The sequence below is a fragment of the Xyrauchen texanus genome, chromosome 15 (genome assembly GCF_025860055.1).
Source record: "Xyrauchen texanus isolate HMW12.3.18 chromosome 15, RBS_HiC_50CHRs, whole genome shotgun sequence".
In the NCBI taxonomy this organism is placed as follows: Eukaryota; Metazoa; Chordata; class Actinopteri; order Cypriniformes; family Catostomidae; genus Xyrauchen; species Xyrauchen texanus.
The window spans coordinates 3,938,147-4,082,325 of record NC_068290.1 but is presented as its reverse complement, the minus strand read 5'-3'; the positions used below and the strand labels follow the sequence as shown (position 1 = coordinate 4,082,325).

The 144,179-nt window shown below is 37.9% G+C and overlaps 1 protein-coding gene across 4 annotated transcripts; it reads right to left on the bottom strand.

Moving 5' to 3' along the window:
- Positions 1 to 26,134: 26,134 nt before the first annotated feature.
- Positions 26,135 to 131,518, bottom strand: LOC127655922 (DNA-binding protein SATB1). Of its 4 annotated transcripts, none has more exons than XM_052143995.1 (13): positions 131,457 to 131,518; positions 88,913 to 89,151; positions 85,631 to 85,807; positions 82,218 to 82,344; positions 75,915 to 76,038; positions 66,064 to 66,175; positions 65,185 to 65,262; positions 61,474 to 61,925; positions 54,927 to 55,139; positions 51,880 to 51,951; positions 50,158 to 50,313; positions 33,819 to 34,025; positions 26,135 to 28,453 (listed from the first exon to the last, which is right to left on the bottom strand). In XM_052143995.1, the coding sequence occupies exons 2-13, from the start codon at positions 89,121 to 89,123 to the stop codon at positions 27,884 to 27,886; spliced, it is 2,499 nt and encodes an 832-aa protein (XP_051999955.1). In that variant the 5' UTR covers positions 89,124 to 89,151; positions 131,457 to 131,518; the 3' UTR covers positions 26,135 to 27,883. The 4 variants fall into 4 exon arrangements, with proteins under 4 accessions (XP_051999955.1, XP_051999952.1, XP_051999956.1 ...); XM_052143992.1 differs by lacking the exon at positions 131,457 to 131,518 and adding an exon at positions 100,908 to 101,090; XM_052143996.1 differs by lacking the exon at positions 131,457 to 131,518 and adding an exon at positions 100,908 to 101,090 and having other exon boundaries at positions 75,990 to 76,038.
- Positions 131,519 to 144,179: the final 12,661 nt, after the last annotated feature.

Here is a 144,179-nt window from a genome sequence, read left to right as displayed (position 1 = left end):
GTGTTCATAAAATAATCAGTACAGAGAGCTTAAGACTGGTCACTTGCTGCACTTTGCAGTCAAATATATATATATTATTTTGAAAACACTACACTTGTTATAGTAATGGTATAATTGATCATTGTCTCACACACGACTGATTTCCTAAATGGCTGTGCAGTTTTATGTCTCTTTTATCACTCCACAATGTCTTTCTTCTCACATAATAAAATCATTTCAACTCAAATCAATATTTCATGTCCATTTATTCATTTATTTGGCAAGTAGCCATGTAATAAGCAGGATAATGTACAATGAGCTGGCCATTATCGCAAAATAAACCCCTTCAGGGTGATACAAGATCACCCTGTCGGGGTTTATTTTGCAAAATGACTGGCTGACTGTACATAATCCCTTATCCCTCGTCAGTATTAGCTAGAATTTTAAGGTGCAAATCCTATTAATAGGCATAAAAGCCTTTTCTTTGATTTGGCTGATATTTGGTAGAAAACTGCTTCTCTTTGGAGCGTTAATTTTATGTGCCTCCAAGAAAAGCAATTTGTGCTTTAGCGACAGATGTGGACCTGTACAGTAGGCCTATTATAACTCTGCTGTGATGAACGTGCCTCTGAAATAAACAGTGCAAATCAATAATGGGTTTCTCCATAAGCTGGATATCAGTCCTCGGATTCCGACCCGGATTCCTGTTTGTGCAGGTGTCATCGATGGCATATCAGGGGCACACACTGCCAAAGCTGAGCCAGTACACCCCTGGTTATATCCATACCCCACACACACACACACCCATCCCCCAGCACACACTCCGCAGCAGAGTCCGGGTGGCATCTGGGATGCTGTGATTGAGAAGTGTAAATAAATAATAATCCCTGGAAAGGGGACCGGCACATCAGCATCTGTCTACTCCCTTGCTAATAGTTTTATTGTGGCACCATCAATTTAACACTCTTTGTTTCAATAGATCCCTCATTCAGGAAGAGATATTTCCTCTTTTAATTGAAGCGAACAGCTTTGTTTGAGGATTTTTTTCGTCTGGCCCCAAACATTTCACGCAAAAACAAAAGCTAGCGCAGCCACATGTCGGAGAGCCTTTTGGGTTTTGAACAAACAAAACTGCAGCAGTGTAGAACCATAATGCGCCTGGTACCCTTTTATTGTCATTCAAACCACACAAAACACACTTCAACACAGAAACCTCTATTCAGATTACATGCTGTTGTAGCAAATGTGCTTGTCCTGGTATTGTTTACATACATAAGTGTGTAAACTGAATCATCTGTTTGTATTTGGGTCGGGAACCTGGACAGAATGTTACAAAAGGCCACTCAAATGGGTGTCAATCTCCTCAAACGTTTCTCATTTAGTTCATGCAATAATTAGGGGTGGGTAAAAATACTGATTTCCCGATGCATTGCAATCTTCATTTGAACAATCTCGATATTGATTCTTAAATCCCAAGATCGATCTTTACTCTGTGAGTAACCCTCCACTATAATGAGATAAAATCACTCGCATTTGCAACCAAATTTTGCGCTATGTGACTGAAAATGTACACACAGTAATTGCCAACTGCCTGGTAAATGTTTAAATTTCACTCACCAGTTGTTGTGTAGTATAGTGGTGGAATATTCAGCAGCGAGATCCTTTCACTGTGTATTGAGAGTAAAATATGTTCCGCTTGTGTCCAAAGACAAGATCCACGCAACCAATTTGTCATTGAATAATGTCTCTATTAAAATTCTTTCTGTTCTATACAGACAGTTGTTGATCAAAAACAATATAATTAACATTCGCTAATTTAAAGACGCTGTTTACAAATGTGCCGGGTTTCCTTAAAGAGACAGTACCAATTTGTAGCACGCATTCAACAAATCTATGTAAATACCCGTAAATAGTAAAAATTATGCAATTAAACAGTAAACATGTAACACACAATATCATATTTAGTGATTAAATACATTGATTAGCTCAGTTTTAAAAAGCTAAAATGTGAGCAAAATAATGAAAAACTAATCAAATACAATTAGTAAATTTATATTTTTTAATTATTCATAGTTAAAAGGTCCCCTGTATAATTAACATCATTAGCTGGGAGAGAATTTATTTCATTTATAAGCAAAAATACCCAGATAAACACATAAAGGTCCCCTGCATGTCATGCACCCCCTACCCCCCTGTGAAAATCCCCTCTTTCGCCATAACAGCGATCGTGCCAAATTAATAAAACATTTTAAAAAAAAGAGGGAAAGGCCAGCATTGAGCAGCAGTGGGAGAGATAGGAGAGAGAGAGAGAGAGAGAGAAAAACAATTTACTCGCCGATTCTCCGATATGCCGTAGCTTGGTCCTCGGGCCACTCCTCCACCCTCTAATGGACGACAGCCACACCTCCCCGAGAGGATCTGAGGCAGTCCTCCGGCCCCTGGCAGACGGAACGCCCTGCCGCATTCCGGTGGATGGAAGGGGTCTCCCCCGCCTCTGGCAGCAGTCCTTCTGCTCCAGGCGGTCGGCCAGGAGCCCCTCCCCGCTTGCGGTCGGAGGCCGTACCTCCGCTCTCAGGTGGCCAGGCTCCTCCGTCCCCCAGCAAATGGCCGTGGCTGCTCCGTTGGAGTGGCGAGGACTGTACTATGGCACATCCCTCCTCCTCCCCGGGTAATGGAAAGGAGGAGGTGAGAACCGGCTTGACAATATAAATAATATTTTAATTATAAACTGAACCAAAAATACAAACACACACACACACACACAAACACAGGTGTCAGACAGCTGTCCGTAAATCTCTCTCTCTGTCGCACTGCCGTCTTTGGTTGGCCCTTATACCTCTCGAGGACTAATTAGCCTCATTCGGGGCCGGATGTGCGGAATCACGACCCACCCTCCGCCCTGCCACAGCCTGAAAATGCAGATATGAAAAAAACTATTTTATTAATAATTTTGTACATTTATAGTGTTAAATAAAGTTTAGAATGTTTTTTTCCGACAAGTGGCAAAATATCGGAATTGGCCTATAGTTTTTAGTTAAAATCAGTATTATACCTGTCAAAAATGTTCATATCGGTGCACCCTAGTTTAATACTTAAGGTTAGGGGTTTGTTCAAATACTTAACTTAAAATATGAGCAATAGTAATAGTGATGTTTACCTTACAAAACATGACAAACTATATTTTCACTCTCTGACCAGACCACTTTACAAAACTATGCTTTTTACTTTAAGCATTCCAGTACATTTAAATAAGCAGCTCTAAGTCCCTTTTTCTTGGGTAGCACCAATCAGTAGCGACTGGAGTTTGTGGAGTATTACAGTTATGTGTTAGACGTGTTAAAAAAGGCTCTGCCAGTACGATAAAAAAAATGTTGTGAAGTGTTTCCGTGGACATCAGAAGATAGCTGATGGCAGTATAAATAAAGCATGCTGGAACATCTGGTCTTTGTTGTGCGTTCAGCTTTTTAATGCCTTCAAAGAGCAACTCTGACGCTTGGATGACTACCACTCCTTGCTCCGCGCTTCATTTTAGCATGGAATAATAAACCATCTTTGGGGAATTGAGGCAGCTCGCGCCACTCATTCGGCTATGCCACTTCCCCCTATTTACGGAAACTTTCTTTTTTACTTAGTTGGTTTTAAATTTTTATACCTAGGGGAACATAAGCATGTCACAGTAGCTGTGGCTACGTGGCTGCGAGGGCAATTAAAATTCATACAGTTCTGTCCTCGTACGCCTTCTGCTCTGGTGCTGCCATTGTGGATGCACTGAGCTAGAAAGTTGTGCATTTGCATGCAGGATATGAGATGAATCAGAGGGGCTTTCGAAGACTCAATTAAGAGCCAAGGGACTGTGCATTAAACACACAGGTTTTAAAAACTGAATGATTAGAGCTGATTTGAGTCCGGAACGGTCCTGTTCAACAACTTACATTTATTCTCACAATGGCACAAGTACTCAGGCTTGAAAGTTAAATAACATTGTAGAAGGGTATGCCATGATTTAAACATGCACCAGAAGTTTGAGTATCATTATATGGGGGTACTTAATGCATAACTTCTCCCTTTACATCAAAATGTTCATGTACATTTATGTGAACGTATACAGTAGGTTCTAAAAGTCCAAGACCACACTGATTATTTTCATTTAAACCTGGAAAGTTTATATATATACATTGGCGGACAAAAGTTTGGAATAATGTAGATTTTGCTCATATGGAAATATTATTTTTTAAACTTTTAGAAACTTTTATTCACCAAAGTGGCATTCAACTGATCACAATGTACAGTCAGGACATTAATAACATGAAAAATTACTATTACAAATTGAAATACATTTTCAGAACTTCTTCAAAGAGTTCTCATCCAAAAATCCTCCGTGTGCAGCAATGACAGCTTTGCAGATCCTTGTTATTCCAGCTGTCAGTTTGTCTAGATACTCAGGTGACCTTTCACCACACACTTCCTGTAGCACTTGCCATAGATGTGTCTGTCTTGTCACACACTTCTCACACATCTTACAGTCTAGCTGATCCCACAAAAGCTCAATGGGGTTAAGATCCATAACACTCTTTTCCAATTATCTGTTGTCTAATGTCTGTGTTTCTTTGCCCACTCAAACCTTTTCTTTTTGTTTTTCTGTTTCAAAAGTGGCTTTTTCTTGCAATTGTTCCCATAAGGCCTCCTGAGTCTTCTCTTTACTGTTGCACATGAAACTGGTGTTGAGCGGGTAGAATTCAATGAAGCTGTCAGCGGAGGATGTCAGCACATGTGTGAGGTGTCTATTTCTCAAACTAGAGACTCTGATGTACTTATCCTCTTGTTTAGTTGCACATCTGGTCTTCCACATCTCTTTCTGTCCTTGCCAGTTGTCCTTTGTCTTTTATAGTATATATATATATATGAAAGAAAAACTACAAAGTATAATGAAGAAGAAATGGGTGCTTCTTCAACTTTGGGAAATTTTCCAGTGGTTGATTTTTATTAAAATTAACAGATTTTAACGATTGTCTTTTGAAGGTCACATTAAAACTGATTTGGAAACTTTATACCAGGCGTTCATTTTTGGTCATTTCCAAATGCCTTTTATAGATTTTATTGTTTTAACCTTGTCCCAAACCCAGACTTTCAGTATTAAATTATGAAAATCTTTTATAAAAATACAAAATATTACATGTTCAAAACTATAGAGTGAAATAAACATATAAAATATTTCATTGCATTTTTCAAAAAATATGACTGTCCTACAGCTGTGGGTGTAATTTCCATCACACCAAACAATTTTGCCCCATATAATGATTTTTCAGCGATTCTTCAAAAAATAGATGTTTGAAGAAAACAAAGAAAAATCAAGGAGTAGGACATTTATTCTGTTGAACACAGAATTTGAGATGTGCTGGAACTGACACTGTTGTGGGAATTTTCATGAATCAGAAGAAAATGTCATACATCACTTGTAATGCTTGTACACTGTTAATAGACAAATAATATATATATATATATATATATGAAAGTGGGTAAAATGTATTAACGAGACTTTAATTTGTAAACGTTCACAGTGCTAAATGTTCCCGATGTTGAAGAAACGTGCAAATATTTAATTTACATTATTTCATAAATAAATATTTACAATGATTTTATATTTAATTAAATATAAATACAAAATAGAATTTAATAAAATTGCAAAATCGAACGATTTTCACAAGTGGTTTTTCCACTATTTTTGGTGAAATGGCACAGCGATGTGACATATTCCACCTAATCTCTCTTGAGGGAATAAAAGCTGCATGCATAATAATGATAAAAGAATGACCAAAATAATTTTAGATGGAGTGCATTTATTATAGTATACGCACTGTATAACGTCAACTTCCCAAAACTACTTCATCTCAAATATCCACAACTCTAAAAGATGTTGAAACTCAATTTGTTCTTTATCAGGCACATTATTTTTGGACTTCATTGACTTTCACATACTGCAGAGCAATTGAAAAAGCATGACTGATTCCGTTCCCAAGAGAATGATCATTTTGTTAGGGTTGAATTGTGGGAAACGCTGTGGCACAAAGGGCATTTTCATGGCCCCGCAGAAATCTCATTCTGGACTCAATACTTCCAATTTCACTGATATGTTTGAGACGGACTCTTATTATTAGATCATATCCTGTCTCAGATGTTATTTCTATCACTCTGCTCTTTTCATACGAGTTACAGTAATGTGTGAATTACTCGGAAATGACGCGTCTGAAAGCGCAGCTTAAGAGAAGAAATGCACTCTGGATGAATTGTGGTGCTGTCTAGTTAGGGAAATGATGATGTTGAACAGCATCATTTAACAATTCAGTGGGACGAGAGACTGATGTGTGTGTTAGTGGCGTTTAATGACTCTGAGCTTTTGTGCTGTCAGTCTGTGTGCTGCGTATGAACTATTGGGTGAGGATGGATATAAACTTACACATGCATCAAAACAAGAGAAAACAACTCACATTTCCTGTGACTAAATTGAGGCACTGCAACATGTGCTGTGCTCACATTAGACAAGAAAAGAAGATGAAAAAAAAAGGCCTACATTTCATGTGACAACCAATATGTGACAACTAGGGAGGGGGTTGCCTTAGCAAGTACCACTTATAAACAAAACACACTAGTTAGGCTAGTGCTGCAATATCAATCCATACAAATATACATTTCATAAATATATATATATATATATATAGAATATCACAAGCAGGATCTCGCTGCTGGCTGATTCAGAACACAGACAGGATTGTACTGTACATGATTGAATAACTAGTTTATGCCTTAAAGAAATAGTTGAGAAATGAAAATGATCTCATTATTTACTCACCCTCATCCCAGATGAGTATGACTTTCTTCTGCAGAACACAAATTATTTAGAAGAATATCTCAGCTCTGTAGGTCCATACAATGCAAGTTTATGGGCTCCAAAGGGTAGATAGGGAGACAACATAACATAAAGGCAACATATAAGTAATCCATAAGTCTCCAGTGGTTTAATCCTGAAGTGATCCAATCGGTTTTGGGTTAGAACAGACCTAAATATAACTCCTTTTGAAAGCTTTTTAGCACCAGTGCAACAACATGAAGAGCAAAGCAACGCATCGGGTGTGTAATAAATTCTTTATCAACCTATTTTATAATTCTTGTGTGACCACGTATAATGACAGAACAAAAAAATGCATAAAAATGAAACTGCTCAGTACATGTCCTCCTCAAGTACAACTGAATTATTACCGCTAAAAATGTGCTGCTGTCGTGATTCTTAAATCGACACGCCCCCAACTAGGAAAGTCTGGGCTTCGAGAAAATTATAAGTGTTTCCCACTCATAATTACGAGTTTGTTGTGGCATTCATGTGCATTTTACTCATAAATAACACATTTCCGACATGACTTGAATGCACCAACAGAGCACTAGATGGCACTAGGAAGTGTAATAGATGCTTGAAATCATGATTGCCAAGGAGACTGCTGATGTCAAGATTTATATTGAAAGAAAAATAGTTATATTTTGGTTGAGAACAGAACCAAACCAACTGGATCTGTTCAGAAGACATGGATTAAACCACTGGAGTCTTATTAATTACTTTTATGATGCCTTTATGTGCTTTTTGGAGCTTACAGTTTTGGACCCCATTCACTTGCATTGTATGGACCTACAGAGCTGAGATATTCCTCTGCAGAATAGTTTGTGTTCTACAGAAGAAAGAAAGTCATACACATCTGGGATGGGATGAGGGTGAGTAAAGGAGGGAATTTTCATTTTTGGGTGAACGATACTGTCACGATCCCCTGTTGTCTGCCCTGTGTTTATCCCTGGTCGTCTGTCCCGGACTACATTTCCCATAATTCCCTGCCCTCATCACTGCCAACAGCACTTCATTGTTCTCACCTGTGTGTCATTACCCTTTGTGTATTTAAGTCCTGTTGTTTGTATCATTGGTTGTCAGTTGTTGTATGTGTATCTGTTACGAATCAGACGAGGAGTGAGGATCTAAATGCAGTTTTATTGAAAATAACAAAGACAAACGACTGGCAATAACAAACAAAACATCCACGATGGGAATCCAAATATATACACAAGAGATAACATGAACATGTGAGACACAGGGTCGAGACACACCAATAACTGACAACCAATGATACAAACAGCAGGACTTAAATGCACGAAGGGTAATGACACACAGGTGAGAACAATGAAGTGCTGTTGGCAGTGATGAGGGCAGGGAATTATGGGAAGTGTAGTCCGGGACAGATGACAAGGGATAAACACAGGGCAGACAACAGGGGATCGTGACAGATACCTTTTATTTTTTATTTCTTTGAATTCATGGGGTGGAAAACTGACAGCTTGATGCAATATAAAATACACTACATTGCAAAAAAAACATCCAATATTGCTTGCAAAGGGCAAACGACAGATCTGTGAGCAGTCAACAGTTTGGGCACATTCGACTGAATTTATGCTTCTTATGGTCTTAACATTTCTTCCCAGGCTTATTCTTAAATGTTTGAAATTGGCTTTGTAGGAAAATATAAATGGATTCCCGTGTTGTGTAAAATATGTTGAGTGTTAATAAATGGTGAGTTGCTGTGTAGATCCTTCTGTGATGTTGAATCTGTTGTTTTGATGCTTCTATCACACAGGCGCACACATGATGACATTTTTTGTCCGTATATTGCAGGTAAACTGCACACAATAAATTATGAAAGATTTTTTTTGTCCATGGCAGACAGCAGCCAGTTGCCAAGCATTGCAATACATAAATGCATACAGAAGATCAAAGTCACCTTTTTAATGGTTCATTAAAAAAAAATGTAACTCCTAAAGACATGAATTGTAATTTTACAATATATGTAGGAAAACATGACCACTCACAGTAAAATGAAGACTTGCTCAGTCATATCAGTAATATTATAAAAGCTGTTTTATTCAACATGGCAGTTTTGTAGTCGAGATCAGTAAAGAGTCTAAGACAAGTGTTTTTTATGAATGTATTAAATAGTTTAAAGAACTATAGGTGCGTATATCAAATAAAACTCATTTATTATTTTAACATTTCAGCTTTACAAAATACAGTATAACTGTACGATCACTAAAATGGGCCTATAAACAAACAATAGCATATTAAATATGACAATTGGGGTGGCTGTGGCTCAGGTGGTAGAGGGGGTCGGCCACTAATCGCAGGGTTGGTGGTTCGATTCCCGGCCCACACGACTCCACATGCCGAATTGTCCTTGGGCAAGACACTGAACCCCAAGTTGCTCCCAATGGCGTGGTGAGTTATGCATGGGCCTCCACACACACTGCATCTCCTGGCAATGCGCTCAACAAGCCATGTGATAAGATGCACGGATTGATGGTCTAAGACGCGGAGGCAACTGAGATTCATCCTCGCCGCAACCTGGATTGAGACGAGTCACTACACCACCACAAAAAATGTGCCGTTCCTGCATGAGACACCAAAAAGACAACGATACGTAATGCAATGATCAAAGGCAAGTTTTGCTTGTTTACATAGAAAAACAACTGAAAAACAGCATGGGTGGACACAAACGCATTTGGTGTGAACAGCCCCTTATTAATAAGACACAGCACCAATGGAAGTTTCTCAAAGTTACCTTTAAAAAGCAGTCTTTTGTTGACTGTAGGCAAATATCCACTTTAACAAACGAATGATTCATAGCCCGAGTCTGGTCTCGAGTACTGCATCTTTGCTTCATGGAGAGGGTCCGCACATGGGGGCTGCCATGTTAGAATCACATAAGAGAGTACACCTCACTTAATCTCAGTTATTTGCCACTTTCACTCATTGATTAAAGTAATCATGGCTGACTGTATCTACTACATTTCTACAATGGCATCTGAAAACTATTGATTTTAAATGATGCTGCATCCAAGCCACTAGGTGTCAGTGTAAGTGTGTTTTTTTATTGTGAGATATTAAGAGCTTTGGGAAGGTGATTTTTTTTTTTTTTTACGTTTTTACTTTAAAAAATATAGTCTTTTAAATATGTTTTAAAATTCGGTACCTGACAAAAAAAATTAAAATCACTTCAGCTATGGTTGTGTCTCGTTTGGAAGGCTGCGTCCTCTAGAGGTTGCATTTGTCGGCCGCAGACGTCACTGAGACCGTCTCATTTCATAAAAGCGAGTAGGACACTTCGAACGCAGCCTTCGAATGCGACCTTCTTTCAGGTGTATCCTTCGTGGGCACTCACAACCCACAATTCTTTGCTTCAACGGAAATGTCAAAAAAAATGTAAATATGATGTTCAAACGCAAGGAATGTAATTCCCAAGTTGAAGTACCTCAGAGGATGGGTGCAGAGTATTTAATATGTAGAATTTATAACGTTTTAGTCTAAATGTACACCTGTAAAATCTATTTTCTTTTCTCTTTACATCATTATAACTTTCCTAAAATACACCTCATACATTGCCTTCCTGAGGGACTTTGTTCCCTTCTCACTCATAGTGCTTGCGCTTGTTAAAGAGTGGAGTGCTGTCATAGCAACCATGTTACATTACGTTTCCGTTTGTCCAACGAAATCCCTCTCGTTTAAATGAGGCTTGTTTAAAGGAGGACACTCGGTATACTGCAGCCTTGAAAGGACGCGTCCTACCTAGCATACAGCCTTCGAAACGAGACACAGCCAATCTCTCTACAAATCATTATCCAGCTATCACAAACGACCCTGATTGGTCCATCTTAACCGACGCTAAAAAGTGTAACACAAGCCATTTTTTTAATTTGTATGTGTTTCAGATTATAATGTATAAGTAATATAACATCTGTGATAAACATAACTTTAAAATACTTTAAAATTAATATTTTGTTCTACACATTAAATGCACCATCATTTATTTTAAACCCCATTATTAAAACTCATAGGACATTCCCAAGGGAGCACATGGCAAATTAGACTTCCGTGTTCACCTGCAATTTTTTTTATACAATTTTATGCTCAAGATTTTGAAATTACAAGGTGTTATTAATGAAAATAATGAAATACTTATATTTCTTCAAATATTAAATTTCCAATGTATTGCTAAATAAAATTTTGCACCATTTAAAGTGTTAAAAAAAGGAGACTAACTGCTTCACTAATGTGATGATGTCATTAGGATTTTATTTATTTATTTAATTCATACATTTTTGAAGAAATTCATTTGGGCTGCTTTAAAAATGGGAATATTTCATGGTTAAAGGTTGACACCTGATATTACAAATTCTTTATAATCATTTATTTTCATTTAAAAACAAAAAAAAAAAAAAAAAAATACAGAGAGGGAATAAAGACAAAATGTTTTAGCTTGAATTATATATTTAGTTTCATCAAATATGTGCACATTTGCTAAAATAGCTAGATGAATATGGAAGTTGGGACAGGCCAAAAAACATCTTCATGGCAAATATATATATATATATATATAGTAAAAGTTGCCTTCAGCTCATTGTTCAAGTCATTGATGCATATGAGGGACACATATGGCACCTGTGTTGTAGAATAACTCATTAAGAACCATCTTGTTTGATCAATTACAGATAATGTCCAGGCTTTTAAACCCCGCCCATTTTCTATATGTCAAACAGGTACATTTTTTAAGAAAATTATAATATTTTATATTTTTAAAGTCAAATCAAAGTCTATCAATTCTAACATGAACGCACCCTGCAACTAAGGAGAGAACATTGTCATTTTGTAGCTGATATTTATATCAAAATAAGATGTTACTAGTTATTGTTGCTAGTGTGTATTGCCCCAGTGCAATGCAGTGGATCACTGCGGAATGTTGCAGGAATTACTTTTATTTTGTAACAACTCATAGATGAGCAAAATGAAAAAGGTTTCAAAAGTGTTCCTTTGGAGTTTCTCCTCTGTTCAATTAAATCAACAGCCCCACCCATAGATGGTGAATTAGTCCTATTCATCTCAGATAAATGCTGCGAGGTGACGCTTTACTTTAACTGCACCACACCACGATTAATTTTCCCGCTAATCAACATTTAGTGCTGTGAAAATCCAGGTGTGAGATCACTGTTGCAAGTTAAATCTGTTCCAAGTTTTGTACTTTTTTCCCCTGAAATCAACCATTAATTAGTCACAAACATTTCTCCTCCATTTCTAATTGGCTTGTATTTATCAAGATACAGTTAAAGAGAACGTTTAATTAATTAAACATGAAAGTCACACCTTTCCGAGTGTTGGAGAATACAGATGTAACAGATCATTTTTTTTCCCTCCAAAAATCCTGCTCCACCGTCAGATTTGCTCAACTCTTTATCACGTTAATTAGCACCTCAATCCTGTCCTTTTTGCAAATGAGGGGTAGGTGAGAGGTGTGAGTATAATGGCTTAAAATGCACAGAGCTAACGAGTTATTCATCCCTTCACAGCTGTTCCAGCCATTCAAACACTTAAAACATTTTTTTATTTTTTTTTTTGCATTTATCTTTTTTGTTAAAAAGCACAATGGCTAGATAAGAGTAAGTTGCAAATTATCTGCCTTGTGCCGTACTATTATATTTAAGGCTTGGTCTCAGAATGCTTCAACTATAAAGTAGATAGAGGTGGAAATTATATTCATCGAGATGAGTTTAAACAAACAGGTGTGAGATTCCAGACTTGTAGTGTTATTTTGCTTGTTACATTAATGCAACTGAAGATACAGACATGATTCTTAGAGTTAAATGCAGTAGTGATGCCATCGGCTTACCCACCTAGTTACACATAGCAATTGTTGTAAAAATGTATAACCAAATCATTTTTGTTGAAGGTGAAAAATATAAAGGTGTATATGTTCCAAAATTCAGATCTATGCATTGGGACTTGCATTAGTGTAAATGTTGCCCACTGTATATTCAGATCATCAGAGTTTGCAAGAGAAACGGTAGATCTAACAGTACTGACCGTGATTAAATATACTTGCGTTACTGTGTAAAGTAGAGATGAATGTGCAGCTGGTTTGGTCACCGCTTAAGTGGAGCCATCAGTGAGAGTGGCTGCCAATGAGTGCTGTTGTTCATCCATGAGTTATTGCTTTAAAATGAATGCAGGTAGACAGGTTTAGAAAAGGAAAATAGGTTCAATTAGTACTTCAGATAATAAGAGGCCACTTCAGCTAAATTTCCTGAAAATGAACAAGTAGACACCTAGTGAGTAAATGGTGAAGGCTGTGTGGTTTAGAGTATTTTACCCCACCTGAACAATTCATGCTGATAAAAATAAACTGTCCAGTTAACCAGCACTGCATTGCAGTCATTGCTGATTGCATATGCACTTCCATGACAAGTAGGTAAAACCAGCCTATTCTGGTTTGCTGGTTTTAGCTAGTTTAACACTTGTGTTCCAGTCATTTTGACACTCAGTGGTTGAGGCTCAGGGTTACTGACCAGAAGGTCAGGGGTTCAAGGCCCAGCACCACCAAGATGCCACTGTAGGGCTCTTGAGCAAGGCCCTTAACTCCAGGTTGCTCCGGGGAGATTGTCCCTGTAATAAGTGCACTGTAAGTCGCTTTGGATAAAAGCGTCTGCCAAATGCATAAATGTAAATGTATATGTTTTATTTCACTTTGTACACTTGTTGTGTTCCCGGTCAAAAATGACCGGGCATTGGAAGATGATGAATTACACTACAAAATACAGAAATATTAAGTGTTCAGGAGCATCCAAATCCTTTAGACGAGCACATATGTGGTTGTGTGTTTGCATAAACAAAGTCCTCGGACATGCATCACACACACACACACACACACACACACACACACACACACGTTTGTTGAGCGCCCTTTTGTGCATCTTTGAGGAATATTTCAAGATCTACTTATCATATTATGTTGTGTTTGGGCTCATTTGAATCTTGATAGTCTGCTGTAATTTACACTATGTCATTGTCTGTGTTATACGTATGCTTCAGGAAGTAGAAGGAAAAAGTGACAAAAAGACACTCCTATTTGTTATATTTATGAGTGTCAGTTGGTCATTGCACTCTACAAATTGAGACCTTTCCAAACAATATATGACCATCCTTTTTATGGTTTTACCAACTCTGAATATGATTGTTGTGATAACAAATTTGCAAATGATGAGAACGAAAGTTCTTATTTTCCAGCAAATTAGAAACAATTGTTTAAAAATGGGTAGGATCTGCTATATGCATATTCTAAGGTTTAAAATGACATTTGACACCTATTTTGTTCAGCTCAAGCAAATGGTTAGTCATTTATTATGTAATTTATATTTTTTATTTTACGCAGGGAGTGCCCCCCAATTGCCTGGTATCAGTTCAATTAATCCTTCTGTCAATAAAAATATATTTTTAAAAACATGCTCAAAAAAGATGTGCAAAACCATCATAATGATTAGAAAAGAAGTTGGCAAAAAGGTCTAATGCAATATCTTTTGATAATATATGCAATATGAGAGATTTATAAATGTTCTTAGTGGGCCGGTCATTTTTGTCCAGGAACACAAAATGTATTAGCACAAACGAACACAGCACAAGGGTTAAGATGGTTTAGTTTTTAGCCTAGGATTTTGTTAGAGCATGGAGCTAGCAATGCCAGGGTCATGGCTTCAATTCCCAGGGAACAGACAAACTGAGAAAAAAAATGTAATTAAATAAATTACAGGCCCAACTTTTCTCCCAGCCTGACCAGTTTAAAAGTGCCCAAAACTTTTCTAAAACAAGATAATGGTAGGGTTTTTTCAGCAGGGTTGATAGTAAAAGTTACAACTCAAAGACAATGTTCAAAGTGGGATTTGCATGCCACTCCCCTGGACATACTTGTATAAAAGGAGTGTCGCTTGCAAAAACACACTCAGATTTCTTCTTCGTAGCCGAGCGGAACGTATTCACAGAGCTGAATTCTTCCTGCTGTTCCATTCATCTCTCTCTCTGAAAGGCTGTTGGATATATGGCGCATTACAGCGGTTCTCCCCCTCACACACAACGGTTGTGCTGAGGAAACACCCGTGGGTGCTTCGACAGCTGAGCAGAGCTTCTTGCATGTGTGTATATATATATATATATATATATATATATATATATATATATATATATATATACATAAATAGAAGAGTAGATTTTCCTCTAAAAGAGTGGTGCAAATGAAAGTGTCTTTTTCAAGACACCTCTTCGTTTGTGTGTGTTTTCCATCAGGTTGGGACAACGCTGATGGACAGGTCATGCTCTCACTGCGAGGGCATGATTTTTCAAACGTTGCAGTCGCTGCTTTCTCTCGTAAGAGGGAAAGCCACTCCAGCGGCTCCCCGTCTCGGTCCTCCTACCTGCGGGGTTGGTTAGCACTGGGGGTGATTTGGGGACTTCAATGGGAGCTTCTCCGCCGGGAAATGCCCCACGGACATCCCATTCCCCAGCACGCTCATTTGCAACAGCGAGTTCCACGATGTGACCGCCGCCGCATCACAGAGCAAGTTCGCGGTCAGGTTCGCAGCTCGTGAAGTGGAGAGTGGGTTGGTTCAGTCAGTCGCCATGAGCAGCTGACGGCCATGATTGCCCAGGTGGCTGCGAGCGTCGGGATGGAGTGGAATCAGGCTCCCCCTGAACCCAACGCAGCCCGATGATTGGTCATGGGGCTCCGAGCACCGCTTACAGCTGCGCCCCCGTACCTTTCTTCCCAAATCTTCCTCCCCCGTATCAGGCTGTTCCGGGAGCAGTCACAAGGAGCCAGGTAAGTGCTTTGATGTCTCTAGACTCAGCACAGCCACAAATGGCACTTCAGGCTACATCCAGTCACGAGGCCCCGTCCGCTGGCATGTCCGAAATGATTTCTCACCCTCGCGTGGGGCTTGGGGGCGTGGCTCGCGCTCCCCAGCCCCCATAATGGATCGGGACTGTCTGAATCGGCTACGTGATTCAGTTTGCTAGGCATCGCCCAGGTCCAGCAGCGTCTGCTTCACTATGGTGAGAGGCAAGAACACCATTGCTCTGTGTGCGGAGATCGCCTCACTCCTACAGAAGGATGCGATAGAGCCTCTCCCTCCAGCCGAGGTGAAGAAAGGGGGCTTACAGCCCCTACTACATCATACCCAAAAAAGAGTCTGAATCGGCTATGCACAGACTTCCGTCCAAGATGCTGGCACAGAAATGCATCTTAGTTAGCTCAATCATGGGACACGTTGTGTGCACACAGGGATCTGGTGCTCAGACAACTCAGCCGGCTGGGGCTTCGAGTCAACTGGGAAAAGAGCAAGAGTATATCTCTTTCTCAGTATGGAGTTAGACTCAGTCTCAATGACAGCGTGCCTCACCAGCGAACGTGAGTAGCCAGTGCTGAACTGTCTGCGTACACTCCTTTCAGAGGCTCCTGGGGCATATGGCACGCGGCAGTTACGCACCGTGTTATGAACATGGCGCCATGGCATGCACAGCGTTCTCGTCACACAGACTTGTTGCCATCTGTTCAGCCCCTGGACAGACCTAGCATCCCTACGGGCATGAGTTCCCCTAGGCCAGGTCTCCAGGCACGTTGTGGTTTCGACAGATGCCTCCCAGTGTGGCTAGGGTGCCGTGTGTAATGGGCACACAGTCACTGGCCCTTGGACCGGCTCATGACTGCATTGCCACATCAACTGCCTCGAGTTGTTGGCAGTACTAATTGCCCCGAGGAGGCTATTGTTGTCCGAGGCAAGCATGTGTTGGTCCGGATGTACAACACTCGTCAAATATCACAACTCCCCTGTCATCTCCTACTCTGGAGTCAGCTGCGGCTCAAGTCACTGCAAGCCACTCACATCCTCAACAGCACAGCAGACGCGCTGTCACAGCAGGTCACGCTCAGGGGAGAGTGGAGACTCCTAACCCAGTTCAGCTCTTGTGGCATTTTCCATTGGGACACCTAGTGTGAACTCATCGACACAACGTTGAGTGAGTGACAGATAGGGAACATCTCGGATACTGATGTAACCTCCGTTCCCTGATGGAGGGAACGAGACGTTGTGTCCCTCTTGCCACAACACTGAACCAACCACTGAAATGGCCGGGTCTTTGGCTCGGCTCCTGAGTGTGAAACCTGAGTGTGTGTTTACAAGCGACACTCCTTTTATACCCGTATGTCCGGGGGAGTGGCATGCAAATCCCTTGGCTCCCAAGGGTGACCCCCTAGAGTCAACTCATCGACACAATCCATCAGGGAATGGAGGTTACATCAGTAACCGAGACGATTGCTATGTAGTTTCTCGATGTCCTCGATGGTTGTTAGGTGGTTACTTTCTGGCCCAAGTCAGAAGAGGCCACCTTCACGTTTCTATGATATTTTGCTCCCTAGATCTTGTATCAGTATAAGTTTATGCAATTGTTTACCTGTTTATCACCTGCTAGGCAAAAAGAGTACTTCTGATCATTTAGATTTCATGTAATTCATGTCTGCATTTATGCAAAAGTGTAATACGTACTGTTTGGGGTTTGTTGAAATCCTTAACCATAAGTATGAGCAAGAGTAATAGTAGGATAATACTTCCCTTAGCAAACATCACTAAGTATGTTTGCACACACAGCAACTAAAATACCATGCTGTCATGTGAACTTGTGCCATGCAAACGGACAGCTTTATGCATTCGCTCATTCTGTGTTGGGTAATTTTGCACGACACCTTTAAACTTGTCATTCTACAGAAAAAGGCAAAGACAGTCTAGTGTTTCTGAGAGATAAAACACAACTGGGAACGCTGTAAAGCTGCATTCCTGGCACTATACCATGCGGTTGCTTGGCAACATCTCAATTTAGCCGCAAAGTGGAGGTGTTTGAGATTGGCACTGATAAATATTGTGCATGATGATATCTTGATCTCCACCGACATGCTTTGTAGAGGGTCATCAGTGCTTTGTTCCAGTTTTTATCTATTGCTTAGGTTTTGAACAGACTAAAATGGTGCCTTGCAGTACAATTAAACCATTAAATTCAATAATTTTCATAAGGCACTGAGTTTGGTTGGTTAATAAATCTGAGCAATGTTTGCGTAGGAAAGAGACCACAGTCTTGAAAGTAATTACAGACCTAAATCTGTCTGGCCAACAATGGAATGAAATATAAGATTATTTAATAAATAGTATGTGGATCAGTATGCACAGATCAACTTTTCAAACAATAGCATACTGAGTTTGAAATCATCCACTATTTTACTTGTACTATTTCTGCCCTATAAAAAATACCTAACTCATGGTAGGTGAGTTTAAAATAGCATACTATTTATGCCAAACTATATAATTTTATTTTTTAAGTTGACAAATGGATGCCTCTCAAATGGAACATGATGAGGTGATTTGATAGAAATGTGGCATTCTGCTATTTTAAACATTAATGGTTGCATAATGTATGCTTTTTCATGTTCTATTTTTTTTACATTAGGTACTATGCAATTTATACCACACAGTATTTTAGTATGTACTTCATGTAGTAAGATAGTACTCCATTCTATACCTAGCAACAGATTCTGGCTGGTAAGTAAAGTGTGCCGTTTTGATCCAAACATGCGTCTGCCCTCCTGCCTCTTCAGATGTCTGCTCAGAGGCGATGTTAGCTTTGAATCTATCAGGCTGTTTTGGACTTGATGACTCTCCTGGTTTTATCAGGCCATCCAGCTGTGCCGAGAGCCATGCTTGTACGACACATCTCTCCATTTAACAGCACCATGAGCAAACCCAGATGGATAAGAGCAGGAAGAGTACTGTTGCTTTACTGTGCTTTTCACGATGAGTTAACAGTACATGATAAAATACAAAATTTACCATAGCGAGGCTTAATACGCCAAATGCATTGTGTCAGTGTGTTTCAGTTAAGCCTATAGAGCACAAGAGTGCCCGGCCACTTCATTAGCCCTCTTTTATGTAAAACAAAATATATTTCCATAGGGATTTTATTAAGTTCAGTTTTCATTAAATAGTTCATAAAAGTCATGAACCAAACCAACCAGCTCCAAGGTGAATGACAACATTACAAACTTTGATTCGAAGCAAAAAAGTATTTGAAAATCGTCAAAAAGGCGAAGATACACAACTGTATGCTTAACGTTTATCATGAGCGAATTAACTACTTTCCTATAAAGCATTGATAATGCCATAATTGAATGAAAAACTATTAAATAATATCAAAGTATTGATTTAAAATATAGCATAATTTTATTTAAAGAATACTGCAAAATATCCAGGTGCAAAAAGTATTTGTGTAGGGAGACCGACTCGGTTGCATTTGCTGTGACACTCTTATAAGTGGATTTACCTCTATGTGATCATAAATAGTGTGGTTCTTCTCCAGAAAGTAGGATGGCGGGTCCAAAGGGGGGGCGCTATATTGCGGAAAAAGTTTAAAGTCTCCGTATACATAAGTCAGGCATATGAGCTATCATTTGAAAGCTTAGAATCTGAACTTTTCAGAAATAACCATCACATCTGCATTTGTTACTTAAAATAACAAAATAAGGCCTCCAAACCATCTAACTGACTATTAACAGCCTCGTGAGGTAATAGAGTAGAAATATTTATTTAAAAATAAAAGTCCTTCACATAGCACATCAATGGACAAGTCATATATCAAATTAAATCTCTCACTCTCAGGAATGTGACTATACAGTTTATTATTTTGCCCTAAAACCACTTTTGAAACACGATCCGACAACTGCTGCTGTAAGCCCCAAATATCAAAAACGTTATGTCTGTGTTAACTTTAGGAAGTTTTTTAAAGAATTGTTAACTATTGTTAACTTGTCTGTGAGCTTGTTTGGCTGAATGATCCAATGTTATATCTTAGATGTCCAGAACAAAATATACCATCCAGAAGGAAAAGCATGCAAAACAAATCTTCAGAAAATATGTTTTCGACTATGGATGATACAAATTTTTAGAACATCGCAAAGGGGAGGATCTCAGCTTTCGAATGACACCTAGATTGAGCTTCTAGTCCACTCAGAGGCCGAGATATTCAATGAAACAACGAGGGTGGAGCTTGAACTGAAAATTAGACTGAATGTCAATGGACGAGCACATCTGTGAGGGCTAAAATGCGTTACAGCGCCACCTACATTTAAGATCTGTATATTGTGATGGAATGTGAGAGAGAAAAATATATATTTTTTGTTTAGTGCTTTCTGCAACCTAGTGGAATAGAATATGACTTGTCAAGGTGAGGTAGAGTGAACAGACCCATAATTACATGTTTACAAAGTAAGGACATGAAAAAAATAATTTAAATTAAATAAAACATTCTGTTTTTTTGAGTCATATTATTATTATTTCTTTCCCCTGAAAACGTAGACAAATTTGTTTGCAATAGTCCACAGTACATGTGAATGGTGAGCTTTTAAATTTGAGTGTGAAACATTGTGGGCAGCAGCCCGCAATTCACCAGAGTTTAAGGGGCTGGATTTTTCCAGGTTCAATACAAGTGAAGCTCAATTGACAGCATTTGTGGCATAATGTGGCACACTTTTCTTTAAAAAAAAAAAAAAGCAAAAATGGAGGTTACAGTGAGGCGTTTCCAATGGAAGTGAATGGGGTCAATTTTTGGAGGGTTTAAAGGCAGAGTTAGGGCTTTATCATTTTTAAAACCACTTTATTTATAATTGTTCTGTTAAAACTTGTGTATTATTTAGCTTTAAAGTAGTTGAAATCATCATTTACTGGGATTGCGTGGTTTTGGCATTATGTCGTCATGGCAAGGAAGTTGTAAAATTGGATTGAACTTTTCACAGAAATGGTACGTAAGAGATTTTATCATACTAAAACACATGTTAACACACATATTGTTTACATCTTGTGGCTATACGTTTGAAACGGGTATTTTAACGTTTACGGACTGGCCCCATTCACTCCCAATGTAAGTGCCTCACTGTAACCTACATTTTTTCTTTATTAAGAAAACGAGGGACAAGTCGAAATAAATGTTTAAAATGTTTTAAACACAATTTGTAAAAACAATGTACAAAAAATCCTCATAAACAGTGAAAACTTCAACTAATATCTATAAAACAGCTCTTGTGTACAGTATCTGAGAATCCAGTCTGCTGTGCAATGTAAACCTTTAGAGAAAGTTTTTCAGATCAAACAAAAAGCCATAAATTCAAACAAGATTAGCAAAAATGATGGTAACATGAAGCATTAGATTAATCTGACTTTAAGATAGATTTTATGAGCGCTTTGTTCTAGTTTTTCCTCATTTCAAATGTTATCTGGGGTGAAGTCAATACATCATTCTTAAACTTCCCTGAAAATTAGTTTAACAATGATGCCAGAGAGATAACTTTACATAACATAAGAGCGAGGGCCACATTTAGCTTAAAGTATGAGGGAGGAGAATAGGAAAACACGATTATCCGTAAGGTCGTTCCAAGAAGCCATAGCTGAGCCAGTAGAGTGATTTCAGGCACTCTAAATGACCCAGATTTGGAAAAAGATGAAAGGGCAATTTGTAACAATGGGATTCATCATTTGTAGCATTACATCAGTTATTTTAATGTGACTCTGTGACACAGCTAAAGATGACATGATGGACTGATGTGTGTCTTTACAAATGTACCCAGGTCAGTTGATATTCTAAGCTCTGTTTCAAAACCTAGTGAGCTGCCTACATATGCTGCATTTTAAGGCTTATAGACACGTTCCCAAAGCATAAGCCAAATTCGAAGGTTGCATCACATGTTTTATTTATACTTCTAAGTAACTCAATAACTGAGGATTGACTATTCAACATATTCAAAGGAAGAAAGAAAACCGTGTGGTTTGGAACGAGACAAGGGAAGCGTATTACAGGTTACTGACATCCATCAGTCATTTGTATTGCATAAATAAATATGGCATTAGTAACCAAATGTGTTCAATGAAGTTGCCGATTTGAAACTGTGTTTTTTGTTTGGATGGTCTCTTTGGGAAAAAAAGTCACAAGCCAAGTCGCATATAACCTTACAATTTCACCATCTCACACAAACTATTATGAGTTGTCACGAGACTATGTTGTCTATATCCTAGCGCATGAACGTTTAGCAGATATATGCATTTAAAATGTACTGTTGTCGCTTCCTAAAAATGGAGCAAAAATACTGATGACATCATATTGCACTCAGGGGTGTATCCAAATTCTTTTTAAGAAGCAATTCATAGTTCATGGATGTCGTACCTTTTCATATGAGCCAAGTCGTACGGCGTCTTACAATTTTGCCAACTCGTACGATTTTAAAGCTGATGTAATTTCCGTGACACTAGTGCCACCAAACGTTATTGCAATAAACCAAATCTCCTCCCTGCTCAGTCAATCTCCACTTTACCTTTCACTTTCTTCTTCTTTTGTTTTTGGTTATTCACATTCTTCATGCATATCGCCATCTACTGGGTAGGGTGAAGAATTAGAAAAATGTACTTTAATATTGCTCTGTTTCTCACCCACACCTATCATATCACTTCTGAAGTCATGGATTTAACCACTGGAATCATATGGATTACTTTTATGCTGCATTTATGTGCTTTTTAAATAGTCACATATTTGGCATCCATTCACTTGCATTGTATGGACCTACAGAGCTGAAATATTCTTTAATTTGTGTTCTTCTAAAGAAAGTAAGGCATACACATCTGGGATCATTTTTGAGTGAATTATTTCTTTAAGTAGCACATGGGGGGCCACATTGTCCTAATTTTGAGATGTAATGTTCATTAGAAGAAACATGATAAAGGCTAAGCATAATTAGGCTATAATATATTCGATCATTTCTACTTTCCTGGTCATTTATTATACAATTATCACACTCTCTACATCAGGGGTCAGTATTAAAAAACTAACAATATTATTCAACAATATCACTGTTTTATTCTATTACATTAATGCTTTTAAAGCTACTCAAGTTATTCAGCTAAAAGTAGTGAGTGGTGTTCTCGTTCCCTTGTTGTTTGATTAATAGCCTTTATATGACATATCCTACTAGACAGTGCTCAATTTAGTTACATGTACACTAGGAGTGGTGGTGCCATAGTGGCTAACGCACAGGGCTGTTAATCAGAAGGTTGCTGGTTCAAACCCCACGGCCACCACCATTGTGCTCTTGAGTAAGGCACTTAACTCCAGGTTGCTCCGGGGGGATTGTCCCTGTAATAAGTGCACTGTAAGTCGCTTTGGATAAAAGCATCTGTCAAATGCATAAATGTAAATGTAATGTACACTTCAAGTCTGACATTTTGATGCAAATACGATATTTGTCCTACTGTTCAAGTTCACTGTAGACCAAACTGACTGTGTTTACATGAATGCCTCATCAAGACGGGCATTGGCAGAATTATAAAGTGTGTTTGATTTTTGGCGTGTTCCTGCATTGGCTCACAAACATTAGCCACCTGTCAATCAAACAGCGCGCAGCTACAGACGTCAGGAAATAAAAAGTCAATCTTTTTTCATTTATCTAGATCAAGAAACCAGTGGTGCTCTTGCTATCATGATCGATGTAATGAACACCCCTGTTCTAGATGCAGAACATAAGCTAAATATAGAAAACTTCTCAAAGGTTTATCATTAATATCGATCTCTCTTTTTTCAAAAAAACATCAAGATTGTTTTATCGCCCGGCCCTATTGATAACATCGGCTTAATCTCTCACATCAACCCAATAATCTCAGAGATAGAAAGCTCATTTACAGGCTACATTGTAGACACACAGAATCTAGTAAGCAGAAATATGACATTTACCTCGATATGTTTCTTCAAATTAATACCATTAGAGGCTGAGATGTTCAGGTGTTGAAAATGTGTTTAAGGCATCACCACATCCATAACAGTTGACACCCGATCTACAGCTGCCATTCAAGTTTTTTACATGTGATTTGATTTGACGGGAGTCACGAGACTCTCTCTAGCCAATCATGTTGACGGGGAAGTAGCGAAGATGGACGGTGGGAAAATAGAGCATTAAAAGTACAATTATAGAACTTAAAATATACTCAAGTAAAAGTTAAAGTATACAGTTTTTAAACTACTTAAAAAAGTAAAATTCCTGGGGAAAACTACTTAATTACAGTAACGTGAGTATTTGTAATTTGTTACACTTTATTTGTGTTTCTGTTGTGTTTCCTGTTTCATTTGATTGAAGAAAATGAACTTAGACACTTGTCTGTCATTGGAACAAATTTAAGTCAAGGTTCTCCATGGTACAAGGAATTTTATTTCACATTTTCATGAGATTTGTTTTTTTACCTGTTAGTGTACACATTAAAATATTAAACATCACATACAAAAACTTTCCATGTTGCATCCCCACTTGTCTAAATTGCTGTCCGTTTGACATGATTTATGCTTAAGTTATCCATCTGCGGACCTGCTGTAATGTATTTTATGTTTCATATATCTTATAGTTATGTACAATCTTGCACGTATCCTTTATCCTGCCACATGCATATGCATATATACATATGTACAATTTTTTTGCAAAAGCAATGGCCTTTTTTCATGGTAATATACTATATGCAAAAGATTATTTTATATTAAACAGTTTAAAATGAACACTGATTTGCATTTAAACAACAACAAAAATCTGGCACAACTTACCCTCATCTTCTAGTCAGCATTCAATATTTTACTCTTGAAAGATTTTACCTTCATGTGATTTTTTTTTTTCATTAGTCATCCATTAAAAATGTCTGCAAATAACATTTTGGGGCTAATACTGTATGTTTAGGGGAAAATACATTCGTGAGTATGTAGAGGTCACTGATGTTTTACCTCCATCTGGGTGTTAGTCTGCAAGAAGTTTTCCATATGCAGCTCTTTACCTGGAGTTCACTCAGAAGTCAACACACCTTCACAGTTTTACACCTGCAATCCCTGCAGATCATCTCATTATCAAAGCCTTAACACCTGCCGTCTATTTACCCTCAAATATGCTTTTAATATGACTTTATCCAGCCCCACACCCAGGAGGGTATTCCTTATTTAATACTGGAAAGACCAACAAGAACTTCTCGGCTGGCGTTTTCAAATCCAGTCTATGCTGTGGATATCTTTAATGCATCACCACATTAACGCAAAGATTCGGGAGTACAATACAAACAGTTTAATTGTGTCATTAACAATCAGTAACCACTCCTAGTTAGAACATTGCTGCATAAAGAAACGGAGAAACACTTATAAAACAGTCAGTCGTAACAAAATAACTGGTGTTCTCATTGCAATAAACTCATAAAAAAGAAATACTTTTTTTATACATCATATTTATACAGGAATAGCTTTGAATTGGATCATTAACCAAAGGAAGACACATTGAAAACATCGATTTCACACAAATTGCATATGTTTTCATTTCTAAGGTGATCTATAGGTTAGTCGTTTTACCTAAGCTTATTTGCATGATAGTAAAAATTGCATACAACATTAATTGTGAAGCTCGCATGAGTTGCTTGACATACAGCACTTTTTTTTAGGCAAATGTTAAAGCACAATTTCCATTTAAAACGCTTAAGACACTTTCTGATTTTACTGCCCATCAAAATGACATTTATAAATAGAAAAAGATCAGTAAGACGAAAAGCATCATGTGATGGGAAAATGTTGGAAAAATGTAATTACATCGGAACGCAGCGTGAAACGAAAAATAAATAATGCAGAACGATGCCGAAAAACAATGAAAATGAGGTTGTGATTCACATTTCAAACTGTGGAAATCCAGAATTTTACACTGACCAAAGTTTTGCAAAATAATCTAACATCGGCAGTGCCATATATAATACAAGGCATTTGTTGGCATAGTTTATTTAAGACTATATTTTTTACAATTAATATGTGTCTTTATATAATATATATATTATTTGGTTTGAAGAAATATATAATATGTGTGTGTAAAAAAATAAATAAAATAAAAATAAATAAAAAATATATATATATATATATATATATATATATATATATATATATATATATATATATATATATATATATATATATATATATAGGCTATATATATGTGTGTGTATAAAAAAATATATATATATATTATTATTTTTTACACACACATACATATATATATATATATTTATTTTTTTAAACACACACACACACACATATATATATATATATATATATATATATATATATATATATATATATATATATATATATATATATATATATATATTTCTTCAAACCAAATAATAAGATTGAGTCGTATTCCCCGGTTTACCTGCGGGTCGTGGGTTTCCGAGAGGGAGCGATTCTTCTTTTAATTTCAAAGAGAATAACTCGTTAGCCAGCAGTGCTTCGACCCAGTACCTCATCATTAAGGCCTTTGTCTACCTCTCTTCTCCAATTTCATGCATTAAAAAAAAAATAAAAAAATAAAATAATAATAAAAAAAAAAAATCCAGTTAACATCACATACGTAAACATCAAAGTCTAGCAAACTCTATTGACTTTCCTTTTTTTTAAATCAGTAGTTTGAAATCAGTGTAAAAACAGACAACAAGTGCAGTCAGCAATTATCCACAGCAACATACTGTTGACTTAAAGAAATAGTTTACCCAATCAATTAAATTCTGTAATCATTTACTCACACTCATGTGTTCCGAATCCCAATGACTTTCTTTCATTTATGGAACAAAAAAAGATGCATTTTTGAAACATATTCTGGCCACACACTGCAATTTTTTAATTTTTTTATTAATCAGTATTTTTGTATTTTGTCTTGTAAAAATAACTAGATATGCTTGAAACAAGACACTTTTACTTTTTAAGTAGAATGACATATGGTTTTAACTCTTATTTTCAGATAAATATTTTTTTAGTTTCTATGCTTGATAATAATAATAATAATAATAATAAAATATTCACCAAGTATGTAAGAAAAATTAAGCTTGCTTTAATTTTGTAAAAAGTTTATTGTTCATACTAGAGGTACACCGATATATCAGTTTTACCAATTAATCTGTGCCGATAGTTGCTTTTTGGAAGTATCGGCTATCGGCAAAAATCTGTTCATCAGCATTTCAAAATAAGAGTCCCTGGTGTTTTTTGGGCATGTTTATACTTAAAACTCCACATAATGCGCCAAATAATCATTTTTGGTTGAACAAACAAAATGCATCTGGGATTTTATTCATTTTGGACTTTTGTCTTAGCCCGCTATAGTAAAGAAAGAATAAGAACATTTTTGACATTCTATAAATAGATTTTAAAAACTATCAGCCGAATAATTGGTTATCAGCCTTTCCCACCACCTTAGTTATCATATCGGCAAAATCCACTAACGGTCGACCTCTAGTTCTTACCCCGCTTGGAAAATGATTGATCCATAAAAGTATATTAAAAGTAGCCCATATGACTCATGCATTTTATTTCAAGTATTTAGAAGCCATTTTATTTGATGTCATTATTTACAGAAATATATATATATATATATAGTCATATAATCTACTTCGACCCATTCACTACATTCCAAGTCTTCTGGAGTCATAGAGTAGCTTTGTGTGAGGAACAGACCATGACGATGATGCATTTTTGACATTTTGGAAATAAATGGCGACTGGCACAAGGATATTTTTCAAAAATTACCCTTTTGTTTTCCATGGAAGAAAGAAAGTTGAATAGGTTTGTAACAACATCAGGGTGAGTAAATAATGACAGAATTATGTTTTGGGTGTACTATCCCTTTAAAAGTTTTTTATTCATTTTTTTTTTTACATTTTATTAAGTTGTGCAGGTTATTGAAATAATGTACATGTCTTTACAGTGAAATAATACACGCTTTACAAAACTGTGAAAGTTAATTACCTCTGCATTATTCAGTCTTGTGTACAAAGTCTTACAGGTTCGCTCATTGAGCAGAGACAGTGAGAGCGAGAGAATTATGAGAATAAGATTTTAACACAAAGAAAGGAATCCACAACGCCAGTGTCACTATTTAGCCTCCTGCTCTGTTTGGGCCTGGCCCAGTGTGTGCGTTTCCGGTGCCAGGTGCTCTTCGATTTTAATAGAGAACATTGTGCTGTTGGTCTGCACGCTCTCGTTGAGCTCCGTCAACAACTCGCCCTCTTTGAAGTCCGTCAGGCCCTCGTCTTTGTTGTTGTTGTTGTTGGGGGGGAACCCAATGGCCGCTTCTTTCAGCTTGCCGGCGTGATTGATATAGAAGCGCTGATTTTGGAAGAACTTGATGATGGTGTGTTTGGGCAGGTCTAGCTGGGCCGAGAGTGTGTGGATTGCCTCCTCATCCGGATACAGCCCCACGTCCTGGATAAAGCTCTGCAGGATGCCCAGTGCCTCCATGGAGATGCGGTTGCCCTGGCGACTCTTGCAGCGGTTGTCATCCTCAGATTCTGCTGGAGAAGCCGTGGAGGGCTGTCGAGGGGGGAGCCTTGGTCCCATCTGCTGCTGTTGTTGCTGTTGCAAGGGCTGCTGGGACAAAGGTGGCTGGGAGGGGTGCGGCAGGGGCAGGGGCGCCTGGAGTTGAGAGGAAGGCTGTTGATGAGCCTGAAAGGGGCAAGAAAGAAAGTAAGATGCTACATGTCAAATTAAGGTGTTGTATATTGTATTTCAATGCAGAATGTTAAAATGCCATCTTCTATTTCATTTAAGAATGCAGAGACAGCTATAAGTAGGTTGATTTCCCCGAAAAGTGTAAACACTGTTGCTCTGTGGCAAGATCAAAACATTGCTCTCCTTGTTTGAGCATTCCAACCAGCTCAGCCAATAGTGTGAGTTTTGTTTGTGAGCAGAGTATTTTATTTGCTGTCATTTCCATTTAACGCACTTGCTTGTTTTGGTATTATTTGATTACTTGCTTATGATTATTGATTATCGATTTTTTTTGAAATTTTTTTATTTTTTTAGCTAAAACAAACAAAAAACATGTTTTACATAATTTATCTTGTCACCGTGATATAAAATGACTCATATTGTGATATAAGATTTTGGTCATACTACCCACCCCAGTACATGCAATCAAATGTGGGGATTTTATACCTTTACCTGCTCGTTTCCATGTATGGCTCTTAACACGAATGCAAACTCTTTCATCAGAATAGTCACATAGAAATCGCAAGTCTGTTGATTGCTTATCAAGCCCTATTCAAAAGCTGTTGCTTAACGCGATAAAAATAAAATCTCAATGTGCAGCGAGATGGGGTCGTGTGGGCATTGCCAGAGATGTACAGAACGCTATCGGTGTCTGTGTTTAGGTCACTTTACATTTACATTTCTGCATTTGGCAGACGCTTTTATCCAAAGTGACTTACAGTGCAATTATTACAGGGACAATCCCCCCGGAGCAACCTGGAGTTAAGTGCCTTGCTCAAGGACACAATGGTGGTGGCTGTGGGGTTCGAACCAACAACCTTCTGATTAACAGCCTGAATGCCCTGATTAACAACTCTGTGCTTTAGCCACTACGCCACCACCACTCACATCGCTGTAAACATATGACACATTTGCTCTGAAATGTGCCATTGTTTGAGAGTTTGGGGCATTGTAGCATGCAGCTGCTCTTTTCCATATACATAATACAGACCGCTTTTCCTGGGACATTCCCAAGATCACCCGGAATGCTTGATAACATTTAGCAAATACACAACAGTCAACAGATAACATATCAAAGACACTTGGAATACAATGAGCAGAAATAAATAGAACAAGAGCATATTATTCTGTACAAAGCAGACATGAGGTAAAATACATTAAACTAGGTTTTTACATTTTGAAGAAACGTTGAAGAAAATTTGAGTGGTTCTATCCCATCTAAAACTTCTCGCCACAATGCAAAGATTTATTAGTGTGCTAGGTCTATATACTGTATCTATAATATCAACAACAGCTAACTTGTTTTGCCTAAGAACCCTGTTACGCAGCCTCCTGTGGCTCATTGCTTTATTATGCCACTGCATCTTAGAAGAAAATTCAATTACAGTTGTGAATCTTTAAAACATAAGCAGCCATGTGCAGATGCAAAATGGTGAAAATGGAAGTGAATAGATGTTTTTTCTATTTTCTCGGATTGACCATATGCTTGCGAGTAAACAAAATGATATCTGATCAAACACACAGCTGTAACCAGACAAACTTGGGAGATTTTTCTGATTAAATACAGAATCTTAATAGTGATGAATTTATCAAAATAGCCAGCTGTCCTTAATATCTAAACACAGACAAATGATGTTGCTAATGACTGTTTTGCATACACGGCAAGGGAGCACAGACTTAGTTGTTTTATAAAGTCGAACAGCTTCCCAACAATTCAAGTGATCAAAAGAGACTTAATTAGACATAATTTGCTATAAACTAATAAACTAAAAACATGTAAAGAAAAACAAATAAGTATGCAAAAGGAGTGGGTGTGTGTGTGTGCATGTTTTTGTGCACAAATGTGTGTATATAGCGGTTGGTCTGACGGTATATACAATGCAACGGAAGAAATAAATAGAGATTTTGCTATACTGTTTATATAAACTCATGTGAAAATACACAGAGGGATGTGTCCCAAACAAAGTCAAGAAGTATTGTCAGCGCCAAGCAACTTTGCAACTTTTTGCATTTATTGGCCTGCTTCAGTGATGTCTCTTTGTCCTCACAGCCGCCATCTTTGTACATTTACATTTATGCATTTGGCAGATGCTTTTATCCAAAGCGACTTACAGTGCACTTATTACAGGGACAATTCCCCCGGAGCAACCTGGAGTTAAGTGTCTTGCTCAAGGACACAATGGTGGCGGCTGTGGGGATCGAACCAGCAACCTTCTGATTACCAGTTATATGCTTTAGACCACTACGCCACCACCACTCCATCTTCTGACCATCAGCTGGAGGAAACTATGGCAGTGAATGGAAAAACACCCATAAAACCCTAAAAAAAAAACGCTTTTGATCCGTGCCAAGTCCCAGGAAAGGTGTATACAGGTCTGAGGTCTGCACAAATATTGGCAAATTTGACTTTCGCTGACATCTAAATATATTTGATCCAAAATTCATCTGTCGGGAGTCTGATGTGTGACCGGCGAGTCTGATGCGTGACCTCACCGTAAACATCTCTCATTCAGAAGTTACACATGCTTGTGTTGTTTTCTGCTCTGATTTAGTCACAATATTACGAAACGTCTGTGATGATCCCGTCTGTATGAATGTAAGAGCTGCTTTTAAATCATGGAGAACACACAGAAAGCAACCGAGGCATATTAGTGCATAAGACAGATAGTCACGTATACATACACTGTGCGTCATGATCTTATGATGTGTTGTTTATTGACTAGCATTAGTATAAGCACACTAACATTGTTGGTGTAGAAAGACTAACTAAACTGTGCCCAAAACAAAAAAATGACCAAAATGGCAATTGCCAGTGGGGTGGCCAATGGGGTGGTCAGGCTTCTGTCCATGGTGGCCAAGGCAACACCTGGCCAACCCCTAGCTCCGCCCCTGTATATAGCTACTTTACAATGGCTTTGAATGTGGCTCATTCATTCAGAATTTTAAGTGAGAACTATCCATTAAAATATTAGTTATTAATATAGTTTTAAGTATTTTGTTTTTAACTCATGTGACATAATGTGAAGCTGTTTTTGCACTGACGCCAGAGTTAACAGATTTGTTATGAATAATCGTATCCCTTATAGTACTTTTCCTTAGTCTGCTATTTCGTTAACTGAATTATCCAAAAGTATATCCGGGTTTCCATTAATTCCAGTAATTACTGGTTTTGACCGTTAAAATATCCAAATGTCCGACAAATTCAAACATTGCCGGACACAATGCCCGATGAAAATATTAACATGAAGCATCAGCAACCTCTTTAGTTCATGCCACATGTGTACAGCATGATGTAGGCCTGGATGATAGGACGATGTTATCGGATAGTTGATTTTGACACTCATTGACAGGGAATGATCGACAGTATCGGTCAATGACAAAACCATGGATCTGGGAAGTCGGCAGATGTATTAAATATTAGCCCAGGGCATAAAATTTGCACCCGCCACCAGCCAAATGCGACAAGGCTGAATCCAGCTCCTTATTCGCAAGCTCCTCGCTCTAAATATGTGTATTTCATGTGCAGGTAAGTGCAACAGTGGTGGGTGACCTGTAAGACGTTTTAGACATTTTGAAAATATAAATTATGTGGATTGTGTTGAACTTTCTTGAGGTAAAGATTTAAATTTTTATATCATTATTATAATTGTTAATATCTTTACAGTTGTCTTTAGTTCTTAATTTTGAGGGTATTAGTAATTTTCCACCTGTTGTCGTAGATGAATACTTGCGTGATGGCAAACGGGGCCATTGGAGACGGTAAATGTTTGAATTTCGGAAGTTGGTTATATAAGATTTTGTACACCCTGTTATTTTAATAGTAGTTTCGTTTAGTGCAAGTTTTTTGTGTTTCAATAGATTTTTAAAGCCAAATCAATAAAGCAAAAATATTCAACAACCCTCGGCAGAGTGGAATTTTTATATTTATAAGGTATTTTTATAGTGATTATTTTCTAAGGTGATTATCCAGCCTGATCTCACATAAAATTCGGCAAATGTGTGCCGATTTTTCTTTAGTTGAAATCGGTATATGTTGACTGAATTTGAAAACACTGCCTCCAGTGGCTAAAGCGGTGTTTCAGAGCATACTACACAACACAAGCGTGACATCCATTTATATCCAGGAGAGCTCGCCAGAAGTCAGTTGTAAAAATTATTGTTTTCAGCTGAACAGGGTGTAAAACAGTGAAGAGGAATGCTTATTTTCTTTAATCTACCCCCCCAACCAAAACCCAAATCAAACCCTAACCATTAGTAGAGACAAAATGCAATTTTAGGGACGAAAATGCAACCTCCTTATATGCTCATATTGTTTATATAAATGTGATTACTTCCTTGTTTGGTTGGAGATTGATTGGAGGTCTCCCATGCAACTGACGCAACATGCTACCAGTCGAGCCACGAGGGAAAGAAATTGATGTTGAGCCGTTCCAAAAATGGCATGTCGGTGAGTCGGCATACGGTTGCCAATCCTAGGGTAACGTAGTTTTCAGAAACAGCATGCCGACTTCACGTGATCATCTTAGATTATCGATCAAATATTTTTTTTCATATCGCCCAGCCCTAGCGTGATGCCATCCCAGTGATTACAGAGGTTTTAACTTTCCCGAAGCTTGCGAATTCCTAATCTGCGAGTACACTACGTTGTATCCCACACATCGATAAAGCAGCCTGCGTTACTGTGTCTCGCGTGCCCGCAGTCAGAAGCCTCTCACTTCAGAATCACATTAAAACAACCTTGCGTTGCCATCTCCTGGAAGAGAAGGACACCACGGGATTATGTGAATCTCAAGTTGTACAGAAACACTGAACACGTTTGAAAATCTGAGGAAATAGTCATAATAAAAAGAGCCAAAATAAACAGCTAAATGAGATACCGGATATTTTACAATTTGGTGACTGTTGCATAAGTCTTGCAAAATGACATTACATGGTTCATTACATGTATTGTGGCAGTTACAGATGAGGTTTTAAGGTTAATATTCTATTGAGTACATAGACCGATAGCTTCATAAAGGAAAAGTGAGATGAAAAACGCAATTGCTGAAGCAACCACGTTACTTTGTGGTGCTTTTATGACACTTTCGGCTCACTTTAACTCGCATGATCTTCAGGGCTCGTACTCCGGTCCTTTGCATCGCAAGTGCAACGCTCTATCAGTTGAGCTGCCGTACAATTTGATCATTTAACATGATGAAACCAGGTTGTATTTTTTTGTGGAAATTCAGCAAAAATAACTCTTTGTGATATATACCATCACCATGATTATAAACCGCATACAGTGATATAAGAGTTTGGTGTGTGTTTGTAAGACACTGACCTGCAGCGGGTCTGTGGGCATGTGCAGTAGGTGGGCAGGTCTGTCGGCGTGATGCTGCTGTCCTCCATTGCTCTCCTGCTCGTATATGGCATCCCGTTCTGATTGGGACAGACTGAGAAACCGGCGGATCATGGAAAGGTTCTCCCAGAGTGTGCGGTTCTCCGGGGTTGGGTCTTCCTTCCAGCGCAGGAGTTCACAGAGCCAGCCCTGCAGAATGACACAAAGACAACACATTTACAGTATACAGATAACACATGGTATATCTATGGTTTATTGTAAAGAAATATCCAGAATGTATTTTGTTTTATTTTTTTAGTATCGACTAAACCAGTTTTAACTGGATTTAAATGGGCCTGTATGATTATTAGAACCCACTTCTAAAGCCTGAGTAATGTGGGATATAAAAACAATAAAAACTACCATCAGAAATTCAATACGTGTCTTAATGCTGAATTTATTGGTCCACATACTGTACATAATAACATTAGACATATTATATAATCAATATAAAAATAGCGGATTTATATTAAACAAGTTACTTAGAAGTAGTAAATTATTTTAATAAGTTTTTAGCCATTTATTTTTATTTATTAAATTGTATCCTTTTGCAATAGTAAATAAAGTGTAGAATGACAGGGAATACAGAAGCTTCAAACTAAAATATGAATTGAAATTCCTAAATAAGTATGCAAATCAGGTAGGACTAACTGGCATATGTCATTTAAAATAATTAATATTCATGAGCCAAGAGAATAAGTGAATTAGATAATAAAGCTGAAGTGTGCGTTTTCTGCCAAAATTGTATAAAATAACAAAATTTGGGACAAAACACAAAAACGTCACTATAGTGACTATTTTCAATTCTGCCATTAGTCAAACAAACAAATCACAATTCGGTTTGGTGCTGCAAGTGGCACGGAAAAATCACACCTTACTAATAATTAAAACGTCTATGCAGAATGGGAAATTCCTAGTTTTTGGAAAGAAACAGCAAATAATAAATAAAGAGAAATAAGAGTTCTCTAGAGTATGTTCCAGCAGACCAATCCTGGCACACTTTCAAAAGTGATGCCATAATCTCCAGACCAGTGTGTGGCAGCACCTTTCATTTCCAAAGGATTACACAGCACACATACACACCAGAGCGGCACTGCATGGCAGAGATAACTCAGCATTTCTGTTGTCCCATGTTCCCTGTTCCCAAAAGCCACATAAAGCCCATGAGAGAGAGAGAGTGTGTGAGAGTGAGAGAGAGAGAGAGAGAGAGAGAGAGAGAGATGGGGCTCATCACAGCACACCTTGTTCTTCTGCCACATTTATTGTTGCTTTTTTTTTTATTTGCATGTGCAGGGATTTGACTCTTGTTCTTGCTATGATGTCTGTAGCCTAACTCAGTTCAAACACGCACACACACGCACACACACGCACACACACACACACTCACACGATCCTCAATCAAACATTTGCAAGCGCTGCAGATAAAACTAAACAAATCCCTCCAAGCCCCACAACAAGCAACTGAAAAAAATAAATAAATGCACTTTACGGTAACACCAATGAAACCAAACTAAAACCAAACCAAACAGAGGTATTAGTATTAATACCATTGCATTATAAAACACAAACAATAAAATAATTTTGGATTTTTCATGGAGAGCTTCAGAAACTGGGTCTGTAAAAGACCTGAAAAACTGTTTGTATTTGTTCAATTGCATTTCTTCCACTGTCTTGTCATACACAGAGAGCGTTAGGAGACGGTCGCCCCTGGATACGGGCTGCTCTTTCATAAATGAGTAGACTTTAAGCATTTTTATATAATAATAATAATAATTATTATTATTATTAATAATAATAATAAATATTGATTTATTAAACTTTATTTAATAGTATAAACAAATGTAATTATTATTGTTATTATTACTAATAATAGTAATGAATTAAAATGTATTTAAATCATTTTAACTTATTATTATTATAATAATTAGTATTAATATCATTATTAATACTTTATGAAACTTTATTTAATAATATTTAAATAATGTATTTAGTATTATTATTACAAATAATAATTTAATATATAAATTCATTTTAACTTATTGTTATTATTATTATTATTATTTTGCATGACAGTACTAAGAATTTGTGGGGTAGTGCTTAATGTCATAAAAATAAGGGCATAATGCAAAAAAATCGTAATGATCCTAAAAAGACCCTTTATTTTGTTTAAAGCAAAATGTAATTTCTTAATTCTATCTTTTGACTTGGTGTGACTTTTCTTGGTGTGAAGTTATGACTTGCACATGTTCTTGATGGTTTTCGTGAGAAAACCAACTTTACAGACCAACTTTACTAGATTTTCTTCCCCAATTGTCTAGACAAGGGGGTTGTGGTTGGTGGATTGGGTCAAAAGGTCCCGGACGAGAGGTCCCAGGAAGCCCACCAGAGCCCCCATTGTGTTTGTGGTATAAACAGCAGTGGGGCATTCTGATAAAAATAATTCTCTTGCACACAATGACTGAATTCATGCGTAAGATTCACCCAGCTAAGCAGGATAGCGTGTACAGGACTATACTGTGAGAGAACAGCATGGTGTTTGTGTCCCTCGCCCTGACCAACATGCCAGCAAACACCTTAATAAACTTGGGATTGAGTTCAGGAGCCCTAGACAGTTGCGGTTGTCCACATACAGTCACATGGCACCATTAAAACCTTTTTATTATCTCATTTGGTTCTTATCATTCCCTTCACTCTGCCAGGCCTCAGAGACCTCCGAGACGATAATGGTCTCAAATCGCTTGGCCTCAAATCAACCAACAGCCCCACAGAATCACTGGGCCGCATCCCAATTTGTGTACTATGCAATACAATTATGTACTACAATCTTATGAAGCGTTGGGAAAGATGTGATCAATAAAAACAATGGCAACATAAAGTAGGCCTGTCAATTTAACACGTTAATTCAGTGCGATTAATTATCTAAAAAATTACTTAATAATTAATCATGTCCTAGGATCATAATAAGGACAATTCTTGAGCAATTCAAGCTTGAAGTACCAGCTGCTTTCTGCAGGGGGCAGTAAGCGAAACTTCAGCTGTATAGACAACGAGCAGCTTATACAGAGAACAGACCATCCCTTCAGCGGACAGCACAACAAGGGGAAGCGTTCTCACAACATGGAGCGTGTTTTTCTACGTAAAATTTACAGTGACCAAAAAATTGTATGTTTATGACACGATGCAACCAGAGTGAGATGCTACAAAAGCATCTGTCTGATGCAGGTGTACATTGACGGGTCCTTAGACAAACCCTTATAATAAATGTCGGACTGATTGACAAATTAAATTCCAAAAAGGGTTGCTGTGAACTGTAGGCCAATGATTGGCTCATGTTTAATAATATGCAAATAAAAAATATATTGGATTCTAAAGCCACTTAAATCCTCTGCCACAATAATGTAATGCATTTTAATTATCTGTATATATATATATATATATATATATATATATATATATATATATATATGTAGTTATGTAAATATAACTATAATTATTTCATCAGTATATATTGAATAATAGTTATATGAGGGGCTCAAATAATGATATATGTGATTAATTGTGATTAAATTAATTAATCGGTGGCACACCATGTAATTAATTAGAATAACATTTTAATCGATTGACAGCCCTAATATAAAGCTATTGATTTAAAAGTGCCTCCGCTTCTGAGACCGTCAATCCACGCAGCTTATCACGTGGCTCACAGCATGTGGAGCCTCATTTTACTCTCTGCGATGCACGCACAACTCACCACTCGCCCCATTGAGAGCGAGAACCACTAATAACGTCCACGAGGTTACCCCATGTGACTCTACCCTCCCTAGCAACCGGGCCAATTTGGCTGCTTAGGAGACCTGGCTGTAGTCACTCAGCACAACCTAGATTTGAACTCACAACTCCAGGGGTGGCAGTCAGCGTCAATACTCGCTGAGCTACCCAGGCCCCTGTAGGCAGGGGCGAAAATTTCATCAAAATGTTGGGGGGGACAATAAACATAACAATTCTCAAGAGCAATTTTTGAAGGGGACACCAAGGGTTTTTTTGTTGTTGCCCCGTTTGCATTTGTATTATTTTATTTCTTAAACAATTATTTTAAGAATATATCATTATATTATTTACAATACACATATTTTAATGATATTTTAGGGGGGCCAACCCTCAGATGGGGGGGGTCCTGACTCCCCGGACCCCCTCCGCGATTTCCGCCTACGCCTGTAGGTCAGTCTTTTAAATATGTTATTGTTAATAATCAATTCTAGTATGGAAAAAATGTATGGCATTTTTACTTCTGGAACCAGTCTGTTGCGTTCTGTTGGAACAATAGATACGGAATGTTATTTTGAATTTGGAGCTCCCCAAGCTCAAATTCCTCAAAGTAATTAAACTACATTCAAGCTACTATTTTGAAAAATTAGCTAGATATGTTACAAGGCAAAAACAAAAAGTAGCAAACTACATTGAAGCTAGTAAATGGGGCAATTTGTTTTTAAATAAATACTTCAACTATCAGATTATACTGTATATATATATATATATATATATATATATATTCAATCGATAAAACTTTTTTAATCGAATGAATTACATGGTGTCATCGCATTTAAAAATATTTGATGAGAAAGCCCCTCATATACATATAATTCAATATATAATGATGAAATAATGATACATAGTTATATAGTTTAATACTTAGAACACATCTTGAGATCCCTTAGTTCGAATTTGTGCTCCATCAAGTGTTTGAACGCAAGAACGTAACGCATGTCTGTGCTGTGGGTTGTTTTCTTCACTGTATAAACTGCGCATTACCACACAGCTGAAATTGCACTTACTGCCCTCTGGAGTAAACAGGTGGTAATACAAGCTTGCATTTCTCAGGAATCTTCCATATCATTGCGATTATTTGCGTTAATTGTTTTAACGCGTTATTTTTAGTCAAATTATTCACACTGAATTAACGCGTTAAATTGACAGCCCTAATATATATATACACACACACACACACACACACACACAGTGCTAGGTAGATTACATCTGAAATGTAATCGGGTATTATTATTTATTACTAATATAAAAACTTAAATTGTAATTCATACGTGATCGTTTTAGATTGCATTTTTAGGTAATGTAATCTGATTCCTTTTGGATTACTTATTGCACATTTCTTATGTAAACACAATAGTTCATTTTAAATGCATTAAGTACCAATTAACACTCCTTTCATTAAACATTAGCAAACAGAAAATTAAACAGAAAATTGCAATTTGTCAGTTGCTGACTAAAAAAAAGGTGCTTTAAGGGTCATAAAAATGAATGTTACTCAAGATAGAAGACAATGATAACATGTTTGTATTTTTTATTTTAAACCAATTGTTATTATTTAAGAAATTAGGAAATTTTAATATAAAGATGAACGATTTTTACCTCTTCCTAATTATACCTGAGAAGGTATGACCTTATTAACCTGAGACAGATGTTTTTTCTGCTATCCCGAAGCATGGGCTGAAGTACATTTGCATGGTACAAAAGAACAAAGTTGCATGTGACCGACACCTTTGAAATGTTTATTTGCAACATGTGTTTTTACAAATGAGTGTCTAAAATTATGGACAAGTGGACGAGGGCTTTCTTTGAAATGCATTCATTTAGAAACTAAATTGAAAACAGTAACCAAATGCCCTGTTTGTATTTGTAGATTCATTAGCACTTTTTAAGTGTTTCCATATTGAAAGCAACATGCACACATGGTTAGATGATCCATAGAATAATTATTCAAATACTTAATATTTAGAGAATATTTACTCGTACAAATACAGTGAGCGTATAGAACTCCCAAAAGCTTCCAAAAGCTTCTTAAGATTTGATGTGGAGAACAGGGCCCTCTCGAAACGGTTGCAACAAATATGGAAGCATGCAATTCTGTAGAATGTTGTACCATTAAGATTTGTCTCCACTGGAATTAAAAGATCTTATCCAAACACGTGAATTAGAAGGGAGTGTCCACAAACACCTGGTGTAGTGTCGCTAACTTCAGTTTGTTGAATTTCAATATGACTTAACTTTCAGATGCATACGTTAAAAAAAGAAAAACCTGCTTTCTCACATCTCTCTCCACTTTTGTACAATCCAAAAATACGAAAAGTGTTTTTAAAAGGTGCTATCCCAGGAGATATGGGCAATATTAGCCACAAAAAACATGCATAATGTATATTTTAACATCCAGACACCTAATCCTAATCTCACATACTATATAGTATGGTTAGTATATGACTTAGGGTATTGTCTTATCAGTCATAACATCATTGGATGCATTTCTCAAGTTTTGGCAGAGATACAGCCCCTATAGACACAAGAGCCTACCTATGGAACAAATACACAAACTCCTGACTGGGGGCAGATGCTAAAGAATCATTCCTTCTTTTTCGTTCGTTTTGATTGTTTTTAAATAAAGATGCAAATCCATTGTTATGGCTTCAGACTTGAGCGCGTCGAAGTAAAAACAAAAGCGAGAAACAAACATCTTGATGTCAAGCAGAGGGCTGCAGCGTTCACCAGACAAAAGCATTATTGTTTCCTGCTACGCCGCCCCTGCTGAATCTGGCAGCCACTCAGCTTTGGCAGACAGTGTCATGTAGATCAATTCAGAAGATAATACAGTATGTTCAAACCTGTTTTTTGTCTGCGTGTGGGGCTTTGCAGACGAACGTATGTGTGTTGGGTTTGATGATGTACGAATGAAGGAAATGGACTCGCCGTATGCGCGTCAAAGTCCATCTGTTGGCTGAAATGTATTAATGTGTTCGCACGGCATATGTGAATCTACTGCAACAATAAGCAAAAAAGAAAAGAGGGCCAAAAATAGGCAGAGGACGGACTGTCTTTTGGATATCTTGCTATGCAAATAGACCTGCTCTCGGTATTTATTCAAATGGTCTTGGCATGGCGGAAGAGAAAACCAGGCCAGTGTCCCAGATGAACTCTAAAAAAACATCGAGGCATCCGATCCCCACAGATGTGGTCAGGCAAATAAAAATATTACAACCTCATTCCTTAAAGGAACAGTTCACCCGAAATGAAAATTCTGTCATCATTTACACAACATCATTTCTAAATGAATTTCTAAAGAATATCCGGCCTGCTGTTGTCCATATAATAAAAGTGAATGGGGACTAGGGCACCAAGATGACATAAAAAGCACCATAAAAGTCCATTTGTTTTATCTGCATATTGCAAGTCCTCTGAAGTCATTCTAATTCTTTTCACTTTTGAGGGAACATTTCCCTTAAATGCGCTCTGGTTGCCATGATGGTGAAAGGGAATTTATTTTTGGCCTATATTGGATAAAAAATTTATTTTCAAAAGATTCTCAGTATGTATGTAATGCTTTAGCACGTATGTGTTCTGTCTTGGCTTGTTTGATTGCAACATATCAATGTATAGAGATGTTGTTCTACAAAATGTTCCCCTCAGGGATCAATAATAGCTGTCTTTATGTCTATACATATATCTAGAAACTCTCTCTTCAGAGACAAGAAACTGTGCGGGACATACTAAAGAGCATGACATTAATACGTGTCCTGTGAATTTTCAATTACCAAAAAGTATTTGGACACTTACGCCTCACTTAAAACGTATGAATGTTATTGGATTAGATCATCAAATATATCTATAAAAGTGGAAAACATTTTCTATAAAGATGCAAAAGCACACTCTTCAAGCAAAACATGATGATAAATAGACAGACAGACAAGTGCCTTAGACAGACAGATAGACAGACAGACAGATAGACAGACAGACAGATGGATAGCTAGACAGACAGACAGACAGACAAGTTCTTAGACGAATAGACAGACAGACAGACAGACAGACAGACAAGGTCTTAGAGAGATAGACAGACAGACAGACAGACAGACAGACACACAGACAGACTATAACTATACATAAAACTATTTTGAGTGTGTAAATGAAGAGATTTCTAAGAATAAGGCGAATATTTAAAAATTCTTGTTTTCCACCATCTTAAAAGTTTTAAATATTTCTCGAATAGGACCGTAGCTAGATCAACATTTTTAAGAAATGCAAAAAGCAAAAATCAATATCAGGAAGCAGTAAAGTGTTAAGTAGGATGATCCTTAAATAATTCAAACAAAGATAATCGTGCCTGTGAGAAGCTCTCGACACAAGCACAACCTATGAGAAATGCGAGTTCATCAATTATAAGCGTGTGATTGAGATTTAATTCAAAGCTGGAGTTTAATTGCTAATATCAGAGTGTAATTAAGCAGATAAATCATGCCTGATCTTATTGAATTATAGATTTAAACTGCATAAAAACCTGCACATTGTACATGTCAGCTTCAACATCATCCTTTAGTAGCACACAAGTTTGCTTTAAAACGGCAAAAATATATCAGGCTGTTAACTTTTATGACAGATGCTTTCATGCCGTAAAGTAGTGTTGGACGAACTTTGACGCTGGTCGAATATAACGCATGGGTCATCGAGTGCACTTAACAACCAAAAATCAGCTCATCAAAAAAACAGACAATGCAAGAATAATGCATGTACCTGAAATCATTGGATTATTCTCTGTTTTAATATCAAAACGTTAACAGCCATTCACACAACACTTGGCACATTGGGTCAGCCGGTAAGAGCATCGATAATGGTCGGTTAGCTGATGGTAGATGCTGCAACACAGGGTCATAGATTCCGGGGGAATGGGGAGAGTTAACACCCTAATAAACAAAACAAGCAAGTACATTGATTCACTCCGATTTAAAGTGAAAGGTAATTTTACCTTTTTTTTAAAATTTACGTCACAACTTAGGAAAGCAATTAGTGAAATGTTTGGGTGGACAAAAACTTCTCACTGACTGCCATTCAAATGTACCTGTGAAGTTTGACAAAATACATTTTATGTAGAAATGTACGTATCTCTCCCACACCTGGCTCACCACTTGCGGGATATGCATTGCACGTATTGAATAAGTGTGCACTGCTCCACACAATCAGTTTCAGTGATAGGATGTGCAGCCGAGTCGAGCGTGTATCTCCTGGAAACGTATATAAGCCAATTTTAGCCACAGGAATTGGGGAAAAATATTAGTGTAGTTTCAGGAAGTGAATAAAACAGATATTGCATAAAAAAATGTATGCGTTAATCTGTCAATTATTAATCACAGATAGTAATGCGTTAAATTTATCTGCCCTAATTTTTGGTCAAAATTAGTATCACACCTCAGGATCGTTGCTAGGGGAGGATCCAGGTTTTGGACTGTGCGCATTCTCGTAGTGCCATCAGCCAATCAGCTTTGTCGTGACATTATTTTCATGTGGCTCCAGAGTAATTAGTCACATGACATTTACAGCTCAGGTGATTGGCAAACATTTTTTTCCAGAAGTGCCCTTGAGCAAAGATGCCAGCATGCAGGTTGCATACTTCCATACTTCCGCAAGCGATGAGAAAAGTAGGAGAAAAAAAGGGACAGCAATGTAAGAGATGTTGCTGTCCGTCTCTGTCCGCTGTGAGCGAGAGCCGACCACCACAGCCATTGGCTGCAGTTAAATTGAAATATTTCGCTGCGTGTGTCAGAAGCATGCAGAATGGTAATTATGACAGATCTGATTAAGCAGGCGAGTCAGAGGCTGGGCGAGGTGGCTCCGGGCTGCAGGTGCGACCTTGTGCATTCCTGCGTGTGTAAATAAAATTAATTACAAGCATGGGGGCGCGCGGCGCGTGACATCGCTACGTGCGGGGAGTCCCGAGGGGGGAACCCTAATGGAATATTTTCCCGGAGTCTAATAATACAGTTGGTATTGACTTGAGGTAATTAGAGGGATCATTAAAGCAGCTTTTCCCGGCGTATTTGGCTGCCTGATCAGATTAGCGAAAATGGGCCTCAGAAAAAGCCCTGTGTGGTCTGACAGAGGAGAGCACGAGAGAACGACCCACCTATAACAGTACCTTACACAGAGATGAGAGAGAGAGAGAGAGAGAGAGAGAAATCCTGGTCACAACCTAGGCTGGTTTATGCTGGTTTGGTGCCAAACTATCCGGTGGAATATTTATTCATGCTCATGTTGTTCCAAACGTATGATATCCTTTCTTCCTTGGAACACAAGAGGAGATTTTAGACAGCATATCAGTCTCAGTCACCATTCACTTTCATTACATCTTCTTTCCATACAATGAAAGTGAATGGTGCCTGAGACTGACATGCTGTCTAAAATCTCCTCTTGTGTTCCATGAAAGAAAAATGTATACGACAGCAAAATCCTGCTTTAATGACCAACTTAGACCAGCATGATTTTCCATGCTGGTTCATGCATGTTAGTGCTGGTCGGCCAGCACTGGAAAAACTCACACTCAAACATGTATAACTTTCTACCATGGCATATGTTAGGCTGTATGCTGGTCTCAGTCACCATTCTACACTTTCATTGCATTTTCTTTCATACAATGACAGTGAATGGTGACCGAGGCTATCTCAAGAAAGTCATATGGTTTAGGAACAGCATGAGGGTGAGTAAATGATGACATAATTCAAATGTTTGGGGGCCAAACTATCCCTTTAAGAGGCCTAGTGGTAACCAGCAATGCTAGTCTTCTCAAAAGGGCAGGCCTAGGACGTACAGGAAACAGACCAGCAATTAAAACCAGCAATGACAAAGAAAAAGCTCAGTTTGTAAGAGAGCACTGCCTTTTGTGCGATAAATCATACGCAAAATTAATTTCCCAGACATCTGGGTCTCCGGTTCAGGAATATTGTGTCTTTAATAATAGAGGGGAAGTGCAGCTGTTTCCCAGGCAACCTAATAACCAGGCAGCCAGATAAATAAATAAATCAATTAATAAACAGTCATGGCCCTATTTCCTCTCTCAGAGGCACGTTGCTCCCATCTGCCACGCACGCGCCCCTGGGAGGTGGATGAATTCATAACCATAAACAAACAACTCTCGAAAATGAAGCACAATAAAGAAAAATAGATATTCTCTGTAAAATTATAGGGGCCACAAGAACAGGGAGGGCGGATAGTATGCTCCCTATAAAAACATAATTTAATTTGCATCCAGCTTTGAGCTTCTCGTTTCTTAATGAAAGTAAATGCAGATGCATGGCAGACGATACGTCTAGACCTGGAAATAGAGGCCAGATAAATGCGATTTAGGTGCGGCGGGGGAACGCAAGACTACACCTGCTCCTCAAACGCGCTGATGCTGTAAACCTCACCCACAGGACGACCTCTACTAATCAAAGGTATTTAAAGACCCCTAGAAATCTTTTGATGAGCACAGTTGGGGTGGAACATACAGTAAATGAGGAAGGGGTTATCTTTTTTTTGTTGTTGTTAAATAGCCAATAGGCTTTCATTTATATCACAGCGATGAACTATGATTTGCTTCTAAATAAAACAGATACACCGCTGAGTGCAAGATGATGTCATCATTATTTTTGCTTCATTTTCCAGGAAGAGACAGTAAATCTAAAAGTGTATGTCTGCTAAATGCATGTACACCAGGATGTAGACAACATAGTTTCATGATAACTCGTAATAATTCACAATAATTTGAGAAAACAAAATTGTAAGGTATCGTACGACTTAACTTGCACAAAAAGGTATGACCTTTATTACCATGGAGACCAATCAATCAATCAGTAAACACAATTTTAAATAGATACAAAATGGCCTCACAGCTAACTGACATGGACAAAAAGCCGCAATAAAAAAATAATATATATTTTTTGAAAATGTTGAAAACATTTTTTGATACATTTTACGTTATGAAGTACCACTTCTGTTAATATGCAGAAAACCAGATAATAATTAAAAAATATATATATATAAAAAATAAATATATCTCAAAATCAGCATAACAATATTTTAAAAAAAAACAAATAATAATGATAAATAATTAATAATTATTAATATATTTATTTACTAATTAATAAAAATTAGTAACTAAAAAAGAATACAAAATTGTCAAACTATTGGCAAATGCACAATATATCGGTCTATCACTAACTGAAATGTTTTGTTTTTTCATGTAATATACAGTACACTTTATCTTACTCATTTTATAAATATATCTCTCTTTCTTCCCAACCCACTGTTACCCCCTAGAGAGTAGCGAGCCAGGCTCTTAGTGACAGATGGCACACCCTCCGCACCCCCCCACACACACACATGCGCATACACACACACACACACACACACCGGCCTATCGCCTGCCCCCCCTGTACTGCAGCAGATCACTGACATTCTGTCTCATTAGAGCCCTGCTAATTACCACAGCCTCTTCCAGGAGTGAGAAAGAGAGGCAGACTCAGAGAAAGAGAGACAGAGAGAGAGAGAGAGAGAGAGAGAGAGAGAGAGAGAGAGGGTCAGTCCCAGGGAATGGCTCGGGGTTTTACGGTGCTTGTCATTTGACAGCAGGAGCCCTGATTATTTTCACCATCAGAAGGTGTCAACACAACTCCCATAACCCCTTTCCTCTCTCTCTCTCTCTCTCTCTCTCTCTCTCCAGTTGAGCTTAATGAATGCCAGTACAGTGCTGTCATGTCTTTATTAAGGGTGTTCGCTAAGGCAGTACAGTTAGAATTGATCATGGTTGAGTGTTACGGATCTGAAGAAACCCCTAAAGCTATTAAAGGGATAGATCACCCAAAAATAAAAATTATGTCATTATTTACTCACCCTCATGTTGTTCCTGTGGTTTGGAACAACATGACGGTAAAATAATTTGGATTTTTGTGTTAATCTCTTTAAAGTCAAAGTTCCCTATTTACATTCTTAATACAATTTAAACAAGAAGGTGGGCTCTTTTGACTTAAACAAGCCAGTAAACAACCACCAAGCAACCACCCACAAAGCCCTTGCAAACATATAGCAATGACCCTAACATTGTGGTGGTGCATTCAATTGCTCAAGTCTCAGGCCACATCCACACTAATACATTTTCGTTTGAAACCACATTCATTTGACTACATTTACGGTTCTCGTCCACTATAGCAAGGCCATTTTCCTCCACCGAAAAACTGAGCGTTTCGAATCACTCCCCATTACTGCAAACTTAGGAACCTGAAAACTGAGTTTTAAAATGAAAACTGATTAGTATGGATGTGGCCTCAAACAATCATCCAGCAGGCACCACGACAGCTTGTGTTCACCCCTGAAATGTTGCGATTTTGGGAACGCCACACCGAACAGCCATATGAGCACAAGAGCGAACAGTTTATATGTTTCTTTCTCAGTTTACAAGCTGCAAAAACTGGAGCTTTTCAGCGGTGCAGGAGGGGAAATGCTACATTTAATTGAAATGCTACTCCGAATATGAAAGTGCCACCAAACAGATAAAGCCTGGCACTCACGTCCTGTATGGACGTGTGCCCAGAGAGGGGGACGACATGGCTCCGATCCAGTACCCATCCCCCAATAAACAGCACAAACACACACACAAACACACACACACATTGATTTACTCAGCAGCCATACGTGCAGACACGAGTAAGCAGGTACACACACATACACACACAAACGTTCTCTTTAACCTCTTCGAGTCGGTTTTTAAAACCTTGGAGGCGATCGGAGCACCTCCTCCTCTGCGCCTCCCATCTCCTTGCCTTTTCCCATTTCCAAGCTGATTGTATAGCTCCATGATCATGGATGCCAAATCCACGGCAGAGCCAGATCTCTGCCATGCTGCAGCAAACAGCGCTGCAATCTCACTTCACCATGGCCGATGATTGCTGCGCTGATAGCAAAATCCACTGCGCAAATTAATGCGACACGCCATATGAACGATAGCCGTATGGGAAAGCGCCTCTCAGGACACACAGTTCAGGAAACCTGAGGGAATTTACGCAGCAGAAAAATTAGCTTAAGACAGCTTGCTGGTCTAAGAGATCTTCCAGGCTGGTCAGCCCGGTCTGGACTGCTGGTTTTGGAGAGGATTTGGGTACTTGTCAGCTGGTCAAGCTGGAAGACCCAGCTAGCCAGGATGCCAGCTAAACCAGCTAAAACCAGCTAAGACCAGCAAACTCAAGTTTACTTAGTTTGGCTTCAGGCCAAAGTATACTTCGTGCAAAATTTCATCATCAGCATAGTCCGTGTGGACAGTCTGCATGCTGCCCAGTTTTTCTAGACAAGCTTTAGAGCGCATTTAGACTGTTATCTAGAATATTGAGTTTATATAGAATGTAAACAGCAAGATAAATTAGCATTGACAACTCACCGACTGTAATTGCAATGGTGTCCTGAGTGGTCTCTCCACTAAGAGCAGCACAATGTCCCAGCACACCGTCTATGATAGTTCACCAAACCATGGAAAGTAATTTTTTGCTTTGAAAGCACTGCTTTGACCGTTGAGCATTTTAACGGATTTGTACTGTAACCTTTACCATTGTGTGCTGGATACACAAACTGGGATGTTCTGCGAATCTCCACCTATGACATTGAACCCGCCCCAATCCCCAGTTGGCATTGTTTAGCCCAAGGGCAATCAGCGGGCCAAAGGACATTGGTCCAGAGAAAGCCCAGAGGAGGCATGATGAAGCCCCAGAAGTGAGAATGCAACTAGCCCTGGCACGCCCTCATTTGGCCCGATAGTGGAAACGTGGCTAATGTAACTTCGATTTTTGCTTTTTTCAAAGGAGGGAGGAGCTTAACTTGTATTGAACCTGGAGCACGCTTTTAAGCTGCGTGCAGACGGTGCTATTTTTACGATCCTTTACGATTGTTACTTGCAAGACTGTACAATCCTTGGGCGATATTGAGTAAAAGCTATGATACACTGCGACATTCTACGCTGTAAAACTATACGCAGACTTTGGTCACAATTGTCCTAATTGACAGCACTGACTGGGTGTTTTATATCATCTTGCCATTGTAGAAGCAGTGCACGACTGCGATGCAAAATTTCAGACACTGCCAGAGATTCATCGCAAAGGCAATTAATCGGTCGCCGGTGAATATGTCATACTAGGCGTTCAAAGAATTCCAATTTCGCCCTACAACAAGATAAATCATTTAGAATCCCCAAAATGTGTCTCAGATGGCCTTAAGTGTTTCCTCGGTAATTACAACATTCATGTGTGGTCATTTCGTAAATACGATCATTCCGACATAACTTGAAGACGGCAACATAAGTCGTCACCACCGGCATCCGCACTAGACCAGACATTCAGCTCGCGGCCCTCATGGACCCTTGCTAAAGGGGGCTGAAAAAGGGAAGGAGGTGGGTACCAGCTGCCCGGGGAGCGCACATTACGAGATGGAGCGGGAGATAAGTGCTCTCCCAGGCCCCTTTTTCAGCTGCGTAATTAGCACAGTTCTTATCGGCTGTTCAATTCACATTCACACCAGCCATGAAAGGAGCACACAAGTTCAGGCAGGGCTATAGAGAAAGAGAGGGGGCTCTTGTCTCTCAAACGATCATTTTAGAAGAGAATCTTTCTTGCATAAATGCCCTGGTTTGTATGTTCACCTCCACCCTTCTCGGCTTTGAACAGTCGTTGACAAAAACAGTGGTTTGTGCATCAAACTGTAATTTGGTAAAACAAAACTATCTGGCACCGTAATCAGCGCAATCAGCAAAAAACGGCTGATATTTCCAGATAATTTAGGGCTTTTATTCGCTTTTTTCTCCCCATCAGATGTAATTCTGAAAATCTTTAAGTGAGCACGCAGATATGCGAAACCTTTAATAATGGGGCTTGCCTTGTGTTTCTTTAATTAGGCCTAGTTTTAATAGGCTGAAGCAGACGGTAATGTCTCTCACGGAGGCCTGTATTCAGCAGACACTTGTTCACCGTGTGAGATAACAGTGTGGTCTTTGCCGAGCTAAATTATATAAACACATTTGTTTTATGTTGCAACACTGTCTGCTGTTCACAAACCCACAATAAAGCAGAATAAGTCATTATAGTGCTGCCCGACGCTGAGTCAAAGGATTAACAAAGCTCTCCTTTTCCACTTATATCTTTCTATCTGAGAATTCCTGCTCATTTAGACTATTTAGACTAAACACAAAAATGGTTGACAAAGACAAACGACCAGCGAAAGTCGTATTTTGCACATTTAAGTCTGCGTTTGTGTGAAAGGTTTGCATGAAATGTCCATTTGTGCGAGTTCCTGTCTAGTAGGGTTGCATCATTGTTGAATATTTTCCTTAATACTGCAATTGCGATGACCTTCCATTAATAAAATGACCACTGAATAGCTTTTTTTGTGTACATCAAGGTCAACGTGTATTCATGTCGAGGGCGGTGCAATTGTATACCTGGCTCTTTGAGGCAGCGACCTTGGCAAACATGGCCTGGGACACTTTGGCCCTCTTCATCTCCTGCTGGATTTCATCGTAGATTGACGAGTTGATGTTTAACACACAATTCTCAGACTTCCCGTTCCACTCAGAAGACAGAGGGCTGGGCTTCACCTGAGTGGATTAGAGAAGACAACAAAAGATTTAAGCACACAGATGATTAAAAGGAATAGTTCACACCAAAAGGAAAATTGTGTCATCATAAATGTAAGTTAGAAATGTCTTTCATTGCCCTGCCAATGCAACTAATTCTTGCTCTCTGAATAGTGTGTGTCTCAAGACGAGATCAGTCAGTTGTTGATCAAAAACAACTAAAATAAAACATTTCATTTTAATTACACATGCAGCAAAGAAACTGAGACTCTCGCTGAACTGCTGCTGTTCTTAAAGGTATAGTCCAGGTTCAATACAAGTTTAGCTTAGTTGACACCATTTTTGGCATGATGTTGATTACCCAAAACATTTATTTTGACTTGCCTCTCTTTTTCTTTAAAAAAGCACAAATTTGGGATACAGTCCGGCAATTACAATGGACGTAAATGGGGCCAATCTGTAAACATTAAAATACTCACTGTTTCAAACTCAATAACCACAAGACATTAACAATATGCATGTTAACATTACTTTAGTGTGATCAAATCCATTACTGAATATTATCCTTACCTTTCTGTGTAAAGCCAATATAGCCAATTTTACAACTTTGTTGCCATGACGATTTATTGTCAACAAACCCTAAAACAATTGTAAAAATGGAGATTTAAACAAATTTAAAGCTTAAATAATACATGAGTACATTTAGCAGAAGAATTAGTTTAAGTGCTTTTGTAACCAGCCCTGCTCGCCCTGCTCCGTGCGGGAATCGAACCGGCGTCTCTAGCGTGAGAGGCAGGTGCGCTAACAAGGAGGCTAAAGGCTTCCAGCCTCTAGTGAGGTTTACACACTGCACAGCTATCTACCAGCTGGCTCCCGTTACACTTTATTCAAATTGTAAGATTCAGATTTCTGCCTGAAAACAATCCAAAAATTGGGCCCATTCACTTCCAAAGTAATTGTCTCACCGTAACTTCGATTTTTGCTTTTTTTATAATTTTTTTGTTTAAAGAAAAGGAGGGACGAGTTGATATGATTTTTGTGGTAATCAACATTATGATACAAATGCTGCTGATTGAGCTTAAGATGCGTTGAACCCGGAAAATTCCTTTAAAGACACAGTATCATTTTAGAGCTTGTTCGACATATGAATATAAATACTTGTAAATAGAGCAAATTATGCATGTAAACAATAAACATGTAACTATATAAAGTATATATGAGACATCATACATGGAATTTGTAAATTTTTAAAAGCACGTATTATTAACAGTATTATCTGAGTGATTCAAATCTATGTATAGAGTGATAGATGACTTTATATTGGTTTATGCACAATTTAAATCAACAGTCAAATGCATAAATTTAAATCTAGATATAAATTATCATATTTAGAGCACCTGTCATACAGGTAGTAGCTCAAAGTTTTTACATATACATTGTATGTAGTTTATAGGTCATTTGTTTTAAACATATATTTTTCCTAATATATGTATGCAAATTTCTGATCAAGGATATCGCACAAAATAATGGACAAAACAATGAGCAACTATTCCATAAATGGTACACCATGCCATGATATACACTCACGGGAGAGATGCCCACAGGAATTCGTGGATTCCAGTCCTCTGGTCTCACATTGTTACACTCTTCTCTTCTGGGCTGTGAACAAATCATAATAACTTCATCAAATATTCAGAATACTCTTATAACATAATCAGATTTATGTTGCAACAAAACAGATCCCAAAGCAATCACAACCGGTTTCTGCAGCTAAACAAATTGGCAAAGACGATTATAACTTTTATTTTTTATTAAGGGTCTGCAAACTGCCACTACAGAACCTGTGAAGATGCTGTCAACAAGAGCAGTAAGCATGAGCGTCTTCGTTGAGTTATTTTGTGACCATATCTAATTATAAAGGGATGAGCGTGTGCAAACTTGCACGCACTGTCTGAGGATCCATTAACGTATGTGGGAAACATACCTTCACTTCTGTTTTTATGGGCGTCATAAAACCCTTGCAGCACTACAAGATGAGCCACCCTGCTGATTTACAGCAGAAGATCCTTCGAACATCTTACTCATATCTGTCAGCACCAAGCTGGCATGCATCAAAATACCTTGCTCTACCTGGTTTATTGCTCATTTTTACCCCAACAAGACTGATGGACAAAATACGAGTCATTATCTGAGCTGACTAGTAGTATGTTCGACACCTTCGACAGATGAAACATTAGTTCATCTGAACATGCGTACAAGTAGCGTGCTGCTTATGTAGCCAGTATTTTAACACATTATTGGCACACTCCTGATTCAAAGGCTGTTCAAAAATGATATGTAGAATGAGTATAAAAAGCATGAATTTAATATGAATTTAAAGCGCATTGACAAGCAAACTTTAAAGGCGCTATATATAAAATAAAGTACATTTATTATTATTATTATTATTATTATTATTAATATGCTATCTTCTAGGCCATGTCCACACTAATCCATTTAATTTAAAAAAAAAAAAAAAAAAAACATTTGTTTTCAGTTTCCTAATGTCATCTTTGTACTAGAAAGTCTAGAAAGTTACCGTGTGGATGAAATCAGTAAAAGTAACAAAGTCAATGCGTTCGCAGATGAAAATGTATTAGTGTAGACGTGGCCTAAGATACTTAGAAAAGTAAAAAATTGACAAAAATAGTTCAATCCAGTTAAAAATGACATAATTTAACTCTATATTTGTTCGTGTTGTGTATTTAGCTTAGCCGAATGCTAACGGCAAACTATATTGAAATAATAGAGTTTGCTTATTGAAAGACTACATTTATTTTGCTACGTTTATGCCTCTCATCCACACTGTAACAGCATTTTCCTCCACTGAAAATTGAGACTTTCAAATTGACACTCTTGTGAACGGTAAACATTGGAAAACAATGACATTAGAAAACTGAAAACTGAGTTTTGAAATGAAAATGGATTGTGGCCTTAGAATGAAGTATCAGTAAAAATAGTTAAATCTAATTTAAAATGGATTATTCTACCCAATATCTGGGTGTACTGTGTACTTTTATGTTAGCTTAGCAACATGCTAATGCCAAACTCTACTGAAATCAATTGAAAGTCAAGCGCTATTTGTGCGATGCATGTTGCTACTTGTAAGTCGCAAGTTGCTGCCATTTCAGTTAGAATGCTACCTTAGTAGGCAGCTGCCTATAAAGGCAGTATACAGCAAGGCAGCTTAGTATGTTTTGGATCAGAGCCATTATATATGTGTCTGGCTGTGCATTGCTACACCGTTTCATTTAAAATTTCACCAATTTGTACAAGTATCATCTGATAATGGAGATTTTTGCAGAGAGCTGTGCAGGACTGACGAATTAGATGCAATTGCTGAATAATCAGGTTACAGAAGCATCTGATGATATGATCTGAGCAGGAAAGGAGCATCTGGTTGGTACACACACACACACACACAAACACACACTAATACATGACACACACACACACACAAACACATGTACACTTGAGTGAACACTGATGACATTCTGGTCTTTACACACTCTCACTGTGAGTGTGTATGTGAGGGAGGATTTATCCTGTATGAAAGACCTTCCTCACTCCATCACACACAGGAAGGCTTTGTGTTCCAGTAAGACACATTCAAGTGCATCTGAAGCAGGCCACAGTGGAAACCTTTCTGCATACCTTTCCGGCCCTGATTGGAGATTTCAGAGCTTTAGATGTGTGCTGTGTGTAAAATAAACGCTTATTGAGCTCTATCTCCCATTAACCATTTTCGCCAAAGTACGTTTTTACGATGCCAACATTTCAGTAAGATTTCATGATTTGAATACCACAGTAAAAACTCTTAAATGGTATTGGACGCACACCAAAAAGTTCAATATTAGTGTAAATATTATGATGTATGTAAGGGATGATCTACAGTCAGCTAGCTGGTCATTATCGCAAATTAAAGGACCCTGATAATAATCTGAGGGGTATTGAATCACCCTGAAGGGGTTTATTTTGCAATAATGACTGCCTTATTACACAGCTACTTACTGAATAAAAAATTAAATGGACATGAAATGTTGATTTGAGATGAGCGTATGTTTTTTTGGTGAGAAGAAAGAGACCGCAGAGTCTCCAGAAACAGCTGAATTCCACCTCCAGTTTGCGTCCGAGCTCTGTTGGTGTTTCCTGCTTGTTACTAGATAACTTTCTCAATAAACAAATGGACAAGAAACATTGATTTTAGTTATTTTATAAGCTTACTTGTAAAGATCGCAGAGAATATACGACTCTCAATGCCCTGTGAAATATCACTTTATTTCCAGATGTGCGGTCCATTATTAAAAAATATCTGACCACTTTCCTTTTTGGATGACATCACGAATCACTCTTACTTTTCAACCGCTTCCATCCAACTACCTCACTCCATTATGGTATATAGCATCAACAATTTCAAGATCCAATCAATTCCCGATGGACAAATGCAATTCCAGGCATCCATTTCGTACTCAGTCAATAGGAAATATGTCCGATTACTGAATAAAAATGGGTCTGAAAAACTGGTTAGGACCCAAAGTCTGACATTTTGCTTTACAAATCAAAATCTATGTCTCATGTCATTTCAAGCGCGTTACCTGGACAGGGCGACTGGGAGGGGTGCTAATGAGGGGTGCAGGTCCCATCGCAGAGGCTGCGGTCAAGCTACGCTCCCTCTCGTCTTGGTAGATGCGATCTCGCTCCACCTCTGGAAGCTGCAGGAAGTTCTGCATCGCTCGCAGGTTGACGAGGAGAGACTGAGACGCTGTCTTGGGGTCCTCTTCTTTTCTGAGAATCTCGGAGAGAAGACCCTGGGAGAAACAGACAAAAAGAGAGACATGGAATTTAAAGCTGAAGTATGAAACTTTTTCAGTGTTAATATACTTACTATAAGTTATCCATTCATAGGTTCATTTTCTTGAAAACTGTAAATACTGTGTCACTGTGGTGCTATGAAAATTGCTCTGTTTGTTTTGAGCAACCTGCTTAGACCAGCCCCAACAATGTTACTCAACCAATGTGTGAGTTGGGGGCGGGACTATCTCTTTGTTTGACCAACGGCAGCCGGTAGGCAATTTGAGAAAGCTGTTTTAAAAACAAAGTTTATTTTTGCAATTCCGTTTAGCGGTACTAATATAGCAGAAATTACATAATTCAGCTTTAAAGAGATAGTCCACTCAAAAAGCTCAAATTCATTATTTACTCATTCCGAACCCAAACCGAGCTAAACATTTAGGCTGGTCCATACACAAAGATATCATACTGCTGCTGAAGACTTCTAATGTAATGCACAAACCACCTTCTATTGGCCTAAAAATATAGTTATATAGTGCTCGTAATTTCTGAGCTTGACCAACCCAGTCCCCATTTACTTTCATTACATTTACATTTACATTTATGCATTTGCCAGACACTTTTATCCAAAGTGACATACAGTGCACCTATTAAGGGACAATCCCCCCGGAGCAACCTGGAGTTAAGTGCCTTGCTCAAGGACACAATGGTGGTGACTGTGGGGATCAAACCAGCAACCTTCTGATTAACAATTATGTGCTTTAGCCCACTACAGCACCACCACTCCATTACATGAAAAAGAGCGGACAGGATATTACTTATATATATATATATATATATATATACACAGAAACTTATTCAGGTTTGGAACAACATGAGGGTGAGTCAATGATGTCAGAACATTCATTTTTGTGAACTCTCCCTTAAAATGCATAGTCCTCTTGTCAAAGAACAATTAGTACAAGCACAATTAAAACATTCCCTGCATTCAAAGTAATTACTGTCAAGCACTGTCAATGTTTAGGTGCCTAGCAATATTTTGTATTCATAAATCTTTAGGGTGTGATTAAAACCCCGTAATCTCAAAGGAGGGCCACCAAACCCGCAGAGATATTCTGATTCCGAGACAACGCAACATGTCACCACAAGCACCCATCATGTGGGGAAGAATGTACACTACACATTTAAGGGCACTAAGAAAAATGCATGTTGCAAATTCTTCACGGCGCAACTAACTAAAGATGCTAATATGAAGAAAAACGCATGCCTGTCTCTGATTCCGATAGATTCCTATCGCTTTAACACATCTTCAAAGCCATGTTGTGCCAAGCTGAGGTTTTATGCAGAACATCCAGAGACATTATCTTCACTCTCTCATGCTGCGGTGACAGTCCATGACTGTGCCAGGGCCTACCCCCCATTCTGGCAGGACGCCAGGTACAGCTCTCTTTGTCTCACCTGGTGACGGCAGACTGTTGTAACGGTGCTGGTTTTCAGCTGGAATCGTAGTAATAATTATACTAATAAAATGAGATTTTTAGAAACTGTAAACTTTCCCAGTATTTGCTAAGGCATTCTGAGAGGTTTATATTAGTGACGGAGCAATATTTCGGCCAGAACAATTAATTATCTTTATATTTGGACATTTGGAGAGTATCGCCATCGGACAATAACTGAGCTTATTAAGAAAAGCGTTCATTCCACATAGTGTCAGTTTTGAAATCTATATATGGAGTGGTGGTGGCGTAGTGGTCTAAAGCACATAACTGGTAAGCAGAAGGTTGCTGGTTCGATCCCCACATCCACCAACATTGTGTCCTTGAGCAAGGCACTTAACTCCAGGTTGTTCCGGGGGGATTGTCCCTGTATTAAGTGCACTGTAATTCGCTTTGGATAAAAGCGTCTGCCAAATGCATAAATGTAAATATCGATGAAAAAAAATGCAAAAAAAATCATACTCTTAACCCGCAATTGTTCTGTTGTTTTCCAGGAATAATATAGGTAATATTTAATATGATGCCTATTTTTATAATGCATTGTAAAGGCATTATACATGCATTATAATGCATTCATCAAAGGTTTATTGAATAGAGCCAGCATAGAATCAGTTTCATTAAAAAAAGAAATCTTGGGTGTTTTTACATGTGTGAACAACATTACATATGTAGAGTTTCTGATATATTTTAACCTTGTAGCTTTACATGTATTTTTCATAATATCTAAACATTTACATTGAATGTGTTTTATTTTGTATTTTGTGCAAGTGTAATGTATATAACTTCCAGCATAACTTTGAATGACTTATAACCACTTATAAATATCTAATGGATGTTTATAAGAAAACATTGCTTTTGTCACTATACTTAAAGCATACCTATTATATATATTACAAATACTGTATACAGTATTTAATACTGTACATTATAACTTCTGCAGATGAAATTAAAAGTTGCTTTTGTTTTAGTGCATTATACTCTCAGGTATATCTATGAATAGGTAATTATAATTTTATTTATATATTATTTATTTATTTATTAATTATTTATAATTAATATTATTTATGAGAAGTTATAACATAGTATAAGGTGTATTATGAGACATTACTAATGCATTATAATGCCTTTACAATGCATTATAAATTTGGGCTTCATAGAATGCATTACCAAAATATTTTATTATCATTAAAACAAGATAAGTTAGATAAAGTAGGTCAAGTTTGTCAAGAAAAAAATATAGTTTTAAAAGTTTATTTGTTATACAGACATTGTAGTAAGACAAACGCCCAGCTAGCTAGAATAGTCAGATAGACAGACTGCCATAAATAGTCACATAAACTGTCAGATATATATACAAATAAATAAAGAGAGAGAGAGAGAGAGAGAGAGAGAGAGAGAGAGAGAGAGAGAGAGAGAGAGAGAGCAACTAAAAGTAGATCCAAGGCCTTTTGTGGGTTTGTTGCAATGTTATTGTTTTAAACGAAAACAAAAAAAAAATTTCGTCAACAGAAATAAAACTAAAAACTGACATGATTGGAAAAAACTACAAAACCAAATAAAATAGAGTAAAAATGACTTAATTTTAATTCTTGATACCAAGTATATTATAAATTCGAAACAATTCCAATCCACCTAAATTAAACATGAAAATGCCATTAGATAGAGGTGACACAAGACCTTTTTTTTGACACATTTAAATGATGCTTTGGCAGCCAATAAAATACTAAAATTAAAAACTAACTGAATTGAATCTAGAAAACACTGAGAAAAATAAAACTAAACTAAAACTAATCTAAAACTAAGAAAACTAATGAAAACTAAACTAAGCTGGAATGACAAATTGAATATAAATTAGAAACTAAATGAAATATCTAAAACTATAATAACCCTGGTTTGTTTACATTTGAATGTTTTTATATTACTTGTTTATTTATTTTTGAGTAATGAGCATTCCATTGGCCTGTTTGAACATTCTGTCAGTGTAAGTCTATGGGATTTTGTTTGGTTTATGTACCTTGAAAGCTTGAGGAGGAGTTTGTGTTAGGCATTTTGGTCTCGGTAAACCAATTTTTAGATTGGTAAATTCTTTGTCAAGCCAACATAATTAACTAGAGTGGTAAAATTGCATAAGATATCAAGACTTGTTCTCATAGAATTAATCTTGAATTAAGTTGACTTTTGTTCTTGTTTTTTCTTGTTTCTTAATTTTTTTCTCCCCAATTTGGAATGCCCAATCCCAATGCACTCTAAGTCCTCGTGGTGGCATGGTGAGTTGCCTCAGTCCGGGCGGCGGTGTACGAATCTCAGTTGCCTCCAAGTCTGAGACCGTCAATCCGCGTGTCTTGTCACGTGGCTTGTTGAACGCGTTACCACGGAAACATAGCACATGTGGAGACATCACGCCATCCACCGCGGCATCCACGTACAACTCACCCCACGCCCCACCGAGAGCGAACCACATTATAGCGACTACAAAGAGGTTACCCCATGTGACTCTACCCTCTCTAGCAACCGGGCCAATTTGGTTGCTTAGGAGACCTGGCTGGAGTCACTCAGCACGTCCTGGATTCGACCTTGCAACTCCAGGGGTGGTAGCCAGCATCTTTACTCACTGGTATTTAAAAATAAGTGGATTTTGTTAAATTAATTACATAAAAAAATCATTTCACTGTATTTTATACATATAGATATGTATATATCAGCATGATATTGATTGTCGGCCAACATGCTCTCTAGATATTGACACTAGGCCAATATAAACACATATTCTCAACCACAACAGAAGTTGCTAGGTAGTTTCTAGGTGGTTTTTAATGCAAGTTCATGGGACTTTTTGGCTATTTTATAACCTGCTAGGCAATAACCATAAGTCTAATACTTCGAAAAGTAATAGTATTAGACCAATAATAAAGCAGAGCATTATTCCAGCTAGCAGTGTACGACTGTCCGTGCTCTGGACAACAGATTGAGTGCATTGGTGAAAAACTGGTCAAAACGATGGGTTTGCGAACCAAAAGATGTGAGTCAGTAATCGCTCATCCTTGCCAGAATTCTGATGGTTTGTGAAATGCTTGATTGAGCAACAAGGCTGACTTGCTCTTTGTCCTGACAACCCTTAATTTCCTGGACAATCCTTCCCTTTTTGTTTATCCCAAAACAGCAGCAGATAAAGCATCTAACTGTGAGCATTCAGTCGCTGTTTTATTAGAAAGCCATGTTGAATTTTAATGATGTACATTACATGTGGTAGCAAGCTTTACACAAACATGTCACAGCTTACAATGATGCTGGGACGGAGCTGGGCATATGACTCAGCATTTATATTCGGCAACAAAATTATTTGACAGCCATCTACAAATATTGTAATAATTTTTAAGCACACGTTTGCACGTGCACTTTATGTAGAAATATTATGTAGAAACATGATTTAGTCTGTGTAGTCTCATGTGGTTCTGTGTTTGTCCTATGTTGTTTTATGTAGCACCGTGGTCCTGGAGGATCGTTGTCTCGTTTCACTGTGTACTGTACTAACTGTATATGGTTGAACGACAATAAAAACCACTTGACTTGACTTGACTTGACTTGAAATGCAAAGAACTTAATGTGTCTGTCTGCCTAACTAGGGTCAATTAGATGATGTCAGTCATTGTAAAGTTACTGCCAAAGAGTTAACTTCTAAATTTGTACTTTATCGACATTAGCAGATGTTTTTAAGAATCAACCGTCAAGAGGTTCAAACCTGCAACCCTTTGGTCGCTAACTCATCTGGGGTTTTTGATGGCTGATTCCGATATGTAAAGAGCTGGTTAACCAGTGGCTGATATAATGCATATATATATAATACAATTTTATGATAATAAATACCATGCACATAAAATTGTATTTAATATTCATTGAAGAAATTATGTTTTCCGAGGTGTTAAAAATGTTAAATCAATTAAAAATCTAGATTAAAACATGTTTCAAGTTCGTGGAAATTTAAAACTAGAGTTTATACATTTATGAAAAACATAAAAATGTAATTAATTAAAAAATGTCATGTGGTGTAACCATATGGTAAAATGTATTAAAATACTGTCCTTGCATCTTGACTACACGAGTATACACAAGTTAATCTTTACCTTCAAAAAAAACATTTTTTCTTTTTACAAATATCATGAATTTTGAGTCAAGAATATCAAGAGGTTTTCTCAGGGTTACACCGTTTTACGTCGGTTTTTTTTTTTTGTTTGTTTGTTTGGGGGTTACACCACATGAGTGTTTTTTAAAAAATGTATCATATTTTAAAACAAAATTGTTTCACTTCCAATTTTTTTTTCCTTTGAATAAATTATAATAAAATATAATTCAGCACTACTCATGCCAAAATAAATTTTTCAAGAATTTCTTGAGACTTTTTTTTTTTACTTTCTCCGGACAGTTACACCACATGACATTTTTTACTTAAATCCTCAGAAAAAAAATATATTGCATTTTATGTAGTTGTGAATTTTTTTTATTAAATTAATGTTACATTTAATAGTTAAATATTTAAATAAATAATTTACTAAATAATGAAAAAGGAATAATATTCATTAATCACTAGATAAAATGCATAAATATCCCTTGTATATTCATTTTAGCTCAACATTTTCAGGGTTACAGTTCCTGAGTAATTTAGCCTTCCATAAGTTATTAGCCGATAGCGATAATAACAACCCTAATTTTTGGTCTATATGGTCAGAGCCTCACCTACATGACAGTTTCCAATCCTACTCCCATCATACTTATGAATAAACGTGTCAAAACCAACAAAACTATAAGAAACGCAGTTTGTGCTGTGTTATCTCAAAAGGATCTTTCATTTTGGCCATACCTGCGTCCTGTTGAAGGCGACCCGAGCGAATACCGCCTGCGAGATGCCCGCCCTCTTCAGCTCGTCTCTCACCCACTGGTAGATCTCTAAAGAGACTTCTGCGTTGGAGGACAGCTGCGCGTCGAGCGGTTTGTTGAGCGCACGGTTGACGGGCGGGTGGTTTAGGTACTGCTGACTCAGTGACTGCTGGGCGAGGAGGCGGTTAACGGCATACTGCTGATTGAGAATCTGAGCCATGACGATCTGTTGGTTCACCAGTTGAGGGCTGATGGGAGTGGACACCAGACCAGGGTGGAGGCCCGGGAGCTGAGCCCGCCCAGGGGCCTGACCACTGTGGGACATGGGAACTGGGGACGGTGGCTGCTCCGCTGTGCTGCCCGGGATGGGCTGCTGACTGAAGCTGAGATGGTTGGTTCCGGGTGGAGAAAGATCAGAGAGGCAATCTATTTCAGCTAAACAAAAGGAGAAAAGAAGGTATGCAGATAAGTGAATTGAAAAGACTGACACTCATCTACACTTATATAGCGCCTTTTTAACCTTAGCAGTATTCAAAGCGCTTTACACTGTGTCTCATTCACCCATTCACACACCAATGATGGCAGAGCTGCCATGCAAGGTGCTAGCCTGCGATTGGGAGCAACTTGGGGTTCATTGTCTTGCCCAAGGACACTTCGGCATGTGGGGTCGTGTGGGCCGGGAATCAAACCACCAACCCTGCGATTAGTGGCCAACCCGCTCTACCACCTGAGCAAATAAAATGTTATTTCACTACACTAATGGTTAACTAATAAGGGTCTTTTTAATGGCTGGTCCAGCCCGTTCCAGCCCAACATTACTACAGTAACCAGGTACTCTCTAATATAATGGGGCGCAGTGTGTGACCTGTATCTGCATAAATTGGCAGCGGCAGAAATTAGTTTATATGGCCAAATCATGTGAGCAATAACAACAAGCCAGTGTTGATGACTTTAGCAGCAAACATTCAGCATGTCTCCAAAGATACAGAGCCAGAAAGTGAAACACTTGAATCGTCCTTTATACTCTTAATTCTAAAACAAGGTACACAAGCTGGCTAATATGAAGTTTTGGGAAAGTCTAAATATAACTAGAGCGTGTTACGCTGGCAGCTTAGAGCACTTAGAGCGGACTGAGGAAAAAGCCAAATATTTAAAGCTATTGATGCTGTTTTGGGTTACAAATATATTTTTGGTGAAAGCTAAGCAGCTCAAAAATTTCCATTAAACACAATGATTGCTATAAATAGGCGAAGATTATCAGTAAATAACAACTTAAATGTAGCATTTTTATTTTACACAAAGTTATCAAATAACATAATAAGACTACTGTAGGTGTATAGAAAATAAGTTGTATGAACAACATATTTACTACTTTTATTGTGTTTTTTGTCCTTTTTTTGAGCTTTCATTGTATGAAAAAGAGCGGCATTAAAATCTTTGAAAATTCTCCTTTTATGTTCCACTGAAAACAATAGCAGTGTGGTTTGGAACGACATTAGAGTAAATAAAAAGTTTAATGTTTTGGTGACCTGTTCGTTTCAGAAATTAAGAAACATTTTTTTTAACTGTTTTACAGTCACTATAAACTGCAGTTGTATGATGAAGAGCTGCGTAAAGATTGTTCAACAAATCATCTTTTGAGTTCTTCAGAGAAAATTAAAGCATGCAGGTCTGGAAAGTGAGTCATAACAATAATAAGAATAATATTATATATATATATATATATAGATTGCTATACTCTAGCCAAAAAAGAAATATATATTAAAAAAAACTGATTTACAGTCATGGTCACTATAAGCTGTTGTTGTATGATGAAGAGCTGCCTAAAGATTTTTCGAAAATTCTTCTTTTGTGTTCCACAATGAAAATAACAGCATGCATATATTAAAAGTGAGCAATAATAATATTCATTTTCAATGTTTTTTCTTGGTGAACTATTCATTTAGAGACTAAAGAGTAACATTTGGAGGTAGTCGAAAGAAATCTGAAAAAAAAAAGAACAAAAAAAAAAAGAAAAATCTCACAGATTTCATGAAGCGCAAATAAAGCGTTATGGCAAATCATCAAAATATACATTTTGCAGCAGATAAAAAAAACAGATTAAGCGCATGGAATCTCTCCAGAGATATGAACAATAATCGCGAGGACACAAACGTGTGTCTTAACTGACAGCGCGACAAAGACGCGGCTGTTCTTTTCAATATCGCCAGAAAGTGAGAGAGAGAAAAACAAACCAAAAATTGGGTAATAATCAAAGCTCTCTCATAATCCCCCTCATTCCTGCGCTCTGATGCTACGCTATGCCTCTCGGTTGTCTACTTCGGTGTTGAAAACTGCTGGGGGGCACATGCTTTTCCATGCAAATTGAAAAGGTTGTAAGAAAGCGTTCACAGACCCTGTTCACAGCAGAGAACCAGAGTCCCTCCTGTGGAATTCGGCACAAAGCACGCTGGGATTAAGAGGACAATGGGTGAGAGAATGTGGGATGAGGGGAGGGGAGGGGAGGTAATACCCACGGCACGGTGGGTGCACTCCAGCCCCACTGCTGTATGGAGAGATAGTTTGTTGTACTCAGCAGATCGACTTTTAAAAGAGGCCTCCATCACACTGACCACTTATCTAAAATAAGCTTTATCGAGACTCCGGGATGCACTAAACTGACGTTACACTGTGTCCTAACCATTTGCATCTATGCATTTGGTATTCGATGCATTCAAGGTACACTTTTTCTAAACTTTTGACTGAATAAATACACTTTTAACCTAAAGGTTTATGCTTAGGTTCTTGAAATAATTTTTGTTGACAAATATAAATTGCACCTACATGTGAATTTCTTTACAAAACTAAATTTTTTATGAGTTTATATAACATTTAAAATAAAATATAAATATTTTAGACCTTAGTCTGAATTTAATTTAGTGTGCAGACAGCAACTTTTGATTATTTATTTTATTATTTTTTTTAAGTTTGAGCACAACAGTGCTTAATAATTTACTTGTAGTACCACCTGTTTTCTCCAGGGGGCAGTAAGCGAAACTTCAGCTGTATAGGCAACACACAGCTTATACAGAGAACAAACTATCCCTTCAGCAGACAGCACAACAAGAGGATGCTTTCTTGCATTCAAAACAGCCTGATAGAGCGCAAACCCGAATTTAGGGATCTCAAGACGTGTTTTTGTAAGTCCTAAACACAGTGACCAAAAAAACGTATGTTAATGACAAGACTCAACCAGAGTGAGATGCTCCAAAAGCGTCTGTCTGATGCAGGTGTACATTGACGGGTCCTTAGACAAACCCTTATAATATATCTCAGACTGATTGACAAATTCAATTCCAAAAAGGGTTGCTGTGAACTGTAAGCCAATGATTGGCTCATGTTCAATAATATGCAAATAAACAATACATTGTATTGTGGACAAAACATCATATTCTTGATAACAATTTCTTTATTGTTTTCCTGTAAAAATATCTAAAAATCCTTAAACAAGATCAGTTTGATTTATAATAAGATATTTAGGTTTTGAAAAAATCTACCTGTGCTGAAGAAGTAATCCAAAGTATTAAGAATACATCACTGACCTTGAGTAATCTAATGGAACACATTACAAATTACATTTTACCACAAGTATTCTGTAATCTGTAGTGGAATACATTTCAAAAGTAACCCTCACAACCCTGGTCATGTGACCTACCTAATGTGGTGGCACGTGGACTGTCGTGCAGGACACACGACCCCAGGTATCCCTCCAGCTGGGACGGCTGCCGCACAACTGTGCAGGTGAACACATGCACACAAACACACAACACACGCATTCACAGGTTTGCAAAGAGAAAAAAGAGAGTGTTAATGGGTATAACAGTGAACAGGAAACAAGAGAAAGCTGTCAAGAGCTGCAGCATAACCTGACAAACTGATGGCATTTTTGATGACAGGTGCATGTTTGAACATTTTAAAAGCTAAAAATCAAATCGCTGTTTTATGTGGCATGAAAAATATTTAATTTAACACACCACAGAAAGTCCTCTTGCTCTGAACATTAATATATCTTTGAAAGTTTAATAGTTGCGTACAGAAGACAGACAGACAGATAGATAGATAGATAGACAGACAGACAGACAGATAGATAGATAGACAGACAGACAGACAGACAGATAGACAGACAGACAGACAGACAGACAGACAGACAGATAGACAGACAGACAGACAGATGGATAGATAGATAGACAGACAGAGAGACAGACAGACAGACAGACAGACAGATAGACAGACAGACAGATAGACAGACAGACAGACAGATAGATAGATAGACAGACAGAGAGACAGACAGACAGACAGACAGACAGATAGATAGACAGACAGAGAGACAGACAGACAGATAGATAGACAGACAGACAGACAGACAGACAGACAGACAGACAGACAGACAGATAGATAGATAGATAGATAGATAGATAGATAGATAGATAGATAGATAGATAGAGATAGATAGATAGATAGATAGATAGAGAGATAGATAGATAGATAGATGGATGAAATTTGGACAATTGTATGTTTGCAACATTCTGCTTACCTATCATATCTTTTGTCTTCTTGAAATGTTTATACCAGCGTCCAAATTCTTGACACTTGGCAGCAGAAACATTTGCATAGTAAGTGCTGTTAACAATTGAAGAAATCATACTCTGCGAGAGAGAGAGAGAGAGAGAGAGAGAGAGAGGAAAATAATATTTAAAATTCACCTTTTCATACAGTACTGTCTCAAAAGCTTGTCAAACATGCTGCACTATGTACACATTGTGTACATATTATACTGTCATATCTAGATGTAACATAAACGGTAAGAAATGTGATTCATGCATTAATATTTGCAGTAGTGCATCTCGGCAGTAATGTAAAGCAAAAGAATACATGTCCCTTTTAAACAAATGCCACAGAGTATGAAGGACAGTTCAGTGAGTTACTGAAAGACAAAAAACAGAAGGATGTGTGTTTATAAGGCAGATGATGCATTGGGGACCTCTGCCCTATATGAATACAACTCATATTTACATTTTGTTTTCAGCATGTTGAGACCACAAAACAAGTTCATGTCTCCATGCTTCCCTAACACCACATTTTCTATTCATGTCCTCTATTTTCACTATTTTAATACATTCCACAAAACAAATTAAAAAAAAGCTGAGATTCTTTTTCATCAAACCCAACACTTAACACTTCAATTGCCTTAGGCTACCTAGCGCAGAAATTGTTTTGATTGTTATAAATATTAAAAAGATGAAACCATCTGTTTTAAAATTAAAGGTATGTCAGCTTTATCATTTTTATAACATGAGCACTTGGGGACGTGGAGGGGGAAAACGGGGGGCTCAGAATATCCTCAGTGAAGAACACAACACCTTTACTCTTTAGCATTCTCTTTTCCTAATTGTGGAGCAAGCATAAAGATGCACTCATACAAATAAAATGCTTTTTTGTAAGATTTCAACAAAAACCCTCTTGCTATTAAGAACCATTGTTTGCTTTGTAGGGATCTTGAGTTGCTATTTGGTTATTTTGATGTTTTTTTAAAGAACCGTGGAAATGGAAAAGGCTCTGTTATGACATCCTGTGATCCTGTGAAATCTCCTAATTCATCATATGGAATTAAAAAAAGAATTCCCATTGGTATTGTATGGAATTGACAAAAGATCTCATATGGAATAGTATCTCATGTGGCATCATATAGAACTTTAAAAAGGTTCTCCAATGGCATTATATGGAATTAAAAAGGATCTCTTATGACATCACATAGAAAAAAGGTTCTTCTATGGCATCATATGGAACTTAAAAAGGATCTCTTATGACATCACATAGAACTTTAAAAAAGGTTCTCCTATGGCATCATATGGAACTTAAAAAGGATCTCTTATGACATCACATAGAACTTTAAAAAAGGTTCTCCTACGGCATCATATGGAATTAAAAAGGATATCTTATGACATCACATACAACTTTAAAAAAGGTTCTCCTATGGCATCATATGGAACTTAAAAAGGATCTCTTATGACATCACATACAACTTTAAAAAAGGTTCTCCTATGGCATCATATGGAACTTAAAAAGATCTCTTATGACATCACATAGAACTTTAAAAAAGGTTCTCCTACGGCATCATATGGAATTAAAAAGGATATCTTATGACATCACATACAACTTTAAAAAAGGTTCTCCTATGGCATCATATGGAACTTAAAAAGGATCTCTTATGACATCACATACAACTTTAAAAAAGGTTCTCCTATGGCATCATATGGAACTTAAAAAGATCTCTTATGACATCACATAGAACTTTAAAAAAGGTTCTCCTACGGCATCATATGGAATTAAAAAGGATATCTTATGACATCACATACAACTTTAAAAAAGGTTCTCCTATGGCATCATATGGAACTTAAAAAGATCTCTTATGACATCACATAGAACTTTAAAAAAGGTTCTCCTATGGCATCATATGGAACTTAAGAAGATCTCTTATGACATCACATAGAACTTTAAAAAGGTTCTCCTATGGCATCATATGGAATTAAAAAGGATATCTTATGACATCACATACAACTTTAAAAAAGGTTCTCCTATGGCATCATATGAAATTAAAAAGGATCTCTTATGACATCACATAGAACTTTAAAAAAGGTTCTCCTATGGCATCATATGGAACTTAAGAAGATCTCTTATGACATCACATAGAACTTTAAAAAAGGTTCTCCTATGGCATCATATGGAACTTAAGAAGATCTCTTAAGACATTTACATTTACATTTATGCATTTAGCAGACGCTTTTATCCAAAGCGACTTATTACAGGGACAATCCCCCTGGAGCAACCTGGAGTTAAGTGCCTTGCTCAAGGACACAATGGTGTCAATCACAATCTTATGACATCACATAGAACTTTAAAAAAGGTTCTCCTATGGCATCATATGGAACTTAAAAAGGACCTCTTATGACATCACATAGAACTTTAAAAAAGGTTCTCCTATGGCATCATATGGAACTTAAAAAGATCTCTTATTACATCACATAGAACTTTAAAAAAGGTTCTCCTATGGCATCATATGGAATTAAAAATGATCTCTTATGACATCACATAGAACTTTAAAAAATGTTCTCCTATGGCATCATATGGAACTTAAAAAGGATCTCTTATGACATCACATAGAACTTTAAAAAATGTTCTCCTATGGCATCATATGGAACTTAAAAAGGATCTCTTATGACATCACATAGAACTTTAAAAAATGTTCTCCTATGGCATCATATGGAACTTAAAAAGGATATCTTATGACATCACATAAAACTTTAAAAAAGGTTCTCCTATGGCATCATATGGAACTTAAAAAGATCTCTTATTACATCACATAGAACTTTAAAAAAGGTTCTCCTATGGCATCATATGGAATTAAAAATGATCTCTTATGACATCACATAGAACTTTAAAAAATGTTCTCCTATGGCATCATATGGAACTTAAAAAGGATCTCTTATGACATCACATAGAACTTTAAAAAATGTTCTCCTATGGCATCATATGGAACTTAAAAAGGATATCTTATGACATCACATAGAACTTTAAAAAATGTTCTCCTATGGCATCATATGGAACTTAAAAATGATCTCTTATGACATCACATAGAACTTTAAAAAATGTTCTCCTATGGCATCATATGGAACTTAAAAAGGATATCTTATGACATCACATAAAACTTTAAAAAGGTTCTCCTATGGCATCATATGGAACTTAAAAGATCTCTTATTACATCACATAGAACTTTAAAAAGGTTCTCCTATGGCATCATATGGAATTAAAAATGATCTCTTATGACATCACATAGAACTTTAAAAAATGTTCTCCTATGGCATCATATGGAACTTAAAAGGATCTCTTATGACATCACATAGAACTTTAAAAAATGTTCTCCTATGGCATCATATGGAACTTAAAAAGGATCTCTTATGACATCACATAGAACTTTAAAAAATGTTCTCCTATGGCATCATATGGAACTTAAAAATGATCTCTTATGACATCACATAGAACTTTAAAAAATGTTCTCCTATGGCATCATATGGAACTTAAAAAGGATCTCTTATGACATCACATAGAACTTTAAAAAATGTTCTCCTATGGCATCATATGGAACTTAAAAAGGATCTCTTATGACATCACATAAAACTTTAAAAAATGTTCTCCTATGGCATCATATGGAACTTAAAAGGATCTCTTATGACATCACATAAAACTTTAAAAAATGTTCTCCTATGGCATCATATGGAACTTAAAAAGGATATCTTATGACATCACATAAAACTTTAAAAAATGTTCTCCTATGGCATCATATGGAACTTAAAAAGGATCTCTTATGACATCACATAAAACTTTAAAAAACGTTCTGCTATGGCATCATATGGAACTTAAAAAGATCTCTTATGACATCACATAGAACTTTAAAAAAGGTTCTCCTATGGCATCATATGGAATTAAAAATGATCTCTTATGACATCACATAGAACTTTAAAAAAGGTTCTCCTATGGCATCATATGGAATTAAAAAGGATCTCTTATGACATCACATAGAACTTTAAAAAATGTTCTCCTATGGCATCATCCATCCATCCATCCATCCATCTTCAACCGCTTATCCGAAGTCGGGTCGCGGGGGCAGCTGCTCCAGCAGGGGGCCCCAAACTTCCCTATCCCGAGCCACATTAACCAGCTCTGACTGGGCGACCCCGAGGCGTTCCCGGGCCAGTGTGGAGATGTAATCTCTCCACCTAGTCCTGGGTCTTCCCCGAGGCCTCCTCCCAGCTGGCATCATATGGAACTTAAAAAGGATATCTTATGACATCACATAAAACTTTAAAAAATGTTCTCCTATGGCATCATATGGAACTTAAAAAGGATATCTTATGACATCACATAGAACTTTAAAAAAGGTTCTCCTATGGCATCATATGGAATTAAAAAGGATATCTTATGACATCATACAAAACTTAAAAGGGTTTTCCTATTGCATCTTTTGGAATGTAAAAATTATCTCCTATGGCATCATATAATTTAAAAATGGAACTCTGGCATCATATGGCATTTATATATGGTTCTCCTACAGCATGGCATCATATGGAACTTAAAAAAGGATCTCTTATGGCATCATATGGAACTTAAAAATGATCTCCTTTGGCATCAAAAAATGTAAAAAAGGAATTCTGGCATCATATGACATTTATATAAGGTTCTCCTACAGTATGGCATCATATGGAATGTATATAAGGTTATCCCATGGTATCATATAGAACAAAAAAAAAATATTCTATGGCATTATAGTTTATGACCAGATGCACAGTTCATCAGGAAAAGGCAAAATATGGTTAACTGCTCACTCGAGTACACATATCACTGTGTATGCTTAAGAAGGACTATTAACCTTTTCCTTCCAAAGATCATGCTGCTGTAGAAATGTAAAGTATTTTACTGTACTGACCCATTCCTAAAGCAGAAGAGGAATATGAAACAACAGTGAGCCCTCCAAGACCATAGGTGGCCAGGCAGGTGCCCTTTTGAAGGCCAAAGGGCATTTTAAATGTCACCCCTGGTTATTGCTAATCTCAAAACAATAATCATCAGAGATAGTGATGGTACAACAGAGCTAACCAACCAATAATATCAACCAACAATAGCAGAAGAAAAAAATACATTTCATGAGTCATCATGATTTCTTTGATATCTACTTTTCTGGTTAAGAGTGTGCCAGTCACATTTGGGCGAAATGTTTAAATCTTGGCTGAGTCCCATATTGAGTACGGTTCACCGTGTTGTCACAGATGTTGTGGAAAGCACCGTTCATTAATCACTCGACTCACAGCAAACATCACGCCACATCTCCTGAGCCTGTATGCCATGGTGACACCCAACAAAGCAGGCGAATAAACGCTGCTGAGCCTCATTGTACTGCACACCAGGAACAATCTACAGGTAAATAGGATGAGCCCCTTTAAATGATAACCATCACAAGGCCTTATCAGTGAGCCCAGGAAGTCTGACTCTGTGTTGTCAACCTAAACAATCTATTTGACTTTCTGTCACGGGAGAGGTGCATTAAAACGAATGCTCGTCTGGTCAGGCACTCCCAGTTAGTGCTTCCTTGTTCTGAGCTCTTTGTTCCTGTAGCTCAACAGGTAGAGCAAGGTCATGGGTTCAATTCCCAAGGAACATTTGAATGTATGAATTTATGTAAATCCAAAATACACTAAAAGAAAACATTTGCCAACCTTTCTGAAAAGATCATCTTAACCAGCATGCAATTCCTATGCTGATCTAAGCTGGTTTATGCTGGAAAAAGCCTTGTTAGCTTGTTAATGTTGTGGACCAGCATTCACAACGCAACATATGCTGGTGACTAGCACAAATATAAATGTGAAATGTTCAATCCTGTCTCCCAATGGAGAGACTATTTGCATTGTGTTGGAGAGGTGGGTGAACCTTCATTTTTTCTTCTTCAAAAAACGTCTTAATTACAGCTTCTTTTTCATCCATTCTGTGTGGATGGGAGAGAGGCCCATGTCAAATCCAGAGCTCAGCCTGGTATGATTGCATTTGACAGCTATTTGCTGCTATGCAACTACACAGCTGCTCTTTCACGGTGACGGGCTGGGTGGGTAACTCTATTGTTAAGGTCATTTGAGAGGACACAGGGGTTACGTTTGACAACAGGGACACGTGTGCTGAATGACGGCTGATGAGCAGGAGGGGCCTCAGCATCACTCGGCTTACAAACCTGCCGGAGCAATTTGCTGTTAATGTTTCACATATACATTTTCAGCATGTATATTCCCTGATAATTGAACCTATGACCTTGGTGTTGGTAATGCTGTAATCTACCAGTTTGGCTAAGCCTATATTACACAAGAATCAGTCTGCATAAAGTCAAATTATATTCCTCCAAGGACAATAAGAACGCTTTTAGAAATGCATAGACAAGCTAAGACCAACAAACCAGTGTAATTATACCCCTGCATAAAAACACCTTAAACCAGCCTAAGCTGGTTTACTGGTCTTGGCTGGTTTCTCGGCCTGACCTGCTGAAATGTACCCAAACCCATTTACAACTAGCAAAAAAAAGCAAGCCTTACACACCTTAATCCAGCCTAAGGTTGTTTGCTGGCCTTAACTAGTTTCTGAGTCTGGCCAAGCTGGTCTTAAGCAGGTCTCCCATCATGGCAAATCTAGAAAAGTGCCCCAAATCCCTCTAAAACCAGCAAACAGATCAGCCTAAACACCTTAAACCAGACTAAGATGGTTTGCTAGTCTTTGCTGGTGTCCCAGCCTGGCCTAGCTGGCCTTCGGCTGGTATAGCTGGTCTCCAAGCCTGGCCAAGCTGGTCTTTAGCTAGTCTCCCAGCCTGGCCAAGCTGTAAAGGTACCCAAAACCCCACAAAAACCTGCAAACAAACAAGCCTTTAACACCTTTATACAGCCTAAGATTGTTCTCCGGTATTAGATATTCTCCCAACCTGGCAAAGCTGGTACTTAGCTGATATAGCTGATCTCTCAGCCTAGTCTGCCAGTCTGACCCAATGAAAAGCTCCCAAACCCCACTAAAACGAGCAAACAAACCAGCCTTAATCACCTTTACCCAACCTAAGATGGTTCGCTGGTCTAAGATGTTCTACCAGTCTGGCAAAACTGGTCTTTATGTGGTGTAGTTCATCTCCCTGCCTGGTCTGCAAGCTTGATCTTCTGAAAAATGAACCCCTTTAAAGCCAGCAAACAGACCAACCTTAAACACTTTAAACCATTTTCTGGTCTTAGCTTGTTTCCCTGCCTGGACAAGTTGGTCTTGAGCTGGTCTAGTTGGTCTCCAAGCCTGGCCAAGCTGGTCTTCAGTGAGTCTCCCAGCCTGGCCAGGCAGGAAAAGTGCCCAAAACCCCTGTAAAACCAGCAAACAATGCAGCCTTAAACACCTTTATCCAGTCTAAGATGTTTTGCTGGTCTTAAATGTTCTCCCAGTCTGGCAAAGCTGGTCTTTAGCTGGTCTAGTTGATCTCCCAGCCTGGTCTGCCATCCTGTCCCTTTGAAAAGTGTGCAAACCCCCTTTAAAACCAGGAAATGGACCAGCCTTAAATGCCATCATCCAGCCTAAGCTTGTTTGCTGGTTTTAGCTTGTCTCCCTGCCTGGTCAAACTGGTCTTTCACTATTCTTCCAGCCTGACCAATTGAAAAGGGCTCAAACCCCCTCTAAAGCCAGTAAACAGATCATCCTTAAACATTTTAAACCAGATAAACATGAAGCTGGTCTGCAGCTTGAAAAGTAGCCAAAAATCCTCTAAAACCAGCAAAGAGACCGTCTTGGCAAGCATGAAACATAGCTGTGGATAAAAGACTTCACGACCCTCTCTTTTTTCACCAACATGGCATAATTATCTTTGTTCTCTATTTATTCACCTTTATTTTGAAGTGTTTCCATTTTAAAACTTTTTTTTAGGGATTACAGTTCAGGGAATCAAGGGGACACTAATCCTACAAAAGTTTGCAGATCCCAAATAAGTCTGACCTCTCCCACTCTTCCTGTTCCAATATAACTACTGTTCAACTGAAAAAGCAGGTCATCTGGACTGTGATACCTACAGAAAACAACCCACACATGTTCCTACCCAGTGGCTGTTCCAACTGGAGAAGTTGCACATTTGCAACTAAAATTAGAAAATGACACTGCTCTTCTCAAGCTGGCGAGAGAAATCAGAAACAACAAAAGCGGAAACCTTACCCCTCCCCCAGCACACGCGCATGGGCTGCCCAGCCTACAGCATGTGCGCTGAGAGCGAGGCTCTAATTCAGTGTAAGTACCGGACCGGTGCTCGGTGGGAATAGCTCACATATGGACTGTAAACAGAGTGATTAGAGAGATGTGGGGCGGCCCGGCCCATGCGCTGCCTGAAGAGCACCCTGGGACTCTTTACATCACCACACTCTGCAGTTCTTCTAACTAACACACACACACACACATGCACCTGCAGGAATGGGCTTCCCTAAGATGAAATAGACTACAATCACTTCAACACACAAGCTGGATGCTGGTTGAAATGTCTTTCACTGAATATTTACACTGTAGTTTTGCTATAAAAGTTGCTACACCTGTCACATAAGGGTACATTTAAAGAAAAACATGTCCAGGTTACATTTCATCCCAAAATCAATATATTTTGCATAAAGAAAATTAAACCTATTTTGGGACCATTTTTTTTATTTATTTATTTATTTATATTGTACTGTGACATTTATTTCAACTAAGCACATTTCCCCCCAAAATTATCATTATCGTAATGCATTAACATGTTTTAATTTTCAGGGATTTCAATAAATCCCATTAATCTCAATGGTTATTATCATTAGATTCCCATTACTGTAATACAGTCTTTTTTTTTTTTTGCTGCAAGATTTTTGTATTTAAATCCACAGAAATTAAAGGCAGCACAATAAATACTATGATGATGTATAAATACATACATTTAAATAAAATATAATTTTTACTATTATAATAATTGTATTACATTAATTAGAATCAGGGGTAAATAATGTGCTTAATTTTAATTACAAAAAAATTCACAATACACATTTTTTTTATGTAATTCTGATTCTCAATGCTAATTCTAATGACTGTTATAGCATTTTTTTCTGTAATGCAATTCTTTTTGTATTTATTTCAACATTAATGAAAGGCAGCACAATAAATGCGTAAAACTTAATTAAAAATCATAAGGCTTTTTGCATAACAATAATTAGACTTCTCAGCATTACAGTAATGAGAATGAAATGTGCTTAATTGTCACAAAATGTATGTGACATTGGAAAAAAACATAATGGTTCAAAACAGGCATAATTTTCTTTATGCAAAATATAAATGCGGTATCATAAATTAAAATTAACTAATAATAACTTACTTATCTTATTTAATCTTAATCACACTTTTAAATGTAAAATGCATTATGAACTAACGCAAACAATTATCAATTTCGTAAATCAAAAATGATGATAACAAAAAACCGTTCATTGATAGTTTATGCATTAACTAATGTTAGCAAATAAAATATTATTCTAAACTGCTACCATAATTTCTAATTTCTTTCTTTTGTTTTGGGGTCAAATATGTCCCAGACACATTCTCAAGATCATTGCCCTTCGCCCATTGTTTACACAACAATACCTTACATTCTTAACAACTAGCGCTTCTGCGTTCACATGAAAATACAGTGCATTGATCTATGGGCATGACAATGGCTATTGATTTAGATTTCTATGGCAATTCTGTCCATTTCCACTCTATCAAACTCTGGGCATTTGAAAAGGGACACTTGCAGTCTTGCCAACTAGAGGTGGAAGTTTCCAGCACCTGTGATAAAGGACATTCTTTAGCCAGAGAGCTCTGGTTCATGTCTTTGAGTAACTCCTTGAGGGCATTTCTTACTGTAGAGTGGGTCCACTGCTCTGGCGGAAGGTCTTCCAGTTTAGGACAACTGCAGAGAGGGCGAGAGACATGGGAAGAGAGAAAAGAGAGAGAATGTTAGCACGAAGTCTCAGCCTACGGTGTGTTTACTGACTAATCGAATGCCTATTGCACACAAAATTGGAAAGAGCTGACCGAAATCGGCAGTTCCAATGCGGCTGGCTGCCTTTAAACAACTTCCACTGGCGTATGTTGATGGTAAAGACAGCATTATTGTACACAGCAAATCTTTCCAGAGTTAAAATTGTGGTGTTAATGTAAAGGTTAGGAGTTCAGGGTTAATTGAACTCAAATTGGAGATAATCTAACACAAAATTGAGTTAAAACAAGTGTATTTCCCTCTCTTTCCATAAAGAGTTGGTGTCCAAATGTAGTGTTAAGCCAACGGTGTTGATATGAATATCTGCTGTATGTACTCGCTGTTAACTCTTAATGTGTTCATTCATGAGCCCCTCCCACATTTTCACCACACCGCATTCAGAAGTAGATTTCAAGCCAACAGAACTGCAAATCTCGCTGCGAGACTTAAGGAAACATTGATTTAAAGCATTTTAAGTCATTAATAGATTTTAAGTTGAAGAATTGTTTTGTATTTTGCTCTTAGAATTGAGTTTAACGTTACATAATTCATTTATTTGACAGCGTATAGATTGTTTGTAATTTGTTTTGTTAATTTAGTGCAAAAAAGTGGTATCTGCTCTAGCGATGTGAGTCATGCTAATGTTTCAATGTATTCTGTCAGAGCTGATATGAGTGTAGATCATTTTCTATAGTGTCATACTTGATATAAGAGCTAGGATTAAGATGTCATTTACTGAACACTGTAGTAGAAAATCTATTAAAAATGCCTTGTTCAGAATGCAGAATATTTATTTTATGTTACCATCCCATAATACTGTATCATGTCATTCTAGCAGATGGTTGATACTGTTCTGAAGGCTAATCCAAAGAATGAAGAAATCCTCACGAAGTATGACAAAGCTAGTATGCTAACAGATACAAAGACGACTGAATCACATGGGTAAGAAATTATTGCCACGTTTGTAAAAATCTAAACACCTAAAACTTGATGTAACAACAATAGTTTGTAACTTCTTAAAGGTTACCATCATATGTACCAAATATGCACTGGAAATCAGGACACTTTCCATCATCGAGATCCATTCACTAAAAATGTGATGTCATTTGAAGTGCAGTAATGCTGATGGAATGCGGTAGAGTTTCAATGTTTTCTTTGTTTTGTCTTTGATGTCTATTTAATATGTCTCATTCCTTTTTGTGGATGAGATTTTCCCATTATATATTAATTAGGGGGCGGTTGTGGCTCAGGTGGTAGAGCAGGTTGTCCACTAATCATAGGGTTGTTGGTTCGATTCCCAGCCCACACGACTTCACATGCCGAAGAGTCCTTGGGCAAGACTCTGAACCCCAAGTTGCTCCCAATGGCAGGCTAGCGCCTTGCATGGCAGCTCTGGCATCATTGGTGTGTGAATGGGTGAGTGAGACAAATTTGAATACCACTAAGGTTAAAAAGGCGCTATATAAGTGCAGACCATTTAATGAACTTGGTTTCAATGTATGTTTAATTTCTCTGTTATACATGGACACTACTAGGACTCTCAGGGTAATACAATCTTTGTTCATTAATGATCAACGCAACACATTCTACGCATCTGTATTCATCTCAAAAAGCAGGTGAGAATCTCTTTTAACTGATCAACAACTTCAATGTGAGAGCCGTTTTAACAATAATTCTCTCAACGGATGACACTTCTTCAAATGAATAATGAAAGCAGCTTTTAATTCTAGACAAAAGATGGTTCATGAAGAGGACGCTTCGTTTTCTTTCCTAGATGTCCCTGGGTTGGTGAGAAAATCACTAGCTTCATGACCTTTCGAAATTCCACGTAAAACTAACCACGAAAATATTGATCGGGATTTCTGTTTGGAAACAAGATATACAAAATCTTGGCAAAGAGACGAATGTCCCATTTCATTACAGACCACAGGACTCAACACCCGAATATATATTTTGAGGAGCTGCTGACAGCACTTCAACCACAACCTGAGAACTTTGGTCATTTTTACAATCTGATTATTCTTGCATTTAACTACTTTTATTTGGCTCCTTTTTAAGTTTGCCTCTAAGATGGGATAGTGAAATGTCATCAATATTCTTTTAGCAAAATCATCTTCCCCTGAACTTTCAGAAAACATCCAAGATTAGTTTGGATAAAGCTGCTGTGACAGGACGGAGGGCGGGTCCGGGTTGTGATTTTACTCTCCCGGTACCTTATCAGGCCAATCAAGCCTTCAAGAGGAATAAATGCCAACTGCGGATGGTGGTGAGAGAGAGAGAGCGTTTACGGGCAGCTGCCCCGTGAGTGTAAAATCACGACCCGGTCCCGCCATCCGCCCTGTCACAGCTACAAACATCCAACAGTGTAAAGGTAATTCAAGGTGTGCAAAGTTTTGTTTTTGTCAACATGAGTTTGGCTTGTGTGGCATTTTGAATAGTGATGAAATTAACTTAAACTGTAAATATGTGTTATTGCTTGAGAAAACACTACTTGAACTAAACTTAACCGTATTTGCTCATTGACCACAGGATAGGAGCCAGTCACACCATCCTTGAACCGAAGGTGGTCCCATGCAAGGCTCAGACATCAGGACAACTTTTGATGAGCGGTTTAAAGCCCACTACATCTTCAGTCTCTCATATGAGGTAGCTCTTTGTGGTTTTTAAAGCAGGATGTCCTACTTCCTTTCATATATTCAATGACTTCAGGAAACACCTCAACACTGTGCATAGACACTTCATGGATGAACATGCGAACGTTAGCCAAGATGTCAAAACACAAAGAGAAAATAAGGAGGACGTTTCAAGTTTTTGACCAGACTGTACCATTTCTGTTGAAACTTTACAGGTTTCTTCTGCTAATTATTATTATTATTATTGTTGTTTTCGAAAGGGCTGTTAAACAATTTAGTTGAAGTATTTCAGATATGTGTAAACTATAATTTTCAATGGTCAGGAAATGTGTGTTGTTTCAACTAGCAATTGGGCTAGAAATTATGTTACTGAATTTAAATACAGCCCATGGAACTCTCCTGGAACATCCCATAATCTCCCAAACAAAACTAACCACGATTAGCCAATTTACATGTCAATCAGATGATCTCTTCCCATCAAAGTGGGTGGTTCTTGGCCAGAATAAGCTGCAATATGGGCCAGACCTTATACAGATCAGTCAAAGGTCTGGTTACGCAAGACTAGTGAGCATTGGGTTTTGCTTCCTTGCTGCAAACGTCCCTTTAAGACAGACAGATTTCATTTGGTGCATGCAGCAGATGCATCTGGAATCTCTCTCGCCCTCTCTCTCTTTCCTGATTGTTCTGATTAGTTAATTACTTTATACAACACATCTGCTGTATTGATGCATGAATTATACATCAGCTGCATGTGGCGGCTATTATTTCATGTTTCTTCTACCTTCCTGCCTTCATGTGCTTGCTAAAAATGTTTTAAGGTGTTTCCAGCTAGATTTAGAAGCTAGATGCGTGACAATATGACCAGTGTATCTAAAAACCCAAAATCATGTATTCTGAGCATTTATTCTGTGTATATATATATATATATATATATATATATATATATATATGCGTGTTCGAAAAAAGGTGCTGCCACCAAATCAACGGAGAAAACACAGCGGCATTCAGAGTGTCATTAATAAATGCTTGTTTAATAGGATGCAATAAACGGCACACTGCCAAGAAAACATCGCAATGATCAATGCAAGGAACGTTCCGAGATGTTCAAAGACAATATGCATCACTAATGTGGTGTAACAGCACATTCTTGAATGTATCTTATATAAACTTAGCATGAATGGCTTTCCATATTCATAATTTTGAAAGTATATTATTGACGGTTTCATACCTTTTTAAAGGGGGAGTGTGTAATTTCTGCGCCACTAGTGTCACCACACGGAAATGCTAAGCTTAAACAAGTTTCAAAAACAACCACCTGAGATTGGTCACACAACAGATTGTCATGCTCCTAAGTCATATCGAACTCCCGTGTTTTGAAGCTCTAGTGTAAATAATGCATAAAATTAGTGTTCATGTTGCTGTATAATAATTAATAAAAAAAAAAATTTGGGCTGTCAATTGAATTTGTTAATTCGGTACCATTAATTATATAAAAAATAAGAAAAGGAAATAACGCAATTAATCATGGCCCGTACCGTAATAAGGAATATTCCTTATATCCGACCAATTCAAGCTTGTAGTACCACCTGTTTTCTCCAGGGGGCAGTAAGCAGAAGTCCAGCTGTATAGGCAATGTGCAGCTTATACATAGAACAAACGACACTTACCGAGGGCAAACGAGATGAGAACACATTCTTGCATTGAAACAGCTTGATGGAGAGCAAATTCAAACGCAGGGATCTCAAGACATGTTTTTCTACGTTTCAAACTTTGTTTAACTTGATGCAACGACCTAACAATGGTACATTTATGACGCAACCGAGACGATCCAAAAGTATCCGTCTGACACAGGTGTACGTTTAAGCATCCTTAAACAAGCCATTATAATACATCTCTGCTGATTGATGAATTAAGTTGCAAAATGGATTGCTATGGACTGTAGGCCAATGATAGGCTTATGTTCGATAATATGGAAATAAACAATACATTGCATTCTAAAGCCACTTTTTGTATTGTCTTTTTTAATGCTTTACTAGCGTGCCAAAATAATGTAATGCATTTTAATTGCTTGTATTAATGTTTACAATATAAATGATTTATTTGTTATTATTTAAATATAACTATTTATAATTATTTAATCACTATATATTGAATTATTGTTATATAAGGATCTTTCTCAGCTAATATATATATATGTATGCGATTAATTTTATCAATTAATCAACATATCATGCAATTAATTTAATTAAAAATGGTAATCGATTGACAGCCAAAATATATATATATTTTTTTATATATAATAACATTAATACATAATATATATAGTGTTGGGTAGATTACCTCCGAAATGTAATTTGGTACTAATTACAAATTACACAACTAAAATTGAAATCAGTTACTTATTATTTTAGATTACATTTTCAGGTAATATAATCTGATTACTTCAGAACTACCTTTGGAATACACATTGCATAAAAATATAATTTCATCAAAAATGTATCATTAACATTAAACATTAGTAAACAGTAAACTATATATACATATTTATACATGCATAAATATGTTTATAGTGCAATACATTTACATTTACATTTATTTGGCAGACGCTTTTATCCAAAGCAACTTACAAAAGAAGAATAATACACCATAAGCGTTTCATCTTGAGGTGGTGGTATAAAAAGTGCTGCATTACAAAGTTTAACTAGCATCAGAATAGTAGTATCCAGTGCAACAATATAGAGTGCAAACAATATAATGCAATATAGACCATTTCAAGACGGTTTAAGGAAGTGACGTCTTTTTGTTCTGTAAGCGAACTCGGACTGCGTTCCAAACTAGATAAATCCTCTGATGAATACGTGCAGTACTAACAACTGTAGCATACATATAATCTCTGGTAGGGGAAATACATTTATGCAAACTAATTGTAAGTTTGAGAGGTAGAGCTCTAAAAGTGATCAATTTCATCGCCTCTCTCGCGTAGACACGCTCAGTATCAAAACACGTCTGGATAAGTTACTTCAGGTTTGAGAAAACTAGTTGACTCAGAGTCTTATTTAAAGGATCCAGTAATGACACCTCATTGTCAAACTGTCAAACTGTTTTGACACATTATATATGTACACATTATCCATCAATTATATCATCCATAGGACCATCTAGACATTGGTGTCAGTATCTCCAATTAAAAAACCATATCAGCAGCGACTACCTTAAATCTGTCAATGATATGGGGGTTTGAAAATATATGAAGGAAGTAACTGCATACGAGCAGTTAACACGTTTATGTTTGCAGATACACATCAAGAAGGAAAGATCGCAGTAGGGACAACTTAAAGTGTAAGACAGCTATAAAACCTCAGGGGACGAGAGACAGACAGGTGTACATGGATATCAGCCAAGAGAGGAAGAGGTGTGTGGTATATGTGGTGTCTCTTGTCTCTTGTGTTGTGGGTACAGTATATGGGACACACTGACCTGTGAAGCTGGATTTTGAGCGTGACCACATGGTACACATCCTGTAGCATGTCCGCCACTGTGGCGTCGGGCGCATCCGTCACGTAGGAGAGAGGCACGGGGTTCCACTTGCCCACCTGAATCAAACCTGCGGTGAGGGAACATGTACCACACAGGTAAGCATGATTTACCACAGACAGACTGTCACAAAAAGTATTACAGATGGTTACAGTATTGTACTTTGGCATATACTATGGCACGGTTCGAAAACATTCATATGTAATATGAATAATAACATGTTGGTCTATGTTCCAAAACCTACTGAGCTGCCTACGTAGGCAGCATTTAAGGCATCATCCTATAGGCACGCTCCCTACTTTTGGCCAAATTCTAAGATGACACTGCATGTGTATTCTTTGCGGAAAAGGCAAGAGAGCAACCGGCAAATAGAAAAGTAAATACAAATCTAATTAAAAATGTACTATTTAACAATATTTGTGTGTGCTATTCATTTTTATGCTTATTAGAGTATCGAATAGCTAGCTTAGCAACATGCTAACGCAAACTCTAGCCATCTTGGATCCGGAAGTGTTTTTCCCATATATAGCTTTTTTTCCATAGGGATTTGATCAAATCCTTCATCAAAGGATACTTAGCCATTAACCAAACCAACCCTGAGGTGAATCAAAACCTTGTTTTGAAGCAAAAACGTCAAAGGCTTGTGTACTTAAAAGTATTTCATGATGGAATGAACTACAATCCCATGGAGCATTGTTAATGACATCATCGAATGAAAGATTATAGAAATGTATAAAACAATATATTGCACAATATTAAGATATATACAAATATATAAGTAGTTTAAGAGTGTAGGGAGAGAGACTTGATTGTGTCATTCACAGCGTGTCATGCGAGTGTCGCTGCAGAGTTCTTTTGATGCACTTTGTTAGCAGTGATTCTCTGATTGGTGGATGTTACTCTTCAGAATCATGGGTAGTGTAGTTCCCACCAGGAATTTACTATTAAAAATGATTTTTTTTATGTTGAAGTAACGTGGACTGGTGGTTTCAACAGCAGCATACTGTATATCATTGACTAACAATCTTGGAGCTCATGGTAGGTCTGTATTTCAATTTTTTTAAGTTATCTTTAATAATCTAATCCCCAATGGAAAAAACGAATGGGATTTGTACTTCCAAAACCAGACTGATTCGCTCAGTTTTTAATGGTTGATTCTAACATGATCACATTTGTTCCCTCTAATATCTCGAAGACCGTGGGACTTTTTATGACATAAGAGCACAAAAAACTCTACCATATAATCTTTTTGACTGACAATAAATTAGTGATAAAAAAAAACCTAGATCCAGCACATCCAAAGAAAAAAATATGATGGACAGCCTGCAATAAATTACAGGTTGAAGGCTACAGCTCTTAAAATAGCCCCTGGTTCCATAAAGAGAGCAATTAGAACCAGCAGGCCCACCTCCACACCCGTTCCCATTGAGAAAAGTGTGATTACAGAGAGCAGTAGAAGCTGAGGTGCACCTGTGTGTTCCTGCTTCTACCCACAACCCCCTCTGACCCCTGGATGAGGTCAGCCCAAGCAGAACCGTGTTGCTGAGAGCGACCAGAATGTCGCCAACAAATGATTTGTTGATCTATTTAGCGCCCAAAAATATATGAGCATCTGCCTGCCATTCTATGACTCATGATTCTGATCTAAAGGAAATGTGTGAATGTTCTGGAGAAAAAGGTATGAGCGGTGTTTGCAAAAGAAGAGTGTTACCAAGTTTAAAAGACACATTGTCTCGTCTTGTTTGCTGACTTCTGTCTGCGAGAATCACGTGACTTCAGTGTCTCGCAGAATGTGAATTGCACATCCAAATTTTAATCTTAACCCCAACATGGCTATCTATAAGCTAATATACTCTCAAGGTTGACAAAATCAACCCTTTTGCAGATATTTACATATTTAAAACTTTCTTTATCTTCTGGGAAAATGGACCAAAAATATCGATGACTCATCTTGAACAGATTTTGGTCCAATCAAATGCAGTCTAGAATGGAATCTCCCTCCCCCTGATACCATCTGCAACCAACTAGCAAGCAGCAGATGGTGAAACCTAAAGCCTATTGGCTATTTAAAACAAGGGACAAGCCCTTCGATATTTCCCTGCCTAAGCTTCCTGTTTCAATAGGAAGTACATCAGCATATGAAAGTCACGAGTCTTCAAAATTTGAAATTTACAAAAATGAATAGTACGGTCTCACTTTATATTAGGTGTCTTTATCTACTATGTACTAACATTAAAATACATAAAATACATTATATTGATTGTGTAACTACATGATGTTCTGCAAAAATCCTAACAAGATTCACATTTGCTGCTACTGAAACTGAGATACGGGTAGATTTAGGGATTAGGGTTAGGGTTGGGGTTAGGTTTAGGATTAGGGGTAAGGTTAAATGTGTAACTACAAATGTAATTAAATGCAGGTATTTTAACTGTAAGTACAATGCAACAACACATATGTAAATAATAAGTATGTTATAGCAAATGCTTAATTACGTAGTAGTTAAAGCCAGCTAATATAACGTGGGTCCAATAGTACACCTAAGACTGAAATAATAAACTAAACATAGTTTTAATGGAGTCTGTAAGCAATTGGGTAGGGGTGGATGAAATAAGCAAAAAGGTTTATCGCAATAATCTTTGGTTGAATTTTTGGTCGATAACAGTATATATTGTATATCACAATATACACATTTTATGAAATTAATATTAAAATTCCCCAAAATAATGAAAGTTATCTAAAAGAATATTAATGAAAAGTATAATGAAAGTGCCCTCATCCATGAGAAAAACCTTTTTATACAAAAAATCACCCAAAAATAAATATTTGTGTTTGTAGCGCAACTTCTGATTGGAACACTCATTCCTCGTGCAGTGGCATTTTGGAAAATCACAATAAAAACAATACAAAAACCTCTACCGGTTGACACATTTCTACCGTTATATTGATTTAGCCAATATAAGGCCCACCCATACAGTTCGGGCTCAATTAATTCTATATTAACCAAATGAATATTCTGAATTATTTGCATACATTTGAGATCAATACATGAATTGACCTTACACACCTGAAAGATTACAAGTAGACATCAACTATTAAATAGGTAAAGGAAAAGAAAAAAACATCTTGCGTAATACTATAACGGGCATGAAAAAGAAATATTTATTGCAAAGTTTCGGTCATGCGACCTTCGTTTTCGCATTTAAACCTTTTCACTTAATGCCGACGAAGGATGCATGACTGAAACAAAAATTTGAGATAAAAAATAAAAGCAATAGCGATCTAATATAATAAATGTCGTTGTCTATGTGTGTTATCACCAAGTTTTGGATTTGGATTGCGAAGGCGCACCTTACCTTTAGCCTGTGCTGCCGAACTGTGCGAGTAACCCAGCGAGAGCAGGGCCATCTCGATCAACTGATTGAAAAGCATGTCCTTTCGGACCAGCACGAACTCAGCATGTTCCTCTTTGCTGTCGAATTCGATGGGGCTCTCGTAATGCTCCACAACGCAAAACACTGGCAGCATGTTACCTGTGAAAACAAGAGGGCTACGCTTAACACTTCACCACAAGAGGGACATGCAAAAATGCAGCATCTTTTTTAACAACAATATTATTATTGGTGTTGCATTTTAGGTTAAGTATGCCTTGGAAATCATACTCAAGCTAACAATAAAATCTACTCGCCACCATTATGCCAGAATAGTCTCTGGTGCCTTTAATGTTTTTTCTTTAGGGTGTTTTGGGTCGTTCCTGTCTGGCCCAATTCAATCTGTGGATATAGTTTGAGTCACTCCTTTCAGGTAAATCTATGGGATTATTTTGCCCATTTTATCAAATCCAATCACTTAGAAAAGTAATAGCACAACTCTCCTCAACAAGCCGTATAATTGGAGATATCATTCATGTCTGTAGCACAAACGGTGCAGGATGATTAGCGTGCCAGAATTAGCAATTTAGGGTTTTAAAAATCCTTAAAAATAAGTATGAGCAATAGTAATAGTAATGCTTGTCTTAGCAAACACATCTAATTATCAATTGATGTGATGCTATAATGGTATTACAATAAATCAGCATTGTAACATATATAATAAGATCAGAATGCTGAAGGAGGCAAGACGGCGTCAACAAAACAGCTCTTTTTTAAACGTGTTAGCACGCTAAAAGGTTAGAGCTCTTCAGGGTTTAGCGCTTTATTTATTGTTAAGGTGCTGAAATCACATTAGAATACTTCTTCAGGCAGATCCCAGTACCCTATGCCGTGCAACGGCTCCCAACGCACCACCGTATAGCCTTGAGGTTTACAAGTCTGTGTAAACAGCACGCTGCTATCAGGGAAAAACCGAAGAATCTCTCTCCAAAGCCTCTATCATGTGTTCGGGTTTACAGCGCAAATATCACATAATACCAGCCAGCTGGGAAGAAATTCCGGAGAAGAAATGTTAGGAACTTTGTGATCTCTTTGACCCAAGACCTTTATTTTTACAAGGTTTATTAGAGTATGGGGGTAATATCAATTTTGTCTATCCCGGTAATCTCATTAAATCATATTTTTGCTCCTCACAGTTGCAGTTTCCTAAGAATGCCACCGTTTTCTGGAATCGATAAGTAGGGTAAATCAGAAGCAGATGCCAAGGAATGTGCTGAACTGAAACTTTTCCCATTTTAATAGATAAAAATCTAACAATAAAGACTGCTGTGTCGGTTCATTTCAGGATCAATACATGCTTTGTTTCCAGAGAGCTGAGAAAAGCCCATGGTAAATATTATTCAGATGAAAACAATGAATACAGTAGCTTCCAAAGTTCAGTGAGCACACAGCAAAAGTTCTGTTTTTCCCATAAATAATAATAGTGGTTGCCCAGAGACCTATAGAATGTGTACTATGAATTTGTACTGATGTTAGTTGTTATGGCATAAACGGTATACACTGCAGATTTTCAAATCTTCTGCAGCAGTGATTGGGCTAAAACAAATATCAAGACGTTGATACGAGAAATCAGCAAATTAAAATAAAATGTCAGCATTTACTAAACAATGAAATTAAACAAAATGGTTAATCTGATGCACTAAAGTGAGAGACAAATGCATCCGCAAACAAGTGCTAATGATAAATGTTAATCGTACGCATAGTTACGTGTCGACAGGAACTCGGAAAACAACAAAGCTCTTTGATCCATCTGCATGTCCTTACCATGCACCATGCGATAAATTAACAAGCAAGAAAAGCAATCTCTTCCATGTAAATCTGAGATTTGTCCTGACCAGTCGCGATGCGACAAGTGATGAGTGACAGTGAGTGCGTTTACGTGCACACACCTTAAACGGTTTTCCTTTATCGCGGTAAAGTCATAAATGATCAGTACATATAGATTTTTGCCCATTACCGCACTTTTGCATTGCACGTAAACACCTTTGCCAGCGTTCTTACCAGGGATGGATTACCGACCGGGCCAATGGGTCCAGTTCCCAGGGGCCCTTGACAACCAGGGGGCCCTTTAAAAAGGTTGGGGGAGGGGAGCCCTTGGAGATAATTGGCCCCAGGGCCTTTGCAAGTCATAATCTGTCACTGGTTCTTACCGCCATATGTTGTGCACATTTTGAAGTTTTGACGTCAAAAGCAGAGAACAACCCCAATATTTCAAATCTCACGTAAAAGTGTTTTTCTTGTGTTTTTTTGGATAGCTCTTAGTATATCGGTGTGCATGTAAACGTGCTCATTTTGTCGGCTGCTTGGTTTCTATTTTAATAGCATTGCACTGGGTAGCCCCGCCATCTCAAAATGTCATTGGTTCAAAATTCCACTCTACAGAACTGTACGTTAAAAATCCGTTTCTGATTGGTTGTGATTATGTCAAGGCACTCAGCAGATTCATGTTCGTTGTCATGGAATCGTTTTGCATCACACCGGGTTTGGATATGTGTTAAAGCAGTGGTGCTCAGTCGGACATCAAGTGGCGAACCAACATAGTAAAAAAAAAACGTTTTCTGTATATAATATAGCCTGGGCCACATTTTAATGTATTTTTATTCATGTTTTTCAAGTATAAGGGTATGTATCAACTGGCATTATTTTTGTTGTTGAAGTCATAAGTCTTGGAGATCCAAACTTTAAAGCCCTTTATTAACTTGCCCTTATATTTACAGTGCAATGTCATATAAGCTCATGTAAAACCATGGACGGTAGGTCATTGACACGAGTGGTTCTGTGATGGCTCTCACCAAACAAGCAAGAAAACATTTAATTGCACTGCGAAGAAGCATATTTAGCAAGTATAAAGCGAAGAACGCAAGATTGCAATTACATTTGCTTCGGCGGCTTGAAATTTCACTTGGGCGACTGCCAAATCATTTTCAACAGAGGGATAACCCTGGTTCATTCCTTGCTGTCCGCGACCGTATACGAACAGACCTGCGACCTACCAGTCAAGAAATACTGTGTTAAAGGGATAGTTTACCCAAAAATGAAAATTCAGTGTCATTATAAACATGTACGACTTTCTTTCTTGGTGGTGACTAAACTGTACCAGCTTGGAAACTGTGTTCCATGCAAGACAGAAAGTTATACGGGTTTGGAATGACGTGAGGATGAGCAAATGATGACGGGATTTTTATATTTGGTAAAAAGCAAGCTTACCCCTCTTGTGGCAGTTTTTCAGGTGATGTCCAGATGGTTTGAAGGGCACTCCCGAGAGTTTAGCTCCAGTGCTGCCTAGATGTGACCTTCCTAGTGGGCTTCCATTCTGTTCCAGTCGGGCCAGCTTGGCCGGAGGGGCCTTGGTGTCGTTCATACTGTTAACCATCTCACAGTTCTCCTTCCCCAGGCATGACTCGCTAAGGTGCTCCATGGTTCTCAGCACCACTACTCACGGTCACCTGAGAAACAAATCCAGTGAGAACATTGGCATTAGGAGAGCTGGGAGAAGCCTGGTGTCAATTAAGTGGCGATATCCTGCATATGCAAATCAAAACTCAATATTGAAATCCAAACTTTTTTCTTCCTTGAAACACACATTTATTTTGGCAATACAGTGAAAGAGAATGGTGACTGAGACCTACCAGCTTCTTTAGTGTTCCACAAAAGAAAGAATATCGGTTTTAGAACATCATGAGAGTGAGTAAATGTTGACAGAATTTAAATTTTTGTGTGAACAATCCCTTTAAACTGCAGCTCTTCCATGCAGCCTGAAATGTCAAATCAAGCTTAATGTTACATGGCATTTACAATGTTTCATGCAACGATCATGTTCCCATTCTTCAGCGCATGTATTATGTATGTGTAACCCGCTCCAGAATCCCATGCGGAGAGGAAACAAGCTAGTTTTTGTGCAATCGCATTAATGTGCAGAGTAGTCCACTTCAGTGATCAGCACACCGTACAATAAACCTTTCCATCGAGAACAAGAGGGACTGGACGTAAAATATTCAGCATTTAAAATCTCTTTGCATAGAAATGTGACTGTTCTGAAACAACCAAAATTCCCCATGAGAGTGAAGACACATATACAACAGTGAAATATCTCAGCTGTTTGTATTCAAAGACGCCTTGTTATTTTTATTTTTTCAAGGTTTCTTTAAAATGCCAGCACAAAACATAGAAGCCTCTTGTATCCAGTATTACAAGAAAAATGACATCCACCTTGTCTCTGCATTACTTTTACACTGATAAGGGAACTAGCGCCAGACAGACAGGGTTCGATTTCATCAAACAGGCCAAACAAGGCATCAGACATGCAACGCTAAATTCCACAGCACTGAACACAAGGTGAACTTACGTGGCTTCATTTAAAGAACCAATTTAACAGGTATAGTGTATATAAACTGTAAAAATAGAAAGTGGATGTGTGCAGATGTCTCTGGGTTTCTGAGTTTAGTTTGCTATTTATGGATGATCTGATCCTTAAAAATGACTTTCATTGGTGTTCCTGATTTGTCAGGTTGAATCGGTCATATTAAATAATATTTTTGACCTAAATAAAACCAGTTCATTTAAATGTCACTGTCTTTAACTTTTATTTTAATATTTTTACATTGTATTAAAAAAAAGATCAAAAACTGCTACCAATTAACAATAAAACAAATACTATTATGCAAAACTGAATGTTGATGTATATAATAGGATCATATGATCAAGAGAGAGAACCTCTCGCGCAGGTGTCAACAAACATTTCCTTGTTTTTTTTTTTGTTTGTTTTTTTGGACTTTAAAAAAACAACAACAGGACTATAAACATTCAAGCCATTCAACAAGAGGGAAAAAAACATAAGAAATATTGAGGGAAAAAAAAAAACAAATAGGCTGCAACTCACCACTTTAAGACGTGCATATAATGAGTTCTAGATGAACAGCGCCTTCAAGTTTTGGCAGGAGGTGGAAAACTTCACTTTGATTCCCTCTAATATCAGTCTTGTGTCAACACTCCTCCGGTGATGAAAAATGACAACTATGCTATTCTAAAACATACAAATGTCCATATCTTCCACACCAAAGATCTTAAATATCGCATATAGATATTATTGTGTCCTTCATTTCAGCACATCGTAGACTTAAAACTATATTCATGAAGCGCAATGCCTATATTATTACTTTAAATTTAAAGAAAGGTAAAGAAAAATGTAGATGCGTGAAATTAACCTTATTTGCACCGACCTCCAATAAGTCTATAGAGTTCAATAGAGTTTACAGGCGACAACGGGGGTACATCCACCGGGACGTTAGTCCGTTCTGTGATCAAAATAACCGTCACAAATAAAAGTAACCATCCGCCTTGCCGACATATCCCATTCTGCTTCAACACTACGAGCCTTTCTGAAAACAAAACGCACACAAATAGCCTCTCATCTGTCCAAACAACAGCACTGAAGCCACGGCGATCAGCCTTCTCATCTCAAGCCGATATGCGGATCCCCGAAAACAGCTTTAAAAGTCCGCGATACACTTTCGAACGTCGAACGCAACATCAAAGCATTCCGCGCATTCCTGCCTTTAATAAGCGCTATAATGTATCTCGCGCTTGTTCCATTTGTTCCATTCAAACAATTCGCGTTCGGACCGTTTCTTGCTGTTTCCCTTCTGTTCTGTTCTGTTCTGCTCTCTCTCTCTCTCCCCATTAAATTATTAGTTGCATTGACTCATCCCTCCCCTCACAGCGCACTGCCTGTTCCTCATCTCTACTGGCGAATAAACCTCCGAAACGACGCGATTCAAGGCGGATTTCTAGTCCTCCCGCGTCGGTCGATGCCCTGAAGGAGGATGGACTCGAAAATAAAGTAAAAGTGAAAAGAAGGAAAAAAATAAAGAAAAAAAAAATAAAATAAACACGCAGGAGCGAGAGCGATTTCCGCCTGTACACGCGCGCAGGATTGTGAAACAGCTTGATTAGATTGAAGCGGTTCTGCATTTATTACAGAATAATAATGCATCATCTATACACACATAAACACACTGGATGCACACAACACACGACATTGTTTCTAGAATAAAGGGTGCTTGTATGAGGCTCGCTACTGCATCATTACAGCAGTGTTTTGTTTTCGATTACACAGGGAGCCAAAAAAGACAGCAATAAGCATTCACACGAAATGAAAATGAAATTCGGTGTCGGCATTACACTTTCCAAAACTGGTAGCTGCAAAATAAACGATTTGTGCGTGCGTGTGTGTGTGTGTGTGGGTGTTCATTTATCAACAACCGTACATTTCTGAGTCCCACGAGATCATATCAATCAGTTTGGTTACAACAGTTCTGTAACATGATTGTGGTTTAAAAGTTGCAAAAAGCCTGACGAGTAGTAGGCTACAATATTTCTTACTGCAAAATGACTCGCCATCTGTCAACAATGCTGGTGCACGAGACACACACACACACACACACACACACACACACGGACGCACGCACACACATATGTTGGTGCGGCTATCCTTATGAGGACTCTGCAAAGGTATAATTATTTTTGTTCTGTACGAACTATATTGATTCTATCCCTTAACCCTACCCCTAAACCTAACCCACACAAAAACCGTTCTGCCTTTTTACATTAAAAAAAAAAAAACATCGTTTAGTTTGTTTTTTAAAGTGATTTGAATTATGGGGACACTAGAAACGTCCTCATAAACCACATTTATAACATAATATCCTTGTAATTACCAGTTTATAACCAACAAAAATGTCCTCATAAACCACTTAACCCTGCCCACACACACACACACACACACACACACACACAAACACACAGATGACAGCACACGTCAAAGATTCACACATACATCAAATTTCAGTAAATATAGTAATAATAATAACAATCTTTATTAATATAGGTTTCTAAAGCAGTTTTCAGAGTCATTTAGAGAGAAAATATGTAATCTGCATGAGATATGAAACCCAATTTGACCCATCAAAATGACGTTTGTTGTTGTAAACTATTGTTGTCAGCTTGATTGTCATCTTAAACACCTAGTGCAGATTAAATTATTATTATTATTATTATTTGTTTTGGAAAATAATGTATTTTGAAAGAGTTAATGCTCTTGCATGGACGATTCAGTAACACAAATAAATAAAAATAATTTTACTTAAAAAAAAAACAAACATAATTTTCCTCCATCTTTTTTTTGGGGGAAAATTGTGTATTTTGAAAGAGTCACACTATCCCCTGTAATATAAGATGGTAGCTATTCCAGAGCGAATTTATGTTTCCGTAAATGAAAAATATAATGACACATAAAGAAATCAGTGATTTAGAATTACAGGTGAAGGTCAAAGGTTATCATCCATGTTGGTTTGGATGTACCTAGATGTAACTAGTATTTATCATTTATTTGATAATTATAAAAAAAAAGCTTGGGTCTGGTTTAAACCAGCATTAACAATCATAATGACAAAGAGGCCCAATAATTAATTATAGTTGAGACAGTGAGTTTTTTTTTTTTTTGTTGTTTTTGTTTTTAAATAGCAGGGTGTGTAACATGTACAGACATGAAATGAAAGTGATCAAGCTATATGAAATCAATTCTGGTGGTGAACAAGAACCATCACTGTTTTGAAAATATGAAAACAGGAAATGTAAGTGAAGAGCAATGACATAAAAAAGAGTATATATTTTTCAAGAGTACATATAAAATATATTCATAATTTCAACACAAATAGCCTATAGGTTTACAGTTTTTCTGTGTTGGCCGGCTGAATACTACATATAAAAAGTCTGATATGTCATACGAAGGGTGCTTAACACATTTCCACCGTTGATGCAAATTTGCAGTCTTGAAATGTTAGCCCTTGTGCAAAACAGTGGGCGGCGTAGCAACTATGGCGCAGAATAGATCAAAACTAAAATGGTCAACTTTACAACATTGAAAATAGTTTGTTTTTGCAAGAAAGTCTTTTGTTGTATGTCAGTGCATATACTGTCATACATGTTCTTACAACTTTTTGGTCATATTTTAATCACATAAATCTAAAGTGCACAAAATGAGACTTGCTATTTGCGCATTATGACAACTTAGACTTCTGATGTCTGTTATAAGACGCTTCACTGCACCGGGTTACTGCATGTAGATTTTTGATTTCAGTATCAAGAAGCATCACAAATGTATTGTGCAGTTGTAGTGTTCCCCCTTTTCTCTTCGCCCTAAAATGGAAACGCCAGCAGAGCGCAGTGGTAAGCGGTGCATGGCCGCCATGTTGACGTGCCGTGGCTGCAATCTCCCTGCACTTGTACAAGAGCATCACACCATTTCTGTGGGCACTGCCAGGAGGGTGCTGATGCTGCCAACAGGTGCACACAGTGCCAAGAGCCCTGGCACACACATACCACCCAACTACACCAACTCTGACATCCAGAAGGGCACACAGATTCACCGAACAGAAATGATTTGATCAACTGTGGTTAGAATTCAGCTCCAGCCTATTTAAAGAAGGGTAAACACAATTGAAGAGTTGCAAATGCCAATATTTGCATCACGCTCAAGGAAACCAATAATAAATACATCTTTGTTGAGTGAAAATGTAAAAGAAGACCATTTGAAAACAAAGAGTTGCATGATAGTGCAATGTAACAAAACACTACACAACCTACACTGTAAAAACTTCAAGTTCTAGTCTTAAAGAGATATTTCTACCTTGCCTGACCCCAGGGCTGGACTGGTAATCTGGCATACCGGGCATTTTCCCGGTGGGCCGATGCAATTTGGGGCAGATCAGGGGCAGACTGGCCATTGGGAGAACCGACGGTCCAGTGGATAAGCTAATATGAGCCGCCGTGTTATGCAGAACGGACCACAAAAAGACTTAGAAAATAAGTCCAATGACAAAAAAATAAGCCAAATTAAGATGTTAAATTATTTGCACTATTAACTATTTTATCTATGAATTCTAAGTGTCTAAATCAATATGCATGTGCATGATTACAAGGACATGTTTCATTTTATGTCAGTTCGTACTGCCATGTATTTTCTTACTACTTGAAATCGTCAGTCATTTAGGAAGGTTTAGAAATAAGTCATTCTGAATATCTTCAATGCATCTAACAAGTAAAAAAAATACAAAAAATTACACGATGCTTGTTTAATGCATCACATGGATGCTGAATATCCTGTTTTCATTACTATCCTTATTGTCAAGGAACAGTAGCACACTATGTTTACATCCAAAGTTAGCAACACTGGAGGCACTTTATCACTCGGCACATTTCACCAGCGCTATTCCAAATGCTAGCACGCGTAGGTGTCGTTTAGTCTATGTGCCTGCCACTTCCTCAATGTTAAATGTGCATTAACGAGATTATTTGAGGTATGATAAATCAGAGCCAAGAGCATCTCGGCAGTTTGATATCACAAACAGCATGGGGTAGAATCATCAGTGCCCACCTCATACTGATGAGAGAGAGCAAATCAGTGCCAAGGCAAATGGGCAGTATACAAATATCCATTAAAACATCAACACGACTGCGTTCAACAACATTTCCTGGAAGTATAAAAATGTGAAACTCATTACAGCGCCTAAATATTAGTTGACAAAATAATTTTGCACTTGACTTATGCTCGACTCACATGACTTGTGTATTGAATAAAAGGTAAACAGCAGTAATGCAGTTATTCACATATTGTGAAGCTCTGAGGTCGTCCAAAGTGGGCCAGGATTCTGTAACTCTTTCATCTTCACACTAATTATTTAACTGTTTTATAAGCACTTGGAGTAAAAATAGACCAGACTGATGTAGTCTAGTGCACAGTCATTTCTCTCTAGTGCACACTGTGTCGTTGAATCTGTAGTGTACACTGTAAAAATCCCCCTGTGGCTTCTTTGCACCTGAACACGAGCCAGATTATGTGTGTGTATGATTTTCAAATCAATGAATGTGTTTGTGTAAACACGTGTGTATGTGTGTTTGAGTGTTGTTTTGAGAGCGAGACGGTATCCTGAAGTTCGGCTACACAGCTGAATGACAAAAAAAAGCTCCTGCTCTTTTGAATCCCCAAAGGAATCTGTATTAATTATTTAAAAAAACAATTATTCCCTCTCTGTGCACAAGAGAGGCTCTTTATCAGCTCATCGGTTGTTTATATCTCGCTTTTATTGAATTAAAAAAGAAATCCGTCATCTAACAATCAACTATGATAATTTTCAAGGTCCTGGAAATTACTTTTCTGTCATTGCAGTGGGGCAGCATCACATGATCAAATAATTAGCCCTCTAATTTCTGCCTCGTGGATTGCAACGGATCAACAATTAATAGAGTTAAAGCAACAGGGAGAGAAATCGCTGTGAAGCTCTTTGTCCTGGCTTTTTTGAGGTTTTAAACATACAGTAATGCATGGACAAACAAGGAATTTGCACCAGCAGATCTTTTAGGAGAAATTCACAAAGTTCTATGTATGCTGTTTTCAGCTAAATTTGGCTAACATGATAATTCATTCAGCAAACATTAAGAATATAGTACTAGTTTAAATCCAGAATTCTGCACATATTCCCTAAAACGGCACAGAAAGTGTGACCAAAGGTCTGCGGATTTCGGTTTGCTTACCGATGAGTGTGTTGAATATTGATTGTAAGATCCAACACTCGTTTGTGGTGCACGTGTTTGGGATGTGCTGAAAGGTATACAAGTTAGTTTAGTGTGCCAAATGATGGCAACGCTTCAATTTCCTGTAGCTCAAACAGTAGAGCAAAGCACTAGACTAGCAACACCAACATCCCAGGGAACGCATGCAGTATACAGATAAAACGTACAGGCGACAAGGGCTATTTTTCACAAGGGCTATATATCAGTAATGATAAGATTTGGAGCCAAAAGTCCAATTGTGCAAATGTGTGTTTTCTCTAGCAGAGGCTTTACATGTTGGTTTTTAACTGCTAGTCTTACATTAGAATAATTTTTTTATGAATTCTACAATCCAATGTACATTTTCACTATCAATATATTGTTGTTATAGCCCTTGGGTAAACAAGCAAACACATTAAAACCACAGTTGCATATATTTAGGCAAGAGTCAACTATATTATGATTTTAAACCGACAGGTTTAAACGTTATTTTAGGACAAAATGAAATTCAGGTTGGGGCAAGTTGTCACATTAAATGCCTATTTTTTTTTTTCTTTTCTCCAATTTATCAACTACAATATTTGTAAGCCAAAACAATATTTTTGTGTTACCTTTTGTGTTAAATTTTTTTACATACACCACTGATATAATGACAATTTTCAACATGACAACATGCCCCGCTATTGAGACAACTTGTCCCAAAAGGTCAATGTGTGTTCAATGAACTGTATCTTTTTTCAAGGGCAATAGCAGTGAAAATGTTCAATAGCATTTTTGCAGCCAGAAATGTATTTTGCCTTTCAAAAATAGACCACCTCTGAGAAATATTCACTTGAGTAAAATGTGTGACAACTATCCTCAGTCTCGCCTGTATATCTTTAAAGCACTGTAAGTCACTTTGAATAAAAGCGCTAACCAATATAGTTATCATACAGTATATAGACTGTATACCATCAACCGCATTGCAGGCCTTATGACAATACAGATGATTTGCGGTGTTTTATCAATATAACTTCGTCGTTTTGTGTGAGTGTGTGCAAGACAAATCAAAAGCAACAAATGAAAGCCTTCGCTTCTTTTCAGTTTACAATACTGCAAAGGAAAAGATTTGTATAGTGTTCACTGCGAGTTAATCTGTGTCCCTCCAAACCTCAATAAGTGTGTGTTCACTGTAAAAGAGAGTATCTTGTTTAATTGTTTCTTCAGAGTATGTGGGAGGGTATTAAAACCATGATCTTTTGCAGTATATGCATTCCTGTGATACATACAGCTTTCTTTGTGTTGCTTTACCAGAACAAAGGATTCGAGAAAACCAACACAGATCGGATAACGACAAGCATTGAAATACCAGACAATAATGTGAGATCAAAACATATGGAGCGTCTACATTTAGCTTAGGCGAAATTTAAAATGGTTTAAGGTTACTCCGAGTGTGTATTTCAAATTCTGTTAGTAATGGTGCTGTAGAGGATGATAATATTGCTATTCTTATTTTACACAAATGTCATTTAGCCAAAGCATGGCAAAACTGACATGATGCACTTTTGATGCTAGGTCCTCTGAAAAGACCCAGCGACGATTCTTAACATAAGGTAAAAGCGGCCCAATGAAAAGAGTTAGTGCTTCAGGAAATCAGCAACACAAGATCATCAAATCGGTGTGGCGTGCTGAAATATGTAAATCATCTTTAAAAAGTTTGCAAAATTATTCCAAAGTCTTGAGTTGCATTTTAAATGCATCTACAGTGGTATCGGTATGTATGTAATCGCCTGCCGTTTTAAAATGCTTGAGTCAGAGCCCAAGCATGCACAAACAATCCTTATTTTTTTCTTTCTTCTTTTTTTTCTTCCCCAAACTGGTTTGAGCATGTCATCAGAACTCTCTGATTCAATGTTACCTTTCCTAACTATTAGAAATCATATCATACGTTTTTTTTTTTTTCCAAACAGGGTGGAATCTCCAAGCAGCCACATATTAAAAAACGAGACAGACCTCTTATTTGCTGGCGACAGACTAATACACGCATACGCTGGCAACTAAACAGGTATTTACCTTCCTCTAACTACAAGTATAATTCTTCCCTTTGCTGAGCTGTTATTCCACCCCGCCGTGCATTACCGCGGTGGTTAAGACAATTAATGGTTTTACCCCCGATATCACTCTTGACTTCAACACTACAACGAGTCAGGCACACAGACCAACCAAGAAGTAGTTCACAAGTCTCCCATTCATTGCATCCCGCTGGGAGGTAAGGAATTTTAGGTTTGCAAATTCGTCCTGCGGTTCCAATGGAAATATGTACGGGTGTGTGCTTTGATTGCTGTCACTTAAAACATGACAAATCAAGCAAGACAGAGTGGAAATAATTCATCAAGGACAAGTTGCGTTGATTATGCTCTCGGGTGCTTTTTCCCCAATGCACCGTGCCAGATAATTGGTCTCAAAGGGTCGGAGGGCAAACACTGTGTGTATTCTCTCTGACAACGATGCTACTTTGGTCACCACTGAGTGTATCAATGTGTTATCATGGGTTTAGAGAGCTGTTTAAACGCTTGGCTTCTCTGACCTGAGTTTTTTGCTCTCGGCAGATGGGATCTGACAAATTGAAGGTCAATTAAGCTGGAATGTATGGTGTGAAGGGGCAAGAAAATCATCTTGTGTTTCAGACTTTTCTAAACCGACTCTGACTTCCTGCTGTCTTTTGCAAATAAAGGATGTGTAACACATTCAGTTTAGGGCCTTGACTGGCAGATGTTCAATCTATAATATCTGTTTATATACATCTTTATTTGATGCCTATTCTGTACAGTCGATCAGATCGTAACGTAACTAACAATGCCACCGCGCAAAGATTTGGGACACAAATATCGCCACGGATGCTGAATCAGAGTGCATGCTATCACATCAGGGAAAGTATCTCAACAACAACCAGCCGTGGAAATGAGGTTAAGTCATGCCAATGAAAATGGTTAACTTTCGAGTTAACATCAAGGGGACCCACATGGTTTCACATCAGCAGACTGTACATTTCGACCTGACACCATCGAAAAAAAGGGTAAGAATGAAACAGGAGAAGAGAAACCTTGATAAAAGCAGCAACTTTGATGTTGAATGGCACTTACAAGAAGCAAACCTGACTATGGCAGGAAGAGCTCAGTCGCTCTGTTCAGAGAAACACTGACCAGATCAACCACACTAATTCTAACCCAGATAAATAACAGGGTTGAAAGTAATCTCAAGACAAATAACCTCGATTTTACCGCATTGCCCTTTTAATAACAGATCAGATCATTTTACATTGCGAAAACAGTGTCTGTTACATGTAAACTATTTCATCCATGCACCTCAGTGTGATTCTAAATAGTCAAAATGATCACTGATTTCACTCTGCATTTATTACAAGTCATTTTGCATGTACCCTGTCTAATCTTACAGTGTGCAATGAACTTGTTTGCAAATATAATATGGGGACAGCACTTAAACCACGAATAACTGTGAGGAGTAACGTAAGAAATAGAGAAGGTGTAGATGAACATCACTTCCTAAAACTCTTTGCAGCTCTTGCATTTCATCGCTGTACATAACTGTAACGTATGAACAGAAATATAACCATAACACTGATTTACATGCATTTCAATGTAACACTTAACGTCATATAATTTAATATAATTCTATCATTTGCCAATTAAGTGCATTAGATATACATTAAATCACATATGCACATATTTTCATTTGACATGTTCTGAGTGACTAAATACAACGAAGGTGCATATGCAGAAAAGACCAGGAATCATTTAGTTGGGTGCAATTATTTTAGTGGCAATCTCAATGAAGTTATTGACACTCAGTTATTACTATTTTACATGGAAAACTGTAAATATAATCACAACTCAACTGCAAAAAGCATGCATGACAGTATACTATACTATACTTCTTATGCATTGTATAGACTTATTGATTAATGTGCATTTGATGTTGTGCATTTCTTTCAAATTATTGTGAAGAATATAGTCTTACTTCAAATAATGTATTTGCAACATTATTCCTTTAAAAGTATGCCTGCCTCTTGACTCCCTGCAGTCAGATTTTTCTTTCTTTTAATTTGACATTTTGTGCATGTAAAAGCACACGCCCTTCTCATGTATAAAAGTGAAAATATTATGGGTTAAACTTGGTCCTGACCACCAGAATGTCATACAAAATTACATAAAAAACGAATGATTTTATAATCATGGGATATATAGCCCAAAAGCTAGGGTGCAAAGTAAATGTTTATTTTGTATTTATTAAAACACTATGAAAAAATATCTATTGTCAGACATCTACATTTAGAGACTAAACAATACAAGAGCAATTCCTAAATATACATTAAAAAAAGAATCACTGCCACGTAAAAGAATGCACGCACATTTTCTCCTACTTTTTGCTTGATCAATTCTTTATCATGCAATCTATTGATAAGAGAATTCAGCAAATAGAAGTGACTGTTCGTTAAATATACATCAGCTTTGCGTTCGGAGCAGATGTTCTTGCACGCGAACGTGCCATGCTCAAAGACATCAGGGAGAAGGAAGGCGAGGAAATACAACAATACCTTCGAGAACTTAACAAGCTCCACGTAACCTCTTGTTTTCCATCCAAAAGTTGCGAATGCGCGTGTAACTTCGTCTCCACCTTGAGAGATCCAGAGCCGGAGCGCGTCTACAATCACTGTTCGCTGCTGGCGATGGAGAGCTGTCACTGCGCGCGACGCTGAAGTTAGGGAGCGCACGGACTGCGCGCAACGTGGGCTGCGGTGCGGGATAGAAGCGCACGAGGAGGAGGAGGAGGAGGAGGTGTAGGAGGAGGAGGGTTTGAGCTCGACGATAGGGGTGTCAGGTAAACGAACCGCCCCTCCCTGTCTCCATAAGACGATCTGCCAGCTGTGGCGCAGCGCGTCTCCTTGCCCCACTTTGATTTTTGGAGCGGCGCGCGCGGGTCTCTGGGGACTCATCCACACTCTCACACAAGCCATTCTCATATTTACACACCACATGTTAAACATGTCAGAACAGAGGACTGTAGAAAATTATTCAAAACTTGCCATCCTCAGCCGCGAGTGTGTTTACACTTCTAGTCGTTTTATTACATATAAGGTGCGACTTTACATACATTTGCAGTTTTGACACTTTAGCACATCTTGATCCAGAATAAAATTAAACATTTACTGGGTATTTCATTTGAATGCACATGTGCTTGTTTATTGATCCATTAACATGTTTACAACAGGATCACATATAGCTACGTTTGGAATTAAAATGAATAGAATTAAGAGAGAAAAGACGCACAAAATCTTGTCAAGAAGAAATGTGTTGAAGAGTTTGCCATAAAGCGCATTTGATGCGGATGTTGTGATGCGTTATAGCGCATTGATTTTATATATATATATATATATATATATATATATATATATATATATATATATATATATATATATATATATATATATATATATTCTATAGCATTTATAATATAAAATAATTATCATAATAATTATGTGTTGTTACTTTGCCACTTTAGGTCGGATAAATGTAAGGCAATTTTTTTTTCATTATTATTATTTTTGTATTAATAGCTATAGGCCTATATATATATAGGCTATATATGGAAAGTGTAAGCGGCATCTTTTCCTTGATTTCGATATAGAATAAAAAAATCGCACTAATGTTAGATTTTGTCATTGACTTTTCATTGATGATTTTGTTATTATTGTAATTGTTTTTTTGTTTTTTTTTTCGTAGCCTTTAAAATGTTGTCTTTTAATAAGCGGCCATATAGGATTTCTCGTTTGAATTTATAACACAAATTGAAGACGTTTTATTCTTCTTTAAAATAACGATTTGTAGCCTATAATTGATCTTTTATTGCACTTTAGAGTCTCGTTGTCTATTTAAATAACTCACGAGTGCCTGATATTGATTTCAAATCGGACTAAGGTTTCAAACACCTGTTTACGCATCTTAAAAATCATTAACTTTGCTCACATCATTTTTTGGTTTTAGTTTTTTTTTTTTTTTTTACGCACATGTTATTGTCAGATACGATGAGAATGAATTCTTTCAAATGTGACTCATTCGAAGCCAAATTCAGGAAGAGACGCACAGACATAGTGACTCATATTATTAGAAAGGTTTTAGTTTAGGCTACTCGTCCAAAGCAGATTCACCCGATATAAATCTCGCACACGAGCTTATTTACCATTTGCTCGACAGTAAAGAGAGTGCAAAAGATTTCCAGTAAATATTTCCACCCTGTGAAGAAGGTAATCTGAGTAACGGTACACTGTGAACTGCGTTTTGATTTCGGAAGCAACGTTTTGATCTTAAACATGCGAGTTTCATATTAGAATAAGAACAACAGTCCTTTATAATCAATTAGATTTGATGTAAAAATACCTAAACATTTAAAACCTCTCTCTCTCTCTCTCTCTCTCTCTCTCTCTCTCTCTCTCTCTCTCTCTCTACACACACACACACACACACACACTCTCTCTCTCTCTCAACCTGACCAAAAGACACATTGTTGCTTTTCAACCAAAGAGATATTAAATGTACAATCTGAGAAGAGAAGAGAAGAGAAGAGAAGAAAGAGAAGAGAAGAGAAGAGAAGAGAAGAGAAGAGAAGAGAAGAGTTGAGTTGAACTTCTATAAAGACCATTTTATTGCACATTGTAAAGGGTTCTTTTTATAACCTTTATTATGGCTAAATATTGTAGTTCATCATTGAACTTGAGCCATTATGAATGTTCTTAAAAGGACTGAAAGGACGTTTTCATTGCACATTTTCCCAACCTGCAAAACCAAACCTTAAAGGTTCCAGAAATTGCTCATTTTAAGTCTCAGTGCTCTTTTTTAAGAGTGCAATGTAAGAGTCTAACCAGAAACGCCATTCACAGCAGTTTTACTTCCATAATCGGATATATTTCGGATAATCGATCAGAAAGTGAATGCAGCTTTTTCCAGTTCCTTTTCAACAGATGCAACAACAAACCTCAAAAGGTTCCAAGATACGTCAAAAGTTCATTTCCTAACCTTTTCTTTTTTGAGAATGTAATATCAGTACACATATGCATTCCTGCAATGTAAACTTGTAATGTCATGATATAGAAATTGCAACACAAAGAAACCTTAAGAGAATACAATGCTGATCTGTGAACTTGGCCAGGCGTCACCTGTTGCAGCAGTAAGGTCAAGGGCATTCGTCCAAATACGTTTGTTTGTTGTGGTGTTGTTGTCATAAGAAACGGAAAGGTGGCTTCTAAAGCGTGCTATTTTCAACTTCACATCATGGAAACATAGCTTGAGTAAATTTCCAAATACACTGATACCTCAGACTTAATAACTAGGCCATCACTTACAAAAAACATTGCAGAGAACTAAGGAAAATCACTGAAAATATTGTGCGTTAGCAATGGCTGAGACAGTTAAAGAAAGATGCATTCAAATAAAATCAACTAAAAATGTCAGTCATGCTGTTTTACTTGCAATTTACAATTTCTGTATAGTGAAGTAGCAACTTAGTCAAGTATTAGCTCAATTGCATCTTTTTATCGATAGAGCCGTTTCTTGTCACCCTTCCATTGTAACTGCTTCTCAGAAAACTCGCCCAAATAGTGGCTTCGGGACTCCACAAAAGCCATAATGGTTTCATTTATCAGTGGCATACATAATTTTCAATTTCTCTGTATGAATCATAGTCACATAATAGTTTCAGGGGAGAGACCTCGAGTGGGAGAGAGACAAAGCAAGAGACATCGGAGAACATTCTCAAGAGTCTGAATTAGTAATATGTAATAGAGAATATTTGACACTATACAAGAGGACTTTGGATTGAAGTCACCATGGTGTTTGGGTCAAAGAGTGGACGACATATTGATGTGGCAGTTTACTAAGTGACCACAAGAGGGCACCGTATGTGCGGAGCCTGTTTAACTGCAATGTCCCTTTTCTGACCAGCAGTTTTCACTGATACGGTTTGATTTGTACAGCTAGTATGTTTTTTTATTTATTTTTTTTATTTATTTATTATTTTTTTTAGGGAATAATATATATTAAAATCCCCCAACTACCCGAGAAACCACTCAAATGGGTGTGCTGAGAAATCGCACTTGTCTCTGATACATCTCTAGATTCTGCAATCAGCAAAATAGAGTTAGGGGAGTGACCCAAGCTTTTCTAGCCAATCAGAAATGCTCTCTGCCTGTCAATCATTTTGCACGTTTTGGGTTTGCAGACATGTCTTGGGGGCAGGGTTTTGGAGAGAGGTCGCGTGGTTGAAGTTAGCAGAACGGCTGAAGCCGCTTACAGCAACTTAAAGGGATAGATCACCAAAATGAAAATCCCCTCATCATTTTCTCACCCTCATGCCATCCCATATGTGCATGAGTTTCTTTCTTAAGCAGAGCACAAACTAACAAACTCTCCTCCCTGCCCAGTAATTGGTGATATGCACGAAGTATGTGAATCAACCAAAACAAAAGAAGGTGAAAGTGAAAATGGAGATTCAAATTTTTTATCTCTTTCTCACCTGCAGCTCTTATAGCGCTTCTGAAGGCATGGATTTAACCACTCAAGTCATATGGAGTCCTTTTATGCTACCTTTATGTGCTTTTTGGACCTTAAAGGTTCTGGCCACCATTCACTTGTATTGTATGTACCTACAGAGCTGAAATATTCTTCTAAAAAGTGAATGATGAGAGAATTTAAATTGTTGTGAACTATCCCTTTAACTTTAAACTTTAAAATAAGCACCAGATCGAAATAACTGCATAAAAGAAACAGTACATTTCAGTTACATTCAACATGTGTACGTTTCAACCTGGTCTTATAGATTTTCTTTTTATTCAACCTACATTTAATCAATATTATTTGTATGTGGCTCATTGTATGTATTGTGGCAGTTTCCTAGTGAAATGAACAATAGAGTGCCACAGTAGAAACAACTTTTTATTCACTTTTATACAAATCATGAGTAAAACTGCAGATTATCAGTTCATAAACACTTACTTTTCAGCCTCAAATATCACATTTGATAAACTTCTACATGACTTGTCAGGTGACACACTTCAACGTTTGTATTGCATGACCAACTACATTTACAAGCTTGTTCAAGTGTGATGAAATTGCACAGTAGATCAACTGATAGAGCGTTGCATTTGTGATGGATGAGGGTATGAGTACAGAACAGCACGTTTAATGTTAGCTAGCTGGTAGGTAGCTGTGCAGTATGTAAACCTCACTCCCCTGGCCTCAAGGGGCGCACTAGTGACTGCCTCCTTGTTAGCACGCCCGTCTCCCATGCCGGAGACGTCGTGAGCGGGTCGAGGGGTCCGATTAAAGTGATGCCGTAAAGTAATGGTAGCCAGCTGTTACATAGTTGTACAGTGTGTTAACCTCACTCTCCTGGCCGCAAGAGGCGCACTAGCGACTGGCGATAGGGGCTTAAGCCTCTTCACTAGCGTTCCCGTCTCTGGGTCGAGTAGGACAGGTAACACAAGCAAGTTGACACTTGGGCTGAAAGTGTCATAGAAGCACCACAAAATGATGTGGTTGCTACAGAAATTGTGTTTTTCATCTCACATTTGCTTTTTATGACACTATCTGGTTTAGGTTTAAGCAGCTGATTGGTCAAAACAGCATCCCATCCGTAGAAAAACACAAAATGAACACTTTGCACCAAAATAAAGCAGAGTTGGACACCCAGCCTTTGAAGTCACCAACAAAAGCTATTGGAATCATTTTTTCTACCCTTTTAAAATTTGATATTTATTTTGCAATATTAAAGGTGCTGTAAGCGTTTTTAGCCATTCCACTTCCACAAAACTGAGCTGTTGGATTACCCATGTCCCCTCTTTCCAAAACCCTGCACTTCAAAGATACCAAATGAGCTTTATTGAGACTGACTTTGGGAAGAAACGGTTGGTTAAAAAAAAAAACTGCATGAAAATAGTGCCCTCAACTGACAACTGTTATGAACAACATGGCGTCAAAATGGCAGTAAGCCTCAATATTTAGCTGTAAGTACAAAACTATGAGAACGCGCAAAATGATTGATATTCAGAGAGCCTGAGAGACCGCTGCCTGCGGACACATTTCTGTTTAATGTTTCAAGCTATCACAGAGATTGGTGAGATATCTTGACACTTATTTCATAAATATCTTTCAGGGGGTAGGAACATTGTTTAAATCACTTTCCATGAAAAAAAGCACTTACAGCACTTACATAACTATGCATGATTATATGGTTAGTTGCATTTTATTATTTGCTTTTAGCATTGAAGGGGTTGAAATGCCCTTTAGCCATGACGGCTTCTCAAACCTTATTGCTCAAGTGAGATTGGATATTCAACGACGGCACCATTTTGTGGTCCGTTCTGCATAAAGCAGTGGCTCATTGTAGCTTATCGCGGCCCATTCGGCACGTTTTGCAGCCGAACCACAGGCCCGCTCGGTTCTACCGATGGACATTACGCACCTGACTGGCCCAAAAGTGCGTCGGCCCACCGGGAAAATGCCCGGTATGCCAGATTACCAGTGCAGCCCTGTTAAGGAGGTAAATAAGGTCAGTTTCTGATTTCATGTTGACTTTAATATTTCACAGTCTGCCAAGACTGCCATAACAGCTGAACGTGCAGGTTGAAGTCGCTAACAGTGCAGTATTAGCAGTGAAGGGACAGACCCCCAAACTGACAGCAGGTGTGAAAGCGGCGGCGTGGGTGTCTGAAACAGGAAGTGAGCTTAATTGTGTTGACAGTCACATTTCTTTCCACCAGACAAATCTAATGGAGAGTAAAATTAAAATGCATGATTGTAAAAGAACTTAGAAGTTTGTGCAAACTGAAAGGGCCATGAAACATTACGAAGCGCAACAATAAAGGTTCTGGCTCTTGCTTCTCGCCCTCCTTTGAGTTTTTAGACAATAAACCGCTGCAGATTTTAAAAGCACAACACCCTGAAATTAATGTTTATGATTAACAACTATCCTGAATGAGAAGTGGGTACATTTTAATTACAGACTATATTTAGAACACTAAAAACACTAAAACGCAGAAAACCTTAGACATCCGGCTTAATTGTATAATGTTTTATTCTTTTGTTGTTCATTCTGAACAATTGACAGTATTTAGAGTATTTGACTTGAGTAGTAATCATCAATATTTTACTTTCACAAAAACGTATGAAGACATAAAAGGACATTTTATCTCAGGCAGATGTCAACGGGTCTCTGATGTTTATGGTAGATGATCGTCTGGACTCCAAACCATACACTGAAAACAGTGACCCAGCTAAATTATTATCATGATGTCTGGGATGCCGATATGATTTAACCTTTACACACTTCACTCCAGACATTGTAATATTACAGTTTGAGATGCTGATAACCCATTTCTCAGAGTTGCCACCCATGAAAGACATTCACAGGATGTTGATCTGAAGATTTCGCGAGATAGGAAGTGTTCTACTATGTGAAAGTGATGAGCAAGCAGATTATACAAAAACCTTCATTTCTTAAAAAAGTTGAAGCTTTAATAATCTGCTATCGCTTTGTGTGCTAAATTATTTTTTTTAATAACATTTTATAGATATTTTATCATATAAGATATTTTATACAACAACTATCTGTTCTAAATGTGCAAAATCTGCACGTGAGTCTTTCACCACAGTCTAGATAAATATCTGTAATTGTGGATAAAAAGGAGTTGAAGAAAGAATGTGAGAAAACATTTATTCTTAAAGGGACAGTTCACCACCAAAAATCAAATAAACAAACAATAACAAAAAATCATCTTTTACTCAACTTTATTGTGTTCCAAACTTGAATGACTTTGTTTCTTGCATGGAACACAAATTGAGAAATGTTGATCAATGTACTGGCTGCTCTTTTCCATATAATGACATTGATTATTGGTTTAACAAATACACTTTAAAAGTTTAATTAAAAAAACATGGAGATGTTAGGCAGAATGTCCAAGCCTCTGTTTTCCATAAAGCAAAATTCCATAGGGAATTATATTTCTAAAAATTCAGTCTATTCCTCACACAAAACATTTGTTAGGCTTCAGAAGACTTTGAATAAAGCAAACAAGTTCAATGAAATTTATGAAGACATGTATATATTTAGATATACACAGGATTGGAGAGTAATGGAATACATGTAACAGGATTACGTATATAAAATACAAAATATAAGTAACTGTATTCCATTACAGTTACAATTTAAATCATTGGTAATTAGAATACAGTTACATTCAAAAAGTATTTTGATTACTGAAGAGATTACTTTGTATTTCATTGTCATTTGTTTCATTTAATATTTAGTCCTTTCAGATAGAAAACATTTATACATATAGATGATGTGATCCAAAGTGCATTTGAACAGCGGTGAAACACTTTCTTATGATGTGTGAATCTTATGATTCATACGAGCAGACAGAGAAGTATGTTTGAAGTAAGTTTGGAGCCGAAGAAATAGAAATAAACCTTTTTTAAATTGTTAGCTTTACGCTAAGCTAAAATGCTATTTCTAGCCATTTTACACGCACATGTTACCAGACACGATCATATTTATTATCAAGAAAATTCATGTTAGATCATAATTTCTTTTTTCTAGTAAGACCTTTGATATTAGGGCAAAAATCATATTCTTGAAAATAATTTTTGTATTGTTTTCCTGTAAAAATATGAAAAATCCTTAAAACAAGATACATTTGATTGATGGAGCGAATGGGCTGCAATAAGCTAAAATGCGCCGCCACGTTATGTAGAACGACCACAAAACGGCGTGCGTAATGCAGAAAAGGACAGTAAACCAATTTTTTGCATTTGACCTTGTTTTGAACAAGTTTTATGCACCTACACATAAACTGATTTTAAAGTGATTGTTTCATACATTATAATATTGAAATTGACTTTCATCGTTTCAGTTCTGTAATCATGTCGCTCTTTTAAAAAATCTGATTCATGTAGTGTTTACAGTATTATAGATAAGTCACATATTTTAATAAAAATAAAGTTGCCAATCACAAACACCTATAAAATACCTATATGTTTTGTTCTTCTGGCAAACAGCCATAAAAGGGACTGTAAATTACGGTACGTGTGCTACATTTTTAAATTACAGCCAAGAGTTTTGTATTATAAAGGGGCGTAACTTTCACAACTCATAAAAAGTACTCATAAGTACTTTTAAATGAGCTACTCTTTTACTCTTACTTGAGTAGATTTTAGGACAGGTACTTTTACTCATACTACATTTTTTTAAGATGTAACAGTACTTTTACTTGAGTATTATATTTCAGTACTCTTTCCACCCCTGATTGTTGCTGTGCACTGGAAGCTTCTGTCACCAAGACTAATTCCTTGTATGTGTAAACATATTTGGCAATAAAGCTGATTCTGATTCTTAAAGCTCAAATGGGCCCACCGGCCGTCAATGAGTGAAAATCTCTTTCTGTGAAATCTCAGTACTAAAATCATGCCTGCATGCTATGCATACCTTTAGTCATTGTTGTGTTTGCATTTGTAATTAGTGTTATGTTTCATTTGGTTGGAGTGGCTTTTGGACTCTTGGAGACATTGTGATAAATTATTTTTGCAATGCTATAACTTTTGATTGCTTTGTTGTATCAACACAAACTTTTCTCAGATACAGTTGACATGATTATGATGAAACAAAAGCAGTTTTTCGAAGCCACTTTATTTACACCCAGACATATAGAATGCCAAATAAGAAAAATGAGAAAAAATGTAAATTGTTTTGTCAGATTTTAAGCAGTTTCTTAGGCTGAGAGTCTCAGAATATATCATAATCTACGTCACTAAAATGTTTGAAAATGCTTCTTTACAATGACACCAAACACTTGACCCTTCTTGTTTTTTTTTTGTTGGTTTTTTTTCGAGTTTATCCATTCATTTTGGGTATGCCACTGAAACCGGAAATCTTAAGAGCTTAAAGGGTTAACCCATTTTTAAACACATTTTATAATGTTTAAAATACCATCTGCAGAATTCAACAGATTATCTTTTTTTAATCTATGCATAAAATGTGGAAAAAGTTTGCAGATTCCCTCTGGGCCTGGTCATACTGCTTGTAACTTGTAACTGTCATGTATGGAAAAGAGAATAAAAAAAAAAAAGAAAAATTGCCTTTTGTGTTCCACTGAGACAATAACAGCATAGAGGTTTGGAATGACATGAGACTGAGTAAATAATTACAGAATTATTCATTTAAATAATTGGTGATAATTATTTAAAATGGTGATAACACCTAGAAATAAAGCGAAAAATCGTTTTTTTTTTGCATGTCCATGTTTTTTTTTTTTTTTTTTTTTGTCAACTACCAATTTGCAGCTTTATTAAAACAAAATGGGAAAAAATGCAGCTTTGCCTAATGTATTGTATGTGATAAATGTCACGTCGCTGCTTTAATCTTTGCCATGGTAAGAATGTCCTGATGTTATACAAAGGGAATGTTCTGGGTATTTTTTAAATTGTATATATTATTTTCTTGATGAATGTTAATGAAATCAGGTCTTAAATGCACAGTAAAGTGTTTTGATGAATGTAATGAATCCAACGCTCAGAGTACAAGTTTGCCACAATTCACCTTTTCTGAGTTCCTGCATTTACTTGAGCACAAGTGTGCTGTATTGCTTACAGAGGTTGACATGGTTACATCCTGCTTTGCAGCCCTATGCAATTATGCAGAATAGATGATCTTCACTTATGAACAAATTAACAACAGGTAAAATATACTGTAGTCACCGATCGTCTCCATAGGCGGCAAATTTCCCTCATAAAAGCTCTCGCCAAGCGATGTGTTCATGCTTGTCAGTCAAATGCTTTTAATGGCAGGCAATCACTCGCTTTGTGAGTGCCGAACTTCAAACTTCACTGGAATTTTAGGAATCAGTGTGCGGTTTGTATGTTAAAATTACTGTAATAAAGTCACATTTATCTTAAGTGTTACAGTGCTTGAAAATATGCTCATAAATACAAAAAAACATGAAAAGAAAGAGAAGGAAATTCCCACCCAGAACAAATTGGAAACTTTTTGTAGTCTGAATTTGGCAGTGAACGTCCTGAAATGTGCAATAGTATACTGTACATAATAATGCAATTATATTGATTCATGGGACTCATCCAGCCAGTCAGAATTGACATTCTCTACATTCATTCAGTGGCAGACTCAGGCTGTCTGTGGGGCAGGGGCGAAAAAAATAAAAAGGGCACCAGCTGCATATGGTGGGGAACGATGGAGAGAAAGCACACATGAAGTAGGTTCATTGCCAAAGAGATGTTGCCCTTAACAACTGTTGAAAAGCCATCTTTCAAAAAGTTGAACAGCACAATTATAGTTGCACTTCATTTTTTTAAGTTTAATTTGAAGTTTAAGTTCAAAGATTGAAATCAAGCAGCCTTGCGTTATTGTATAGGCTATTGCTTAAAGGGGTCATGACATGGGTTTTTTTATTGTATTATTATGTTCCCTTAGGTGCAATTATAGTATTAATATATTTTTTTTTAAGAAAAACTTTTAAAATCTAGTGATTTATGACCTTTTCCCACCCTGTTTCTCATCCTCTGATTCAAACAGTCTGTTTTGGGGGCGTTTTCCATTTAAGACTTCAGTGTTAACGCCCACTGTTATGATTGGCTAACGTCAGTGCCTATGTATCAATTATTGACGCCCCAGCCAGAACAATATGCAAGTAAACTAAGTAAAAACACTGTGATTATTCATAATGAATGAAATTGCGCTTTAAAAAGTAGTTTAAAGTTTAAAATAGATTACTTACAGTTTGCGTCGTCGTTGTTCCCAGAATAGTCGGCACGGACTTATCTTTGAGCAACAGTTTTCTGGCAAAGCCAGCATCATATTGAGATTTGTTCTCAAAACAGTCATCCTTAAAATGTACAGAACAAACGCTCAAGTTAACACTTCACTGGGACGTCCGCAAAAAATAAACTGCATCCATTTTTCCCTGACGTCTGGATCTTTCGGCAGCTTATTCAGAGGTTTTGTTTGACCACAGCCAGGAACAGCACATCTGTGTGGCATCGTAATTTTCCTGTGCACAAGTAGTCTCTGTCAGAGCTCGCTGTCCATCGACTGAACACTTGTGAGGCGACGGCGATACTGAAATGAGCGTAGTTGTCTTGCGCTTAAAGCGTAGTTATCTTGTGCTGGAGGCGGTCATATGCAAACGCTGGTACGTCACTTCTAACCGACACGTCACTTCTAACCATGAATCCAGAACGAGCTGTGTTTTGAGCTTGATTAAATAAATGATTCGTTTAGAATGGGGAGGACGTCTTAAAATATTAAACTTGCAGGACGTTTTAATGATACAAAGACCTCTTATATACCAAAAGATCAAGGCAAATTTGGTTTCTCATGTCATGACCCCTTTAAAGAAAATTACTCCATAGTACTACTTAGTACTTTGTACTAAATGTAAAACATATAGCTATGTAACATACCTCACACACTGTAGTGAGATATGAAGGTTCCAGCTCAGACTGCACTAAAAATAAACGGGTACTCCACCCAAGAGATGGTTTGCACTCTCTTTTGGAACCAATAAACTCATCCAGATATTTTTTGCATTTTTTTCTTTTCTTTCTAAAGATATGTTTAACTTCTCCTGGATGAGTTTATTGACTCCAAACAGAAATTAAATTGAGGTAGAATCATGCTTCCACTAAACTGTTTGAAGCATAGTTCAATGGAAAGGAGGAGGCGAGAACCGGCTTGACAATATAAATAATATTTTAATTCTAAACTTAAACAAAAGACAACAACACACACATGACGGACATGTCCGTAAACGATTTCTCTCTCCCGCACCATCCTCCGCAGTCTCCATTTATCCCTCTCGGAGGCTTGATTAGCCTGATAAGGGACCGGGTGTGTAGAATCACGACCCGGCCCCGCCCCCCGCCCTGCCACATTCCTCCCTCGTTCTCTCAGGCTGGGGAGCCCCCGGCATGACGTACGGCAGGAGGCACGCCCCTCCCCGCTCGTCCCCGGGCGGACCGGAGTCAGACCCACGACCTCCGGAGGAAAGAACGGCCCTCTGCATTCACGGCGACTCCTGGGGACACTACTCCGCCCCTGGCAACGGCCCTACCGCTCCAGGCGGTCGGGGAGTCACTTCCCTCCTCCCTTCGCGGACGGCGGTCTTCTGTCGACCCCTCCGCGTTTCTGGGGGATGGCAGGGCACTCCTCCGACCCTGGCAGCGGCTCCATTGCTCCAGGTGGTCGGGGAGTCCAGTCCCCACTCGCGTCGTGAACGGCGGCCGTTCACCGCGCCCGGGCGGTCGGTCTACTTCCTTCCCTGGCGGATGGCATCGGTGCTCCACCGGGTGGAGAGCAGTGTCGAGGACTCCGCGAAAGGCATCCCTCCTCCTTCCCGGATTTCGACAACAGCGTAACATAGTTCGATGGAAAGGAGGAGGCGAGAACCAGCTTGGCAATATAAATTATATATTATATAATTATAAACTTAAACAAAAGACAACAAACTCACACATGACGAACATGTCCGTAAACAATCTCTCTCTCCCGCACAATCCTCCGCAGTCGGCCTTTATCCCTCTCGGGGGCTTGATTAGTCTGATAAGGGACCGGGTGTGTATGATCACGACCTGGCCCTGCCCTCCGCCCTGCCACACTGTTTTTTAAAAGGATATATATAAAAATAAAATAAAACAGGGGCACCAGGAGGACATTTTTCACTATAGAGGCATCCCATGAGGGGATCTTTCACGGTAATTTTAATTTTCCTACTAAAATCATGGTTATGTTTACATACAGAGTGAGGGATTAGGCTTGTTAGTTCGTTTGTTTATCCCTATGGGAGTAAAAGTTGTTTGTTGTTGTATTAGCCAACATGTATGATTTCTTAAGGTTTTGCCATCTTGCCATGAGACCGGGTTGGACCAAAATTGAAGTCATTAGTTCTCTGAAAACTTCACCTCCACTGCAGCTCTCAAATCTCATTGTCCATACCTAATACAGTGGCAAGAAAAAAGATTTTGAACCCTTTGGAATTTGCTGGTTTTCTGAATTAATTGGTCATAATGTGTCCAATCGCATCTTCATCAAAGTCACAAGTATAGACAAACACAATGTGTTTAAGCTAACAACACATAAACAATTATATTCCTTGGAAAATTTCAAGCGTGCAGCAATGTTTTTGTTGGAAAGCAGCGGCTTCCTTCATAGTGTCCTGCCATGAACACCATGCCTGTTTAATGTTGTCCATATAGATGACTCATCAACAGAGATGTTAACCAGTTCCAATGATTCCTTCAAGTCTTTATCTGTCACTCTAGGGTTCTTGTTTACCTCAATGAGCATTCTGAGGGGTGCCCTTTGAGTCACATTGGCGGGACGGCCACTCCTAGGGAGAGTAGCCACAGTACTAAATTGTTGAAAATTTGCCTAATTGTAGACAGATAAATATCTAAGCTCTATAATATAACTTTTTAATCCTTTCCAGCCTTATGCAAAGCAACAATTATTGATCATATGTCCTCTTTTTTTGTGAGGAATGGTCCACGTCAACAGATGCTTAAAATGTTTGAGTGCTTTTTATAAGTCAAAGTAGCTCTAACCTACATCCTCCAATTTCGTTTCATTAATTGGATGCCAGATTTGCCAACTTCTGACTCTAACTAGCTTTTTTTGTCGTCTTTAGCCTAGGGATTCACTTACTTTTTCCACAGCACTGTGAATGTTTAATGGGATGTGTTCAATAAAGACATGAAAGATTATAATTGTTTGTGTGTTCCTAGCTTGTGCTTTATCGATACTTGTGACTTTAATGAAGATGAGATAAAAAAATCCAACCTGGCTAATATCAGCCAATAGAAACAATTCAACCCAGTGCTGGTTTGATTACACAAAGAATTAAATGAGTTTCAATTATGCACTCATGATAGAGACTTCCACTTCTTCTCTCCGACCAATTAATCCTCTGATATTCCATGTTGCTTTTGACAAGCGCTCTACATCACTCCATTGAAAGCAATGGGGGATCCCTCAACCAAAGAGAAGTGTCTCCCAAACCTCGTTGCCCCCGGTGATAGCGACAGAAGTCAGTAATTGCTGCTGCCTCAGACGACTTCATTAAATCGAGATTGTGAGCGCGACTGATCTCAGAACAGCAGAAACACAATTACGGTCTCACAGTGACGTGTGTGTCTATAGGGCTCTACCGATTGTGGGACCAGGCAAATATCCATATAATCAGTCATCTGACTGTCATTAGCTGGTAATGATTTGATTATTTTGCAGATGAATCGAGGTATAAATCTCTTTCACAAGCATTTCCTGTCTGAATCAATCAAAACCGTTTGGGTAGAGCTGACAGATAAGGAAGGAAATGTTAGATGGCTGAATTAAAAATGATGACAATCTGTCATTGATTTGAATTTAATATTTGATACTATAAAATAACTGCACTAATAACTACTGATATTAAGGTGTTCACATCAAACTAATAATGTATATTTGCAGTTTAGTTTCAATAAGTGTATTTTTTATCTAGGGAGAAAGGTTTTAATTATCAAAGTAAGTTACAGAGATGTGTATTGATCTTTTATCATAGCAGGAGACTTAAAGGGATAGTTCCCCAAAAATGGAAGCGCAGCGTAGTTCTAGCGGGAAGACTAGCAGCTGTTCAACATCACACCATTAGCGGGGTAATTCCTAGCCAATCACATGTAAGCCATTGCTTTATAAGTCTGCTCACAATCTATCACATTGCTGTTTCAGTGTGCTAAACACAGGCAACCTCCACCACCCCACCACCACCAGTTGAGCCCTGTCCCGCACGGGGGTAGGCTCCTCGCCCCTGCCTCCAATCTCCGGCAGGACATGACGGTTCCGGGTACAACTCCCTCGGACCGCCGGACGGGGCCTACGCCAAAGAGAGAGACATAGAAATGAACATTCCCTCATCATTTACTCACCCTCATGCCATCCCAGATGTGTATAACTTTCTTTCTTCTGCAGAACACAAATGAGGATTTTTAGAAGAATATCTCAGCTCTGTTGGTCCATACAATGCAAGTGAATGGTGGACAGAACTTTGAAGGTCCAAAAAGCATATAAAGGCAGCATGAAAGCAATCCACAGAACTCCAATGGTAAAATCCATATCTTCAAAAGCTGTATGATAGGTGTTGGTGAGACTATAAATTCTCCTCCCTGCCCAGTAGGTGGTGATTTGTGCGAAGTATGCGAATCGGCAAAAACAAAAGCAGAATGATGAGAGAATGAAGAACCCTTCAAAGGCTTTTCAGATTTTTCTCCTATAAAGCCAGGGGAGAAATCAAAATAGTCACATATGGGGCAACTGTTGACAAACAGTAAGAGTATAGAGCTATAAAATGAATGTGGTACCCAGTGTAAAAAAAGATGGACGACGCACCTTCGCTTCTTTTCCATTGGTGAGAACTGAAGCCGCCAGTGTCCCGATATGGCGCTGACATCTTGGGACTTGAGTCTGCGCAGTTGCGATTTCGGCACCAGACCTGCGCAGTAGTGAGCAGGAAGTAAAGCCGTGAAATCAAGGCCCCGCAGGAAGTAAAGCCGTGAAATCAAGGCCCCGCCCCTGCACTTTTGACTTTTGACTTATGACGGTGTGAAATAATTAATTATAGAAATTTAGATATTAAATATAAAGCTCCAATCTCCTCAGTCCTTCGAAGATCCCGAAAAAAAGTCAGTTGGTGCTTCAGTGACTACTTCGCTCAGAGAACCTGTCAATCACAGCTGTCAATCACGATGTCACAGCACCGTTTTTATAGCATCAAATAACTAAAAACAAACTTATTTTGAAAACAAACACTTGAAATGACATCAACGTGATAGAAACTACAGTAAATGACAGAAACTATCTTTGGAAAAAAGATATGTGAAGTGTAATTTAATTGTTTAGTTGGTCTCACGCCTCCCCATGTTATTCGTTGAATAACATGGGGAGGCGGGGTTTATGACCTATTCTAGGACCAGTCACCGGGGGGCGATCGAGACGTTTTGGCTTCACTTCTGAGGGCTTGTACGGCACACAACAACAAATTTTAAATCACATTGAAACCTTTGGTCTGTTTGCAAATCTGAGCAGCCTGAAACATTAATAATTTACTAATAAGAGACAAAAACGTAAAACAAAATTTACAGTAAAATCCCGGCAGCTGTGGTTGCCAGAGATTTACCGTAAAAAATACTGTGACCATGTTTTAGGATTTATGGGATGTCATTTTGATGCCTGTATATTTTATGGTTCGCTACCATTTATATTATTAAATGCGATATAGTCTTGATGCACTATCCCATACCTGTCCCGGGAGTCTCCCGTATTTCACAGCAATCTCCCGCTCCCACCCGTTGGTTATTTCACCTGGGAAACTCCCGTAATTTGTATGGCCCAAACCCCGTTATATGAATAAGCACATCAATATATTATTCCCTGTTTGTCCAGTTGCCAGATCTTGTATGAAACACATCCTACTCACACAATCAACACATCATACAAATTTCAACCCATTTGTGACCTCAACCTGGCAACCTGCAACCCAGTTGCGCTGTTGATATCTGCGCAGGTAGTAGACGCGGGACGTTGAATCAAGCATCACTGGTAAATGGGAGGAGAAGACTCAGGTGGTGCCCCAGCAAAAAAACAAAATATTATGTAAATGTAACAACAGCTGGACAGAAGAATTTAATTTCATATCTTGAAGCTATTTCGACAATGCCAACCCCCCGCTTTTTTACATTAAAGTGTATTGTTAATCACCATAGTAACTACAAAATGATTCCCGGAGTTATAACTAATACACATGTAGTGCACAGCGTTACTCACACAAACACAAAACACCATCAGGGTAACGCATGTGACACTAAAATAATGCAATAAACATATAACACAGAACACCCAAATGTACATAACTGATATTTCAAATAAGAAGAAACATAACTATTCCCATAAAATATAATGAAATGTAATGGGTCACGCAAGAACTTCTGGGAAAGCCCAATTATTGCTATTCACTGCAGCTTTAACGATAATTTACTGTAAAAATTACATGCCTTGTCTTGTTAAACACAACATATATTTTGACCGTTAATTATATGGTAAAATCATACTTTTTACATCTAAAAAACAAACACAGTTTTTTACCGTAAAATGCATCGTCTTGTTAATATTTTGCTGTTTTGGGCCGAAGGCAGGGAAGCACCCTGGACAGGTAGCCAGCCCATCACAGGACTAACACACACAAGACACATTCACACTCTTGTTAAATATATTATCATTATTAACCGTGTATGTTAAGAGAACTGCCCGTTAACTAATTAATGTTTTTTTTACAGTACATTTTTACATTCTTTTAGCATTCAAATTACAGCAATTGATGTGGGGTTATCAAAGCAGGAAACTTAAGAAACAATTTCCATTTAATGTCAGTCATTCTCAAATATTTGAGATTTTAAAGAGCTAGTGATTTCTGTCCTATTTACTGTATGTTTTCATAGTCATAGTGCAATTCACTTTTACACTTTTAACACAAGAAACTATATAGGAAAAAGAAAAGCGGTTCTGTATATTGCTATGATTACAAAGCAGCACAAAACAACAGGCCACTTGCTACATATACAACTGAATTCCACAAGAAAGTCGGCAAAGAAATACAGATATATACAGGACATGTACACCAAATAAAAAGAGCTTTTTCTTTAAATTTCTTCATGCAATGGGGTATTTCTAAAACGTAAGCATCCGTTTGGAGCATCTGTGATAATTGCCACACATTAATATGTCTCTGGTCACTAATAATGATTTAAAAAATATCTAATACCAAATAATTTAAAGTAGTGGTTCACAGCCAGGGGGTTGGGACCCACTAGGGGGCCTCAGCACACTTCCAGGGGGGCCTCAAGATCTCTTATAATTATTTAAAATATGATAGATTATTAATTGGGGCCTGGGTAGCTCAGTGAGTATTGACGCCGTCTACCACCCCTGGAGTCGCGAGTTCGAATCCAATGCGTGCTGAGTGCTTCCAGCCAGGTTCCTAAGCAGTACCGCCGCTCCTTATAAGCAGACTACACAGACTGTGTATGGCACCGACTCCCTAGGGGGGCACCATCTTACCCTAGGAGGGCACCTTACTCGCACGTTATACATTATTCAAGGACCCGAAAGCAGTCGCGGAACACAGAGGATGGCTTCGCGCTCATATCATGCGAACCCCCCTCCCCGTTCAGATGATCGCTTCACATTCTGTCCACCTGGACTCTGCGTAGGGCATCAATTTGGCGAGCGCCGGCCCTGTTCCTAAGCAACCAAATTGGCCCAGTTGCTAGGGAGGGTAGAGTCACATGGGGTAAGCTCTTCGTGGTTGCTCTCAATGAGGTAATGGAGACTCACAGCACGTGGATAATTTGTGCGTGGATCGCGGAGAGTAGTATGAGCCTCCACATGCTGTGAGTCTCCATGGTCTCAAAAGCGGGGGAACTGAGACTTGTCCTCCGATACCCGGATTGAGGGGAGTAACCGTGCCACCACAAGGACCTACTAAGTAGTGGGAATTGGGCATTCCAAATTGGGAGAAAGGAGATTAAAGAAATACAATTTATTCGGCTCACCCCTGGATTATAAAAAAAGTGATTTCTATCGGGAAGACACACAGGCTTGAGTGAAGTTTAAGATGCCATTTATTTGATGAATGTAAAACAGAAACATAATGTCTCTCTTTGGCGTAGGCCTCATCTGGCGGTCCGAGGGAGTTGTACTCGGAACCGTCATATCCTGCCGGAGATAGGAGGCAGGGGCGAGGAGCCTACCCCCGTGTGGGACGGGGCTCAACTGGTGGTGGTGGGTTGGTGGAGGTTGCCGTGTTAGCACACTGAAACAGCAATGTGATAGATTGTGAGCAGACTTATAAAGCAATGACTTACATGTGATTGGCTAGGAATTACCCAGCTAATGGTGCGATGATGTACAGCTGCTAGTCTTCCCGCTAGAACTATGCTGCGCTTACATTTCCGTAAGTCCCTAAAGAGGAAGTAAATGGGGCCAGTTCATTATGATCAAAATCCACAATGTTTCAAAATATAGCCATGAGACGTAAACATTATACGTGTAAACTTGATTTTAGTGTGATAAAATCGCTTACAGGGTTCAACTGCGTAAAGTTGTAATTGCAACGAAGTTGTAATATTGGATATAACTTTACATAGGTAAGATTAGTAAGTGATTTTCTGACACTAAAACAATGTTAACATACAGTATATATTTAAATCTTGTGGCTTTACTTTTGAAAAAGTGAGTATTTTAACATTTATGGATGGCCCCATTCATTTCCATTGTAAAAGACTTACTGTTACCAATATTTTTGCTTTCTTTTTTGTTATTTTCATTGTATTGAATCCAAAACATTCCTTTAAACACTTGCGTTACAGCTACAAGGCAATGGTTATCACTATATCAACAAACACAATTACAAAAGTGACTCCTGTATTCATTCACACACATGTAACAAAAAAGTATGGGATTCACTTTTGCATTTAAATGCGCTGAAATGTCTCTCCCAAAACATTTAAGTGTGTATGTGAATATAAAGGGGGCGAAACTATGGAAATGAAGGCAGCTCATGCCATCAAGTTTGTCTGCTCCACGACACCTCCAGCCAACATGCCTCTTTTATCCCTTTTAGAATTCCTCACAATGCAAATGGACTCTTGTGGAAGGCATATCATACCCATCCATCTCTCAGGGATCACTCGAAGGTTGCCAACGGCACCAAGCTGGCCGAGATTCCCAAAGGGACGGAGAAGCCCTGGGAAATGTGGCTAATTGTGAGCACCTTGGCTGAGACTCTCCCATTGCCTTAGGTTTGTCACGGCTCAAAGAGAAGTCAAACGATGCCCAAATATGGAGCAAGTGGGCCCAGAAATGTTGGGGGAGCGTGTCTTTGAGTTCATCTGGATTGGCGTCGATAAGAAGTGGTGTTCTTCTCCGCGGCATATCGCCACCTGACGCTGTGCAAACGCTTGAGCTGCGCGGGGCGAATGGTGGTGGCACGCATTCGAGCACTGTAGGCGAAACGGTCACATGCCAACACTGGACACTTCCATACCAACAGAGCATTCTTGAACAGCACAGCTTCAAACCCAATGTTTGTTCCAGCTAAGAAACGTTGTTTGTGCATCAACAGAGTTGGAGGTGCCAATGGCGTGTTGAACTATATCAGTTAAAACATTCGGCCTGTCCTTTTAAGATTAGGTTGTGAGCTGTGAAGTCAGGATATGGGATACAGGTGAAATATTTTTCACCTTCTATGCAAAGTCATAGGCTGAAGTGAGATAAAATGTTAACAAGCAAACCCAAATATATTTCTGGAATTTAGTGTGCTTAGTTTCAAAAAAGCTCATTGTGGGAAATACCATTGTGACTTTTAGAATTGGCAGGGGCGTCATGCAAAGGGTGCAATTATGTGTGAGATATGACCAAATAAGACCAAAAATAAAAGTCTAGTGGTAATATTTTTGTTTATGCTGCAAGGGTTACATGCTCAAATCCCGACCTGGTATATATTTCTTTAAAAAAAAACATTTTTTGCAACCAATTTGAATGGGCAATTTCTGCGATGGCATTTAAGACAAACAGTTTTATTTTTACCAAAATATTCATTCAACTTAAAGGCATTCTGTACCCAAAATTTTTAATTCTGCCATTGTCTATTCACCCTCATGTGGTTCCAAACCCCTACTAGTCTCTTTTTTTATGCGGAATGCAAAATATTTTAATTGTATGCAGTGTTGGGTGTAATCTGATTACAATACGCATATTTATCAAACAATATTATGTAGAATACACCCCATAATGAGAACATTCAAAACACAATTGTTTTATACACTGAGTGGAAAAAATGAAACTTTTCAGTCGAAAGTAACTAAAAAGTAGTGTAATTACAAAAAATAAGACGTTTATAAAATGTACATACCCACTGATGAGTATGTAAATTCCTTTATGAAAATAGGGATTTTCCTCCATACGATCAATTCAAGCTTAAAATACACATGTAAGCACAGTGTAGTTCTAGCGGGAAGACTAGCAGCTGTACATCATCGCACCATTAGCGGAGTAACTCCTAGTCAATCACATGTAAGCCGCTTGTTTTATAAGTCTGCTCACAATCTATCACATTGCTGTTTCAGAGTGCTAACACAGTATCCTCCTCCACCCCACCACCACCAGTTGAGTACCGTCCGGCATGGGGGTAGGCTGCCTGCCCTGCCTCCTATCACCGGCAGGACATGACAGTTCCGAGTACAGCTTCTTCGGACGGGACCTACGCCAAAGAGAGCTATTCATTTCTGTTTTATATTCAGCAAATAAATGTCATCTTAAATTTCACTCAAGTCTGCAAGTCTTCCTGATAGAACTGCTTTTACGAGCCACGTCAATAAGTGGCGGCGCACTTCAACAAACCTCACAAGCAGTGCAGAAACAGAATAAGAACCACTTGTGATTTTCATAGTTTCCACTGCTTTTACTACTTTATAAAGCATCCTTAAAATGCACAGTTTATGACCCCGAATACCAGTGAGATGCTCCAAATGCATCCTCGGCACGCACATGTACATTTAGCAACAATTAAAAATAGGGCCGACGGAACATAAGAATACGTTCTGTGAGAACTAGACACATGAAAACAGATTTCTGTCATCAAAGTGATGCATGCGCTTAATTCTATGAATAAATCGGTATGTCATGTAATTCGATTACAATTTGTAATTGATTGACAGCCCTAGTACTTAGCAATGTTATTCATTTTTAATTAGTAATCAGTAAAGTAATCTGATTACAATTTTAGAGTTAATTAGTAACTTGTAGTGGATGACTTTTTTTGAATGACTTACCCAACACTGATTGTATGGAAAAGAGATAAAGATAAAGGGTGAGTAGGAAATACCCAGATGTTAAAAGGGATCTAAAACCACAAAGATGAAAGTAGCAAAGCTTAAAGTAAGGTCAAACATTTCCTGCACCACCATGATTCTTTTAAACGGCAGGTTTAAAATAACTGATGGGGGTTTTGTTACTGACCACATTTGTGTTGGATACACAGAATTTACAGCATATCGAGCACATCATGCAATTTAATGTCCATTACCACTCTTTTCAAGAAACATTTACCCTGGGTTAACAGAGTGAATGCCTATTTTGATAACTCTGTGGATTTTTTAACTCTTGCTAATTTGAATACATAATGTAATGCAATCATTCAATTTAATGAGATGCCCATCAACAACTTTTAAGTGAGATGTTGCAATAAATATGTATTCACTGTGAACAAATAGGGTCACAGTTTTTGCAGTTCGCACAGCTTTCACTTTTTGCATGCTAATTTCTGAGCATGCTAATCACTGATCATTCATTTTTCAGTCTTGCAGCAAATTATTCAGTTTAAAATATCAGCACAATGCAACATAAAGAGCCCAGTGTGTTAGATGTGTCGAGAACAGAGGGTTCTGTGCAAACGCAGAACAAGACACAAGTGTTGTCAGGCTAATTGTGGAAAGACCAGCAACGATTTGCTTCAAGTAAGCCGTGGGAGTATAGAAACAAAAGGTGCCACAACAAAGGGCGAAAACCCTACGTACTGTTAAATACGGTGAGTAATGGTGAGCAATATCAAAAGTGTGGAATTCATTGTAGTGGTGTGAAGATTCAAAATGACATTTCGAGTATTTCCCTAATTACAGTAAGACTGATTTCTGAATCTGTTGCTAGTTTCATACTGTGGGAATACTGTACAGAGACAATGATTCATCTTAAACGCTCTCTGAATGGATTTTTGTCAAAAGACTTAACAATCTGTACCACTTTCCACCAGTGCAATTCAATACTAGTGTATAAATAATCCTTAGTCTGGGGTTTTATTTGCAGAAATACGTATATTAGTTATATAGAGTCAGAGGGAGATTAATATACTCTAAATATACACACCACATATTTCTAATATATTTTTCTCTCTGTATTGCACTGCAGTGACCTGAACTATAAAATAGAAAAAACACCCACATCCAATTTTTCACAGATGATTCACAGATTGCACTCAAGTTCTCGACTTATAAGCGATAGAAACCACGCAGTGATTTAGCCATTTTTACCAATGTACTGTATAATGAACGTGTCAGTGTTCTTTCATATCTCAAACAAACTCCCTGGCCATTGTCCTACTAGTTAAAGGCTTTCACCTTACCATTAAAACGGTTTCAGATCCTGCAGTTCAAGTGGTGGAGAGTTTGCTAGGAACGTCAAGGTCGTGGGTTTGACTCCCCTATTTGAACGCATGCATTGGAATGCATTGAAAGTCCCTTTTGAAGCTGTCTGACAAATGAATACATCAAATGTGGCATAACATCACCTCATCTGTACATCATTTATTGAGAACTTATTATGAAAAACGTTTGCGTCGTAGAGAATGAGATCCCTGATGGAACCGTGACAGCTAACAAGCATGTAGACGTTGTTTCTGTTTGTCTTGTTTGCCTGTTGGGAGACTTTTGAAGCGACACAACTCCAGGTAAAAAACTCCTGATGGAATAATAGTTAACACACTGAATAATTCCATTCTCTTGATTTTTTAATTTAGAATTTTGTTTTGTGTGTGTGTGTGTGTGTGTGTGTGTGTGTGTGTGTGTGTGTGTGTGTGTGTGTGTGTGTGTGTGTGTGTGTGTGGGTGGGTGGGTGGGTGGGTGTGTTGGGGGTGGGGGGCGTTGGTGGAGTTCCATATAGTCTAATGAGAAAATAACAAAAGCACAAGAGACACAAATGGACTAATGGAAAGTTTGATTGTGTTGGTCGAGCCGCGTTTTAAAAAAACAATCCCTACGTGAAATTAAACACTGTGTATCATCCTGCTAATTTGACTTCAATTAAACGGCAAGCCATAAATGGTCTGTTCTGTGATCAAACGTTCACATGCGACAAAATAAAGGCTCCCAAACCATTACGACCAAAATAACATCAGTCCCCGGGGATGATACCGGTATCTGATCCTCGTAAGTGACAGCTGATGGTTTCTGGAAGATAATTAACTTTTCAATTAGAGGTGCATCCGACATTGCAAGCGTATCTACTTAAACAACTAAGATGCGACTGAAGGAGATGCAGATGCATTATTACTGCAAACAAACAACGTGCTTTTGAAATAGATGTCATGATTTATGATGTCTTTTGTGTGATAGCTATATCAAAGATAAAAAGCAGAATGCATGCTAAAATAATAATTATGTCAAAATATTTGCACAGAAAAAACAGCAAAAGGCAGAAAAAGCTGCATCCTGATGTATTTTTCTTTCTTTTGAAATTTCAGAATTTTATTAAGAGAAATAAAAACAAACAAACAAAATCACATAAACATAAACTAAATAAAACACACCTAAAAAAATAAAAATAAAAAAATATTTAATTTACTGTAAGAACCAGCAAAGAGACAACATCTAAATAAATAACCAAAATAAAATCAATAAATACAATTCAAATAACCATACATACAATCAAAATATACAAAAAGCAATAAATAAGAAAATAAAGCATAAAACATACATAAATAAAATACACAAAAATCTAATATATATACACGTTTAAAAAAGGGTATTTTTGAACAAATTCTAAAATAAATGTCATCGTTTCTGACAGCTGAAGAACACCCTAATATTTGATCTACTAACTTGGCCAGCAGTGATATTTTAGAAACAAAACCTTTGTCAGCTGTCCAAACATCTATATTTGTGTAGAAGATACACGGCCCTCTGAATGTGATAGATTCAATTAGTGAGAGTCTATTAGTTTTGTGCTAATATCAAGGCACATCCTGCATTTTTTAATTGAGCCGGTTGCAGGACCGATGCAGTTCAGAGAGGAGAGAAGTCAGTGTCTGCTCATTAGACAAGCCGAGCTCTACACCTGGGGTTCATCCAAACTCAGGGCAGAAGACCGCGGAAACACGGGCCGTAATTACAGACGAAGATGCTATAGAATCATTTATGTTAATGCAATCACAATACATGTTTTAGTGATCTTAGGGGGGGTGTTTCTGGATGCGTTTTGAGACTTGAAGGTCTCAGTTTGGCCGTCTGCTCAGCCGACGTGTGCACATCAAACCGACTTTGGTACGAATGTTGTCACAAGTGCCCCCAAAATAACTTCATTGCATCTCAGTCACAACGAGGTCCTAAATGAAATATCAGCTTCTGAGAAACGAGCCACCCATTTGAAATTGCTTTTACATATTGTCTGCAGCTAAAAGACAGCGTATCTGTCTCGCGAAATGTGTCAGGAATTACAGCACATTTTTAACTCCAATTCCAAAAACATGCATTAACCCCCTCCTTAGGAGGTGGCACCGTTCTTTTCTGGTGCAAGCTAAATATCGCAGCAAAACACGGCTGTTCGAAGCAGCAACCTGGCAGCAGAATGAGCATAACCCGGTACGGGAAGAAAGCATCCATGTTATCATGCGCACACATGTGGCCTGTGTAAAGATTAAGCTGTATTCATCCCCGGCTGCCTTCTCTCCTGCCTCAGTCCATCACAGATATGGCACCGATTCAGGCAGGAATGCAGGAGAGGTGCCACGGATTTCACACGCTCCCCAAATCTGGAGGAGGACAGGACTGGAGACGCCGAGGTGTGGTACTCTGGTATTGCCTCTCTCTCCCCCAGCTGGAATACCGCGCTTGCAAGAACATCACAGAAGCTACGTTCACGGTCCCAATAATTATAGTTCCTGGAATTCCCCAAACATTGGATGATTCATGTCTTCCTTGGAACAGGGGTTCGAAAAAGCTACAGTGTTTAGAAGATGAATTTTGAGTCAAGAAGATCAGACATATTCGTTACGCAGACGATTGATGTGGTATGTACAAAAGCACATACATTATTAACAGAATAGTTCGGCCAAAAATGAAAATTCGTCATTGTGCGCTTTTCTTACACCGATTATGCTTAATAAGCCGATAACGTCTGCACACTTATATTTTCGCCCATGACCTCGTTTTCGCAATATATGTAAACTAGAGCTGTCAAAATTAACGCGTTAGCACATGCGATTCATTAAAAAAGTTGAACGTGTTAATTTGTCTAAATCGCGATCAACACATTTACCACTAATAAAGCCTAAACCAGCATAAACACTGGTTGGAAGAGCGAAACATTTGTGATGTGTCCATCCGGAGTCATTACAGTGACGCACATTTCAAAACACACATACAACAACAATGTCAGTGATCAAATGATGGAGTAAGGAATGCTATTTGTTGTACAAAATAAGCCCAGATGGGACTTGTGACAGAAATCAAGTATTGTTCAACCTATTTAAGGTGCATTAAATTATCACAGAAGCATGTCAAGTCTTAACTACAAACAAAACTCAGAATAAGACGTTTTTGTATTCAAGCGCTTTTCATGTGGAGTTCAAAACGGCACTTAAACGTTGATGTTGACGCCCTGATGTGAATCATGAACACGGCTTTATGAATGATATAACAAAGCCGATAGCCACAGAGTACCAGCAGATAAATATTGTGGATGTGGAGGATGAGAGTTTAAGTGATTTAATGCCCACTGCAATGAAAATGCAACCTATGAGGAGACTAGTTCTTTCAATAAGTCAAACTGCCACTTAGACTTTGTGAAACGTTTAATGTTACTTGAATAAGTGCTATTTTTGTGCATTTCTATCTTTGTTTGGAAGATGATAAATAAAGCATTATATTGTAACATATTGTTTTGTTTTCTTTCGTAAAAAGGAAATAAATGCATTTTGACAGGAAAATAGTCAATTTTCAGCACTTTCAAAATATGCGATTAATCGTGATTAACCTCAACAACTATGCGATTAATCATGAACTGACAGCACTAATGTAAACACTTTTACCTGCATTCTTACAGGCTTGTCTAATTTGCGCTTATGCTTTGATGTCAAAAGCATAGAATAACCTGATCATTTAGTAAATGCTTTGTAAAACTTTTTTGTTGTTGTTGTCGAAACTTTTGAATTAGCTAATTTTTGGTTATTATCAGCATATTTCTCACCATAAAACACCATTAATGCATGCTAAAAGTAGTGCATATGATCTGTGCACTATATTTCAAGTTTTTCGAAGCCGTACGATATGTTCATGCGAGGAACAGACCAATATTTAAGTCGTTCCTAACGGAAAATCTTCCCCTTTGCTAAAGCTTGTTTTTAGCCCAGTAACCGAATGTAATGCTGCAATTTTAGACCACGTCCACGCTAATATATTTTCGGTTGAAAATGTTGTTATAATCACAAAAACGAGAGTTTTCCTCCACCAAAAAATAAGCCCCTCCCCATTACCACATGCTCTGGAAAATGATAGAAAACTGAAAACAGAGTGTTCAAACAAAACAGACTAGTGTGGGTGTGGCCTTAAAGGGTTAGTTCACCCAAAAATGAAAATTATCTCATTTACTCACCCTCATGCATCCCAGATGTTTATTAATTTATTTCTTCTGCTGAACACAAATAAAGATTTTTAGAAGAATATCTCAGCTCTGTAGGTCCATACAATGCAAGTGAATGGTGACTAGAACTTTGAAAGTCTAAAAAGCATATAAAGGTAGCATAAAAGTAATATATACGACTCCAGTGATTAAATCCATATCTTCAGAAGTGATATGATATGTGTGGGTGGGAAACAGATCAATATTTAAATCATTTTAAATCATTTAAATCCTTGGTGAATTTGCTAATTTCTCTCAGATCTGGTAGTTACTATGGATAGAGCTTTAATTGTTTGTGACTTCAACATTCACTTTGATAATGAAAATGACACAATGGGATTAGCATTTATCAATATTCTCAACTTCCTTGGAGTCAGACAAAATGTGACAGGACCAACTTATCGTCATAATCATATGCTAGATTTAATTATGTCATATGGAGTTGATGTTGATACTACAGAGTTCTGCAGCAGAGCGATGACATCTCAGATCATTACCTCGTCTCTCGTATGCTGCAATCAGATAATGTTACTCAATCTACCCCACACTATCATTCAGGTAGAACTATTCTTTCAACCACTAAAGATAGCTTCACTAATAATCTTCCAGGTTTATCTCATATACTCAGTGAGTCAAAAAGTGTAGAAGAACTTGAAGTAATATCAGAGTCTTCTCTACCACTCTTGATAGTGTCGCCCCCTTTCGATTGACAAAAATGAAAGAAAAAAGCCCTCCACCATGGCACAATGATCACATCTCATACTCTTAAAACAGCAGCTTGGAAAATGGAGCACAAGTGGAAGAATATAAAATTAGAGGTATTTTGCAGTGCATGGAAGGATAGTGTCTGTAGCTACAGACAGGCACTAAAAGCTGTCAGGTCAGCATATTTAAGCAAACTCATAAAAAAAATAACCACAACAATCCTAGGTGTTTATTCAGAACTGTGGCTAATTTGGTTAGGAATGAAGCCTTGACTGAACCAGGTATTTCGTCGTAGCACAATATTAATGACTTTCTTGAATTTCTTTACAGATAAAATTGAAATAATTAGCAATATAATTGGAACTATGCAATCATCTCTCACAGTACCACAAAAAACAGTATCTCATATGTGGCAGGGCGGAGGGCGGGGCCGGGTCGTGATCCTACACACCCGGTCCCGTATTAGGCTAATTATGCCTCCGTGAGGGTTAAAGGCTGACTGCAGAGGATCGTGCGGGAGAGAGAGATCGTTTATGGACATGTCCATCATGTGTGTGTTTGTGTCATCTTTTGAGTTTATCATTAAAACTATTATTTATATTGAAAAGCCGGTTTTCGCCTGCTCCTTTCCTTTAATACCTTTACGTCATAATTTTCCTCACGAGCAACTTCAATCCTTTGCTGTCATAAGTCATGAGGAGCTAAAAAAACGTATCGAAGCATCAAAAGTCACAACGTGTATGTTAGATCCAATACCAACTAAGCTCTTAAAAGAGGTAATCCCTGTAATCTCAGAACCTCTTCTTAATATTATTAACTCTTTGCTATCCTTAGGACATGTCCCAAGAAACTTTAAAATGGCAGTTATCAAACCACATATTAAGAAGCCACAGCTTGATCCTGGCAAATTGGCTAATTGTAGACCGACTTCAAATCTCCCATTTATGTCGAAAATACTAGAAAATGTAGTGTCCTCCTAATTCTATGTTCATTTCTACAGAGAAATAGTATATATGAACAATTTCAGTCAGGATTTAGGCCCCATCACAGTACAGAGATTGCACTAATCATCTGATGCTCTTAGCATTTCTCTTCTAGTGCTTTTAAATCTTAGTGTTGCCTTCGGCACCATAGATCACAACATTCTCTTGAACAGGCTTGAGAAGTATGTTGGCATTTGTGGACTTGCATTAGCATGGTTCAGGTCCTATTTACTGTAGCAGACTGCTACCACTTTGTCTGTAAGATATTTAACTTTTGTTTGATTTGACAATTCCCTGTCAAATGCGTTCATGACCTCAAGGCTAGATTATTGTAATGTAATACTGAGAGGATGTACTGCAAGTTCAATAAATAAACTTCAATTGGTTCAAAATGCAGCTGCCAGAGTGCTGACTAGAACCAAGAAATATGATCATATTAGCCCAATTCTATCGTCATTTGAATTTAATTGAATACAATTTTGTTAACTACATACAAAGCTTTGAATGGTCTAGCACTGCAGTACTTAAGTGACCTTCTGACATGCTATATTCCATCAAAAACTGCAAATTCTGACCTGTTAACAGTTCATAGAATATCAAAATCCACAAAAGGAGGTCGATCATTTTCCTATTTGGCTCCTAAACTATGGAATAGTCTCCCTAACACTGTTCGGGATGCAGACACACTCCCACAGTTTAAATCTAGACTAAAGACTCATCTATTTAGCCAGATATACATCCATCAACTCACAATTAGGCAGCTTTAGTTAGGTCTGCCGGAACCAGAAACATTTATCATGATTTATCAACATTTATGCAAAGAATTTAATGGTATCCACACTATTATTATTCTATTTGTTTACCTCATATCCCGAGGTCACCAGAGCTGGACAGATCCATCTTCTTTCCTGCTTGGTGTCAAACTCCACTGCTATGTGCCCCTGTGTTATGATGACTAAATGCAGCCAGTGCCAGCCAGACATCACTTCAGTCTATTACGATGGACTTCAGAGGATGAACTGATGCCAACTCCAACCATAAGACATGGGATACTTCATATGCCACTGCCTGAACCTTGGCCTTAGGATAGATCTCACCGAAATTACCAGTGGTTGAACTGCGATGCACCTCACTGATCTCTGCCTGCATTACCTTGATCTAATAATGGAATACATAGACTTTCAATTAGTGGCATTATATTCATGATGTTAGTCAGAGGGGAACTGGCCCCTACAGTGAGACTGGTTTCTCCCAAAGTAACTTTTTTCAATTAACCAACATCTTATGGTGTTTTGTGTTCCTTGCCACAGTCGCCTTTAGCTTGCTATTATTTAATTATTTATTTGTATACACAATTTACAATTATATTTAATCAAACAACACAATGATGGCTCTAAGACTTTACAGATTGTAATGTATTCAATGGAAAGGAGGAGACGAAAACCGACTTTTCAACATAAATAATGGTTTAATAATAAACTAAAACAGAAGACACAAACACACACATGACAGACATGTCCGTAAACTATCTCTCTCTCTCTCGGGAGACTTGATTAGCCTAATACAGGACCGGGTGTGTAGGATTACGACCCGGCCCCGCCCTCCGCCCTGCCACATTCTTCCCTCGTTCTCTCAGGCTGGGGAGCCCCCGGCATGACGTACACCCCCCCTCTTTCCCTGGGGGAGGGCGTGCCCTAAGCCCTGTCTGCCGGCAGGTCATCCCCATCTACCTGGACGAGGGAGGGGACAAGGGGAGGGAAACAGAAATAATTAAACTGGGGGGGTACTTCCTGTAACAGTGTAGTACCCCCCCAAAAAACACTGTAAAATTTAAAAGAAAGGGAAAAGGCCAACGCAAACCGGCAGTGAGAGAGAGAGGAGAGAGAGATAAAAAAAAAAAAAAAACCTACTCGGCGGTTCTCCGATACACCGTCGCATGGTCCTCGATCACTACTCCACCCTCTCTCTGACTCCGGTCTCCCCGGGCAGACCAGAGTCAGACTCACGACCCCCGGTGGAAAGAACGCCCCTCCGCATTCTCGGTGACTCGTGGGGACTCCCCTCCGCCCCTGGCAGCGGCCCTACCGCTCCAGGCGGTCGGGGAGACACTTCCCTCCTCCCCTCGCGGACGGAGGCCGTTCACCGCCTCAGGGCGGTCGGACTACTCCCTCCCCCGGTGGATGGCAGCGGTGCTCTCCTGGGTGGACGGCAGTGTCGAGGACTCCGCGACGGGCATCCCTCCTCCTTAACCGGGCTTCTGCACCAGTGTAAAGTATTCAATGGAAAGGAGGAGACGAAAACCGACTTTTCAACATAAATAATGGTTTAATAATAAACTAAAACAGAAGACACAAACACACACTGACGGACATGTCCGTAAACTATCTCTCTCTCCCGCACGATCCTCTGCAGTCGACCTTTATCCCGCTCGGGAGGCTTGATTAGCCCTCCTCCCTGCCACACAGATATTACTATTTCATTTTCTGTTAATGCATGATTTTATGTATAGCTGCTTTGAAATGATGTGTGTTGTGAAAAGCACTATACAAATAACAATGTAAAATTCTTCATTTGTATTCAGCAGAAGAAAGAAAGTCATAGACATCTGGGTTGGCATGAGGGTTATTTTGGGGTGAAATATCCCTTTAAATTCTGGGAATGATTTTCAGTGAATGAAGCTTTACATTTCTGTCTTTTCCGCACACAAAACTACCACATGGCATCTGAAGACTTGGAATGTAGCGCAAAAGTCATACAGACTACTTTCGTGTTGAGTTTTGGAGCTGGACAGAACTTTTCCTTAACAATCAAACCCAAATTTACCTTCAATATTGATTAAATACACTGTCAGAAAATGTCTCTGCTTCAATATAATTTTTTATGGTTGCTAGGAAATGCTCGCACAAATGTGACAGGGAAGGTTGAATGTTTCCCTGCCCTGCATGAGGAAGGGTGGCTTGGGTTTTGGAAATGGCTTACAGAGTCACAGTCACATTGGTTCCCTCTATGTGCTAAGCTCCTAATAATTCCTGTTTGGTTCAAAAGCAGACACACAAAGACCAGACAAAGTGATGAATGCTGTGCATACGATGCTAGTCACCCCGTGCAAACAATGAACAAGTCGCACGCACAAAGAGGGCCTTGCCGGTGGGAGCGACTATTAGACTACGTAATTCTTTCATCAAAGTCAGTCCTAAAATCCAGATGAAGGACCACAATAGAACTGGACGTTATTGTAAGTAGTTAGTCTACAGTGTTTCAAATAATATTATTTATAATTCTCTCATCGTTTACTCAAAAATGAGCATTTTTCTTAACCGACAATAATCGTGCAATTTAGCTCAATCAAATTATCAAAAATCCAAACCGTGCCCCCTTCCTTTGAATGGCCGTTACGCTTCTGCCAGCAAATATTCAGATTAGTGGTCGATCAATATGGGGTTTTCAGCGACTGATTCTCAGAAGTGGGTTACAACCTTAAATATAATGTCTTGGTAGCACCACAAAGACAGTATCCTTCAAAATATAAATGTCAAGTTAGCATTAAATCTACATTTCCACCTGCTCTGCATGTCATGTGATCATATTTCACAGTTTCCTGCTTTTGGTTCATTTGCACCTTTAGTTTATAAATGATAAAAATACACCGGTGCAGCATAGGGAAAAACATATTGTTCCCAGAAGGCTTTTTCACCAGTTACAACACGCGGTTTGATTAAATTAATTTCTGAACATAAACAAGACAACGTGTAGATTGCATAGCAACTCAAAAACTAATTCTACTTTTAAAGTGTAAAGTTTTTAACTGCTCTAAATCAAATAACGGTATTCGCACCCTGTGAATGCACTGACTATTGTTGGTACGTGTCTGAGTTTCAGGTGTACAAAACATGTTGTTTGTAATCAAATTTGTGTACCCAGGCATGAGCAATGCACTAACCTCTCAGAGTTGTGAAAGTGAAGTGTTGTTTGTAGGCGTTGTGCATTTCGTGGCGTGCATCTGTGAAGGGCTGCTACCGTTGTAGTCTTCAGTGTCAGCAGCTACATTTTATTTCTTAAAAACCACTGATGCAGTATATTAACTATAATTTATATTTATCATCTCTCGCAGGCCAGCTGACTTCAACAAACCGTTTAACACTTCAGTCTTGCATGTGGGCCCCCTTAATAACTATTATGCTTGAAGGAGCACTTTAAAGATTTCAAATCATTTCTTTAGACAAACACTAATGAATTATGTCACTATGACTGCTATGCAAAAGGGCCAGTGAACCAGTGGTAATTATGGGCCGACAGGAAGTCATTTGTGTGCATGTATAACGCTTTCACATTAAGCGCTCATACCATGATTTATAAGAAAGATGACTTCATTGAAAGCGCTACTGGTAAACCACAATACACTTTTCTTTTTCTTTCTTTTTTTATAAATTTGGGGTTTTCAATGCCCTATGCAGATATCTAGAAAGCAGGGTGGCTGATGGCTAATATAACGCTGATAGTAAAAATTTGAGCTATTATCTATTAAAGTTTCAAATGCAATAATTAAGCTACATGATGTGCCGATTAATCGCAATTAATCGCATATGTCAATATTTACTGAGAAGGCCCCTAAATTAAAGATATTGTAGAATATAACAATTAAAATATTATTAATCTAATATATAATGAATATTACAATCCAGATAATTCAAATAAATGTCATCATATTCAATCAGTGTTGGGTAAGTTACTCAAAAAATGTAACTCCAGAAAAATGTTAACTTTTAATCTATTAAAGTTTAAAATGCAATAATTAGGCTACATGATACATGATGTGCCGATTAATCGATCGAATTAATCACAATTAGTCGAATATGTCAGTTAAGTGCCTTGCTCAAGGACAAAATGGTGGTGGCTGTGGGGATCTAACCAGCAACCTCCTGATTACCAGTTATGTGCTTTAGCCCACTACACCACCACCACTCCAATTTACTCAAAAACTCACGACAAAACTAAAACATTATCAGTAATAATTATCAGATTACTGACTTATTATGTAATCATAAAAAGTAATCACATTACTAAATATTTTTAAGTTACTTTCTTTATTTTCACACAAAATTCAAAAATACATTCAAATTCAACAAATTCAAAATAATATGTATATTTCCTCCTAGTTCATAAACTCGTCAGGGGGTTCACACCCTTTATCTCAAACAGATGTACATATTAATGTAATTCAATACATATTTTAGAAATATGTGTAACCTGGGGGCCTGGGTAGCTCAGCGAGTATTGACACTGACTACCACACCTGGAGTCGTGAGTTCGAATCCAGGGTCTCCAGCTAGGTCTCCTAAGCAACCAAATTGGCCCGGTTGCTAGGGAGGATAAAGTGACATGGGGTAACCTCCTCGTGGTCGCTTTGTGCGCGGAGAATAGCGTGAAGCCTCCACACGCACTATGTCTCCGAGGTAACGCACTCAACAAGCCATGTGATAAGATGCGCGGATTGACGGTCTCAGGCGCGGAGGCAACTGAGATTCGTCCTCAGCTGCCCGGATTGAGACGAGTCACTACACCACCACGAGGACTTAGAGCACATTGGGAATTGGGCGTTCCAAATTGGGGAGAACTCTAGTGTAACTCTAGTAAAGTAATTAAATTTAATTCAAATTGAATAACTGTAATCTGATTACAAAAAGTTCAAAATGTAATGTGCTACACTCTTTTGTACTAAAAATGTATTAGATTACAATTACTTTGTAATTAGAATTACACTCAACAATGTATACACTATATATATATATATAGTGGCAGCAGACAAGCATTTCTACAATTTACTTAAAGTAAAAACAAAATGTTGATTTATTTCCATTTCATTGAACATAACCCTGTTATTGGCCGACTTTCATCTAAGCTGTTTTTAAATATTTGGAGTACTCACGTATTAGACGGATGCTTTTGGAGCGTCTCACTTTCGTTACGTCTCGTTTCACTAGTTTTCAACGTCTATAATCATAAGCACTGTGTTTTCAGGAAGCTGTGTCAAGTGTCAACTGTTTATCGATCTATTGGACATGGTTATTATAGGCCTAAATAATTGCCAAATATTAGTAGATTAATCAGCCTGGCCAATACATTGGTCTATTACAAGTTATACAGTATATTTGAAAAAGTGTTTCATTTTGCAAAGTATATACTGGTGATTATTGCTGTACACTACCCTGTACCATTTCTATATGTAAAAAGTCAAGTTTATAATTTGCTAAATATTGTATATATATATATATATATATATATATATATATATATGAACCGATTTGACATTTCCTCTAAAATGCACAACATTTTATATAACAAAGAAATAAAGTATGAATAATTTAGTGTAGTTTTTGGCTGTTTTGTTTGTAGGAAGACATGCTCAAAATCCTGCAAAATAAGAATGCATTGATGAATCAACATTTCCTGTATGCATACACAGTAGAAAACAGTGGTTACATTTTACAATAAGGTTGCATCCGTTAACATTAGTTAATGCATAATGTATCATGAACTAATAATGAGCAATAGATATTTTGACAGTATTTATATTTGTTAATGTTAGTTAATAAAAATATAATTGCTTATTGTTAGTTCAGGTTGGTTCATAATGCATCGACTAATGTAAACATACACTACTTTTGATTTAAAAAATGTTAACCAATAATAATAAATTGCTATAAAAGTATTGTTCATTGTTAGTTCACGTGAACTTATGTTAACAAATGTAACCTTACTGTAAAGTGTAACCAATATAGTATATGATTGTATGGAAAAGAGCAGTTTGGGCAATGTTCCAATGAATAAAGGTTTGGAACAACATAAGTCTGAGTAAAACATTACAGTAATTTCATTATTGGCTGTTTAATTCCTTTAAAGTCAAGGTAATGTTGATTTAACATATTAGATTAGGAGTCTAAAATGCATTCCCATTCTAATATTGCCAGGTTAAATTTTAGGTTAAAGTTTGCATGGCTCATTGTAAGCATTTATAATGTGTATATTTCATATATTTGCTTCGATTTTATGGTCAGTGGGATTTCAAATGTGATATAACCCCTGATGACAGCACCCATTACTCCATCTTACATGAGAACTATTTGTATCTAATTCTCGCTTCAAACATATACTCTACACAAATTAAACGTATTACCACAGAACTGATGAGTTAATCTGGACATTAAGGCTTCACCGCGTTTGAGAACACCACCAGGAAAACCCACTCAAAACAGAGGCTGCCTCTGCCCTCCTAAAGCATGTGAAGGTGGACTAAATTTAATTACAGCCTCTATAAAATCCATTTGGCAAATATTTCAAGGTACAGCACAAGCCCAGAAACTGCAAACAGGACTGGCAAGCGCACACAGTGCCTGATGGTGAGTGACAGTAATCCATGAAGAGAAGGACCAAATTACTGCATTTATTCCCAACACCGTTCCCTATTCTGTGATTTTTTTTATTTTGTTTTACATATTTAAAAAAAGACACAAAATACACATCTGCATAGAAAATATTTCAAATAATGCCTGTTTCATGTTTGTGTACATGCATAGGACCAAAAGCCGAGAGTCCGAGCCAAAAACACAACTTTCATACTTTGTGATTCCCTTGTTCAAGCGTTAATGCGATGAACAATCAAATAAGGTGAAAGAAAAAAGTTTGTTTTAGTCTCTGGAGCACTTTTTTGTAAATTGCCATTATGCTGTCGCCTTTGGTGCAAAGTGTAACATTCCACACAAAGTCTTTTTAGCAAGTCAGTCCACTGTCGGCCATCTTTGGAACACTATCAGGAGGCTATTTCCAGTCATGCATTACATTTATATTGACACAGGGGCGTTGCTAGGATCTTGATACATTGGGGGCTTAGCCCAGTCTCCAACACCCACCCACCCCCGCCCGCCCGCCCGCTTTTGGTAACTACTTCTTCTACTCATAGGCACACAATAATAAGCAATAATAATATAAATGGGGGTCTGGGGACCTCCCCAGGAAATGTTGGCCATTAAACACTTCATTTCCTGCATTCAGGTGCATTTTTTAGCATTTTAAATGATAGGTAAAAAGATAGAATGCTTTATTTGTAGAACTGTAACAGCTATGCACAGAAACACAAATAAATAATACATGAATATTAAATAATATTTAAAAAAATGAATATAAAACTATATATATATATATATATATATATATAATGTGTATATAGATATTTATCTTTCTATATTTATCTATATCTATTTATCTATCTATCTATACACACACACACACACACACACACACACACACACACACACACACACATAAATCACTCCAACAGTCTGCTTGTATAAGTCTGGAAAAGGAACTATAGACAGTGCAGGTCCAGTAAAGAGGGCATTCAACAGACAGTAAACACAGGCACTCTGTATAGGTTTGTAAAGAGAACTATATACATTTAAATAACATAGCTATAAACATAAATAATAGGGAAGAGGGGCACTGTATCCAGATAGATGAGCATTTAGATGAGATAAATGTAATTTAAAAAAAAAAAAGTCTAAACTCAGGCCCTGCATCTGAGGTAGACTGACCACGAGCTATGTGTTTGTGAAACGAAAGTTTCTGCTTCTGTAGAAGCTATAGTTCTGTATGAAATCAACATTGTTACAAGAAAAACATGTTTTTATCATAGACTGTAAAAAATAGGTTTTTATCCGCGCAATCTTATGGAGAAAAACTACACTACTAACCACAGTCCTAAGCTTAACAGCGACGCCTCTGATTGGTCCAACTCGCTGTTACCATAGAAACGTTTACCGTACCCGCGAACGGCTATAGCGATAACATTAACTAGCTATCTGACTAACGTTACAAAAGGGAGCTTGTTGTCACAAACTTTCAGTGGTTTAAATGCCAGAGAATGCATATAATTACATCCAGTTATTTATCTGATAATGTATCCTGAATTTTACTTGTAAAATTGGATAATGGGAAAAGGTAGAGGTGACTTGTTGAGTCAGTGACATTAATCTAATTATCTATTAATCTAACCAAATTAACCTCAAAAACATGAAGTTTAGTACTGTTTTCCGAGCTCACTCACTTTGGGATTGTAGCCGAGGCCGTTTGCTGGCCTCAGGAGGTGGAGGACTGCCGTCTTGACGGCGCTTAAAAAATTACCGGATATCCATTTTTACATTAGACGTTTGGGCTAGTGAGTGACGGATGAATCTTGATGCAGTCTGCTGCTTCCTGCTGATTGGTCAACAAGACAGCACGCTGTTTATAGCTGGTAGTAGTCAATATCGATGCACGCGCATGGAGCGCATTATGAAAGACTTCGTCTTAGGTTTAACAACCTATGAAACTATTAATGAACAATATGAAACTAAAACGACATAAGCTTAATTTAAAATGGCTTAGGAACTATCTATTTAGAGGTGGATAAACCCACTTTGGAGGTGGGTAAACGCTATTTCCGAATTTTGGGAGGTGCGTAAAAGCGTTTATGTGCGTTTAGCCTCCACTACATCCCTGAATAACGTTAATTTACACATCGTGTTTCAATCGCCAAATCAGATGTATAGGCTACTTCATCTACATTCCTCACGAGAAACGGAGTATGGCTCACAAAATGGATTAGCTATAGGCGAAATAGTAAGGTCCCACGTACTTTAATACAGTACATGTTCTGCATTAATACCACAGTGAGTAACTTACAGGGCTAGTAAGTTAGACCAGGGTTTGCTTAAGAGCCTTCACCGACCTGATCTTAATGATGAGGAACGGCGCCAGTAGATAACTCTTCTTGCCTCCCTCGTATCGTTCATGACTCCTTATTTTACTTTTTAAAAAGTGTCTAATGTCCATAATAGCTACCACCAGAAGCCACAAACAACAATGACAGTCAAGCCCTAAAGCTGTAAGTTAACCGATGACTCTTTCAGGCTCTCTCCTCTGGTGCGCACTCTAAATACAAGCATTCTGTAACCATAGTAACTTTGATCTGCTTGAACACATTTTAATCGTCTTTAATACATGATTCCGAAGGATAGATTAAAAGACCCGGTACATTTTTTAAAATAAATACAAAATTATTAAAAAATAATAATAATTATCAATAAATTCAATTTTTTGAGATCCGGGGCTATAAAAAAAAACATCCGGGGCTGAAGCCCCGGATGCCCATGTCTAACGACGCGCCTGTATTTACATTTATGCATTTGACAGACGTTTCTATCCAAAGCGACTTACAGTGCACTTATTACAGGGACAATCCTCCCGAGCAACCTGGAGTTAAGTGACTTGCTCAAGGACACAATGGTGGTGGCTGTGGGGATCAAACCAACAACCTTCTGATTAACAGTTCAGTGCTTTAGCCCTCTACACCACCACCAATCCTACCACTCACCACTCATGCCAGTGTAGCGACTTGAAATGGGGGGGGACACCGAAAAGTGGCGAATGTTGGTCAAGATTACGATCAAAGAACATAATGATAATATTGGAATGATTAATTGTGCTTCTTTACCTCATGTTATGCTAAAACACGCAATTTTCCCAGCTTGTATAGCTAATGCGCATGCCCGTTAGTGAGCTGATTGACAGGTCTGTATCTAAAAGGTGATTGGCTCTTTAACCTGTAAGGCGGGACTTCCAATACATTCGGTCTAATGGTGCATTCCATTTACCTTGGAAGTCGGATATCGGAGTTGGGAATGACGTCACACACGAGTTGAGCGTGTTCCAGTACACAAGTCAGAAAACCAAGATGGACGGGGTGGGGGAAGTAGCCATTGTTCGCAATACCAGTCGATAAAAACACATAAACAAGCTGTATTTTGCACAGCTAAGGCCGAAGTATCATGTCCACAGATAGAGGTTGGATAGTACTGTGTGCACCACTGAATTTATTGAGATACGGACAAACTGAAGTGCTAATAAACAATATATTACTACTGTTTCAGTTACTGTTGATGCGTTGAGCAGCCATCTTGGATTCTGAAGTCGGGGTTGTTGCGGTTCCTCCGAGTTTCCGTGTCAGAACTCAGATTTGAGGGGGTGTTCCAGTTAAAAGATCCTACCGGGAACGCAGAGATTCTTGTTTGGCATTCGTATTTCTTCTATTCGTTTAAATACGAGTGACCCTTCTCTGCTAAATAGTCACAAGTGAAATGTTGTTCTTTTGTGTCGGCACTTTGTTATTGTTCAAACATTTGATAGGCAGAAATTTTAAAAGAGTCATGCTTACTGTAATGCAATGACTCATAACAAACACGTTACTCTCCAATGCATCTTGACTTTGTGTTCCATGCATTTAAATTAGTCCTCCTGTTTCAATAAAGCAGAAGTGTTTGTTTGCATTTTCCGGTCTGCAGTGTTTTCACTTTGCAGAATGTGATGTTTAGTGTATTACATTTGTAAAAATTGCCAAATAAATCATGTGGCTCCATTAGTGCCAATACTTTACAAAGTCGTTGACAGTGAGTAGATGACATGAAGCGATGGCCCGAGGTTAGTTGCACTGATATTATTTGAGTTGTAATGACTTTTAACCACTGCAAAAGTTCAACCTGAACTAATTTTTACTCCAACTATCACAAACGGTTGTTGTTCTCTTTCTGGATCACTCGTTTCGGAGTGCCGGGACAGAAAACAGGTTCATCATGGCGCCACCCAGTGGACACGCATGTGAACAATGGAAAAAAGGAATGCAAGCCAATGAAGTTTCGTCTTTGCTGCAGACAGACTGTACAGTCTGCGTATACTTATAGTGAAAAATATTTCATCAGTAGACAAGGGACACATCTCAAATAGTCCTCTTAGCAAACAAAATACAAAGAATGCACACTTCAAAGCTGCGTGGTTTAGATAGTATATGTAATTGAATTTAAGAATTTTTTAAAGTTTTATCTATTGATTTTATTTTTTTACTTATTGTGGGAATGTCATTTGCTTCAAAGTAGAAAAAAATAACTATATTAGCAAATAATTGTGTACGATAGGAAGTATTTCTTCACTGAAAGACTTGAGATAAAGACAAAAAGACCATAATCTTTTGTTAATTAGAATTATAGTTAATTCACACTATAAACTGAAAAGCTAAATGTAACATTTATTAATGGGTTTGTGTTGATAGTAGCACAGTTTATTTATAGTACTGTAACTTAATAGATTGTTTACTGTAAATGAAATGTTTAAACATTGTTCACAATTGTTGTTCATAAATGATAAAACAGCAGTCTAATACTATAAAGTTTAGGCTTATAAATGTTAGAGAAAAAAATATTTTTTAATTCTAGAATATTTAAATTAGAATAAAATATTAACTTAATACACATTTTTATAAAATATTATAATAAATAAAAAAAATACCCATTTTATTCTCAGAAATTGCACAATAAACCGAGCAGGAGGCGGAAGCCATGGGGCCAGAGCAGCAGGAGGCGGAGCCAAAGGAGTCTCAGGGAATGAAGTCTCAGGAGGCAGAAGCTCAGGGGGGCGAAACCACAGGAGGCTCAGGAGATGGAGCTACTTTAGGCAAGGGCTCAGGAGGTCAGAGCAGGGCATTTGGGAACCAGAATGATACCAGAATGCCCATTTGCACAGACAACGACAGGGGAACGGGAGACCCTCCCCTCCTCCTCTTCCGGACGGCCGGGAGTACCGCGAGGACGCTGGCTCTGGGAAAGTGGAGGCTTCAGGTGCTTACACTGGGACGGTAGAGGTAACCACCCCCACCCCATATACCATTATAAATAGAAACATGGGTACATTTTTAATGCTGTAACCCCCTGTGGAATTGCAAAATTTATTCAATTAAAATAATGAGTTTCCCAAACACTCCCTCCACCTGCGATTGGTCAAAACCAAATAGTTCCAAGCCCAACTTGTTTGAGCAACTGCTTCTTTCGAGCTGGTCGGGGTGATCAATCAAACAGAGCAATGTTTTGAAAGTGCCACAGTTTTTACACTTTTTGGAAGACTCAACCTACAAATGGCTTACTTATAGTTGCTAAAATATTTTAAAGGGGTAGTTCACTCAAAAATGAAAATGCTGTCGTCAATTACTCACACCTCATCAAAAGATGTTAGGGAACAACATGAGAGTGAGTACATAATATCAGAATGACACATTTTTGGGGGAACTATCCATTTAATATCAAAACAATTACACAAATCACCTTAAAGGTCTAGTGTAACCACACATTTAGACAGACATGTCTAGTTAAGGCATGATGATATACCACATTTTCCATTATGCAACATCATTTCAGTTCACACTTGATCTCCAAAATGAGGCACATGCGGCTAGAGATGTACATCAAAACAAATCCCCCACATGTGCCGGCTCGATGCGTCGTTTCCCTATCCGTGATATCACAGCAAGGTGAGGACAGAGAGCGTGCACCCTCAAAAACATCACAGCTTGGCCTAGTTTCTGCAAGCCGTCGATGTAATCTTCACACGGGGGCTGCGTTCGAATGCCATTCTGCGAATGCAGAGATACAGAAAGACCACACAGACGAACCGGGCTGCATATGTACGCCTCGAACACGAGATTACATCGGCCACACCCACGCTCCCCC

Coding starts and splice junctions, on each gene's coding strand:
- LOC127655922 (XM_052143995.1), bottom strand. CDS start 89,123: ATGGAGCACCTTAGCGAGTCATGCCTGGGGAAGGAGAACTGTGAGATG. Junction 85,808..88,912: donor GAAAAACTGCCACAAGAGGG/GTAAGCTTGCTT, acceptor TTGTTTTCACAG/GTAACATGCTGCCAGTGTTT. Junction 76,039..82,217: donor CTCAAAATCCAGCTTCACAG/GTCAGTGTGTCC, acceptor CCCTCTCTGCAG/TTGTCCTAAACTGGAAGACC.